Here is a 115236-nt window from a genome sequence, read left to right as displayed (position 1 = left end):
CTAACAAACCACACATCAATGGAAGGCTTTGATATGATGTATAAATCTCTATTTAAAAAAATTGAACCATGTGACTGGTTTTGTGGTCCAGGGTCACATATAATGTTCCAAAGACACTGTCTTCTGGGTAACCGAATGCACTTAATTGTTTACTTCCCATTTTCTCCATTACAGGCAGCTCTGAGACTGCATTTATAATACAGATAATTGACCTTGGGGGATGGGAGTTCTGGTAAATATTTGGCGATTCCTCTTTGTGTCAGGAACAAGGCTGATAATATAGTTATATCAGAGGAAGCTGCTGCTATTAATCATTGTATGGCTTTTTTTTATTGTAATGTGTTCAGATTTGCCACAGTGGGATTTTGTAACGCCACAGGTGAAATGATCCACAGCAAATGGTAGTGACTAGGTGAGGAAATGAGAGGGGTGATTATTGCATCTGGATACTGTCTTTTTTCTTCTTCTTTTCATGACTCTCTTTCTTTTTCCAGTGTTTTTTTTTTTTTTTTTTTACACTTTCCTTATTGAGTCATGAATGTTCCCACGGAAGTGAGGGAATCCCTGTGATCTTGCCCAGGACAGAAAGTGTCTGTCTACAGTGAGATGCCACATATCCTTGCTTTCTTTCCTATGTATGCAGGCATCATTCTTGTTGACTCATCCACCTCCATGCTGCCTTTTCTAGATAAGCAGGTTATTCCATGCTATTCAGCTAAAGACTTACGACCACAATCCTAAACAAACTTTTTACCATGTTGGAAAAAGGTGGGTGAATTCACCATTCGCCATAAACAGTTCATACTGGCCTTTTTTAAATGAAATTCAATAACAAATATTTTAATATGTTGAAATATTATTATCAAATAATATAAAATATTGTATTTGCATATTGTATTTATATTTATTTTTAATTGTATCATTACAAATATTTATGTGGGTTGTTGTTGTTGTTTTGGCTTTAATATTTCTTACAAATAATACAAGTAATTGTGATTCCTACAAAATCATGTAAGTATAAACACAATGCACCTATCACAAAAACACAAAAATAATGTTTTTATTTTAATTTATCTCCTGTTCTTAGAGTAACAATTACATAAGAATAAAATAAATCATATTTTGTTACTTTTGGAGCTTGGAAGGGTTCAGTTTGAGCAGATGTTTTATACCATCATCATCACTGTCCTCATCAGAGCTCAGTATATTCAGCATCTGGCTCATATTCACGACCTCAAACATATTCTCAAAACTATCATTTTCAACATCTTCAAAAGCAATATTTTGATCGCTGACAGCTTCTTCACCAGATCCACCATCAAGTGACAGTGACACTAATATTTGATTGTGTTCAGTACTTTGCAGTAAATCGCTGAGCCATTTCAAGTTTTGCTGATGACACTTCCTATTCTTTTGTTTTCTGCCTGCGGTAACTATGAGTGAAACGTCACTTCATCATTGTGTATCAGGCATTAGCACCTTGGGAAAAAAGGTGAATTCCACTAATTCAGTCATCAAAGATTCAATTATTGTTGTGCAGGAAAAATATGCTTACACTGTTACAGACCTCGGGTCGTTAGCGACCCTATTCATTTTACAAAAAAATTAATGGGAAAGCAGGCATTCATTTATATTTTCTAGTTATATTGTTTATAATTAACTGATAGAGAAATACTAAGAATACTAAGAAGGTTGATGTCTAATTTAAAAAAATATATATATATATATATGGGAAATGATGTAGTGAATGATGTCCCGGTTCACTAAAGATGCGAGGTTTGCGTTTAAGGGTTAATAATGTTAAAATATTTCAATTTAAATATATATATATATATATATTTTTTTTTACTTTTTGTTGATTAAAGAATCCTGAAAAATAAACAAAACAACTTTGGCATTGTAATAATAAGAAATGTTTCTTGTGTATCATAACAGCATATTATAATTATTTCTGAAGGAAGCATTACTGATGGAGTAATGATGCTGAAAATTCAGCTTTGCCATCACAGGAATAAATTGCATTTGAAAATATATTCACATAGAACCACAATATTACTGTATTTATTGATCAAATAAATACTGCCTTGGTGAGCATAAGATACTACTTTCAAAAACATATATTATGTTGCTGAAAAAAGCAAGAAACTTTTTACTTGCATGTTGATTCTGAACCCTGCATATGTTCATCCAGTCAAACCCAAAATACATGCTGAACAACATGTAGCTATCATTTACCATGAGGCATAATGCCCATGCAAGAGGACAGATATGGATTAAGATATGTCAGATATGCCTGTTCAGCTGTGACGGACCATAAGGGCATTCTAGGATGTCTGGGAATCGTGACGTTAAGCCTGATCTGGCCAGTGATCCTGATGGAAGTGATTGAGGAACATCTGCAGTCTTTTTCTGTGGAATGAGCTAAGGAGCTTCATCCCACTCAGGTCAGTAAGTCAGTGGATGTGTGTGTGAGGGTGGGAGGTAAGGGTTCAGGGGTTGGTAGCAGAATTCTGTTTAGTGTTTTTTATGCTATTGTGTTTAATGTCCCTAACGTACCATTAGAAAAGGGAGTTTATAGAGACTGTTTTCCATCAACACTGGATACAATGTGGACAGTGAAAAAGCGACAGCTGTGTGCAAAAGGGAGCGAAAGAGAATTGGAGAAATCTGCAGCCGTCTGATCCATCAAGACAGCAGACTCCGTTTGTGTGATGTTTGTGTGTTGAAGACTTCTCATCCACGTGTGTATCGTGTGTGTGCGTGTGCATTAAAAACGAGAGCTTCCAAGAGCATGGGAAAAACGAGAGCGGTCAGTTCATATTTGGGAGCCCCCAGGAGAAGAGTGAGGGGGAAGAGCAATTCACTCTGAAAGTTTTGAAATGGCTGTCCGCCCGCGCACACAAATTGCCTCGCCACCTTTGAGACATATATGCGTACCATAAACTAACAGAAAAGAAATGTCTTGGGACTTTGAAGGTCAAACAGACCCTTTTTACATCCCTACCACCCACACAAGCCCAGCTTGCTGGAGTTCCGGTTGGATAAAGTGAACATTGGAATATAATTTTATTTTTTAATTTATACACTGTAAAAAAAAAGTTCAAGAAAAGTTGCTGCCTTAAATGTTTAAGTACAATCAACTTGGATGTTTAAGTCTTTCAACTTAAAATACATTAAACTGACTTCAAAAAAAATGGTTGAACCTTGTATAACTTGAATTTTATATATAGAATATATAGAAAAAAGTTATTTGCTTAACTTATTTTGATGATTTAAAGCAGTGTAAAAACAAATGTTGTCATAACTTATTGATTATATAATTTTTTACAGTTTAAAGATGGGTTTAGGGCTTCAATCACATTGTTTATGCCTCGTCAATCCATCTAAATTTCTTTCACAACTTGATTGGTTTAATGTTATATGGTTAATGTTATATATTTTATATTCAACCTCCTTATAGTACACATCAGAAATCAGGTCTTTGAGCAAAAATTATATAAAAAGTAAATTATTTTTGTGTGAGTTTTGTCTTATTATTTACTGCTACTTTTGTATTTCATGTTAATTAACGGTAGCATCGATAATTGTTTGAAAATGTATTTAATGTATTTAAAATGTTAAAATAATTAATATCTAATATTATTTTACATTATTATTTTATTATTTTAGCCTCTAAGTGCCATCTGAAATTTTCTTCTAGAATGGCATTCTTATCAAGCTCGTATATTTAAGTTCAGTAATTTCACTTAAATGACAATGAAAATTACCTGTAAATAGACGAGATTAATAAAAATGATCATTCTAGAAGAAAATTTCAGATGGCACTTAGAGGCTTTTGCATCTGAACTCTTCATATATATATATATATATATATATATATATATATATATATATATATATATATATATATATACAGAAGAAGAAAAAAATCCAGATTCTTATAAATAGCTACACCCAGGTCTGTTTCTTTTCAGGTTGAGTAAATACAGGGAAGAATCTGAAGAAGGAGCTTCTCTGCTGCCCTCAGGGTCACTGACATTCAGTAGCGTCCATTTCACTCTGCATATACAGTATCTATTAACAAGACACATCTAACCTATTTCTTGGCAGAGACACCTGGAGCATCTGTTTTATATAAACATAAACTGTTCTAAGCAGAGAACTTGTTTGTGGCATTACACAAATGTTTAAACCTTTAATAGGAATCAACACTTTTCACCTTTGCTGTGTGTGCTTGTGTGTGTGTGTGTGTGTGTGTGTGTGTGTGTGTGTGTGTGTGTGTGTGTGTGTGTGTGTGTGTGTGTGTGTGTGTGTGTGTGTGTGTGTGTGTGTGTGTGTGTGTGTGTGTGTGTGTGTGTGTGTGTGTGTGTGTGTGTGTGTGTGTGTGTGTGTGTGTGTGTGTGAGAGCTGGGCTGCTGCCAATAAGGAAGACCCATTAATAGAATTCAGCTATTCAAGATTATACATTTTTTGTTTTGTTTTGTTTTTTTACGCAAGAAGGATGGACTGGTTGAACTAATGCGTCAAGTGTTGACACATCATGTGAAGTTTCCTCATATTTACGTGACATTTGCTTGCCATTTGCTTGTCTATTGTGCATGATTGTGCATTTTAAACGGTCTTTCCTTGCTGTTCTTTTGTTTTTTTTTGTTTTTTTTTAACTCATTACTTAATACCCACACTGTACAACATATATTGTTGGTTTAACTTAAAAGAGTAAGTTACCTTTTAAGTTAATTTAAAAATGTAAGTTCATTGAAATTAAAAAAGGAGATTTGTTTAATCAACATAAACTCAAAATGTTATGTCATCTGAACCACACAAATGATCTAAGTTGATTTGGACAAAAGAAAAAATGTTGTGATAAAAAATCATGAAAATATATATATTTTTTTTACAGTGCAGAGAATGTGTGCTTATAATACTGTAACCCCTTGTAATTGTATGCTTTAATTATAACAAATGAAATCTGCAAAACATTTAGACATACTGAAGAATGAATGTACCGCCATCTGTAAACCGTAAAATGTGTGGGTTGCATTCAGGCCTGTTCATCATATAGGAGATGCAGGCGGTTACATGGGAACCAGAAAGTTTCTTTTTGACATATGAAGCCTTAAGAAAGGGGAGTGCTTTATCCAACAAAGAGCTATTGAAAGCCCTCAGTTATGAAATGGCATAAACTACCCTTTTACCTCAAACTAATCTAATATCTGAATCACAATCATTAATCATTTATGTATGCTGCAGGTAGTGAGTGTGCTGTTTACAGAAGGAGGAGGTCTCCTGTTCTCTGTGACTCCCTGTTCTACATTTGATAAGTGCTCATTGAGAAAATCCGTCAGGTTTATGGCATATGTGTGGCTATGTGTGTGAGACAGTGGATAGTAAATCAATAAATGCTCTTATTCATGTCTTGATCTTCTGTGTGCAGAGTGTTTGCAGCCAATGTTTTTTTGTTTTTTTCTTAAGAACACTCAAGAGGGTCTTCACCTAATTTTATATTTACATAAACATTAACAGTTAAATGGTGACTTATTGGAGTGTACTTTGAGCAAAAACCAATAGAAATCAATGTAGAATGATGGTTGAATAATTATTAATGGAGTTTTGGGTGAAAAATGATGCCACCCACTATAACCTCAACAAACTGCACAACATATGGGTGCTGACATGTAATAACTTTCGGTGAGCAATAACGATAGGAGGTAAGTTGTCATAATGGGAACCTGCTAAAACAACATCTTATACAGTAGGCTTTCATTTACTTTTATGTACAGCGAAACAGCCAAAACACAAAAAGGAATACAGAGAAATATCAAACCAGTTTCGGCTTTTACAGACAGGACTGTAACCATTCAGATTTTTTTTTTTTTTTTTGCTAAACCAGTCTGTGCAATTTGTTTTGTAGAACACACAAAATGTAATTACTCTCCTGCACCAAACATGACTATATACTGCATTCGTATATTATTTGTTTGTTTGTTTGTTTGTTTGTTTCAATCTTCATTTACTACAGCAGGGATAGTATAGTGAACTAAAAAAAAACAAAAAAAAAATAAAACCATAAATTGAAATAAACAAATAAACGTATAAAATATTATATTATAATTATATATAATAGGTATTATTATAACATATACAGGTTTATATGTAACATATTACGCAACATATTATTTCAGCAAGTTGCCAAGGAAATATTTCTCATTTTCAAAATAATATTCACTTTTTTTAAATAATAATAATACAAATAAAAAGCATTCAAACTAAAAATTCTAACTATTAATAAAAACTATACTATTGTGTCAATGACACTAAACTCTGCACTAGTTATTATATGGCTTAAGAATAATAAACGTTTATGGTTTTGTTGTTTTGATTTTGAACTGAATTATCTTGACTATGTTTATCTGTCTATTTTTGTCTAATAAAAAATGATAATAAATGATATGTGGGGTTATATATAATGCTAATTGACATTTTAGGGGTGCTCAATAAAAGCAGATAACATACCTCTCTTATAAGCCTCCAAACCCAGTTGAAATATAACCCTTGTGAGGTTTTCTCATAGCCGTTGTTGCTTTATGGATGCATTACATTGAATGTGAATGATTCCCTATCGTTAGTGGTTCTGAATGTTAATTTTGAGTCTCATTTCATTATTTCTCTTTATGCTGAATCAGCCTCAAACAAAGCACTTCATTTGTCAATCAAACCATCTATAAATAATCTGTTTTGGACCGTCTCTGTATGACGTTGATGGCTCTTGAATAAGATCCTGCTCATTCCTACACAGACGACTAATTTAAGTGTAGGCTACTTAATAAACAAAGGGTCAGAACTGAAAAAGCGGTCACCACATGAGAACGTGTTTCCGCCATGACACAATCAAACAACTGACGCTCTGAAGCGTTCCCATGCCGCAGCTGTTTTAGTACATCAGCTCATGAGATTGCCTCTCAAACTCGCAGTGTTTCATGGTTCGCCGTCTGCCATTTTGTTTTCCTCACGCTGAGGTGTGAGAGTACCGAGAGACTGAATCACGGAAACGGACCCTGCAGGCCACTGAATCACCCTCTGTTTAACACATAGATGCGTACCGGCGTCCAAGCTGTCTTCTGGAAGCTTAAGTTTGTCTTCAGCTATGGCAAACAAATGTCAAGATTAGCCATGAGCAGCCCACAGCCCCTAAACCCCCTTCAGGAGCAGCACTGTTGATGTTTAAGAGGGGAAAGTACCCATTTGAAACCACTGTCCATTAAGGTATTAAGAACATGATTAGAACCATAAGCTCATGCTCCCATGTGTTCATTCAATGCTTATTATGTTTCCACAGTGTGTTGGGAACAGGTCCTCCTTTCTGTGTGGGTGGTCTGTAAAGCTACACTGGAAAAATTGCACCAAAAGCAGCATGTTGTACCGGCCTGCGGCCAGAAGCCCAGATGTGACATTAATTGTTTTTAATCTGCTCAATGAGCCAGTAGTCCTTAAGTTATCACACTCAGTAAATATAAGGTGCACTTGTCAGTTAAACAATATAACTTCATATTTAAGTTCCATAAAGATCAACAGGAAATGCACAATTTTTCGAAGTAATTCAACCAGATGGTTACATGACTTTCTGCTTTCAAGTAAAGACTGCTGAGGCAGCTGTGCTCAAGGTCCAAATTGACATGCTATTATTTAACTTTAGAAGATTAGGGCCTGGTTTCACAGACAGGGTTTAGATTAAGCCAGGATTAAGCCTTAGTTTAGGACATCTAAGAAGCTTTTATAAATGTGCCTTGAAAAAAAAAAAAAACATTATTGGCGTGCATCTTCAGACCAAACAATGACACTGACATATTTTAAGATATGCCAGTGCAAGTTGATTTCAGTTAAAACAGCTCATACATGCATTTTAGTCTGGGACAAGCTTAAACCTTGTCTGAGAAACCAGGGGTAGAAGTTTAGTTTGGTTTTTGGATTAAATTATTGTGACTGTGTTAATCTTCCTGTTTGAATGTTATAATATAAGGTATCTATAATGTTGTATGAGTACTTCAACAATTCATTTTAACCAGACACATGAATTGCTGCTTGCAAGAAAAAACAAAACAAAAACTGTGAGCTGTATCAGGTCCAAATTTGACTTTTTTACACAACTATAGCAAGTAAATTGAGAAAATTAATTGAGCTCTAGAGAAGACAACTTTAGGCAGCCTAGACAAACACTTGAGGATAAACCTTCTACTAAGGTACCAGTTTGAGTTGTTTTAGATGTTTTCTTAGGTAGACAGTTTGCATGTGTTTGATTTGAATGTGTTATGTGTCTATGCGTAATAAAGTTATCGGCCAACTGGTTTGGTTACTCGCCAAAGCAGTGTTAACTTTGAACCCTGACTGTCGTTCTCTCATTATTCATGTGACCAAAAAGAAGAATTCTGTAATTTAGGATTTTCATGCAATTGCAGATGTATTTAAAGAAGAATCATCTTTCGTTTAGGGGCCATTTGCATGACACCATTTTCAACTAACAACAGGAAACTTCTTATGCGTTTTGGCCGTTCATTTACACAACAATGCCGTTTTGGCTGCCTGAAACCACAAGCTTATGAAAACAGGAATCAAAGTGCAAGTTTTTGAAAACGATACTTTATCTCTGTGTAAACTACAAAAATGCGAATTTGTGAAACCGTGACATCATGCGCATGCGTATAATATTACATGCTCAGTCTATAGACCTTATGTGGCCCCACCCCTTTTCAGGGCTGCACTTGTTGTCTTCTGTCTTACGGTTTGTATTTTCACAGCATGAAGGTATGTCTTATACATGAATGAACCGCTCGTTTTAAAATCTTCCCGGTCTACTGACATTTGTTATGACATCCGCTTCAAACATTACAAGTCTCATGATAACTTTCGTTAACTCTACAATAAGTAAATCTACTTCACCAGCTAATTACTCTTCCACAGCAATGCCATAGAAATATACGAATATTACGAGGTGGCTAATTCGTATGAACTCATACGACCTCACTCGTACGAATTTGTACGATTTTTGCTAAATCGTACATATTTTACGAGTTGCCCAATTCGTATGAATTCGTACGAATGACCTACCCCTGACCCCGCCACTAAACCAACCCATCACATGGGTTTAGACAAATTAGAGTGAGGTTGTACGAATTAGCCACCTTTTACTCACTCGTATGAATTGGTTGTGAGATAGCGTTGAGTATACAGAGCCGCAAAAACGGAAGTTCAAAGACAAAATACTAAAGATGGCTGTGCGTTTGTTTCTCTGGTGCATAAGGTCTATAGGCCTGTAGTTTTTCTTTACAAAGTGACATCGCCAACTACTGGCCTGGCATGCATAATACACTTTAGCAGATCCTTGTGAACGGGATCATTCTGACAACATTGTCGTCTGTAAGCGTAAAAAGCGAAGAAAAACTTTTCAGTGTTTAGTACATCGTTGTCGTGTAAACATACCTTTAGTAATTTATCCAAAGACTGTGTGTCCAGGAAACTCCCTCTGAACATTCAGTGTAGTTTGGCTTGCTGAACATTTATCCTGACCATCCAGCTGCATGACTAGTGCTTGAGGGAAGATAAAAGTCGGCTGATATGTGGAGTGCCATAAATCAGACTGGCATTTCTGCCCAAAAACTGACACCTTGACTGCTTGAACTTTACTGGCTTACATAAAAGTCTCATATAATCATCACTTTTGCTTGATTGGTCTAAAGTTAAGCTGAATGTCTTTAACATGCCTTTGACCTTTCCCAATCCGAATAACTACAAACCTATCAAGGCTTAGTGTTGGGATATATTATGCTAACTTGATTATACACTCTCAAAAATAAAAGCTCCAAAAGGGGGTTCGTAGTTAAGGAAGAACCATTGGTCACATTTTAGATTATAGTCAAATTATCACTATTAACTATGACTTTTGCCTCAATAAACTCCTAATTACTGCTTATTAATAGTTTGTAAGGTAGTTGTTAAGTTTAGGTATTGGGTAGGATCATGGTATGTAGAATATTGTAGCATAGAATAAGGCATTAATATGTGCTTTATAAGAATGAATAAACAGCCAAAATCCTAGTAATATGTATGCTAATAAGCAACTAGTTAATTGTGAGAATTGGACCCTAAACTAAAGTGTTACTGAACTATTTTTGGTTCCCCAAAGAACATTCCAGTGAACAGTTTTCCTTAGTTTAAATAACATTTTAATAATCTGAAGAACCTTTTCCCTCTATAAACAACCTTTTGTGCAATGGAAAGGCTCAATGGATGTTAAAAGTTATTCACGGAACCATCAATTCCAACAAAGAACCTTTATTTTTAAGGTCGATGCCAGTCCATGTTATCCCCGTCTGGCACTATCCATATCATAATGTACAAATCTGTGAGAAATAAAGCTGTTTCCTTTGTCTTTGGCACTTTTGTTTGTTTACAGCAAAGGGAGACTCATTTGTATTGATCTGGACCGGACAGGTTATGAGAAAGTGCAGCTTATGATGTTTTGAGGGCTGAAAGTGAAGAAAAAACTAGGGGCCCTATGCATTAGAGAAATAATGTTCACCCTGGGGGTTTAAAACCTCCATGTAGGCTACGGAAAGGGGGAGGCAGGAGAGGAAGAAAGAGTGGAGGAGAGAAGAGGACTTGTAGGAGTAACAATTCTCAGGAGGAACCCTGAAGAACCTCCTGATTGGGTCCAGTGGAGCTTCCATTGTTTGCCTGTCTTTGACATCTGAAGTTCATTATGTCCAGGGCCTGAGGTTTGTCCGAGGAATCAAACTAAGAACATATGTAGAAGAGAGGGAGAAAATCCCCTTCTCTTTAAAAGCAATGAAAGCATTTATTTTCCTTAGTGGTGTTTCCTGATCTCATATCAAAAGCTGTATTGTTTCTTTGCTCACAGGGGTCCCCAACGTTTTGGCAGCTTGTAATTCGGTTGCACCCCAAGAAACTGCCGATGCCTCTTAGAGTAAACAGTGCGTTCAACAAATGTCCATCCACACTGATAGTTTCAGGGCCTGAGATTCTGAACATTACAGATCTTTTTTTTTTATACCAAATACCAGTTGAGAATCAGATTAAAATGATCATTCTAGGAATCGCACTAATTCCAGAATTATTGTGAAGAGGTTCGATTTGAGTGATATAGGACGTTTTCAGTAGTCACAGTGGACTCTGCATGGGATCTATGAGCCTGCGAGCAAAGCAATCATCTGTTCCGGCAGCGACACCATTAAGATTCCAGTGATAAGATTGATTTTGAAAGGCTGTAATGTGGAGTTTGTGATGTTTGCGGGATCTGTCCTGAACATGAGCTGCACGTCAGCTATTAAGTAACAGTCTTGCCCATCTTAAGAAATCTTGAATTACAACCAAATTCTACTATCAAATGACTGTTAAGGTCACTAATGTCATCTGTAATCTCTGAATAACATTAAAATATCAATTAATATATAGTGTGTTCACCCAAAAAATTCTGTCATCATTTATTCACACTCGTGTTAGTCCAAACCAGTTTCTTTCTTCTGTGGAACACAAAAGAAAGATGTCAAATTCTAAATGTGTTGCACTGGACAATATAAAAATAACACGCTGTCAACATCACTCTCATTTTTGACATTTGTTGACATGAAAAGGAATTCCCATTAATTTTCTTTTTCAGAGCTTGAAGGTTTGTTTGATTTGTGAAAATTGTTCCTTTACGATGTCAACTATCAGATAAGAGCACATTCAAAGTGTTTGGCATGGGTCCAAGTGATCTTTGAAACGTAAATTTCTGCTTTGATGATAGTTTTATCTTTACTTCTTTGTAGTAATTTTTTTTCTTGAACCTTAGAAACATCAACAAATAGAAATTGGTCAACTAGTTTATGGTGACTCTAAAGGGAGTGAACAGGAAACCCTAGGCATACACCAGTGTAAACTATAGAAATGCAGTTTATCTGCTTTAAGGGAGGATGATTAATGACTTTTTATTCCACCAGTGTAGTAATGGTGACTGCAAACATAAAAAAATGTAAAACTTTTTGCATGCTAACGAGAAAGCACTGCTTAAAGTCGAACACATCTTAAATCTGCAGTGGTCAGGTGGTACAAGTCGTAGTTCTCAAGAAAATTACCAGTTTACACGTTGTAATTACAAGTTCTACAAGTACGTGAAGGCGTTTTACAGTTCAAAGTTATTACGGTAATTATGAGATGAACGCAAAAGTTTCTTGTGCGCACACAAAAGTCTGTGTATAATTGTTTTTTTGCCAAGGTCCCTTTAGGGGCTCTATAAAATAATAACTCACCTGGACACACATTATTATAGTTTTGTAGAAATTTAACACAGAAAAAAAAAAATGTGTAAGAGAAGTTCAGTTTGTAAAAACCATTAAAAACTATGAAGTTGATTTTATTAGAATTCATTTCAATCAGTAGACATAAAATGTTTGTCATGAGGACAACCAATTTAGAAATATAATCTACAAAATAAGTTTAAGTGAAATATAAAAAATTCAAAGAAACAAAAATAGTCACACAGCCAAAATCCAGAGCAATATGATGCCCTACTTTTTCAACAACAAAAAAAGAAAATAAATCAAAATAATATTTACAATAAAATGTCATAGTATTTACATTAAGGCATTTCAATTACACAAAACTTGTCAAATTCCACTTCACAAAGCCAATGCAATAAATACATTGATTTTACAAGTATGAACCAGATGATACTTTAACCCTGTCTTTAAATTATGAAAGGCAGCCGAATTGTGGTAATAGTGAAATAATGGTAACCTGCTTTTTACTGACTGTTTTTTTTTTTTTTATGATCAAGAAGTCGTAGCATGTGCTGCTGATAAAAAACAAACATGAAAAGGCACTTTAAGATGAAATGTGATCCAAAGGCATTATTTCAAAAGAACAGTCACTGTGGTCTCGTACATTCATATGAGCTTATGCATCAATGACAGTGGGAAAACAAACGGTCGGCATGCTCCTGTGTGTATAAAGGGGACTGTACAAATCACACAGCTGTCTAAAGCCCTTTTCCACTTCTCATTGCTTTTCTATACCATTGTTTAATAATTCATGAAATAATTGCTGTTCAGTAGCAGCACATTATCATCCAAAGCTATAAATACTTCAGCAACTAAAAAGAGGGAATCGCAGTATAGGCTGTGTACTTGAAACCCCAGTATGAGCAGTAACTATTCCAGTGATATATATATATATATTAAAAGTATTTATCATACATAGATATTCATATTTCCAGTCTAATTCAAGTGCAAAGTAAAATGGGAGTTGTGTCTTAGTGCTTTGCAGATGTACAAGAACGAATCCTGTATATTTTACAGTTCCATGTCATTGCGTTTAAAAACGTTTCATCTTCCAATTAGAGGATCTCGTGTATAAGAATGGAAATTTGATCTATACATCCGAAAGAGAGATGAAAAAGGAACGGGGCATTATATCTGAAGGTACCACAAGAAATTGGCTTTCATGGCAATATCAAAAGTTGTTTTTTTTCAGTTTACAGTCGACAGCTCAACACTCTCGACAGGTCAGAGAGAGAAGATTACCCTAAACATTATAAGGTTCGTCGCGGCGTAGAGAAAGAAATAAGTTGTTCTGTTATCACTTCATGTGCATAATAATAAGCATATGTGTCTGTTTCAGTGAGTGTGTGTTTGTGTCTAATTCTGGTGCCTCTTCATATGCAGGGCGAGATGATCGGAGCGAGAGAAGCTGCGGCTGCACACGGCGCACTGGAAGGGTTTGGCTCCGGTGTGCTTCCTGAAGTGACGCGTCAGCTCATCGGAACGTGCGAACCGCCAGTCGCAGCCTTCCCACGTGCACCTGTACGGCTTCTCACCTGAACACAATGGACATCAAGTTAAGTTAACGTTAAGCACATGGAGTCATCACTAGAACACGGAAGAAACTCATTCACAGTAAAAAAACTGGTTTCTTTTCACGAATACATTAGTAATACTAAATGAGTAATCTGTGTGGGTAGCGTTTCTCTGTCTGTCATTGCTAGTAACCATAACAAACATATACTGAGAGGTGTGGAGCTACCTAATAAACTTCACTTAACTCGATCTCTAAGATTAAAGTATTTCAGAATTTTGGTATGTTCGTGGAGGCTGACAAGACTAAACTCATAGTCGGCCATAAATAGCAGCGCAATGTTTGCCTTTCTAGAACTCGGGTTTAGAAGTTTTAAAGTGTGTTTTTCAAAAGACGACAAGGTCATTTCTTCCTCCTGAAATCAAGTCGGTTTGTTAATCCCTTCGGAAAATCCTGCCAGCTCAACACATGCATTGCAACCCTTTCAAAGCTTGAAATTCGGATAGTCGATGACAGATGGTAAAAAAGAAATGCGAATCTTATATTTAAACGACTTAAAGAATGACGTGAGGTTTAACATTTTAACACATAACATTTTGTGATCAATTACTCATCCTCATGTTGTTCTAAACCTCGACTTACTTTATTCTACGGAACACAAAAGAAAATATTTTGAAGAATGTTTTTTTTTGTCCATACAATGAAAGTCAATGGGGTCCAAAACAACATTGGACCACATTGACTGACAAAAAATAAACAAAACTTCTTTGTGTTACACAAAAAAAAACTGCATACTGGTTTGGAAAGTCGTGACGCTGTTCTGAGATTTAGTTTTTGAGTTGTGCATTGTAAATATTAAGTGCTTTAAGTAATTAAATGATTGTTAGATTATTTGAAATATCAGTGCAAATGATAATAGCAAATGGGCTATAGGCTTTTAAGTAATAGAAAATGGGAGCCGAAGAACTATAAAGAGTGATACTGCGAGTTCAGCTGTTTCAAACTCATTCAGTAGGTGTGGCGCTCAAAAACAATTAACTAGCAAAACGTCAGGACATGTGCCTGTCTTGAGCTTTAACGTTTGTGAGGAGAGCCCTGAACAGGGATCCTGTAATGACATGTTTGGATGGGGCATCTCATGCGTTGTCTGCCTGAGGCCCATCTCTTCTCTCCAGGGACTGGTTGGATTGGGTTTTATCTTGAGTTGTTATCTGTACATGGAGTTTTGTTTTGTTTTTGTAACAAATGAATACTTTTATTCAACAAGGATGCATTCAATTGAACAAAAGTGACAGTAAAGACATTTATATTGATACAAACGTTTTCGGTAACACTTTACAATAAGGTTCCATTTGTAGTTACTTTAGTTAACATGATCTAACAATGAAAAATACTCCTAAAGCATTTATTAATCATAGTTCCACATTTACTAATACATTACATTACTGTTTTTACTGTATTTTTAAACATATAAATGCAGCTTTGTGAGTATAAGACTTATTTTTTTTTAAATCTTATAGACTGCAAACTTTAAAACAGTATTGTATGAGTGAAAAATTTCCATTGAATTTGGTAAACTTCTATTTTATTTAATAAACGTTGTATTTTCTTTTTATTGTGTGTGTGTGTATTTGTTTTAAGCAATATTGCGTATATTGTGTACAGAAAATGTAGGCATTATTAAACTGACCCGCCTATTATCTATAAAAATATCATTATGAATTTGAAAGTAGCACCTGCACTGTAATTGTAAATCTCATTTTGACATGTTGTTTATTCGAATACAGCAACACTGTCAAAAGACTAAATCATGCCATGTCAAGACTTATAGAAAAGAGTGGGTGTTGTTATCTTATCGTAATAGTGCTTTACAGGCAGTAAGAGCAAGTAATTAAGCTCAGGACTTGGTGACATAAAAAATAAATCTAGAGCTGGAAAAATCTACAAACTTTTGATGGCCTGATAAGTATACTTTATCAGTTTATTAAGTTCACATGCCAAAGGCCACGTTCTGGAATGCATGAATATTCAGATTCACTCCTCTGGGTCAAATGAGGTCTGCTCTTCTGTTTACTTGTGTATCTCCAAATATATTTTTATAGAGAGAGAGAGAGCAATGCTGAACAATGATATTTTTAAATGTACTACTGATATATTCAAATGTTGCCAGGAGGTCATTCAAATATTGGACGTTAAAATTAAATATGGAAAAGGAAGTAGAAAAGGCTGTTCCTGCTGATGTATTTGGGCATGGTTTTGGTGCAATCTCATATTAGGAAGCGGCGCAGGATAGCTTTCAGGCATCGTGCAAGAATGAACGCATGTGCATGCCAGCAACACACTTCTGCCCAGCAACATGACAGTAAAGTGCCAAAATAGGAGGGCAGCTTTATCGAGCATAAATAAAACCATTTTTAATTGGAGAACTCTTACCAGTGTGTGTCCTCAAGTGAGCTTTCAGGTGGGACGACTTGGTGTAAACTTTCTTACAACCTAAAAACATATAACAGCTTTTGTTACTCACAACAGTATAAAGCATTTGTGTGTTGAGTTTTTGTAAAATAATTATAAATGATTCAATATTTAAATAACTTATAATGCAATTATTATATCTGATGCATATACAGTATGACATGAGTATTTTAATCATTTTAAAGACTGTAAAAAATGGTTGTGAGGCTATTAATAAAAATATTATTCATTATGAAAATAATCATACATTAAATATTTAAACGATAATTTTTAAGTATTAAAAAGCAATGAAGTGATTTTCATTGCATTGATCTTTTGAGTGATAAAAAATCTTGGGAGGCTATTGATTTAAAAATTATAAATTGTTAAATATTTAAATTATAAGTATTAAAACAAAACGATGCAACTGTTATGCTTGAAGCATAAACGGTACGAAAAGAGTGCTTTTATTTTCTTGAAAAAAAAAAGTTGGGAGGCTATTTATGATGAAAAAAATTAAATGTTATTAAAACAATTAAAATGATCAAGGCCTGGTTTCACAGACAGGGTTTAAATTAAGCCAGGATTATGCCTTAGTTTAATTATGGCATTTAAGTAGCTTTTATAAATGTGCCTTAGAAAAAAAAAAACATTACTGGTGTGCATATTGAGACTTTAAAATCAAAGATTTTAATATCTTATAATAAGTTGCTTTCAGTTAAAACAGCTCAAACATGCATTTTAAACTGAGACTATAAGCTTAAACCTTGTCTGTAAAAACGGGGCAAATATAATAAAAAATGCAGTTATTATGCTTGATGCATAAACAGTGTGACAAGATTGTTTTTATGTTTTGAGATATAAAAATGCTGGGAGGCTATTGATAAAAAAAAAAAATAAAAAAAACATTAAAACAATATTAAAATGATTAAATATTTCAGTTATACATTATAAACCAAACAATGGCATTTTAATGTTTGAAGTACGACATGAGAGCAATTTCATATTTTAAGTCACCAACACAAAATCAGTTGGTTCACTCATCACCACAGTCACAAACAAGAGCATCCTGTTCTTTGGTTTCAGTATGCTTTCTTTTCCAATTAGGAATCCAAAGCCCATCTCATGTCGTTAGCAGTAAAACCCCACTCAGTGAAGAAAAGCAGTGATGGGTTCTTAATTGCGAAGCACGTCATATCAGACATGCAGCTTCTTAGTGTAAATGCACTATTAATGGCACTGTGAGGCTTGTCTGTTTTACAATTTGCCCAGTCAATTTGATGCAACAGGATTCAATAACAATTAGCCTGACGTCAACTCTTTGGCATTCATTTTGAGCACTGGTTAAAAGGCTTTGCCCGTCTCTGAATTATTTAACAGTGGATTCAAGCGTGAGTAAGAAAGCACAGTAGAAAGCAGCGTTGTGCTCCGGAAAACGCAAGGACATCTTGTGAATTTGGCTATTATGCTTTTTTAGCTCAACATGATTGATTTAAGTTCAATTGAAACAATTTGTTTATTCTCCGTACCTGGAAAATCACAGTGGTGTATCCGTCTTTTCTCGAGGTCTGGGTTTGTCCTTCGGTTGTAACGGACAGGCATGGACCCGTTGGTCGCGGAAGGTCGTGCGGGGGTGGGGGTTGGGTGACTGGGCGCATGGACAGCCATTTTGGAGGCGATAGTGGCGGCGTAAGATGGTGGTGGTGTCAGATTGTGAAGCAGTTCCTTCTGTCTGTCAGGACTGCCAGGTTCTGAAGTGGGAGGCGTAGGGGGAAGATAGGGCATTTTGAGCTGCGAGTGAGCCTGACCCTGAGGATGGACGAAGTGACCTGGGCCGAGATGGTACCCGGCAGAGGACATGCCACAGTATGGTTTGGAAGCAGTCTGTTGGGTCGCTAAGTGCAGGTCGTGGAAAGTAGGCATCTGTGAGGGCACAGAGTGAGCGTGAGAATCGGCTTGATGGGGGACGTCCAGCTCTGAGTTGAGGAGCTGGAAGAGCGGCCCATCCTGAGGGATGTCAAAGCCTTGCATCTCCTGCTTGACAAAGACCCCGGTGTTATCGTCCATGGTGTCCATTCCAGAGCCTGAAGTGGAATTTGCGTTAAAGATGCTGGTGAAATCTGGTAACGTGGATGGAGGGCCGGTCGCGCTCACTGGACACTCTGGATGAGAGAAACGTGCCGCTACAGGTTCAGTTTTGACCTGGCTGGGGACCGAAGGCCGTGCCGGCCGGCACAAGCCCGTTCTTAGATACGCAATGTCGGGCAGGAAGACATTCATGTTGATGCTGTAGGGGGAACAGTGGTCGTCTCCGAAAAACTGGTCCATTACAGAGATACTCTCTCGTCTTGACTTCTTTAAGTCGGGGAGAGCCATAGGTTGTGGAGACAGGTATTTATCCATCTCTAATTTAGCCTAGAGAGCAAAAGAGAGAAGCATGCAGTTGTAAGGGCCATTAAACGCAAACAAGGTAAACAGATTTCCGAATAATAACCACTGGAATATTGCATACGCTGCTTCTGTCAGCAAAGCTGGCAGCATCTCCTGGGACTGCTCGTGTTGGCGGAGCACAAGCACAGACAGTATACATAACATTTTAGAAAAGCTTGCAAGAATGCAAATATTCACTTACTCTTATAACAATGGCCAACCTGCCTGCTTACTCAGCTAAGACAAATTGGCTTGGAGCAAAAATATATGGAGTACTCAATATTTACTTATTAAGCAAAATAATAGAAAACACATTTTAGCATTTATTCTCCAGTACGCATGTGATTATGTGCTAATCGGTGTTATGAAATATATAATTGTCCCTCATATGAATAGAAAAGCATGTTGGAACAAGTAAAAATAAACCGACACACCAATTTATCGGCCAGGCGTAGTTTTTGACGGTTATTTATTTTCTTCCTCTTCAATTGAGGACAGTTTGACTACTTGAAATCTTGAACAATGATGATTCTTCAATATGTCATGTGCGACAGTAATGGAAAAAAAATTTAATTGGGAGAAAACGGGATAAGCATTAGACTTGCTAACACAACAAGTTGGCTAACAGTCAATTAATCTACAATGTATAATAATAAAAAGATCTAAAATTATTTAGGAATATGAATATGTTATGTGAACAGGCAAGCATGTTGGATCAGGTAAAGCGAAATACATCATGCACATCAAGTGATGAACCAATTTATTGGCCAGGCTGAGTAATTGATATTTTGAGGTAACCGATAACCATGTCTGCTAGCCGATTAACAGGTCACTTTTCCCAGTCTTTAAATCTTATCAATTAATAATAAATAATTTACATTTACATTTTTCTGTGTGTGCAAATTTTAAGTAAATTTGGTGTAAAACCTCAATTCATCCATTGTATTATGTTTATAGTAGGCTATAACAGCATTACCTACATCATGAGATAGGCCTACCACTAATTTTAGAAATTTTGCAGGTATAGTAGATATACTTTACCTGCAAAATCTTTGTGTGAAGATGTGAAACCTAAAAATCAGGACTTGATGTTTTAACACCTGATCTTTGATCAAGTATATATTGAGAGCACGAAGCGATTGTGTTGCTGTATGGAGCAGTCAGAGGTAAAGCATTTATCAAGTCTTCTTCGATATGTCTCTGCTACATTCCACCTAAGACTGTAAAACAGCGCTCATACCACAAGCTCAAAACAGACTTTGCTGACAGGTGGAAAGCATGCTGGAGAGATTGCTCAGCCTTTCCAAATAAATGCCAACCAATTATCATAAAACCGTAATCAGCACAAATTAATCAATTAAGACTCATTCATTACTCCCTCCTGAATGTAACATCTATAGAGTCACTAGAGGAATAAACACGAGGAAAAAAAACTAAACACTCACACACACACATACATACATATACTCGGAATGCCAGAGCTCTTTAAGTGCTCTTTACGCGGCTGCTACGCATAGCTATTTCTGGATTTAGATCTTCCAGCTGTTCGCCGGACATGTATCTCTTTCACAAGTTTTCAGATTGAGGCTCGGCGTTGCTGGGAAGTTTGAGTTCGGAGCGCGAGAGCAGCGCGCGTGGGTGAGGAAGGAGGGAGGGGAGTCAGTTGTTGACGGTTCGGTAGCCAAGAAACCAACTGCAAGCAACTGACATGAGCCTGTGCGCTATCCGACCCAGCCCAGACTCTCCCCTGCATTACAGACACGGGGAAACCCCCCCAAAAACACCACCAAATCCTTTTGAAGTGCATAATGACAGCTTATACAATTGAGGACGCTTTGGATTTGAAATCTAAAACAACGACGATTCTTCAAACTAGGCTTATGCTATGTGTGACAGTAATGACGGCTATGGTAGGCTAATGTTTTTAATTTGTTTGTTTTTTAGGCTACTGTTTGGAGAACACGGGATAAGCACTGAACTCGCGAAGTTATAGAAGTCAACCAACTTTCAAATAACAACATAGCCTACTTGAAATGACAAAGCTCAACGCAGAACATGTTTAAAAAAATCTTAAAATCAATTTCTGATCTTGAAATTGTAACATTGTGCCTGATATGGTGTAAATGATAAAGCATTTAGGAGAGAAAAAAACAACAACATTCTATTACACTGAAAAATTATATGATCAATAAGTTATGACGTTTTTTTGTTTTTTTTTTTACATTGCTTTAACTCATCAAAATAAGTTGAGCAATTTTCAACTTTTTTATGTTTTTTAAACAGTTTAATGTAATTTAAGTTAACATAATGTAGTGTAAATGACTTAAACATCCAAGTTGATTGTACTTACAAATTTAAAGCAACTTTTTTTTGCAGTGTAGATTAAATGAGACTTGGTAATGATAGGTTGTTATAAAAAAAATGAAATTGCACACACAATTGACTAATACATTGAAATATGTTTAAGTTATCATGGTAAAGTGCAACGTAAAATTGTCCTGCGTGTATTGAAGGATGTGTTGTTTAAAAAATCTAGATGAGGGACAAAATTAAAATGATTAATTTCCAAGCATCTGAAAATCCAACATTTCAGCTATCGTTAAAACGAGCTTTACGTCTATTTTAACCTAATTATTTATAAAAAAAAAATAAAAAAAAAACATTTTGTTTTTTAAAAAATGTAGCCTACCTGGAACAGAAAAGTTCCTTTAAATGAAAGGATCGCACATCGCTGAACGCATTTAATGGGGCATGATGCTGATGGGACTGCAGGCGTGCAGCATGCCGCATCATCTACAATGGCCCACCTTTCACACAACTGAGGCATATGATCTTTAATTTATTGAATCATACAGTCTTCGAGAGCACCATTCCGAGAACTGATAGAAACAATTTACCTGACAATAGTCGTTTGATAAGCCCCTTTCCGTATCGGGATTCTTGGCTTCAAAGGAAAACAGAGAGGAGTCCTCCTGAAAGCCGTCGGATAGTGAGGGTTTGAGAAGCGAGAGAAAGTCATCTTGTCCCGGTGCGAGCGCAGCGCTCATCGTTAGAAGCGTAGCGGCAATAAACCCGTGGATGTGACGGAGAGAACGTCCGCAAAATGTGTTTTGATAGACGTCGAGGAAGGGGAAGTGAGTGTATGGTGCATGGAATGACACCCGTGCGTGTATGTGTGCGCGCTTTCGGTAGTAATATCCCGTTTTGCTTCGCTCCGTTCCTGGAGCTCCGGGATATATGTAGCCTATAATCGCTGAAAGGGCGGGGCCGGACTCTGTCAGGGACTGAGAAAGTGAGACGGCTACACCTTTACTACTGCTGATACTGTGACAGCGGAACAAGCCCGTCAAAACAGCCGGAGTTAAATATGTCCAGCCCTACGTATTGCCCCTTAGCATTTAAATAATGACAGTAGTGCAGAATATAAGGCTAATGTAAAACTCACTAGTAGACTAACAGCGATAATGTGTTCGAATTGTCGGCTAGCCTATTTATTATTTTTACAAGTTGATTCAAACTTAATTTTGTGATTAAAAAATGTTTTCACTTAGTTCTGTTAAAAACTATAACAGAGAAGCCAGTGAAGAGTTTATAGCAAGTAAAACGCTTCGTATTCAGTCAATTCACGAACGAATGACTCTTGTGAACCGGTTCTTTTAAGTGATTCAACAACATACATCGTGGTCAGTGTAGTCTGATTCCCGAATCTTATGAGCCGGTTCTTTTAGTGAATCAAAACACTTCCGAATATCTTACTGGATTTGTGAATCAGTTACTCGCGTAAAGAACACAAATATCATTATGTTGTAGTTAGATGACGTCTATTTAAAGATAGGCCACTTTTATAACATTTGCTATAATAAGAGCTATTCAACGAAAATGAATGAATTAATGTTTTAACACTTTGACTTGTTTTGTATTTTTATTAATGCATCCAGGTCCACATAAGTTTCTCTATTTTGTGGAGGAACTGTTACATTTATTTCTGATTTAATAAGCCAATATCTGGCTTGTAAATCTGAAAAGATCTCATTATTTAGCAAGCGACTGTTAAGGTATATGCAATAAGATTTTTTTCTTTTCTTCAAATACTAAAGCACTAAAATAATCGTTAATGGAACTGGAATCCTGAACGAGGTACAAATGCTACCAAGATGTGTCTGCCAGCGCTTCCCGTTTATAAAGCTGGGAAACAAGGCTTATTTACAAACAGTATATGATCCCTAAGTACATACATGTTTACCATAATTTCAAATTTAAAAGTAACAACACGGCAAATAAAAATACCCATCTCAAGCAGACTGAATCAATGAAATGCATCAATAACATGCAGCTCACTGCTACTGCTGTTCTTGTTGGACATTCGAGCCTGTGGTGCGTAACATTAAGATGACACAAATAAGTGTGCAATGCTGCTGCGATTAAGGTATGCACGCGCTCCTCTATTTTTATCAACAGTGTCTCGCGTTTTACGAATCAAAACAGAAGGATACAGATTTATTACCATCAACTAATACATTCTACTGAGCGATTTTACAGGGTATATAGAGAATAAAAATGCTTATATGCAGATACTGTTGTTTAAACAACCTGATATACTTTTTAAAATTCAAATAAAATTCAATAAATTCAATAAAAACATTCACACACCTATTGGACAACATCAAATGATTTATTACCATTAAAAAAATCATAGTTTTAGGTTCACAATGACTACACAACAAACCTGTGTAACTAGTTCTGTAATAGGTCTTAAACTTTAACAGACTTTTATCAGTGATTGCATGACATGGAGCATCCTTAAACTCTTAAACGAGTTGAACAAGTCCCTACTTGGTTTTCCGTTTGGGTTTTCTATACCATTCTGGGACTTCTTTGTTGGTCTGTTAAAAGAAAAGAAAAAAAAAAACACCAGTGTTAAATATCATTGACCATTTCTTTGGACTTTGCTTTGAGTAAAACATTTTTATTAAACTTGTAAAAGTCAATGTGAAAGTAGATATCAGCCCACATAGCAGGCTCAATAAAACAAAAGGTATCGGCTGTTCAAAATAACTTTAAAATGTGTCCAGAGAAGATACTATTTGTCCTAAAATGCTGTTTGAAAGGCTCTCTTCGTGGATAGACAAGTAAAACTTACAAACACTGTGGGTTTGGGCCCATAGTTGTATTGCTCCTCATCTGTGCTTTTTAAAGGTTTGGGTCTGTGAACTGCGGTCCCCGTACCATCGGTCTCGAGAGGCAGATGTCCACCGTGCTGCTGTGAGCGCATGCTAATAAGGACTTGCTTCATGACGGAAAGTTCCTGCAACAGGATAAGAACAAATCAGTGGAAGCCTGAAGGTTAAAGAGCTCCTTCCCAGAATATTGCTAGTTTGCTTCCCCTTCACAATAGGCAAGAAAGAACCAGCAGCTTTTGACAGGAGTCTTGTTGTGCCAGCAGTGCTACTGCCCTTATGTAAGGGCAATTAAAACTAAAACCGCTAACACAAACATCCAACGTGTCCTGATGCTGGATGTCAACATTCCATAACATCCACATCCTCATGTCATTCAAAACACTGTTTTTCACTCAGATGTTTGTTTTCACAAAAGGAAAAATTTGAATCTCTACTTACCTTTCCCCCCCATACAACAGTTTATAGTAATAATAATATCAGTAAAACTCCAAACAAGGACAAACAAAATAAAAGTAGCCCAAGCAACCTGTGCACAAGTCTTCTGATCATAAATAGAAATTTAAGTCACCATTGACTAAAATCTTCCCCTCTGCCGAAGTCCTGAAATTCTACTACCCCTTACAAGTGTAAATATATATATATAATATATAAACTTAAATATAGTGCAGAAAAACAGACTTTTAATATAGTGCAGAAATTGCTTGGGGTACATTTAGGGTACTTTTATAGATTATTTGTTATTTAATTTTATTTCTTCTTTTTTGGAGATTGACAGATATTAGGAGTAAAGGCCCATTCACACAAAGAACAATAACTATAAAGATAACAATAATGATAACTATATTAGCGGATGATATTGTTCTGTACTATAAGCTCGCGCTGCAGTTTCGTCGTATGCCGCTTTAAATGCATGAGCTCTTTCAGTGTTAATGTTTTTATCGTTCATCTGCTGGAAAAATTGTTCTGAAAGTGATTCCGACATATTGTTTCACTGTGCCGTCATCGTTATAGTTGTGGTGTGGATTGCTGCTTTTATATTTAAAACGATTTTTAGAACTATATCTTTATCGTTATCGCTCTTAGTGTGAACCGGCCTCAGTACAGACTACTAACAGTGTATAGTCGTCTTTCTCCTTACTGGAGCATGACAGACATGGTCAGTGTCATTGTATGGAAAGGAGCTCCCTCTTTGGAATGACATGAGCGAGAATAATAAATAACTTTTATTTATAAAATAATAAATAATACAATTATTTTATATAAATAAAATAATATACCTTTAACTATCCACCTTATTTTTCAACGCGGAAGTAAGCTATTTTGTGCGGAGATTTCCGATTCATTTGCTGCTATAGAGTAAATAACTTGAGGAATAACAAAAATAACAAGCAGCATAACGGACAGTTTTTGTATAGCTAAAAATAACTGGAAGCCTCAACACATTCAAGTTACAATGGCCGCACCCGCTCTTATGTTATAGAATAAGGTGGATTGCTTTATGCATAATTAGTTATTTGCAGACACTTTTTTTCTTTCTCCTCTTTTAACCGAAAGTGGCTCACGATACACCACATAAACATGGCTGGAGCAGCCTGGGGGTTCATGTAAACATTCAAAGGTGCATTGGTAATTGGAGGCGCATCTTCATCAAGGGGTGCCCTGAGAGCACATCTACAAAGCACAGGAGAAGTCCTGCTTTAGAGTAAATAGTTCTGAATCAACTGAAGGAAACGCCCTCAAACAACACAGCGCTCTTTCATTACTCTGAAGTCCTCAGCGTAATACAGTTCTGAGAACGGATACAGGTCTGCTGAAAAACGTTTCTGCATACATGTCATTAAAAGAGAGAGTAAAGAAAATAATTACCCAATATCTCATATTTTGAAAGTGAAAGATGATTAAATGCTGCAATTCCACTTTCTCACCATATTTTCTCTATTTTTATTTATTTATTTTTTACATAAAATCATATAAAATGATAAAACAACAGGAGCAACAACAAAAAGACGCTAACACTTTACAATAAGGTTCCATTTGTTAGCATTAGTTAACACAAATTAACAATGAAATTGTTAATGAAACAATGAAAAATACTTCTAATGCGTATATTAACCTTATATTAATTTCAGCATTTACTAACACGTTATACAAATCAAAAGTTGTATCAGTTAATGTTATTTAATGGACCTGAACTGACATGAACTAACAAATGAACAGTTGCACTTTTATTAACAAATGCAAATAAAGAATAATAAATATTTAAACAAAAGTATCGCTTATTGTTAGTTAAATGTTAGTTAATGCATTAACTAATGGGGCCTTATTGTAAAAGGTTATGAAAAAAAAAAAAAAAAAAAAAAATTTTTTTTGAACAATGTGAATCAGTTGAACAATTTTCAGTAGAACAATGAACAATTTTCTTCATATGTATTAAAAGATAAAAAATAAAACGAGAGAAAAAACCCCACAATAAAATAAATATTACGCAGATCTGACTATTTGGTTTTGTACTAAAGGGTTATAACAAAAACAAATACTTGCTGACAACTGTATTAATGAGCGAGTTAATATATGTTTATGATTCTTGCGTTCAACCACAGTCTTGTCTCAGCTACAACTTATCAGCAATTTGTGGCTGCATTGACATAAAAATCTTCATGTTTTTACTTGACTTGTGTGAATAAATTAAAATGTTTAAAGAAAACGACTCTCTGATGATAGATCACGTTGTGAGTTGCTGTGCACGCTCGTGTTCCAACACGCCGATACCAATCACAGATGCCAAAAAGCTTTTCATACAGAAAAGCACTGGTGACAGATATAGAATAGTCTGTTAAAGGTACAGTATTCTGCAAAAAAAAAAAAAAAAAAAATCTGTGCATGCTTGACCTAAGAGCACAATGCTTTGTCTTAAAATAAAACGAGACAGACATTCCATATTACGCAACAGGAATGTTTTACAAAAATGTACAGAAAAGAGTGCTGAAAGAAATGTAATAAATGTAACTTAACTTAAATGTAACTGAAAAAAAAAAAAAAAAAAAAAAAAATCAACTGGTATTATTCGTGAACGGTTACTATTCTAGCGTACGACGGCAATGTAAAACATCCCCTGCTAGCACATGACCACCCGCTTCAGCGGCGATGCGCAAGAGTCATTCAATATTTCTATTTATCACTGCACGACCATATGCGCTGGCATGCCAAAAAGCACCAGTGAGGAGCAGCTGTCTGTGAGGATTGCATGCTTTCTGCCAACATGCCACTGGAAGTTGTGAAGTCGGCACAGTGTGTGCCAGCAGTATTTGGTTGAAAATAGCTCCATATTGCACTGGTGCTTAATCAGTTACACCCTGCCCTTAATATTCAGAGAGTTCAGAATGTCAGAAGAGGTGTAGTGTACCTTCATGCGCCTTTCAATAGAGCAGATTCAAGATCACTCCATTCATTTAATATAAATGCTATTGGAAATTAGTAAACCAAACCAAAGGACATTTTTCACAAAAAATACCATGCACCGACTTCTCGTTCTTCGTTTCCTAACTAAAAACTAAATTCAGAACCCATAGGTCAAGTAGATTATGGCATTACACATCAGTTTCCATCAATGAGACAATCTATTAGCAGTCTGTCATCAAAAACAACAAGAAGTTGCAAGGTTATTACTAGTCTAATGACTTGAGCATGGGAAACAGTTGACCCGAGAGACTGGATTTTCTAGTTACTGAGTGCATCTCAGAAACCTCTTGGAAAGTTGTTGTCACAACTGAACTGAGCTGTACTGAAGGCATCAAACACATACAAAACTCAGGCATCCGTCGATCAATTACTGGACCTGAAGCTTCCTAATTTGCATAAGAGGCTTTCAGATGAAGGTATGAGAGAATAAGAGATCTTAAGAGAGTAAATGTTAGGTACGCAGTGTAACCACTATTTGGAATGGCAGGCTGGATGACAATTGAAGAGGACACACCTAGACTAGACTGTGTGCTAGCTAGTGTATGTGGGAACTACTCTCTTACATTGTCATGTGTGGACACTTTTAATGGATAATTAAAAGCAGTTTTTAATTAAGTACCTTGGAGTAGTATTATTTTATTAATACTTATTGACTACTTCTCTACTGATCTCTCTAAAAGCATCCAAATATGCATGAAACTGCTTTAAAATGGACCACTTTCCATTTTAAAAAGATATAAAGCAAGCAAAAAAGATTTGTGTAAAATACAGTATTTGACAGACTAAAACTATTAAAATGTAGAATGAATTCGAATAGATTTTTTTTCAATATCAGTCACACTACCACATTAAAAAAACCCTGCAATTACTCATGGAAAACAGAAAAAAAAGGTAATGTGGGAGATTCTGACTGAACAATCAGTAATGTTATTCTGTATTTAGGGTTTTTGAATGGTCATTTTGAACTGTCAGTAGTGTCACCCCATGATGCCGGTTATAATAGGTTCTTCATCAAACCACTTCTGTATTTTGTATATAATACTATAATAATTGCCTTCATCATGAAATGTAACTTTCTCATGAAGTTAGTCAGTGGTTAGTGGCTACTAAGATCTGTTTACTGTAATAAAATGTAACGCCACGGACACAAAAGCCAGTCAGTCAAATAAAATGTATCTTTTTAAGGTCCTCCTTTGATTTAGACCTTGTGTGAAATGATAAACGAAATAAATCAATAAATCAAGACAGGCCTTAACATTGATGAATTCCATTTTGGATGGAAATGCCACTGCGATTGTAAAATTATAGATTCATATACTGTCATTAAAGCACACAAAAAACATAATTAAATACAGCACACAGCACAGTACTTCATGTATGACTCACAATGTTGCAACTTAATCGTGTAAAACTCTGTCCACCCAAGACAAAATGTCACTTATTTATTTATTTGTATTGTGGAATACACTGATCTGGCCAAACTAACACACCCAAATCTAAATGTTGGGTTTGGTATAATTTACAACAATAAGCAAGGAAATAGTAAAATAAACGAAAAGAAAGGAATAATACTTAATAAAAAATAAAAAAACTACCTGATTTAAATTCTGTTCTTTCTAATTTAAATTGTATTTCTTCTTGAAAAAACTTAAAACTCTTAATTCTTTTTAATCTGCAGACACAGAAATTACCTCTCTGTGGTTCAGGAGTCTCTCCAAATCAGCAGCCATGTTGTTTTTCACCTGCAGTAGTGCATTCTTCTCTTTCCGCAGCGCACTGTGAAAAATCAAAACGACTGTAAGAGAAATGGTCTTGAACGCTGACAAGTCTGGTTAGTAATATATGTGTGTGTTAAAAACAATGTCATACATGTAGACAACTTCGGGATAATGTGTCCTATCCATATACAGAAATATGTGCAGTAACAAATATTAAATCATATTTATGTGAAAAAAATGGCAAAAGAATTGAACAATATGAAATGAAGAAGTTACAGCAGATAAGTGAAATGTAAATAACTGCAAACAATTCAATACAAACACATGAGACATGTTTCCATCTATTTGTATGCAGATTTTGGGATATTGCATTAAAAAAAATTATGAATGGGAATGGCGTGCATAAATTCTAAAAATGTGTAATATAAAACACATCTGCGCTCAATTAAAGGAGAACTCCGGTCAATTTTAACATTGAGCTCATTTTTTTGTACATTTGGAGTGCTGTCAATACAGAGAACAACGACAAAAATCGGTGTTGCCTACACCGAGTTATTCTATTTTTAAAATTTGCACCCTGTTGACTTCAATGGGGCAAGTACTAAACCTGCTTTTAGCCTCTTAACATCCTTGATGTGTCATTACAAGTGCACAGAAAATGTGAGTGATTCCTTCTGAGTGAACACGAGTGAGTCTGACTGCAGTAGATGTGAAAGAAATGTATAAAAATGATGTTATTTAAGCCAGCGCAAATACCTTTGTTTACATCCTGTTTTTCGGTTGAAGTCCAAAGTAGTCGATTGCCGAGTTCACGCGCGTGATCATAGGTATTAAACCTATGCGTGTGAACTCGGCAATCGACTACTTTGGACTTCAACCGAAAAACAGGATGTAAACAAAGGTATTTGCGCTGGCTTAAATAACATCATTTTTATACATTTCTTTCACATCTACTGCAGTCAGACTCACTCGTGTTCACTCAGAAGGAATCACTCACATTTTCTGTGCACTTGTAATGACACATCAAGGATGTTAAGAGGCTAAAAGCAGGTTTAGTACTTGCCCCATTGAAGTCAACAGGGTGCAAATTTTAAAAATAGAATAACTCGGTGTAGGCAACACCGATTTTTGTCGTTGTTCTCTGTATTGACAGCACTCCAAATGTACAAAAAAATGAGCTCAATGTTAAAATTGACCGGAGTTCTCCTTTAAGGAGGATACTTATTTATCTGATAAGAAATCATGCACATAAACTACTATGGAAACACAGTTACTTAATAAATTCCTTGATGCGCATTAAAAAAAGTCATGTGACTTTCATCAAAATGGTTCGGTATAAATTACCTCACAAAACTGTCTTACATGACTGTTCCCAAACCTCCGAAAGCAAGATAACATTACCGCGTTTATTGTGTTTCATCTGAGCGCTTTGAGGCGCAAGTAATTTATTATTATATACGAAAAAAGACCCACAGTAGCTTCTCCTACTGCTGCAACATTTCATTTTCAAAAACATTTTTCATGGTGATATTTGGCACCAGTTTATCAGAAAGTGACAATTTTGTTCTCTTTGTCTCGCTGGATTGAAACAGTGCTTTATTCCATTGATTTATGCGATATTTCAATTTTGCACAAGTCAAATTCACAACTTTGGATGAAATGCAGCACTGAAGGTCCTACATAACAAGAACTGTATTTCAACAGAAATACCTCTTTGTCATACATATCGCATGAGTAATGAGTGGTGACAAACACAGTGAGTTGAAGGTATTTATCTCTTAGTGTACTATCTGAGAGTCCATTTGTACAGAATTAACCACTGAGCTGTAAACAAACACAACCTGTAGGGCTTGACAGAAGCAGTTAAGAAAAAACCTCTTCAAATAAAAGTAATGTGAAATCAAACTGGCAATAAATGAATTTCATACACCTCACTGACTGCACAGCACCTGTTTCCACAGGACAGGCAACATTCACCAAAGACTAATCTCGCCATCAGTTCAGTAGAGAGGTAAAGTTCGGAAATTTTCCTTAGCAACAATAGACGTGCCGATATACAGTAACACGACATATTGCGATAATGAACATGCACAATATTGTTATCGTACGGACTTCAAAATACCATTAATAATTACTTAATATGAGATATTTCGATTTTTAGAATGCCTTTTAAAAATACTTTACTTAAAAAATTGACTGTTTTTTCGAACACTATGCATTCGGGCATACTACTGTTTTGGGGTACTGTTTTTTCGCATACTATATAATAGGGAAGTATTGGATTTCAGATGCAGCATAGATGGCGCTGATGGAACCGCAGAAATGCAGCCATAATTCAATACCATGACAATACAATGCGCTGTGATAAAAGCTTCAGCAATTATCGTTATATGAAAATTTGATGCCGTCATGTGCCTCTGAAAGAACAGTCCCCCTGGCCACAAGTAGCCTTCTAATAAAAGCTGATAGATGCTGAAATTTTGATGAGCAATTTGCATATTTTTCACATTAACCCCATGAGTACATCAAAAACCTGCTTTGCATATCGAGGTAAGTCATTATATCTGTCATAGATATGTGACACAGCCAAGAAAAAGTTGAATGCACGCACGTATACTCCTACTAAGAAGATGTCAGGTGTGCATGGCTTCTGACCTTTATTGGCATGTGCATTACCTTTGCTCCTCAATGAAGTGGAATGTATTTAGATCGCCTACTATCTTTCCTCAGTCAATACAACTGCATACTTTGGAACAAATTAGCAATCAAAAACCGTTGCGACCATTGTTACAAAACAAAGGCAATGGTTCTATAAAGACTCCACCTATATCCTTTCAAAATAAAAGCTTTAAAGATTTCATATTGTGCTGTTATATAAAAAAAGGATGTATCTGTAAATCTGTGGTGCTTATTTACTTCCCCTTTACCTCACTTCCTCTTCTAACCGCGTGAGACGGTCTTTCAGCGAGTGGATCTGGGTGTCTCTCTGTCGTACGGTCTCAATCAGATAGCTGTGTGGCTGCTGGGCCTGCTGAAGAAGCTGGTTGGCTGCCTCCAACTGAAAGAAAGTAAAAATAAATAAATAAATAATAATTAAAAAAATAGTATAAAATAAAATCTTTATATATATAATATTTCACATAATGTATGATAGTAGGTTACTGGTTATCAGCTGCTATTCCATATATACTGTAGGCCAATACTAGACTAGATTTAATTTAATGGTATATATTTTAATAATACTTTTTAACATATTTTTTTCAAACGTTTATATGTTTTTAACGGAATCTTTTGCAAATCTCAACATGAATATCCATATTTAATGCCTGAATTTACATTTAGCATTTTTACTTTTAATATATAAAATATGTACACACGCATACATAACATTTAATAGTCAGTATAATTAAAAAAAAAAAAAAATGTAAACAATTTAACACATATTCAGCAAGGATGCATTAAATTGACTGAATGTGACAGTAAAGACTTCAAATAAATGCTGTTCTTAATCAAGGAATCCTGAAAAAATGCATCATGATTTTCCACAAAAAAATATTAAGTGTCACAACCCTTTTTAAAAGGTTATAATGATAATAAATGTTTCTTGGGCACCAAATCAGCATATAGAATGATTTCTGAAGGATCATGTGACACTGAAGACTATGGCTACCGAAAAGTCAGTTTTTCCATCAGAGAAATAAATAAAATTTTAAATGTATTAATGTAGAAAACAGTTGTTTTAAATTAAAATAATATTTCACAATGATACTGGTTATATTATATCACTGTATGTTTGATCAAAAAATTTGGCATTGGTGAGCATAAGAGCCTTCTTCCAAAACATTGAAAAATATTACCAAACCCAAACTTTTGAATGGAAGTGTATTAAACAGACTGCCTAGGGGATTTATTACTTTGTAGTAAATACTTTTGCTAATAGGATATAGCAAAACACCTTTTTTTAGGAATACATGAGCTGGTTATACTTATCAAAAGGACATACAGTATCTAAACAAGTGCAGTCATTTAACTGATCAGTTATAAAACTGTCTGCCATTACATTGTCAGTCAGTGACTGTGAAGCATGATAAGATAGAGAGCGTGAACAGAAGATGGCTTGTAGACCAGTTCACAGGTAAGAACTCTGCTATCTCTGGGCTTTTGTGGCAGGGTGGGGTTCGTAAAAGTCTGCATGCAATGTGAGGCTGCTGCTGTGTGGGTGGCTAAGTGAGCAATCTAAAGGAATTTTGTAAAGAAAACTTGGTTTTCTTCCTCAGTGAATTACAAAGACATTCAAGTGCCAATCAGTCATGTCTGACATATAAAGGTCTGTTTGCTAAAAGCGGAGGCCAGGTTCACGGCAAACTCATTAACAATGCTCAACGGCTCTTCCAATTGGCTGAGGATAAGCCGGAGTGTGTCTCATAGGGCAAAGGAAAAGGGCGATCACTTTATTCCTGCAAGGGATGAAACACGTGACTAAGAAACGTGATGAATGTAAACACGGCATACGCGTACGGGCCAAATACAGTACATCAACACATTGATGTTTCAGGTGCTTTGTGAGAACACCAAGCATGACAGTTACGGTCTGCTATGATCTTGTTATGACAGCTGTAAACGTCAATGAAAGGAAAAGCTCAGATGTTATGTCTGAGGAACAAGTCATTTATATAAAGTGATTTTTTTTCTTGGGTAGTTTTGAAAGATGCAATTAAGCTTTCTTCCCTCTGGCCATTCCTAGTTAGCCTGGTGTGCCAGACCAACTGATAACGTAACAACACTGTTCCGTACTTTTTATCTCAACACCCTCCCAATAAGACAATGATAATTACTTTGGTGACAAATTTTATTACCCCTTTTTAAAAGAGTAGATCTATTCATTAATTCATGAATCTTTTTACTTTGGGCCAAGAACAGCATGTACCAGGGTTAAAATGTGCTGTAAAAGGGCAGAAAGGAACAAGTATAGACTTGTGATGCCTCTTTATTAAAAGCTGATCCAAACTAATCTGGACGACTATGTCTCTCATTTACAGGATTTACTGTATATATAATATTTTATATGTATTTATATATCTCTGGATCCAGTACAACTGAATGTAATCAAAATAAATATCCTATATGCGTTCAGTTTCTACCAAAAGTACCAGTAGCTATGTTTCCATCACCCAATTTTTAAGCACATTTTGAAGTATCGCATCAATAATAACGCAAAATTTAAAAAAAATAAAATAAAAAAAAAAGAGAAAAATCAAATCAAATCAAAAAGTTTTTAATTATGCTCGCTTGACGTGGTTTTTTGACTTGTGCGATAAAGAGATAATGCGAATAGTGGGAGATGGAAACGCAATTGCCGAATAAATGCTGACGTAGCGAACATGTTTCCACTGATAGTGTTTTTATTTACTGTCGATTACCAATACCACTGTCATCCGCTCTAACAACTTGATGGAAGTGCACCTAATTCAATTTTTTTAATTTTTTTTTTGTGAACTTTGAAAAGATTTGCTTCACGTTTGGATGGAAACCCAGTTTCTAATTCTTTGTTTTTCGGGGCACTGATGTGCCGATATATGACATTATTCCCTTTCACACATTCAGTCTTTACTGGTAAATTACCAATAAGAGATCATGTGTGAACAGGACCTTTTCAAAATTACCGGTAAATTGGTTCCGGCAATTTACCAGTTAGGTAAATTACCGGTAAAGTGCTGTATGTGAACGCGGAATGAAGATTACCGGTACGATCACATCCGAGTTAAGAAAAAAGTCTGCTTTGGGCCAATCATAAAGTTCTTATGGAGATGATGTGATTACTCAGCGCTGTTTACAGTAATCGTTTTATTAGTTTTTCTATTTAAATATAGAAACCCAGCCTTCGTTTCCATTCATCAGCGCTGCGGCTCTGCAGTTGGATACTTTTATGCACGTCTCGTGTTTTTAAGAACAAAAGCGCATTCTGTTTGATCATCCCCTTATGCCTTTCACTCAGATGTCAATTTTTTTTTGTTAAATTGAACAGATAGTGAAACTAAAGCGCTTCTTCTCATGCGGGCGGATGAAGACAACGGCACGGCGTTTAAAGATCACTTCCGATGACTGACATCACAGAATTTACCTGTATTTTGGAGCTGATGTGAGAATGGTCTCTTACCGGTAAAAAGTGGGAATGCCATTGCTTGTGTGAACAGCATATTTGTGTATTTACCAGTAAAGTCATTCTCACCAATTTACTGGAAATACTGTGTGAAAGGGGCTATTGTAAAATCCTTTCGAAATTTGTCTATGACTTCCCAATTTAAATGAGCAGAATTAGGCAGCCCAAACTAGATACTGTATATGGTGCAGATGTACACCACATTTAACTTTTTTAATTTTCTTATGCTCACAAAGGCTGCATGAAAAACACTACTATTGTGAAATATTATTACAATTTAAATAGTTTAATACATTGTATTCCTCTGATGTCAAAGATGAATTTTCAGCATCATTACTCCAGTCGTCAGTGTCACATGATCTTTCAGTAATCATTTGAATATGCCGATTTGCTGCTAAAGAAACATTTCTTACTATTATCAGTGTTAAGAACAGTTGTAATGCATACTATTTTTGTGGAAACCGTGATGCATGTTTTCAGAATTTTTTTGATGAATAGAAAGTTCAAAAGAAATCTTTTGTAAAATTATCTTTTGTAAAATACTTTTGATCAATTTTATGTATCCTTGCTGAATAAAATCAAAACAACAACAACAACAAGAACAACAAAAAGACACAAACCTTTGAATCAAGGTATTTAAAAGTGACACTCTATTATCATGGCAAAATATTGAAAACCTAGAGAAAATTATTTTTGCATTTTCTTGATTATTAATATGTGGAGCAGACTTCAGCTGATGTACATAACACCGTTATGGGAAAACAGATTGGCCATGCTTTTTTTTTACATAATAGAAATGTCAAAATCAGATCAAATAATTGTTTTGAACACTGCAATAAGGATGGGGGTTCACTATTTGAGCAGCATAAACCAAATTATAATGAATGTAATGAGGTTTTTTAATGCCATTGTACAACGAACAAGACCTTTTGAAGGTTAACCCAAAACCCAGTGGAGATGAAATGCCGGTTAAGTAATGATACTTATTTAATTTTCACAAACATGAAGTACATTCATTCAAGTAATGAGTCACAGTTCAGTAAGAGAGTCAGATATGGATTCAGTAACTGATTCAAGTCTTTTGGAATGAGTCACTGAAAGAGTCATATGCACAGGTCCAAGAACCAGAGACCTGTCTTCTGGGTAACGTCACTAACCCCACCGCAGAGTTACACAATACAATTTACAGTAATTTAACTACTAATTGCCAAAAAAAGTATAGCATTACTGGAAATGAACCATGTCATTCTAATTGGAATGTGGATTTCATAAATTAATAGCAATAAATAGTGTTTCCCATACATTGATTTATTTGTGGCGGCGCTCCACAATATTAACATTGACAGCCACAAATAGATTTCAGTGCTTCCCATTCATCAACTAGACTGTGGCGGCCGGAAAATATATTTAAACTTCTCATAATAACATAAAAGGTCTGTAATGTCACGTTTACGCCATTGCTGTCAAACAAACTAAAATAGTTTTCATAATCAAAAAAGACTGTCTGACTGCGCTGCGCAGAGAGAGAAGTGCGCACTTCACTCACGCGATGTAACATAGTTACGCATTATTTCCATATTTGCATAGTTGACGATTACAGCATTTCACTAGATTTGTAATGAGACGCGTTTGTAAACTTGTTTTCCACCAAAATAAAAGTCTATCTCTTGCATGTATAGAAATTAGGACAAAACTAATTATGAAAGTTTTATTTATTTGTCAGTGCATTTGTTTTACAATATATGGCTATTACTGTCATAGTAATAAGATTATAACATTATTATTGCTTTTATTATTATTATTATTAGTAGTAGTAGTAGTAGTAGTAGTAGAAGTATTATGCAGTGCAATGTAGACTGAGACACTATATTACAACTAAAAGCGGTTTGAGTCTCCTTTAAGGTTCAGGCAGAAGTCAATGCACTGACTATTTCTTTGTTCAATTTGCACACTGAATATGGGTTGGAGCTCTTAATTTTGAACTCTTAAAGTGCACCAGAGAACATCAAGAACATCAGGACCAGATTTTCCTTCTAAATACCATATTTACTTTACAGTATATTACAATGCAGTAGCTATTCTAAACTTTGGTGTATATTTGTAAGTTCTTGTGATTTGATTTTTTTTATGCTGTAGTTGTATAAACGTAAACAGGTTAAAGTGTTAAATGTTTGTGTAATAAATAAGATCTTTCTAGCATTTTCCATTGTAAACAGTGTAATTCAGTGCAAGTACATAGGGTCATCTTGATTGCATTTTTTTTTATTGCAACCTAGGACTGAACAACAATTAGGAAAGAGATTCCTTGTTGACAATACAATCTAATATGTGGGTTTGGATTAGCCTAAAAAAAAGAAAAGATTCTGCTATCACAGTAAGTCTGTTGTTAACTTATGTTCTAGTGAATACTGTGCATATTATCACATGTAATATACATTGATAACTGTTCACGAAGCACTATCATTTGCTATGTATTCTATCTAAGTTATTAGCAGCTGATATGCTTTAAATCACCTAGTGAAACCAATTACGTGCTGACTAATTGATGACTAACAGCTCAAAAGTGCAAGGGTTGGACTTTTTAGCAGCTTCTGTACATTTTAAAGAGACATTCACAGAGTTTTATTTAATTAACAGTAACTACTAAAAAAATTATACTTTCTCCCCTTTGTTTATTGTTTTACAATATACTGTAAACCGTTGAGGATTTAATTTGGCAATTTTGATCAGAAAAATATAATTTCATATTAAAGTGAAAATAAATAGCTACAAATCAGCCAGTTTCATTTTTGCACAGTTATTAAAGACAAAGTAATAGTTTGCACAATCATTGAAGTCGGTATTTAGCAGATGCACCTGCTTCTGCTGTAATTGTGCATTAATTTGGTCTCTATAGTGGACCTGATTTTTCTGTATCTTCAAACTCAGGCTAGTTGCAAGGAAACACGTAGCTAGTGGACAGTCCTTTCAAAGTCCACCCATTAATCGAGATCTGCTATAGACACTTATAAGCCCTTCCAGTTCAATAATGGCCAAAAAGCTCACTTCTGGTCTCATCAGGCTATAGAATCTGTCACATGCCAACTGAAGCAGAGATGCCAAATGGCAATGTTTTTCAATGTGCAAGTTAACACAATACTGTTTTACAAATTGGGCCTTCCAAATCATTTTAAGGGAGATGAATCTTTTTATATTATACTTTATATTCATAATCAATTTATATAATTGTATAGAGATCTTATTGCACTTTGATTTTAAGGCATATTCAGGAGGCCAAAAAAATATGTGATAACATCTAAAATGTATTTTTTTTTTCAAACTGGCAACAACTCTTATCTTAACATCAGCAGAGTCTGTGCATCTATGCATGTAAAGCATGAAGTTGGGCTTTCCAAAGCACTATTTTAGATGAAAGCTGATCCTTGAATGTTTCTGTTACAGTCTGTAGTACTTTCTGCTATTTTTGAAACCACATTACTGACCTCGTGAACTTAGAAAAATGCTGCTGTTACTGAATATCTGTAAAAGCAAACATAATACAATGATGATTTAAAGAGAGAACTTAAAAACAGAAAACAGACATTACGCCAAGTTAAATGTAAATGCTGTTCTCTTTTCTATCTTTTCTAATATTTCAAAATGTTTCTCAAACTATAGGGAGATTTTTCTATCGCCATTTTAAGCAAAGATGGTTGATTGTGGTTTTGTTTGAGCTCTGACCCTGAGCTTACTATAAAGACAAATGCAAATAGAACAGATCTTAAGTGAAACAGAAATCTGAAAGGCAGTTAGGACTAGAACACACTTTCGGTACCACGGTTTGGAGTTATTACTATAGATTCTGAATTTCACCCAAAACTAAATTCTGTTATCATTAAATTCTCATGTTTTTTCCAAATGCATTCCTCCATGGAACAAAAGGAAACACAAAAATAACTTTGAAGAATTCTACAAATATTTTTTTTTGCAATGCAATTACACTGAATGGGGACAGAGGCTTTAAAGCTTAAAAAAATGCAAAAAGACTTATATAAAAAATATTTTATAATATTTTTATGTGAGAAATTTAAAGGAGAACTCCAGTCAATTTTAACATTGAGCTCATTTTTTTGTAAATTTGGAGTGCTGATCCAAGTCCAAAGTAGTCGATTGTCGAGTTCACGCGCATAGGTTTAGTTACCTATGATCATGCGCGTGAACTCGACAATCGACTACTTTGGACTTCAACCGAAAACAGGATGTAAATACAGGTATTTGAGCTGGCTTAAATAACATCATTTTTATCCATTTCTTTCACATCTACTGTAGTCAGATTCACTCGTGTTCACTCTGAAGGAATCACTCACATGACCTGTGCACTTGTAATGACACATCAAGGATGTTAAGAGGCTAAAAGCAGGTTTAAATATTGCCCCATTGAAGTCAACAGGGTGCAAATTTTAAAAAGAGGATAACACGGTGTAGGCAACACCGATTTTTGTCGTTGTTCTCTGTATTGACAGCACTCCAAATTTACAAAAAAATGAGCTCAATGTTAAAATTGACCAGAGTTCTCCTTTAAGATCATGTCATCGATAATCTTCCCCTCCAGTGAGCGGTTAATCACTACGAATGGATCACTGAGTAAACAGATTAGTCATAATTATTCATAAACAAATAATATCAATGAACAAGTCATACCCATGAACTAAATGAACAATGACTGCAAAGATCCAACCCAAAATAAACAAGCTCTTCACAAAACAGACTTCTCTCATGAACACGTCAAAGAAAACTAGGTGAATGTACAACATTTCCTGATACTTTTATGGTGCTTTTGCATCATTCAAGTATTCCTGTACTGATGCAACATTTTTAAGATTTCTCTTTTTGTGCTATATGGGTTTTTGAACAACATGAGCTAGGTGTATGCACATATGGATGGATGAAATCCAAAGCCATGGTTATTTTGTGCACATTCTCCTTTACTTGGTATTTCATTGGGATGGACTGGCAGACTGACTTTAGAAAATTCAGAGAAAATCCAAAATATTTCCAAATAGCAGCTTTTAAATTTCACTTTGAAACAAAATCTTCCGCCATCGGCTTGTAAGTCAGCAAGTGACTCTTGTCACGTCTTAACCCTAAAACAGGCAACGTGACTCACAAGACACATAGTTTTTATTGTCTTTTTTGGGGCCTAAGAACGATTTTTTCATCAAATCCTTTTATCATTTATCACAGCCTGGTCTGTCTTGAGTATGCTGGTCACATGATTTGCTTCAAGTTTTTTGTGATAAATTAGTCAGCCTGACCTAAATCCAACATGGCTACCGGTGGTGCAGGACATTCAGATTTTGAGGAAAGTAAATATATATTAAACTTACTTATCTTCTGGAAAAATAATAATAATACTGCTAACATTAATTGTGAACATTGTCTTAAGGTGCTGAAGAAGAAAATTAATTAATATGTTGTTCATGTTGTTATTTAGCACGTTTTGAAATATATGTGACTCCTGAGTCACGTTGCCTGTTTAGGGTATAAAAAAGGGATTAACTATAATTTTGACTATCTGTGTATTTTGAGTTTTTAATTCACTATATTACAATTAAATCCTAATCTAATCATGACAAACTATATATTGTTGGAAAGGTCTAAGACTCCTAAATAGATATTCTAGCTCTGTTTTTTGTTACGAATTATGTAGGAACAGTAATAGATGGATTTATGACAAGAGTGCACCTCAAAAAATCTACATCGTAACAGGAGTTCTGGCGTTTGTCGCAAAAAGTCGACGCACACACTTTTAATAATTGAAACTTTGGTTTTCATGCTAAAAGTTCATAATAAAACATTTAATCTAGTATTTGTCAATAAAAAAATTATAAAATAATATTATCCTCTAAAAAGCATAACATATATATATATATTATCCTCTAAAATATAATATCTTTTTATCACCTTTTTTATTACATCACATATTTTAGTAGTTATCATAAATTAGGTATCATTTGAAAGCTTACAAACTCAGAATTCATCCTGTGAAAACCGCTTTGAAATTGGAGGTTGCTTTATCATAGAAACGGTAGTCTAAATTATTTTCTCTGGCTCCACCCCTTTTGGGCGTAATCATGTTTCATAATTTATGATCAAAACCTTTTCTAATCTTGACAAAATATTGTCAGAAAGGTCTGCGTCTCAAGGTTTGATATTTTGTGACAGAAGTGATATTTGGACAGAAATGTATTCATTTGTTACAGCAGAATGCATACAGTTAAATTCAATGGAATGTATGTCACCCGGTGGCTATTTCTGGTATTACGCCTAAACAAAATCTCATGGGAACTTCAAGTTTTGTGATATCAACTTCAAATTTGGAACAAAACATGGTTAGATATATGGCTTTGATTTTATATTAATTTTAGAGTAAAAATATTTTGTAAAATAGATATTTTATATAAAAGAATATTAAGTACAGTATATTTGATTTACTGTAAATTTAAACTTCCATAACTTTTTCATACTTTCATTTTTTTAAGTGCTTTCACTTGAGCAATAATCTGCAGAGTGTTTTCTTTAAAACAAGACCAAACTTAGGTCTATACCCAAAAGCATTCTTGAATTACAACCATTTAAGTTTGAATAGTGCATTTTAATGTCCATTCTCAAAAAGGGGGTGACAGTTAAGGGGTTAAAGTACCATTTTTATGGTAACGCGCTGTCCGATTTCAAAACAGTTTTCACAGGCTGGATCTTGAGTTCGTAAGCTTTCGAATGATATATAATTTGTCAACATTATATCAGGAGAAGTATAGGATATAATTGTTTTAAACATGCAATGGCAGTTACAGTTATAGATTTGGTCCTTTTTTTATACCTTTAACAGGCAACGTGACCTGGGAGTCACAACTCATAAAATCCAAAATATATCAAATATTTCAAAAATTCTTTTGGATATGTTTTACTTAAGTCCAGATGATATAAAAAATTACATGAAATTATTTTTTGCTTATCATTTTCTACTCTTGCCTGTTTAAGGGTTAAATTAAATCTGTCTCCTGCTGCTGATATTTGCTGTGACTCTTGTTCGCCCCACGTTGCATTGAGCAAACATTTTAACTCTAGTGTCTGTTCTCTAACTGAACTACATGATTTTTATTACTATAAAAAAGTCTAAATAACGGTGGGGGTAAAACACTTTGTAGCACCAGTAACACTGACTTTCGCAGCAAGCCTAGCATGAAGTCCATTTTATAGAGACTGTGTCTGTTCCCCGAATAATGAGGTAAAATAATACATTTACTACTACAGGATCTAAAAAAAAAAAAAAAAAAAATCTAATCATGATTAAACCAGAAAAACACAAAATGAGTGAATAAAACCAATTTATAAAGCTTGGGCTCCCAAACATTAGATCGCTCACGCCTAAGGCGTTTATTGTAAATTAAATGATCACAGATAATAGTTTTGATGTACTCTCTCTGACTGAAACCTGGCTTAAACCAAATGACTATATCAGTCTTAATGATTCTACTCCACCAGGCTGTTATAATCCCCATCTGACTGGTCGTGGTGGTGATGTTGCAACAATCTATAAAGATATTCTTAATGTTCCTCAGAAAACAGGACACAGGTTTAATTTATTTGAAGTGCTTGTGCTCAATGTTACATTTTTAGATATCAGAAAAAAATTCTGTGTATAGATCTCCAGTGCCCTATGTTTCTCTCAGACTTATTGGTCAAGGTCAATAAAGCGCTGATTGTCAGCTGAACATTCACGTTAGGAATTGCTTTAGGGTCAAGAAAAACATCACCATACTCACTCATCATTTAATCATACACTAGATTTATTTACCGATCTTACTGATATAAATATTCTACAGCAAAGAGATGATGTCACTGATCACTGCCTTGTAACGTGCATACTGCGTACTGCTAATATTTGTCATATCACTCTGCGTTATAGACCAGGTAGAACAATTATACCAACCACAAAAGACAGATTCACAAATAACCTCCCTGATCTGTCTCAGCTGCTCAGTGTACCCATTAACACAAATGAACCTGATAAAATGACTAGTAGTATGGGCTCTATCTTCTCTAGTACATTAGAAACTGTTGCATCCCTCAGATTAAAAAAGATTAGAGAGAAAAGTACTGCACCATGGTACAGCAGTATTACTCACGCTATCAAGGAGAAACTCGCAATCTAGCGCAAATGGAAACAAACTTATCTACAGGTCTTTAGAATCGCATGGAAAGACAGTATATCCTGCTATAAAAAAGCTCCAGGCCAGGGCCGAGCATCTCCGCAAACTCATAACCAAAACAATCCAAAGTTTTTATTTAGTACAGTGGCTAAATTAACAAATAAACAGACGTCACCTGAAATGAATATTCCATCACAGTAGTAATGACTTTGTGAATTTCTTCCCTGAGAAAATTGAAAGCATCAGAAATACAATTGTAAATGTACAACCTTTAACAGTGTTTTATGATTCAGCCTCAATTATCACTCCTCAAGAACAATTGCAATGCTTAACAACTATAGGACAGGAAGAGTAAACTTATCATTGCATCTGAACCAACAACATGTATCCAATACCCACAAAAAAACTGAAAAGAGTCGTTATCTACCAATCTTCTCAATATTATTAACTTATTATTATTGACTCATTAAGAAACCACAACTAAATCCAAATAAATTGGCAAATTACAGACTCATTTCAAATCTTCCATTTATGTATAAAATACTAGAAAAAGTTGTGTCCATTCAATTGTGCTCATTCTTGCAAAAAAATGGATAACACTTTATTTTAAGGTGACATAGCTACACGTTACTACATGTACTTACTATAGTAATAACAGTAAATTATGCATAATTACAACTAACCCTAAAACCAAACCCTAACCATATAACTCTATAGTAAGTACACACACTGTATCAACTTGGATAATTTTGAGATTTTATCCTGTCGTGATAAAATGTATAACTGAGTATCATTAGTTTAACAGTGGAAACTAATTCCATGTTGTTTTAATAATATTACCAAGGGCACGTACATTGAAAATAGTAGAGGACCTAAAACAGACCCATGCGGCACTCCATAATTTACTGACGTTAGTTTTAATAATTGCCTGTTTATATAAACAAAATTGTAATGGTCAGATAGGTGCGATCTAAAACACCTTAATGCCTGTCACTGAATACCTATGAATATCTATGAGTATGTCATGATCAATAGTGTTGAACACAGCACTAAGATCAAGTAGAACTAGTGTTGAAATCAAGCCTTTGTCAGAAGCAAGTTATTTGTAATTTTAAAAAGCGCAGTTTCTGTGGTATTGACGTAGTTACATTGTACTAACTCAAATAATTACTGAGTACTATTAATTAACTACATGTACTATAAAGTTACGGTTAGGGTTTGGTTAAGGGTTAGTTACTTGTAATTATGCATAATTTACTGTTATTACTACAGTAAGTACATGTAGTTAATTAATAGTACTCGGTTATTATTTGAGTAAGTACAATGTAACTACGTCGCAATAAAATAAAGCGTAACCAAAGCATTACATTTATGAAAAATGTCAGTAAGGTCCCATCATACCACAGACACTGCGCTTGTTAAAATTACAAATGACTTACTTCTTGCTTCTGACCAAGGCTTGATTTCAACACTAGTTTTACTTGATCTTAGTGCTGTGTTCAACACTATTGATCAGGACATACTCATAGATCAATTACAAAATTATACTGGTATTCAGTGACAGGCATTAAGGTGTTTTAGATCGCACCTATCTGACTATTGCGATTTAGTTTATTTAAACAGGGAATTATTAAAACTAACGTCAGTAAATTATGGAGTGCCGCATGGGTCTGTTTTAGGCTCTCTGCTATTTTCAATGTACATGCCCTTGGTAATATTATTAAAAAACATGGAATTAGTTTCCACTGTTATGCTGATGTTACCTCAGTTATTAATTTTATCACGACCAGATAAAATCTCAAAATTCTCCAAGTTGACAGTGTGTGTTAAAGATATGAAATATTGGATGATCAGTCATTTTCTTCTATTAAATTCGGATAAGACTGAGGTATTACTTATTGGACCAAAAACGACAGTGGTTTAGCTCCTGTGTATTCAACTAATCTTCTTTCGCCCTAGAATCCATCATGCTCTTTAAAGGGATAGTTCACCCAAAAATGAACATTTTGTCATCATGTACTCACCCTCATGTTGTTCCAAACAATGTGTTTCTTTCTTCTGTTTAACACAAAAGAAGATGTAAAAAAAATAAATAAAAAAAAGGTAACCAGACAGTTGACAGTAGCCATTGACTTCCATAGTATTTTTAACGGATATCGTCAACTGTTAGATTACCAACATTCTTTAAAATATCTTCTTTTGTGAAACTCATACAGGTTTGGAACAACTTGAGGGTGAGTAAGTGATGACAAAATTTGACTTTGCCTATATCTTTAAGGTCACAAAACTCAGGACTTTTGGTAGTACTTAGGATATTTAAGTCCAGTGAGTCAGACTTGTGACCCGAAGGTCACTGGTTCGAGTCTCAGTACCGTCAGGAAATGTAGGTAGCGCTCTCTTCCACTCTCATTACTGAGGCGCCCTTGAGAGAGGTACCAGCAAAAAAAAAGAAAAAAGGCTGCCCATTGCTCCAAGTGCATTTTTGTGGGTGTTCAATACTCACTGCTGTGTGTGTGCACTTGGATGGGTGAAGTGAAGAGCACAAATTTAGAGTATGGGACACCATAATTGACTACATGTCACTAAAGCTAAAGGTTGCCTTTCTGATAATGATTGGTATCTGATAATGATCGGTATCTGATAATGATCAAAGTGGGCAGAATGCTAGATCTAACGAGCTGTAACTGACAAAAATAACTAATTTTTACCCTTGCGGTCAAATATTGCACTGCAAACATCAGTAACCACTTTCTAATGGCAAATGACCATGGTATAAGCTAGGGATGTTAACCGATGACCGTTTGACCGATGGTTGACCGTATCAACGTTGACCGGTCAAAGTTGTCGGTAGTCGGTTAAAAAAAAAAAAAAAAGTTATCTCTAAATTAGGCTATTATAGACAGTGGACTTTACTCTACTACAGTTAGCCATCTCATTCCAAGATGTTTTTGTGTGAAGTGAACAAATCCCTCACACTCAATTTTTCATAACTCACCTGTTTGTATTTAATAAACCAATAAAAACATTTGGCGCGAGGTCACAGCGTTTGGGTTCGCGCGCTCACAGGGTTTGCGAAAAGTAAAGGCTACAGGCTAAAACACTCGAGGTTAGAGCCAGGGCAGACGACAGGATGAAGCGTGTAAAGAAGTGTGTGGGACCATTTCACCAAAAAGAATGACACAGATGTAAGTTGCAACTTGTGTGATACAGTGCTTAAATACAGTAGTAACACATCAACTATGATCACCTTAAAACGCGACACCCGCAAGCCTCTTCGGGTGAGAAAGGTAGCCAAAGCGGGAGGCAGAGCGGCAGAGAGATGCGACAGAGTTGCGAAATTGCAGGCACGATATTGTACAATATTGGGAAAATATTAGATATTGGGAAAAAATTAGCCTACATTTCGATAGTTTTTTCCCAACGATATATATTGCGAGTCATGATCAATCCAGGCTAAAGTCAATAATTACCATTCCATGATATTAATAATTTCACTAATAAGCAAGCTTCATTACAAGTGACAAAAAGGTCACTTAATATTTTATTCCAAAATTAGAACATATTTCTGTCAGAATTCGGTGAACGTTCTACGCAGTCCAACGTGGCGGCGCTCTTAACAGATGCTTGTTTGTTCATTCCTCAAAATAAGTACAAAAAAATCTTATTCTCTCTCTCTCTCTCTCTCTCTCTCTCTCTCTCTCTCTCTCTCTGTTTTCGGTGCTGGTGCAGTGACGCGTTCATGTAAACGGCACCTAAAAGCTGTCACAAAGAACCAGCAAAAGTAATGATTATGAATATGTAAAATATTGCGATGAGACATTTTAATTATCTATTAATAAACAAGTGTTTTCTGTGTCGGCTGCAAAGATGAAATCTGACTCGCGATCTTCGCAGTAGTGAACGCGCCGGAGAGAAATACACATTTCACGGATTAAATCGTTTTATTTTGTTTTGAATGGTTCTGTTTAAAAGTAGAGATTTCTGTAGATAATAGATATATTTCTATTTTTTTTAGGTGTGTGAGACGAGTAAGCTACCTTATACGTTGAGTTTCGGTTTATGGATGATAGCTTAATGTTAGCTCCAGTTCAGGCGCTGGCGCCTCCGTGTCGTGATATCTATCTGCTATATTTACTTTTTTTTATTAAATCGAGAAAATTGGATAATGAAACGCTGATTAAAATTAAGATACAATTAATACAAAACGAAATTCGTTTTAAAGAAAGGCTTTGTGCTTTCTGTTTGAGGTCTCTGTGAAAGTTTTAAAGCAGTCTTTTAGTGCCGCTTTGAGCGGTCGCGTCCATAATGGAGAACTGTCACGTAAAATTGTTTTTTCCTCATAAATGCGAACACGAAAAATAAAAGACAAAAGACTTTTTAAAAAAGACAACCATCCACAACTTTATAACACTCCAGTCAACATCCTCCTTTTTGTAGACGAAATAGTCCCAAATAGCTGATTTTGACTTTCTTTTTAGTACGAAATATCATTCTCTTAATACACCATGGGTGCTACTACTACCCTTCACATCGCATGTTCCGGCGATGTGACTATTGCTCATGCGCACAGCCCTATATTTTAAACTAATCGGTTAACCGGTTTCAACCGGCTAATGAGGCTCGGTGGTCGGTCAAGAAAATTTTTAGTTTTCGCCATCCCTAGTATAAGCAGGATAATCCATGGCTAGTTGTGCATTAAAATATGAATGAATGCACTCAGTTTCACGACAGGTGGTTCTTTGCCTCTACGCTGTACATTAAATAAATATATATATATATATATATATATATATATATATATATATATATATATATATATACACACACAAAAATGCTTTTTACTGCCAATTTTTTTACTCCCGTGGTACTGTATGTGTACATGTGTCTATGCATTCTTGTCAAAAGAGTGAAATGTAGCACCTCTTCAGAGATCTGGCTGCTGTGCGCCGTATGTCTTTCCAGGTCTCTCCTAAGCAGCGTATTCTGTTTCTCCAGCTGCAGAACCCTACGTGCCAAGTGAACACTGCACACACACATTCAGAAACCTATGATTAGGGTCACGCAGACATAAAAACAGTCAGTAAACACAAAGATGAGCTTCTGGTTTTCAAAGACGAGTGACCTCCTCAGACTTCACCTTTGCTTCAGTCTTCTCTTAGCAGTTGTTGGAATGTTTGCACCATAACCATAGGAAAACAGCACCCTCTCTGCCTCGTCTTCATTTTCAACTACAAAAAAGGAGGAAAAAAGTATGTTTAAGAGCAAGTATGTCTAGACCACCCAACTAGCATCACTGCCAGAAAGGAGAGCACTAATAGGACTATAAACAGTTTTCTATCTTTTCTTACAATGCATACTGTGTTGGAAAGTTTATGTAGACATGAAAAATGGTGAAGTAGTGCTTAAAGAGATAAAGATGAGAATGATGTATAGAGACTCAAGAGCAAGTTTATATTACCAATTGAACAAGAACATAAAGGTCAATAACAAACAAGAATATCCAAAAATCTTGTACCAAGGTCCTATAAATGTACTCTCTGTAATCAATATTGGTTTCTTTTGATTTTGAAAAACTTTTACACCACTTTAAATTTATTTTATAATTTTTCAGGGTAAAAAGTTGTTTGTATTTATACATAAAAAAGCTAAAATTATATTATATTTTAATAGACTTATTGACCTTAAGAATAACCATCAGAAAAGGTTCTGTCTATATCGTTTCTTGCTTTTTCTGCATGTTGGTTGAACCACAAGTAAAAAATGTTTTATAATTTTAACAAAATTGCTTCACTACATTTAAAACAAAATATATAATAATCAGTGATTCAGAAGTTAAGGTGAAAATGAACACAGAATGAACATTTCTAATCCAAGAGGAAGAAATATTAGTACAATGCTTTCCCAGACAATAAGGGAATCGCAGTGACACAACAGTACACACTCTTATAATGTTGTACCATGCAGGAATCAACCCCACAATCTTTAGATCACATGATTGTTGCTTATTGCAGTGCACCATATGGAAGACAAGCTTCAGTAGTTCAGTTGACAATTAACTCAAAATGAAGATTTTCTATATAAATGCATCACATGTTAGATTTATTATAAGTTCAGATTAGATCATTCTCAGAAAGACACAATGTCTTGAAGAGAATCAACTTTTGCACCACTTCAGGCCTCTGGACTCAGGACTCTTGCGGTCTGAGCATGTTCCACACAGGATTTGAACCCACAACCTGAAAGGTTCGGTGCTTGTTGCTTATATAGGTGCGCCACTGGCTGCTGAAGAGAGTTTCCAAGGCAAGAATGAGTTCACAGAAGCGTTACTTAGCATTTTAAACGATTAGCATACTAAGCTAACTGAACTGCTAATGTAGCTTACGGTTAACCTGATAGCTGAAGAGCCACATTAGAAAGTATAGTAACTGGTTAGCATGTTAACCAATTAGCATGCTAAGCTAAGTAAAATAAGACAACAAATACAGACATGTCAAATTATGAGAGGTATTTCTCAGGAACGGTAGAGAATATCAAAAATTCGTAAAAAAGCGAATATCAAAAGTTCGTTAAAATCAAAAATTGCTTCAAAAAGGCGGAGAGATAAGTTTAACTTGACAACAACATCACAGTGATAAGTAACTGCATCAACTTGTGGTATCATCTGGCATTCCTTGCACTAGGCATTCTTTTTTAAGTTTGATCTATGCAGACTTAATGTTAAAAACCTGTTTTTAACCTGGAGTTAAAAACCTGGCTAGGCCAGCCTTTCACATCACCTCAGCTCAGTGTCAGCATATTCACTGACGTTTAGAAGAGGGTTGATTAAGGACAAGGCCCTAAGGCCATTTTTTCAAACCATCATCAGGTGTGATGTAGTATGGCATGTTGAACATGCAAAACCAATGGAAAAAAAACATGCAGCGTGTTTTAATTTTTTTTTTAAAAACTATTACCGCATTGTTTACTTGTGTTTTTTGCAGCAGAACTGTTTCACGAGTAGTTGTAAAACAGAATCTTGCCAGCACTAATTTAACCACAGCTTTGATTTCTTTAAATCAACATGACCATATATGCAGAAATAAGAACCTCATGTCAGAATTTAAAGGCCCCTTGAAATTAAATTGTACGTTTTTTTTATCTTTTAGTATGAATATATTAGCCTTAAGGTTATGGATAAGCTGGTGTGTTCCAAAACAATGACAAAATTCACATTTAGGTGATATAAGCATTTAAAACTTACACTCTCACACTTCTGCTAAAACGGATCACAGATTTTTATGACATCACCTGGGACTTCAGCTTCTCATCACATCTTCTGTCCAATCAAATGCTTTCTAGAATCTAAAGCGTCCCGCCCCCATGCTATAAATACCACCTGGCCAAAGCGATCGTTGACACGTCACAGAGCAATATGGGATGGAGATGTGTGTTCGGTTGCTCAAACGCTCGAGTTTTATTCCATTTTCCAACTGTACGTTGGTTAAGAATGAAATGGCTAGAATTTATTCACACCTCTACTATTGAATCCAACATATCATCAGTGCTCGGATTCACTTCCATGGTGCTGTCAAGTACGACGTGCAGTCTGTGAGGTAAACTAAACGCTATTGGCTATTTGAAAAGGGGGAGGAGTCATTCAATATGTCCCGCCTTAGCTTCCTGTTTCAGTGGAAATTACATCAACGCAACATACAAAGCTGCACGTTCCAAGGCACTTTTAGGGGGCCTTTAAGAACAATTTGGCCTCAAAGATCATTTAATTTCAATGTGCAACCTTGCTGATGTTCTGGTCTTATCTTATCTTTGAACTTCAATATCAATGACTGAATCAGTCTCCTTTCTTACTCTCTGCCGCCTGCATGGTAACATCGTCCAACTCTTTTTCCAATCGCTCGTATGTCTCCAGTCGTGCTTGCCTTTCAGAATTCTGGGCTTGCAGTTCTGTGATGCGTTTGTCTGATGATGTCTGAAGCCCGTAAAACTCTTTTGTTAGAACCTGCATAAACAGATCAAGAGAAGGACAAAGATATAGCGACAGAACTTGAGTAACAAGGGTGGTGTCATATCATGTTCAAATAGGCTTTATGATGCTGACAAATATGTGCAATCCTTATTTTATGAGGCTGGTATGGGGTTCAACCCTTGTCTGGTCTCCGAATGAGTTGAGAGTCAGTGTGGAGCTCATTACAAGAATTATATATTCCATATATGACATTGGAACAATCAAATCATAGGTAATAATTAAAGAATACTGTAATATTTATGAAGTGATCACCCAAAAAATAAAATTCTATTATCATTTACCCTCATGTCATTCTAAATACTTTCTTCTCTCCATAGAACACAGAGGGAGAATTCTTGAAGAACGGACTGGCCTTTGAATTGGGATCCACGACGCTGAGCATCAAAATGCAGCATTAAAAAGAAGTCCATATGACTTGTTAATGGCTTAATGCAAATGCCATTCATAGATTTCACAATATTCAAATTTTATACTATTTTATATAAAATTAAAAATAAATCAGAAGATCGGGATCAGAGAAATAAAACACTAAAAAGCACAAATAAAAGAGGAAAAAAAACAATTGTTTTCAATGTTACAAGTTAACTCAGGCATTTTAAAATGTATATAGCTCTCTAGTCAGAGCCAATGGCCTCGTAGGCCTCCCTTCGACATGTATGGTTGCGTTTCGGGCGACCCGAGTTCAAGTCCCGACTCCTTTCCCGATCCCACCCCCCTCTCTCTCTCCCACATCACTTCCTGTCCTCTCTCTGTAAGATCCGCATTATCAGAAATAAATCTCAAAAAATACAAAGGAATATCTCTTTCATTTTCGTTTTAAATGCACAGTATAAAATATGGATATTCATGTTGAGATTTAATTACCAAAGATTATTTTTAAAGAATTGTTTTTTAAAGAATAACTATGAATAATCTTATTCATAGTTATTCTTTAAAAAACAATTCTTTAAAAATAATCTTTGGTACAACAAAGGTAATCTTTATGTGGAAAAAAATTGCAAAATATTAACATTTAAACCAAATTTTTTATGTTAAAAAATATTTAGACAATTAAATGTCTAATATTGACTGAAGCTGATTAATAGATGTATAGCGTAAGAAGAGTTGGGAAAATTTGACATCAGTCATATGGACCTCTTTTATGGTACATTTATGATTCTTTCATGCAGCTTTTCATTCATCATTTTGGAGCTTGACAGCCCAGATCCCATTTACTTCACTATATAGTAAAGTGTGGTCAATAAATTCTCGTTTTGTGTTCCTTGGAAAAATGAAAGTCATGCAGGTTAGAAATGATGACGGTGTTGTAGAAGATGACAGAAGTGTCAAAATATTCCTTTAAGGAATTACCAGCTTGAACTACTAAGCAATTGACAGGTTTTAACTTGCAGTAATGCTAAAAGAAATCACTTTGTTGAGGTTTCATGAGCATGGCATCTTTGCCATACAGATTTAACACAAATGAAACATTTATTTATTTTATAGAGCCTTGCCTCCAGTTTTTTCTGGTGTTTCTCACACTCAATTTGACAAAGGCTGAGGTTCCTGGCGGTCTCCTCCTGGACCATCTGGGAACGCTCCAACTCAAACTTTTTCAGCTTCACCTGGTTAAGCAGTTCTGCCACCCTGCTGTCTGAACCCAGCTGCAGCTGCCTGAACCTGGACACAGGCACAGACAGAGGACATAAGTGACCATAAGTGACCGCTGACCATCAGTGAAAACAGAAGAAAGAAATGATTCTGCACAATTATCCCATGCAAATTTATTTTGAAAACAATATGACACATATAATTAAAAAAAATGTTCAGTAAGATTTTAGAATGAAGTCTCTTATGCTCACCAGTGCAGCATTCATTTGATAAAAAAAAAAAACTAAAAACAGTAATGTTGTGAAATTTTATTGCAATTTATAAGGACTACTCTCTATTTTAATGTGTTTTAAAATTGAATTTATTCCTGTGATGGTAAAGCTGAATTTTCAGCATTACTCCAGTCTTCAGTGTCACATGATCCTTCAGAAATCATTCTAGTATGCTGATTTGCTGCTCAAAAAAAAACATTTCTTATTATTATCAGTGTTAAAAGCAGTAGTGCTCCATATTTATGTGGAAACACAATGCATTTTCTTCAGGATTCTTTGATTAATAGAAATGAATTAATTAAAAAAAATATTAAAATTAAAATGAATTAAAGTATTTAATTCAAATGGTCTTTACTGTCGCTCAAATTGTGATTTAAACACAATGGGAGGAAAAAAACGTGATGGTTATAATGTCTGCTGTAGCTCACCTTAGGCTAAGCTAAGCGATTGCTAAATTAAAGGTGATGCAAAGCGTAGATGCGATAGCCTCTGACATGCTAAGTGTATTTCCTAGGGCAAAAAGTTACTGAAATTCAAAAGAAACACCAAATCTCAACATGCCCAAACAGATTAAGTATCTGTTTGCATCCTTCAACATTAACAGCCAGGTCTTTGAGTGATTAAACCATTTTTATTGAATGTCACAGAGCTCCAGGGGGTTTTGGTTGAAACCATAACCACACCTATGAAGGGGCAAAACTGGCAGGTCAAGATTTTTCTTTTGTTTGTGCGTTGCCACTAACATTCAGACAAATGCAGGCAGTTTGGTAAAGAACACAAAGGAAATAATATCATCATGATGACCAACACCTATAGAAATAATTGTGCGTAATTGGACCACTCCTTTCATACATTAGGGAGTAAGGCTGGATATTGTTAAGCTATTTATTGGCTTAAAGTACATTAGAGTTGTTTATTTACGTAAATTCAGGGGGGAAAAAAGGAAGGGTGAGGAGGCTGTCGTAACACTATGTTGTAAGGAGTGGTTGTCTTATTCAAATATTTTATGATTAATTTATGTGCAAATGCATTCGACACAACTGAAAAAAAAATGAATTATTTTTCTCAGCATGACACAATGCAATGCAACACTCATTTCTATTCTCCCTCCCCCACCTTAAAATTGTCAGCCCAAAATAGAGTCACTGGACAACATGTTCACGGACCGTAGACTTGACCTCTCAAGAGCAGGGTAAAGGAGCATGTGTCGTTTTTGCCCTCAATCGAGCTTCTCTGTGAATGCGAGCAATCCGTTCCCCGGGGCTGAAAAACGTGGGGTATGCCCAACAACTGTGTGCAGAGTATCTGCTGGTATGCAAGGCATGTGCCTGGAGCTCAGTGACACCGTAAGCTTCTCACATGGGCAAATAAGGGCTGACCACTCAGGAGAAAGGGGAGGGGCAACAACCTGCACTTCTAGACACCCTTATCAACCACCTCATTTAAAGTCGTCATGAAAACAAAATTGACCCTATTTACTTCGTTAGAGCACATTACTAGTCTTGCGGTGAACAATTAATCCGTGCAAGTTAATACACAGAAAAAAAATTAGTTTGTCGTGGTAATCTATAATCAGAATTTGAAAATTTGCTCTAGAATGGCGTTCCTTCTCTGATGACGTCAGTTTGGCGGCTTGAGTAGAATATCCATAACCACTCCCCTCTAACCGTCAGTCTGCTATGAGTGAGGGATGGAGAGGAGGTGTGCTAAAATAAAACCTTGCCCTCTATTCTAGGGCTGCATGATCAATCACAATTAACATGAAAACCACGCTTAACTGATTTGTATTATTGCGATTATGAAATCGCAAAGGCTGCGATTATTTTTAAAGCATTGCTTGTCAGTGACGTACGGCTCTGTGATCCGTAGTAAACGCTGCTCCATCTGAAAGCACTGCGAGTTTGAGTCGCTTATAACGTGCATTCGAAAAAGCAACAAGCGTCAAACATCTTTCCAAACATGAGAAGCATTTATGAAACTCTTGTCCAACAAAATACAACATTTAATAAATCAATCAAAGCATTTTAATATTCTGTTTATTCAGCTGTTTATTTTGTTTATTTGGCGTGTCTGCGTGAGAGCGCCCTCTGGCTTTCAGATGGAGCAGCATTTACTACCGATCAGCTGCGCTGCACTGACAAGCTGCGCATAAAATAATCGCAGCCTTTGCCAGATCGCGTGTGGTTTCATTCCGATTAATCGTGCAGCGCTACTCTATTCAATATTCCATTTCACTTGGAAATACGTCACGACACTGAAATAACGTCGGTTGCAACTTCCGGTTCACAGGGACTTTAAAAGAAAAGAAAAAAGGATGCACACTAAAATGTAGAGATAACATAATAATAAAAAAAATACAGATAACAGCGAAAGAGGGGAAAAAATAGTTAGTGGCAAAAAACAAAGAGATTGATTTTGAAAGAAATGATTGCATTTATATAGAAATTTATCAATAGCGATTTATTTACATGAAAAAGACATTTACATTGTTACAAAAAACATTTTTTTTTGTCTGTTTCCAAAAAAATATTAAGCAGCACAACAATTTTCAACTAGCCTGGTAATACCAGACTCTGCTACTTCACTTTGTTTCGTAGACAGAGTCTGGAATGGCATAATAGAGAAGTGTTTTCTCTCTCGCGGGGGGGGGGGGGGGGGGGGGCGCTTGTCTGAAGTTTAAAATCATTGGTTACCCGTAAGCCAATCACATAACGTTTGGTTATGGCGTGTGTTATGCTCATGCTCAGCCGCAACTAACTTCCACTGTAAACACATGTATGATGCAAAAACTAAACCATCGAGCGAAATACCGGAGTGAACATGGCTGTGCGCGACTTTTGCAGATTATGTGAAGTAAATCTACGCATCCACGGTACAATCAGCGTCTACGTCACGGCTCTCAGCCCGCCCTCTGTTCGTTGATTGGCCCGGCTGTTTTCAGGCCGGTGGAAAACTGAAAAATACGCTGCTATCTCAGACTGACTACAGGAGCGAAATGAAATTAGCGGAAGTAGGAAGTCTGACGTAGTCAGGTTAATTTTCAACAGCAATAACACTAACAACTGTTTCTCGAGCACCAAATCATCACATTAGAATGATTTCTGAAGGATCATGTGACCCTGAAGACTGGAGTAATGATGTTGAAAATTCAGCTTTGACATCACAGGAATAAATTACATTTTAAAATATATTAAAATAGAAAGTAGTCTTTTTAAATTGTAATAATATTATTTCACAATATCACTATATTCTGATCAAATAAATGGAGCTGTGGAGAGCATAAAACACTTCTTTCAAAAACCTTAAAAGAATCTTACTGACCCCAAACTTTTTCCATTAGTGTATGCCTACACTAGCTCTACATTTCAAGTCATTTTTCAACCCTTTCTATGTTTGGGCTGCAGACATGCACCAGCAGAGTGTACCAAAATGGAAATACCCATCTTTTCTAGCCAGTTTAGCATGTTTTCTCACTCATGACATTTACCAATGCTGTTAAAACCAAAGCTCACATGTTAAATTAGCCTGTCAGAGAGGTTTCACTGAGCTGTGGCGACACGCTGCTTATTTTCTTCTACTTGTCTAACTATAATTCTAGTCTTGTCTTAACTAGCCACATGTTCTTGTTTTAGATCATCTATTTTCACAGTCATCTACCACAGCCCAGTGTCCAGAATCTGATACTGCTTTCCTTCAAGTGCAGGCCCTGATCACCACAGTGTAGAAACACGGATTCAACTGCGTTTCATCACAATGGAAAGCTTAACAAAGGCATGTTCAGCAACTCTGTCACACTGGCTCTACAACCGTGGGAACATGACTGTACAAGAAATTCCTCCTCAAGAACACAGGCTCCAAAAATAATTACATCTATCATAACCAGGAGCAAAACAATCCGCATATTTTAAAATCTTGGCTTCGATTGTTTACTTGTCATCAGACAGGCAGTGAAGAACACTTTTATTTTTTATGGAGGCAGTAACAGAGGTTAAATATGTCTCCCTGCAACTTTAGAAGTCTTACACAGTACTTATTACTTATTAGTATATGATCCTCACACACACTAACAGACAAACATGACTACACCCACTTTTACTTACAGTGACAAAAAATGGCCATGTCTTTCATCAGTTTGAGATTACTTGATTTGGCCTTGGAGGAATCCAGTCAAGCTTGAAATGTTTGACACCAAGAAAAAACAAATAACATAAAAAAAAGTCCTAAAGAAATGTCCTTTTCACAGATTTACAAAGTGCATGCAAAGGCTAGAACAGTGTTAAAGCCACCACCAATCACTGTTGTGTGCTTATTAATGTAAAGTTAAGTTAGTAATTTAGTCATTTTAAAGTGACCCTGTAATATTATTTAAGTATTTTTGGGGATTTACAATGCAGTTCAAAGGTTTGGGTTCGGGAAGATTTTTGAAAGAAATCTCACCAAGGCTGCATTTATTTAATCAAAACATACAGTAAAAACAGAAATTTTAGTTTTCAGTTATAGTTAACAATTAACATGTTATAATGTATTTTAAAATGTTCCTGTGATGCAAAGCTGAATTTTCAGCATCATTACGCCAGTCTTCAGGGTCACATGATCATTCAGAAATCATTCTAATATGCTGATATGAAGCTCAAGAAACATTTCTTATTATTATCAACGTTGAAAATGGTTTTGCTGCTTAATATTTTTGTGGAAACATTTTTTAATTAATAGAAAGTTCAAAAGAACAGCATTTGTTAGGTATAGAAATGTTTGTAACATCAGAAATGTCTTTTCAGTCATGTTTTATCAATTTAATACAATTTCTTAAAAAAAAAAAATCTTACTGACCCTAAACTTTTGCACGGTAGTTTACTTTGACATCATATTGGGACATATCAAGTATTAATATAGCGGAAATGGTTGTCAATGCCTAGGCCTAATTTTAAATAACGTCTGAAATCCTGATTTCAAAATGCCCAGAAGGTAGGGGTGTAACGATTCGTTTTAACAACGATTCGATTCGTATCGCGATTCGTGGTTGTCGATACGATTCAAGGATGATATTGGTTCATTTAGAACGATACGATCCGAAACGATTCAGTGACTTGAAATCGATTCAGTGACTTTTTAGCCAAAAATTCTTGTAAGGGAATCAGGTATCAATTAATTATGGATATAAACAAACAAGTAAACAACAATTAATGTCACATGCATTCACATTTTATTTGAATAAAGTAGGACTGCACGATTATGACAAAAATTATAACTGTCGATTATTCCATTGAATTTGTGATTATTAATTACGATTATCACAACATTGAATTATGTTTTGAATAGTTTGGCCATGGGACCCACATTTCCCCATGGTCATCAAGCCACGACCCACCTTTTTAGGAATTATAGACACACAAGTTCTGTCCCCCTTTACTTAACATACAAAAAATTGTAAGAATATGTCAAATACTGATAAACAGTAGGCACTGCGAGGTTAAGCTATTAAATAGCAGTCCCAAACTATTAGTAACTAACTAGTCCCAAAACTTTTTGTTAATACAATCTTGGTCTGAGCCATCACAGTCATATAAAAATATACAAAATAACAAGTAAGTGGCATTTTGTTATGGAAACAAACAACAATTAGGCTACCATGGTGATACACAATACTTAGAAGAACTGGTAAAGAAACATGGAAACTGCTCCTGATAAATAGCAACACACATGACGTACCAATAACGTAATTTATTGGCATTTTACTTTTATTTCTTAACTTACTAATTTACGACGTTGCATTCTCGTATTTCTTTTGCGCTTTAGTGAAGTGATACAGTACAGCGCGCGCCGGCGCATTTGCGCGTGCAATTGAAGAGTGCGCGCTACTGCAGTGTAGCGGCTGAGAGGACAGGAAAGGAGAGGACAGTCTGTTTTTCTGAGGTGAGAGACTTTGCGCTGCTTGTTGTCTTTGCGCTGCTGCTGGCGCTTCACGCATGGCGACGACGTCACAGATAGGCAGACTGAATCGAGTAGGCCTAACGTTTAACGCCTTTATCATTAAAAGTGCTAAGAAAAAACATCCATATAAAGTCTGACGTGCTTAAATCCAATGCGTTATTTCCTAGTATCGATACAATCAATTCATTACCTTTAAAACGATGTTAGATCGATATATGTCGTCCGGAAGGCCAACTTGCCGAGCACAGATCGATATAGTTGGATCGTATGAATATAAATCGATACATCGATCTAGTTGATGAATCGTTACACCCCTACCAGAAGGCTACCGCATCATTGCATCTGGTGTCACTAATTTACGGAAACTCATTCACTCATTCATCGATTCACACCCATTCGGCCATCATGCTTCTTTCCACTGAATTATGAGTTGGCAAGAATTTCTGTACATGCATTTGCTCAATAGTTTTTCAAACGCTCAATAAGTGTCAGAAAGAAAATTATGACAGCTACAGACTGTCACGCATATGTGAGAGGTTTGTAAGAACTTACTGGTCTAAAAGTTGATCATATTTGGCTTGAGAATCTCTTTCTGCATTCAATGCTCTGTCTTTCTCAATGACAGCATTATCTCGGGTTTCACGAAGGTTTCTGAAAGATGAACAAACACATTTCCTGAAACAATACTGTACATTATGCAGCACAGGATTAAGTTAAGTGTGCTTTACAGCCTTGCCATTTGAAACAATATAAATCATGAACTTTCATTACCTGCATTATTACATATAACACAATACAGTTTTTCCACTCCCACTTTTTTCTGTATAATTTACAGAATTTGAATTTCATTTTTGTGCTTTGGAAAGGTCAGATTGCAGTGATACATCACAGATAAATCTGACTACACCAACATTTTGATGCTGAGAAGTAGCATAAAGCAGAAATTATAGTCCCACAATAGTGGGAAAACAATAGCTACGTTTACAAGGACCTCTTTTATTTTAATCGGAATGAATTCATTCCATACTAACATTCTCCTAAATTCCTTCTTTTCTTTGTTTAGAAGAGCAGACTTAATATGTATCTGTAAACTGGAGAAACTGGAAGAACTGGTGGAGGAACGACCACTCCTCCAAGGAAGACAAAGGACCTTTCTGGAAATTAACTTTCTCTAGTGAAACTAGCACCTCTCGCCTAAGCAATCCTAATCTACATTTCTTCCCCTCTTCCCACATCCCTCCTCCCTCATGCTGAGATCACCAAAATTCACCCAATAATCTATATGGTTTAATGTGAATATTTATCATCATGTTTGGTATCACTTGAAATGTCTCAGTGCGACTGGTACAATCCCATTCCCAAAGAAATAAAACAAAAGGTAATAAGGTCTTTAAGAGTTTAGAGATAACTGGCACACAAAGGAGGGTGTGTCTCTAGACAAATGGTCTCCTACTCCCAAAAGGTGTTAACTCTGAATGTAAATTCCCATTGTTAGCAGAAGTTTCCATGTGAAAGAAGTTTCTGTCTATATAATGAAATGCAACGAGAGGATAAGCGCAATTCTGTACCTCAGATCAGCCCGTGAATGCTGAGAGTTGCCAGGACTCTCAGCATCATGTATTTCCTAATGTCGGGTTTGCATCTCTTCTCTTTATTCCAGAGCATTTGATGTTTTGTCTTGATTATCTTTGAACTGATTATGAAATTGGCATGATATATTTACCTGACATAATAAATTGTAACTATTGATTTTATTCTAACGGACTCTGGCATTATTTTCAGTAAAGAGTAAAAAGAATAGTCAAACATTCGCTCACATTTAATGATGCACAGATATCATTAAAATCTTTTCATTAATGGGGTCAGATGAAATAACGAGAAAATACATATGAGAAAATGTATTTCATTTAATCAAAAATACTTCGCCACGAGAAAAGACAGTAACACGCAGAGACCTTCCCCGCTGACCAGATGCCTCCATTGGGCCGATTGAGCGCGGGCTTACAGTTATTTTGGATTCTGATTAGGAGACGACGAGCATATGAACTGTTGTGCTGTGCTGCGCTGCTTATATTTATCAAGCAGCAAAAACGGCCCTTCCCGTGCCCAAAACAAGGCTTCTGTTTCAACAACAACAAAAAGCTTGTTTCAGGCATCATACGTCATTATGCCATTTCTACAACATTGCACATGCGCAGTGTTTTCCAGTTCGATTAGTGTTTACATGTCTTCTCGATCGGATTAGAAAAGGAATAAACCTCCCCTTACAATCCGAATTAAATTTGAATCAGGTTAGGCTAATTAATTCCGATCGACATGGTTACATGTAACTTTTATTCACGACTGTGCTACTAGTCCGATTACAATCGGATAATTAGGTTCCATGTAAACGAAGCTAATGTGTCACACACTCAAATGTTGAGGGTCAGTCTTTGCACAGATGAATTGACACAAAACAAGAAACGCCAATTAATAGCAACAGAAAAGTATAATGTTGCTCTGTGTGAACAGACAGTGATAGTGCAGCAGTGGAAGACTTTAGAGCAAAAGCAATAATTTAATGCAAGCATGCCGTTTTTTTAGACTGTATCAGATATTGTTTAGTCATAACTACTATTCTTGCATTAATAAAAAAAAATATATATATATATTTATTCATGTTTTCAATGATAAAACTATTTAGGCTATGGCCACTTGGATAGCAGTGTCTGTCCTAGGACCCCTCTTACTTCACCTATGCTTAGTTGATTAGAAAGTAAGCCTGTGTGATTAATCGTAATTGATTTCAATTTTGGCTTCCAAAGATTATGAAAACAAGACAATCGAGGTAAAACTATTATTGTACCGCTGCCACATTCAGCGGTGTGCTTTCGTTCCTCCCTAAGCCAAACTTAACATCCAAATAAGCCGAATAAGTTAGGGCTGTAAAATGTAGTCTACTGTTGCTGAACTGCGAGACGTGTTTGATATTAAAACAGTGTAATTAAAAGTACATTAAGCCGCGAAAGAGACACCGTTCCCCAGGCGGCTTTCTGTGCGTGCGCTCCGAGATGGAGCGGAATGTGCATAAGTTATTTTACATTTGATTACTTTCTGCTGTAGTAGGCTACTGCTGTAGCCCTGTTTATTTAATTTGTATTTTTGTTCTGTTGTATTTATTTGTCCATTTTTGTTTGTAATTAGTTTATTGCAATAATCGAGCAGCCCTATTAGAAAATATGATTCAGCACTGTAAAAGCCCACTAAATCCATATAGGATCCAGCATCTAGTTGCATTTTAAGGACACTGAGCTTTACATGTGAGTCGTAGCTGTGAGAAGACCAAATGTTCACTATAGGCAGCAGTTTCAAAGATTGCATCCCATCCTAAGTAATAGATTTTCTTCATTTCTTTAACTGGATGCAGTTAAAGAAATTAATTTTAAAAAAATTATAGAGATTTAAGGTTTTAAAATTCCCTCACATTTCCAGATATTCCATGGTAAACAAGGATAGAAAGAATAGGATTTGTCCAATCTGAGACATGAAGGCTTGCTCTCACCTGTTCTCTCTCTCATACATCTCTTTAGATGCCCTCTGCAGGATCTCGATCTCATGACTGGTCTTCATTCGAATGCGCTCCAGTTCATCACGCAGTTTGTTTTCATACTCTGTCTTATAGTGATCTCTGGTGGAGGGATGCAAACAGTACAACTGTTACATTATAATGGCATAATGACAATACATTATAAAGAAATGAGAAGAATGGATCTTGGATTTCTGCTGTAAATCCAAGTATATTAAGATTCTCGAAAGGTAACGTAATACCTGATACCAGATCGGACCTGGCCCATTTCTTCATATTACGCAACCATCTTACTACAGACCAATTATATTGTTCATAAAACTTAACCTAATAAACTGAAAAAAATTTGTTAGGAGCGGGAAAAAAGTAAGTAGGAAGCACCATCTGTTGTACATTATTTATCACACATACCTAGAAGCAACATATTTTTCATAGGCATCTTCCCTGGCCTTCTTTGTGTCCTCAAGCTGGGCCTGCAGTCTGTCCAGACGGTCTTCTTGATGAGCACAGCGCACATTAAGCTCCATGTTCTGCTTATTTAGATATTCCTTGTCCTTCTGCATCAATGTTACAGACTGCTGCAGAGTGGCTACCTGCAGATGAAAAAAAAGGTGGCGAGAAAGAGGAAACGTAAGCAACAGAAGAAGAACCTTTATGATAAACAGATTTATAGGTTGAGATTATGCCCGCTTTGCTACTTTTGCAGAAGTGTGCTGGTTACAAAATGTGTAAACTTGTTAATGGATAACGCACATTTGTGGTTTTAAAATACTTTGTATTCAATACCATATATATATATATATATATATATATATATATATATATATATATATATATATAGGTATTGTACCTTGCTCTTTATATATAATTTACCCAAAAAGAAGAAAAACTGAAAACAAACTGAAAATTGTTTATTATCCATTAACAAGACTGTCAGTGTCAGATGTCTATCATTTAACAATCAGCTAATTAATTAATTGACCTAACTGACATGCCGATCTGTTAGTAATCGTATGTGTGTGTTCATCCCACATTACCTCTTTATGTAGCTCATTCCTCTCTTTTGTCATGGCAGTGTGTGTGAGGTCCAGAATTTCTAACTTCTTCCTCAACTCTCTCACCTCAGTTTCATTCCCATCTCTCTCTCTGTGGACCAAAATACGCAGACACAACCACCATATTTAAAGGACTGAATTTTAACAATTCATACATAAAGAAACTTTTATACTAGTCAGTCGACTATAATGTTGCCCATAATGCTGACTCCCAAAGAAAAACATTTTCAACTAAAATCTCTTTGTTTTTTGCTTTTTGTAAAAAAAAAAAAAAAAGCAAAGATTGCAGCTAAGGCTGGACATTTAAAGGAAGTAAACTACCATTTGAGATCAGTACGATTTTTTTTTTTATGTTTTTGAAAGAAGTCTCTTATGCTCATCATGGCTTCATTTTTTTTTTTAATCGAAAATACAGTAAAAACAAGAATATTGTGAAATATTATTACAATTTAAAAGAACCGTTTTCTATTTTAATTTATTTTAAAATGTAATTTTTTCCTGTGATGTCAAAGCTGAATTTTCAGCATCATTACTCCAGTCTTCAGTGTCACATGATCCTTCAGTAATCATTTTAATGTGCTGATTTGTTGCTCAAGAAACATTTCTTGCTGAGCTGAATGTGGACTTCAAAAGACAATGCAGGACATTCCACTCACCGTTTGATTTTGTCATAGTTCTCTCGTTTGTAGTCTCCTTCCTGAATAAGCTGCTTGCTGTCAGCAAGTTCTAGCGTGAGTCTCTGACAGCGGATCTCCAGCTCGGAGCGCGCTCTCCTCTCTTCCTCATAACTCTGGTTGGGATATGAGAAAAAGAAGTGATGAATGTCAATAAGAAATAAAAGTAATGCCAATAATTACAATTATTTCACAGCTCTCTGGAATTGGGGTCATGGGGTCTGGAGGTAGAAGTTGCACAGACTAGTCGACTACAATGCTCTGCCAAGATAGCCTAGAAATCTAGACGCACCCTAGCGGCAGCAAAATGTATTTTGCAGCCAGGGTAGTCTAGCAACTCTCCGTTGACTTTCGGAGCTGTAAAAACCTAAATTGGGTCAGGCCAATCACATCGTGTATAGAGTAGGCGGGGCGGGCTTAACATAATGACGACAGATTTGCGACGGTTACCTGCGACTTGAAAACAAAGAAGAGTTGCTGCTTCTGGCGAACAGTCTGTCAAATCGGCTTTGGCCGTGACTGGAGGACTTGGAGTTAAGTTTTTCTTTGAGAAAAGAGCAAAGAACGGCACTTAAGTCATTCTTAAAAAAGGAAGATGTGTTTTGCCGGCCAGATTCAAAAGTTGAATCTACCAACTAACGTAAGCTCCGTTGTTTGGAAAACGCTCTGGTTGGTTGAAGCGCTCCTATTGCGTGCAGAGGGAATTTGAAAGACAGCCGTTAATCCCGCCCTTGGATTGAGCCGTGTCTATGGTGAGTTGCCAGACCTAACATCTTGATGTAGGTCTGGCTTGCCAGGCTACTGCCAAGACGCTTTGAGATTGAATTTGACGTCGAGTAGTCGCTGATCATGGCCTACAGAGGATGCAACAGGATAAGAATGTCCACTTTTACAATCCGTTTCCAACATTTAAAATGACAAATAAATGCATATTCCGAGAGCACTTCACAAGATATGTTTGAATATACCATCTGGATGTTCAAATTGATAGAGTAAATGCACGTTTTAAACAGCTTAATGTCAACTTAAAAAATCTGAAGTGAAACAGATTATCGAAAAAGAAAAAACGTAGGGCAGGCAGAGACTCGGTTCTATTCATCAGTTCTTGATTGGATGTTGAGATGGGTGTTGCGCTCAAAAGTGGAGGCAGATGAACGCAAGCTTTTAAGCGGACTAAACGATTGAAGAAGTCCTGAATATATCACCAGAAAGAAGTCTGCCCTTTTCATCGAATGAAACAAATGCATAGATGAATCGCTCACAATAAGATCTATATGCATTTAGAAAATAGATCGATTTAACTTTGACTTTGAAGCCCGTAGTAAAAATGGTACCCAAAAAGGGAAAAAAATATTTTCCACACCTCCATTAGTGATCTAACTTGGTTGCGGTGACTGTCCAGGTCCTCGCTCAGGTTAGCCTTTTTCACCTGCAGCTCAGTCGCAAGAGTCCTCAGAGGGTTCACGACCTCATAGAACCGAATCTATATGAAGAAACACACACACGCACTTACAGTATAGCTTTTAAATCTCCTCGCTCCACAAGTTTGTTAGTGGGAGGAACCAACAGCACCAATAAATATATCTGAAAATCTTCATTTCCAACTCCAGTTTATAACTCACCGCCACATATTCAGGGATAGTGAGTTTGTCCTCGGGCAGTTCCTTCAGCTCAATGTACTTCTCCTCTGACAGCTCCAGGTCCCTCAGGCTCCTGCGGAGATCGCCGGCTCGATCACACAGCTGATGGTTCGTCTCTTCCAGCTGCTTCTGTCTGAGCATGATGGTGTCCATCTCCTGCTTCCTCAGGGCTTGCTGCTTCCTGCATAAGCAGAAGCCATACAGGCTTTAAGCTGAACCAACCTCACATGAACAAAGAGGAAAACAGGTCTCATTGCATCTGCTTGTCGGAGAAAGTGTTAACGGCAACTGATGGCAAAGAGATAATCAGCTAATCTAGCTAGTTCTTTTATTGTTGCCATTTTATTTGATTTTAATATCTAAATGTTAGTGAGAAGAAGACGACTTTCTTTTTTTATACAAATCTGCATATGGACATCGGTTATGCGCATCTTTTCTTGCTTCTTTGAACGTTTCTTGTGTAAGACTGCTCTATATTTAAGGAAGCACTTACAAAAGACCTGAACCGGAAGCGATGCGACCTGTTTTACAGAATGTGGAAGTTTGTAGCGCATAACCCTCATTCGACCCTATAAAGCCAACTGTATCATATTTGATACATTTCTAAGGCCTCTAAATGACTAACCTGATCAAAACTTTGCTGAAAAACCTGCCCTCTGATTGAGAGCTCATTCTTTTTAAGCAAGTAAAAAGGCCTTTTAGTATAATTCTAAAAAAGCCCACCTTAAGGTTGTGGCACACATGTTTTTTTGTCTTTAATGATTTTTAAAAAGAAAACTAAAGAAATGTTTTTATATTGTTATTAATATTTCAAGATGTACATTTACTTGACTGTAGCAACTTAGATTTATGTAATTATACATACATCATTTTTTTTTTATTGTGTTAAAATATTGACGATGTGTGATACAACAGGCTTTTGAGGAATGTTTATTTGTACAAAACTCTTCATTTATGTTTTGTTTCCAATTAACGGCTGAATTTTACTTTAAACAAAATTCATAGTGGAATATATATAAACATTTCATTTAGTGTGTGCTTAACAATAAATAGCCCAACTAGACATGACTAGAAGAAGAGGCTATAATTTATAAGCTAATGAATGAATGAATGAATGAGGCATTTATCAAGCGCTTTACAATCATATCAGGGGATCTCTCCTCAACCACCACCAGTGTTCAGCATCCACTTGGATGATGCGACGGCAGCCACAGAACAACGGCGCCAGTGCGCTCACCACACACCAGCTATAGGTGGAGAGGAGAGAGAGTGATAGAGCCAATTCAATGGAAGGGGATTATTAGGAGGCCATGATTGGCAAGGGCCAGTGGATGGAATTTGGCCAGGACACTGGGTGTAACCCCGGTGTCTACTCTTTACGAGAAGTGCCATGGGATTTGTAATGACCACAGAGAGTCAGGACCTCGGTTTAATGTCTCATCCGAAGGACGGTGCTTGTTACAGTATAGTGTGTCCCCGTCACTCTACTGGGGCGTTAGGACCCACACAGACCACAGGGTGAGCGCCCCCTACTGGCTTCACTAACACCTCTTCCAGCAGCAACCTGGTTTTATCAGGAGGTCTCCCATTCACGTACTAACCAGGCTCAGCCCAGCTTAGCTTCAGTGGGCAACCGGTCTTGGGCTACAGGGTGATATGGATGCGGGCTTAAATATTTCAGCCTTATCAAAAGGCACATTTATCGGCCAATACCAATACGACGACTGATATATTGATATTTTTCTTAACAGTATGTAAATGCACCTGTTTTCATCCTGCTGGAGTTTGAGCTGGCTGTCCAGACGCAGGGCGAGCACCTGTTTTTGATGGAGAGCATCGTTCAGCCTTTCCTCCAGCTCTTCTATCTAAAATGAATGTGAAAATAATCATTTTAACACTCACAGGCAAACAAACAAGCGTTAAATATTCTTCAAACTGCTTCTCAATTTGACAGCAGTTTTCTATTAATCAACCATTACCTTGGTAAGGTGGTCCACTTTAAGATTGTCTATAAGCAGATTTTTCTGTGACAGATCTATCTTTAGTTTTTGGAGGTTATGAAGCAGCTCTTTTCTTTCTAGAAGCTGTTTTGTGACCTTCCCTGCGCCATCTTTCTCATCCGAAGACGATATGTCCTCTGTGGGGACTGTTGTCTCCAGACTGATGTCCTCAGACTCGATGGAGCTGGAGATGTTTGCCGTTGCGCCCTTTGGCCTCTTGGGAGGCATATCGACAAAGATCCAGTCAACGCGTCCTTACCGATTGGTCGTGTCAGAAAAGAAGAATGTTCCTCAAAGCTGGTTTTAAAACTGGGAAATGTGGATTATTAGTAGTCAAGCGCCAGGACAGGGGCTCAGAAGCTCAAGGAAAGAATTAACAGATAAGAGGCTATTCACTAAGCGATGACAGTTCGGTTATTTTTAGGTTAACTAACGTTACCTGACTTTCGTAGCCTCATGACAAGAAAAACACGACAACGTAAAAATGTATGTGGAAGTTGGGAAAAGTGTTTTATGATTATTTATCATACCGACTGTTTAAGCGTCCCGCCGCCCATAGAAACAACAACGGCTGACAACAGAGAAGAGAAGTGAAGATTGTGTTAAAGAGCGTCTTTTTAGAAAACGCTTGTGTTACAAAATAACGCGCCACCTATAGGATTCCGCCTGAACAGAACTCTTATTTTGAAATTCACACCGAATTCAAAACCGGAAATAAGGGAATGTGTTTACTCTGTCGTAGCACATTTCTGGGTTTGTGAACAAATAAATGTCTGTTTTTATTATTTTCCTAGCACGATAATTTTGCTATGTCTAATCAAAACATAACTGGACCAGCTTTGCCACCGTCGATGGGAAAAAGCAAAAATGATGATTCAGATGAAGAAGACGCAAGTATGTTTACACATGCACGTTGGTTGTAGTAGCTGCTTTGTGGACTACAATTTTTTTTTTTTAATTTTGCAAATGCATAACAAGGCTGGCAGCCTTTAGATGTTTTTTTTTTTTTTTTTGTCAATTTTCTTTTGAAAAAACGGTTAGGTCATTTAGATTCTTTAGATTAGATCTAAGTGCAAAATAATTACACAATAAATAATAAATATTGTCTCCAGTCATAGGTCCAGCCTTGCCTCCACTGTATAAAGCTTCAGAGTCCTCAAGTTCATGTGAGGACAGCGATCAAGAGGAGGTCGTGTTCAAGAGAGCCAAATACTCATCATCTGGGAACCGGCCTTCTTTAAAGTATGATACTTGTTTTGTACTTGTCAAGTATGATACAGAAATGTTCTATATGAAGTGTGGATATTATATGGGCCTTAACCTGATGTATCAAACATGATACAAAACATAAAATAAAATACATTTTTGTCTAAAGTTTCAATAAACTGTTTCGAAAAATCTGACTATTAGATAATTGTTCAGGCTTTACAGGGTCATCATTGTCTTTCAGGAAGAAATAATTTGCTCTCACTTTTTCATGTGATTCTTTAACAGCAACAGAGGCATCATGAAAGCTGAGATGGATATAAAGCAAACTGATAAGCATGATGAGGAGGAGGAGGAGGAGGAGGAGGAGGAGGATGATGGTTTCTTTGGTCCAGCACTTCCCCCAGGATATCAAAAGCGAGACAAGTCACCAGAAGAGTAATAAACATAAAATAATACTTGATAGTGCCACACATGGCAATTTACATAGCAATTTCAGCATCTCAATCTAAGTCTTGGATGAACTACATTTTGCATCCCCAGACCACCTTTACTAGGACCTGCACTCCCTCCAGGATTCAAAAGACAAGATGAAGATGAAAAGGGGGGAAATGAAGATGCCAGAGGATATTTAGGACCAGCTCTACCACCAGGTTTTACTCCAGAATTGTCAAGCAGTGAAGAAGAAGAAGAAGAAAAAGAAGAAGATTATGTCATTGGACCCATGCCATCAAAAGGACCGTCCCAGGACTCTGTGGCATTGGACTTTGAAAGAAGAGCTAAAAAAATGAAAGACAAACTTACAGGAGTGGATGTAAGTGCATTTTATGTAGTTTTTTCCCCATTAATTCAGCTACTGTAGTACAGCTGAATATATGTATAATAATAATAATAATCATAATATTTATTAGTAATAGTAGTCAGTGTTATTTATATACTATTTTAGTCATATTTTTTTATATTATACTAATAGGCTATTAGTTTTATACTTTCAGTTTTCTTTTAAATTTCTTTCAAATTTTTTTGTTACATGATTTTGTTTTTATTTTATTTTATTTTTAATATTACTATTTGGGTTTAATTTGATGTTTATTTTAGTTTTAGTTTTTATTTTGTATATACCCTCTATTTAAAGGTATAGTGGAGGGTCTTTCCGAATTTTAGATAAGAACCGCCCTCTCCACTTTCTGAATAAGTTTGATTGATTCACCAGAATGATTGACAATTAGGAGGACCAATAGTATTGGTGATCCACCCGGAAGTAAAAAATCCTCCATTTTACCTTTAAATATGATTGAACAACAGTGAAAGACAGAAATAATTATGCTATTCTTCATACAACATCAATACAATCTGTGACTCTTCTGTTGTTAGACTGGCCCAGAGGTGGTTTCCAGAGAAAGCTGGATGACAGAGTTGCCTCCTGAGTTGCAGCATGTGGGCTTGGAAGCACGGACCTTTAAGAAAAGATCAGGCCCTGAAAACAAAGACCGCTCAATCTGGACTGACACTCCCGCTGAACGTGAGCGAAAAGCTAGGGTGAGTTAGAGATTGAGTTCAGATACGAAATGTGGAGATTGTTATGGAGACTCACTGTGGATTTACCAATGATATCACTTGTGATTTAAATTTTAGAGATGAAACAAGCTTTTTTACATTGGGTTTTGGAAAAGAGGGATTGTTTGAAAATTCCCTTCTTGTTTGTCTGTCTTAGGAGCGACAAGAGGCTAAGGAAAAAGGTGAATCTGCCAAGGATGATGGACCACGTCTGCCTCAGAAAGAGCTTGAGATGGCTGAAAAAGTTTCAAAATATAATGTACGTTATTCTTTTAGTTAAATACAGCTGTAAAGTGTATTACAAATTGTACATGTGTGCGTGTGCGCGTGTGTGTGTGTGTGTGTGTGTGTGTGTGTGTGTGTGTGTGTGTGTGTGTGTGTGTGTGTGTGTGTGCGTGCGTGCGTGCGTGTGCGTGTGCGTGTGCGCGTGCGCGTGCGCGTGCGTGTGTGCGTGTGCGTGTGTGTGTGTGTGTGTGTGTGTTCGTTCAGGTATACCCTCCTACGTTATGTGGAAAAACCACAAAGATGGCAATATCTGAAATCCTTGTCCTTGTGGGGATATTTTTTGGTTCCCATGTGGAAAACAGCTTATAAATCATTTTAGATGATGGTGTTTGAAAACGCTAAAAGTTTTCTGTGACGGGTAGGTTTAGGGAATTGAATATACTTTTTGCACAGTATAAAAATCATTATGTGTGTATTTATTTATTTATTATAAATAGTATATTAATAACAGATAGGTAAATTAACCACTGTCCATTTTGGGATTCCAAAACTTCAATAAAAACACTAGTTATTAAGGGGAAAAATGAATCTTGATCATTTTTTATTTTTTAAAAATGGCTAAATATTTTAAAAATAATAAAAGTATTATTAATTAATTAATTGTGTGTGTATATGCATATGTATGTATGCATGTATACACTAAAACTAAAATAAAAATGAATTAAAAAACTATAACAAAATTACTAAATCTTTAACCAAAATAAAACAAGAAAAGTAACACTTGTTTGAGAACCAGGGATGTTGGGGAAATTTAGCTGCTCACTCTAATGGGCCTTTTGAATGGACTACACCTTTAGTTTGCCAGATGCAATTGTTACTGCTTGAATGTAAAAAAATTGTTTCAATTGCCCATCTCTTTTTAGGAGTCCAAGCGTGGTGAATCTCTCATCAGTCTGCACACTAAGAAGATGAAGAAAAAAGCTAAGGAGGATGCTAACAAGCCTGTGGAGAGAAAACCCTTCGACAGAGACATGGACCTCCAAGTCAATCGCTTTGATGAGGCTCAGAAAAAAGCTTTGCTCAAGAAGTCACAAGAGCTCAACACCCGCTTTTCACACAGCAAAGACCGCATGTTCCTATGAGGGACATCAAACGCGTTTATCTGATGTTGTCAAGGACGTTGTACTGATTTGGAATCCTCAAAACATCCTCATCAAAACATTATGATCCATGCTGATAATTATATGTAAAAATTTGGAGGACTGACTGTTACTCCTCAATTTTCCTTTTTTACACCAATGTTTAAATGTAAGAGATAATGCATTAAAAAGAATCTTTGATTTGTGGCTTATAAATGTTTTTAGGCCACTTTTTTTTATTAAAAACGTAATGAGTACTTTAGTATTGGTGTTCATATTCAGGTAACCCTATCATTTTTCTGAATAATGGTAATAGTAAGTATTGTTCACCAGCGTGTATTTTCATAAATGTTTAGAATATGTTGAGTTCAGGTCATATTTCACCCCAAAATTAAAAAGAAAGAAAGATTTTATATATTGCTTAAAGGAAATAATGACTACCATAGATCATTAAAACTTTTTGTATTGTCATTATTTTTGTCTCATTATTTCATAGTCTCATTATACAGTTTTCACCCCAAACTATCGTGACCTTAATGCAAAAAAATTCTCATTACTGAATGCAAAAATATAATTGTAAAAATTTGTCACTGTAGTTTTTGTTGTATGCGTATAATTTATTCAGATTTAAATCCATTTACCATTTAAAACCATTGCATTTTTACATATTACAGTAATGACAATCACCATTCATATATAGTTGTTGCGATGCAAACAATCATAAAGATCCTAAAAAATATGTTTTCTTTTTTGTTTTGTTTTTGATGAACCATGTAATATTTTACTCTCTCTTTTTTTGGTAACACTTTTTACAGTGTCCTTGTTACATATGTTACATTTACTTACCATAGTAATAACAAAAAATGATGCATAATTACCTGCAACTAACCCTCAACCAATTCCTAATCCTTTCCTATCCCTATAGTAAGTACATGTTGTTAATTAATATTACTCAGTACTTAAATGTATAATTACACTGTAACAATGACACCTTAAAATAAAGTGTAACCCTTTTTTTATGCTTTCCTAAAATGTTCCCTATGAAGACAAAGGATATAAGTCATTTATAAGTAGGCCTATACAGGCTTATCTGAAATGTTTGTTGTCTGTTATCATGATATTGTAAAGGTAAGGTGTGAAATTTACACTTTGTTTAAAACAAAAACATGTTCACTAAATATATGTCAGTTACATTTACTGCATTTGACTAAATAAAATGACAAAGCGATGTCGAAAATCTCCTTTAAATCTATAACTGGTTGATCTAACAAATAGAAAATGCAACTAGGTGGCAGCCTAACTAACTGTGATCTGTGTAGCGCTTCCGTTTTTTGTCCTATCTGGCCACCGTACAACCGAATCTTGTTGGTGATGTACTAGCAAAAGTGCGTATAGCGTGGAAGAGGTGTATTAAATCCACATGAAATAATTAGAATATACAGTTTTAAACTATTAACAATCATGTCAGACAAAGGAGAGGTGGATCTGACCGGGGCAAAACAAAACACTGGTGTATGGCTGGTCAAAGTAAGTGTTTTGACGATGATGAACTGCTACAGCTAATGTTTCAGGTTTTACTAACATGGTTTTAGCATCTAACTTACTTACAGATACCACGATTGCAATGTGATGTATGCGTTGCAGTGCGATGATTACATTGTTTTAACGCCATTGTTGGTGTTTAAACTTTTTAAAGGTCCCAAAGTATTTGTCACATCAATGGGCCAAAGCAACAGGGAGAGGTGAAGTTGGAAAGCTCCGAATTTCCAAGTATGTAACAAAACTTTAATGTTATTGAGTACTACAAACACAACGTTTATATTAAACATTTAACATTTGTATTCACATAATTGTTCTTGTTCGTACAGGAATCAAGGCAAAGCGGAGGTAACTAGCATGTCTTTAAACATTAACCCCCGGTTTCACAGACAAGGATTAAGCCTATGGCTATACTCTCAGAGTAAAATGCATGTTTGAGCTGTTTTTACTGAAGGCAACTTGCACTGGTATATCTTAAAATATGTCAGTGCCATTGTTTTGTTTCAAGAACCGAAATGTTCATAAAGTTTATAAAAGCTATTTAAATGCCCTCATTGAAATAAGGCCTAATCCTGGTTTAGCCTGGTCTGTGAAACCAGGCCTGATTCTTTTATATTTGGGATTGTGTGTTTGGGTGGAATCAGTGTTTTTCTGATTGATTGACAGGTGTCATTCACACTCAATGAGGAGCTGACCACCATAGACACCATTGGGGAGAAGCCTTCTATGGTACGAGCCCCTAGAGAGCATCCGTTCACTCTGCAGACCGTCGGTGGACAGACTCTGGCTGTTTTTACTGAAAACTCTTCAGGTGAGACCCAGGATCTTACAGTGCTGTGAATTACTGTGCTGAATCTCAAATTAAAAAAATTCTTACCCCTGGTTTCACAGACAAGGTTTAAGATTAGTCTCAGACTAAAATGCATGTTTGAGCTGGTTTAACTGAACACAACTTTCACTGATAATCTTAAAATATGTCAGTGCCATTGTTTCGTGTCAAGATGCACACCAGTGGGGTTTTTTTTTCTTTTTCTTTTTTTCTAAGGGACGTTTGTAAAAGCCCCTTCAAACCCTGCTTCCATTGAAATGGACATCACTTGTTTGTTTTTTTGTGTGTTAACCAATAAAAGTGTATAATATGAGTAATACCCTGATCAACTAATCATCATGAAGATGTGACCCATAACTTGGGTCAGGCATGGCTAACCGGTTAGAGCCCACTTTTTACCTAAATTATGCAAATATATATTCAATTTGCACCTTATATAATCAGGTCTGAAGGGGCTAAAGCCTAATCCAGGTTTAGTCTAAGCCCTGTCTGTGAAATCAGAAAAACTGAAACAAATGCATTTAAAACGATGTGCAGTTAAAGTACACCACAAAAGCCTCTTTAATTGATGATAATGCTCATGTATTACATTAGTGTTATATTGTAAAAAAATAAAAAATAATAATAATAATAAATATTTAAGCACAAAAAAATATAAATCTAAAGTAAAATGGCTAAATCAGATTATCATTTTCAGTAATACATAGTGATCATAACTTTCATTATTAAGTCATCAATAAAAAATAATGACTAATTTTTAATGACATTAATTTTTTTATGACTAGTTTTTTTTACTTTGGGGCACAATTTTATGTCCAATGTAAAATCAGAACTATTGCACCTAAAAAGTTCTATGATACTTTAAATAATATAGTTGCATGTATTGATACATTTTTAATATTTGTGTACATGTTAAGAATTATGTAATAGTTGTTAATTGCTTATTAATGAAAGTATTATAGTATCACTGTTTTTTGTTAACCAAACTTTTGCTTTCAAACAGTTTATTTGGTAAGTCATGTTGTGCGATCTCTGGGATTTCCTGTACATACTTCAGCTGCCTCATACTCTCTCTTCCTCCAGTTCTTTTCAATTACTTTCTCTACTCTGTCTATTCTGTGAGATGAATCAGAAATTAGGTTGTAATAGCTTTCATCTGGTCTCTTAAGCTTTTGCAGTTGCTGACCTTTGCCTCTCAATCATGTGTGTGTGTGTGTTTTGATGGTAGAAGATGTTAGAATGGGCCTTCAAATATCGCTGGTTTTGGAAGCCAAATCTACTCATTGCCTTTATTCTTTGATTAATGTTGATTTGTTTTGTGTATAGCTTGGGTGTTGTGTGTGCATGAGTGACTAGTTGCCATCCTAATTCACTTCTTTTTTTTTCTAGATTGCAAGTGTTGAATCGGATGATTTATTTAGTTGTTATAATGTGCTTGAGAGCCAAATTGCCTGGTCACTTCACTTCTCTACCTGGGATTATTTCTTAAAAAATTAGTTTTTCAGGGAATGAGATCAGTTTTTTTTTTAATTGCTAGCTCTGTGAATGTACTGGGGGTGTGACGAGAAACGAGATCTCGTACCACGATATTAAAACGTGCCGATATATTTCTTGTCGAGGTGAAAAGCTGTCTCGCGATATCAGCATGATGGGGTTTGAGTTTGTGGCAAAACCTTTTACAGTGCTTACATTATATTGTTCTGTCTTTTACTGCATATGACAATTAAATAAATAAATGCGCTGCGGGTTTCTGAGTGAAGCGCAGCGCTTTAATATTTACATATGTGTTTTAGAACGGCTCCATTCACAGTAAATGCTGCTCCACTCGAACTCAGTCTCTGCATGTGCTGTTTGTTTGGGTTAATGACGTGCATTTGGGAATGCATAAAGTCTGGTGCACTTTGTGTTTCATGCAAAGTGTTTCACTGTTATTATTGTTCATCTGGGAATGCAGTGTGCACCATTTCACCAGATTTGCATCGTAAATCATTCTTAAACCTACGCCAACACAGGAGAATACATCAGTATGTTTCTAAATATATGAAATGATTGATTTTTCAAAATACAAGTTTAAACCCTTGCTCAGAGTTTACATGTTTTGATGTCAACATGTTTTTGCTCAAGAAATTACCGCATTTCTATGGTAAATACTTGCTTTTGATTATTGCCTCATTGTTATTATATATGTATTTAAGTCATTTCAAAGACTATTGTTCACTTAGGTCTATTTATATTATCACCAAGAAAAAATCCAAGTAATCGCCAAATTACTTGATCGATTACTCGATTGCCAAAATAATCATTAGTGACAGCCCTAGATTAGTTAAAACATTTCAAAATGCTCTTATGACTTTCAGTCGAATAAAAAACTATTTTTCCAGTTATATAATGTATCACTGAAGATTTCTTAAAAATAATGTTAAAATGTCATCTCATTCTAGTGAACCCAATTAACGTCTATCGTCACACCCCTAAAATGTACTGTTTAGGACTATACTAATATCGTCATAGATATAAATCTATGATATAAATCTACACAGCCCTGAAGACAGGGTAGGGACCTGTGGTGTGTGATTTTTGGATTAATTTGGATCAATTTCCTCATTGGTTTCTGATTGATCAGAGGTTCTGTGTGGCTTGTTGGTTTGTGTCTATTTGTGCGTTTGCTTTCGCTGACTGCTGTGTAAGAAGCTGGCGTGAGGCTTGGCCTGCCGTGATTACTTTGGCATGTACCCCCCCCTCGTTCTCATGTTGCCATCCCTCTTGTAGGGCAGTCAGATGCCGAGGCCAGCGGCTCAGGTACAGGTACAGGCCCAGGTGAGTGCTCACCGTCGCCCCCTGCTTGAGTGGAGGTCCAAGAAGGACCTAGTCAGGCCTTGTTCTGTTTATAATGGTCTGATGGCCTTTGACTTGACAATCATCCAACAAAACAGCAATTATAAATATTTCTTTGTATGGCCTAATTTAAAGTATTGAAATTTTCACTGCCTGGATGAGAGACTGTACAGAACGTACTGTTGCGTCTCTCTGCTGATGTAATGACTGAGCAGTAATATGCTGTGTGTTGCAGCAGAGATTGCTTCGATACAACTGTCACTGAGTGTTAATGTCTCTTCTTTCACAAAGATAAAATTGCACTGGAAGGATTGGTGGTGCAGAGAGCTGAATGCAGACCGGCCGTCAGTGAAAACTACATGAGGCTGAAGAAGTATGTTCATATATACACACTGTTACAAAACCTGTTGAGCTGCTGTTGAGGCCAGTTCACTCCAAGAATGATAACTATAACCGAAACAAATGCACAATAACATATTGTTTATTAAAGCATGTGCTGTAGTTATGTTGTCCACCGCTTTAAATGTTTAAACACGGTCAATGCTTTTATTGTTACTTTAACAATTAATTCAGATTCCAACGATATCGTTCCTCTGTGTCATTATAGTTGCTGTGTGGACTTCTCTATTCTTATGGGATTAAAAAACTTTTATTATTAAAACTTCATAGTTTATAGTAAATTATAATCATCATAGAAACTCATTAGTATGAGCCAAAAGCTCTTTATGGCAGATGTTCTGCATACCACTCTAATAGCCTCAACTTGCAATTGATTTCAATGAATGGATTTTAAAGAATTGAGTCAATCCCGACCAATATTTGGTGTACTGTGTGTGTACACCAACAATCTGCATGCAACATTTATTTTAAACACAAAATCGTTATTTTACATAAATGTTAGGTTACACTTTATTTTAAGGTGTCCTTGTTGCAGTGTAATTATACATTTAAAGGGATAGTTCACCCAAAAATTTAAATTGTCATCATTTACTCACCCTCAAGTTGTTCCAAACATGTATGAATTTATTCCTTCTGCTAAACATAAAAAATTATATTTTAAAGAATATGGGTAACCAAACAGTTTACCCATATTCTTCAAAATATATTCATTTGTGTTCAGCAGAAGAAAGAAATTCATACAGGTTTGGAACAACTTGAAGGTGTGTGACTGAATTTTAATTTTTTGGGTAAACTTTCCCTTTAAGTAATGTGTAATAGTAATTAACATAATACTTAATACTTAATAATACTTTATACTTTATTGTCAGACAAGTCTGTCTATGTTTACAACAACCAACATATATTAAACATCGACATACACTTAAACCTCCCACATTATACATTCAATACTACACTTATACAACTACAACACCTTCACAATACTCTTGATTTCTGATTAAGTGTTTTGTTCAACGCTAAGATAGCCTGATGCACAAAAGAGTGTTTCAGCCTCGCTTTGTTGAATCTTGGAACTCTGTACCTCCGCTTTGATGGTGGTAATTCGAACTCATAATGCAGGATATGAATAGGGTTAGAAACCATATTATTAGCCAGCCTTAGCTAACTGTTATAATAAGCTGAATCATAAAGCTTCTCAAGAGGCTGACCTACAATCTTTGAAAAGATTTTTAATTGTTTAAACAACTTTGTTTTTAGCATAACAGACAAGGGTTTGGTTTAGGGTTAGTTGCGTGTAGTTATGCATAATTCACAGTAAGTACATGTGTAACAAGGACACTGTAAAAGAAATGTTTCCAAATGTTGTAATAAAACCTATTAGAATAAATAATTAATGAATTGCCCAACACAGGCTATTTGCTATGTAAACTGTCAATGCATAAAATATATTTAATTTTTTTGTCAGCAAGCATGTTGCTAAGCTAACAACAGGACTCTGTAATAAGCATTCGAATAACAACATGCTCACAAATATTGTGTAAATTCAATTTATATCACTGACTGTTTTAGCTGTCCTTTTTTGTAGAATTTTGAAAAATAAATATGCAGCGTAAACATTTATTTCACATTTTCTGGCATTTTTTTTTTCACCAAATGTTTTGCAATGTATTCTGGGATTATCTTTTCCATGAAGGATACATGAGGTGAATTTGGCCAAATTGTGGTAAAATAAGGTGATGCCTTAAAATGCTGCCTCCACAGGCAGCTCACTAGCAAGTGAGCACTAACTCTAAGCAAACCTCAATTCTAAACCTTAAAGTCAATGAAACAGAAGTAGCAACAGATATTTTTCATCCATATTGACGTACATCTGAGTGTAATGGATTATCGAAAGAAAAAAATAATTTGTTATATTACATAAATGTAGGTTTGATTAAACATCACAATGTATTTTTTTTTTTTAAATGACACATTTACAGTAAGTTGTTCAGAAAAAAACACTACTACATGCATTTAGAAAATAGATAGCATGACTTTTCATGATAGCATGAAAAAAAAAATGATTAGGTCTATACAGATCCACACACAATCTTTATTGTGTGCTGTTTGATACTTACTTAAACTTAAATATTTTCATAGCTAGATCTCATAAAGGATGTTGCGTTTTGTTGCAGAATGCAGATGGAGGAGTTATCTAAACCGCTCAGGTTCTCTCAACAGCTCGACAAACCCGTCACCACCAACTACAAACCTGTGGCTAATCACGCCTATAATGTAGGTCAAGCTTTTGTGTCCTCAAACAGATGTAAGTATTATACAATTGATTGTTTATGCACTCTCTCTGTTCCTGTTTTTCTCAGCTGAATTATGAAAAGAGGAAGAAAGAAGAAGGGAAGAGGGCACGTGCAGATAAACATCAGGTGCTGGACATGCTGTTCTCCGCCTTTGAAAAGCATCAGTATTATAACATTAAGGATCTGGTGGACATCACAAAACAGCCTGTGGTGAGTTACACTATATATACACGAATGTTTAACACCAGTTTAAAGCATCCTTGCTGATTAAAAGTAGTAATTTCTCTCAAAACATTACTTTGCTCTACTTTATTCTTACTGACCCCAAGCTTTTGAATGGTAGGGTATGCTACAAGGCTACCTATAAAAACTCCCTTTTTTCATTCTCTACAGACTTACTTGAAGGAGATTCTTCGGGACATTGGCATATACAATGTCAAAGGCACCCACAAGAACACCTGGGAGCTCAAACCGGAGTACAGACACTACCAGAGCGAAGAGAAGAGCGACTGACCATTTTCACCATTGGACTCTTTGTGGTTATGAAAAACAAACGTCCCCAAAAAGTTCAAAATGTTATTTCTGGATATTTTTTTTAAGAATAATTTGTTCTTTTTAAAGGTGTATCAGAAACCTGTGGCATTTTACAATGCTTAGCTGTTTTATTATGCTTGTTATATTGAGAATTCCCTTGAGAAACTAAAGATAGAATCATTCAGTTCAGATCTTCAGTCGTCAGACTGAGATGAAAAGAACTTCCAATCCTCATCACTTGTTGTGTATAAAAAATAGATGTTGACATTTTTTATGAAAATGTATTGATAGTTTAATTGTAAACAGTTGTTTTATTCAGATTTAGTTTTCTGATTTAAACACTTATTTTATATAGTATTTCACTTTCATTTCTTGAAATAAAGGTTTTTGTACAAAAATCGTTTTTTCTATGTTGTATCTCTGCACACATTGTGAGACACTTTTTATGATTCACACAGCAGGACTGGGATAAATGTTCAAATAATCCAAGTTAATAATTTCTATTTAATTGTGATTATTTCATAATACAACATATGGTCAAAATCTGTGGTCATGAAAGTTCTTCATTAGAACACTCAAAAATAAACATTTGGTCGAACTTGATGAAATTATGAAAGAAACATAATACTATTGCACAGTAGAATGTACTTTAAGTAATAGGGAATATCACACAAGTTTTCATGTTTTAATTTAAACCGTAAACTTGCTGGGAAAAAAGGAATTATTAAAATGTCATTTGATTACATTTTAAAGGATTAATTAACAAAATTAAGTTTTAAAAAACATTGATTTGATTACCACCATTTTTTAAATTAAATTTGTATTTGAGAAAATTTGAGGTGGAGAAAAATCAGTTTTATATTCTATGTTCTCCTAACAGTAAAATAAGCCACAATAAATTATATAAAGGTCCAGTCATGAAAAGAAAAAATATATAGTGATAATGTCCTTTATCCTCAAGAAATCACAGTGCAAATGAACCATGAGGTTTCTACATGATCCCTACCATGTATACACAGGATAATTTCTGTCATGGGAATTAGAAATATATTTAATTCAAAGTGTGAGCATTTTGAAAGCAAAAATTATGTCACTGTGGTCATGAAAGGGGTGATAAGGCATCAAGAAACATAAAGCAGCTTATTACCAAAAACAAGGTCATTATTTGGGCTTTCTTAGCAGCCACAAGACCCAAGGATCTTAAAGTGAATTCATTAATGAACTCCATTTTATACCATTACACTAGACGCAAATATCAGGCTTGGACAATGATATTGAGCACACTAGCTAATCTACTTTTACACACAAAAATGTTCCTAGGTAAGGTTACAGGTGGGCTCATGACACAAAATCTAGGGTAACACTACTCCGATGTTCCACTTTAAACATTCATAATTTTGCAACTACATGTCAACTAACTCAGAGTATTAGTAGACTGTCTGCTTAATATCTGCTAACTTCCTTTCCGTGGTCCCCGACAGACATTCTACCAAGTAACTTTGCAACTACATGTCAACTTATTCTACTAACCCTAAAGTATACAATCCTAATGCGAGTTAGCTCACATATAGTTGCTAAGTTTATAGTTAGTAGAATGTCTAAAGTTAAAGATCAGCCGATTTCTGGGCGGAGAGGGGGTGAAGAATTACAGCATTGTTTAGCATTCTCTATACTGATGCTAAAGACTCTTTCATATGCTTATCAAGGGCTTTAAGGACAATTCATCTCATTGCTTTCTCATGTAAAACACACCCCTCTTCCAAAAAAAGCAAGCATTTGTGTTTCCAATACGCATCTGTGAAAGCCATTTACTGACAAATTCACTTTTATCACTACCTGTAATTTAGCATAACCTCGTTTTAATTTGTAATTGTGGCATGTTTAACTTTATTTTGGAGGTTGAGCAGAAATGTAAGAATAGTAATATCCAAGCATTATAAAGAATAATTTAAATACTAAAACATAAATGCTTCTTTCCCATCAGATAAACTACAGGATATGTCAGGAATTGTCTGTTGTGGAGTTATCACTGCTTTGCTTTTATTTAATAGCACAGAGATCAACAGTCCACATATTTACAGCACATTTTTCACTGTTCTGATGGATTATTTCACCTTTGAAAAAGTGTCAAAGACCTTTTCTTGTATTTTGTTGAGGCTTGAGATTTGATCCTCACTAAATCCTGTACAACTATGAACTATACTATATATTTCCCCTTCACACATTAAGGTCTCTAGGGTGAATTCAGGTAAACTGGGACACTTTTTGCCATTGAGATGACTGGGGAAATGTACCATTTATCCTGAATTGAGTCTACAACTTCTGCATAATATACACAGTATCAAGACATGCTCCAGTTGTTTTTTGTTCTGATTGCTGGTTCAAAAATTAGATGCAGCTGTTCATTGTATAGGGAACAAGTGCCCAAAACATGCCATTTAAATAATCTTTTTTCCCAATATACCATTGTTCAATTTTTTTTTTAAATTGCATTGAAACATCTCTTCATTTGTAATCAATCATGGTATAACACTTGTTTTGAAGTTAATTTGATATAAAATAATCTTATACACAGATATTAGATTTTATATATTCATATATAATATATATTCATTTAGCCCAATGCCCTCAAGTTTTATTCTTGGTGCTTCAAATAGTAATTTTTTTTGCACCTCCGTAGAGCTTCCAACTTATCTTTAAAGGAGGTTCATCTCCTTTACCCTTGAATTTTATTTTTTAGCAATGGCAGTTGAGCAAAAGCTAACTGGATTAAAAACAACAGGTTGTGATTCAACTAGCAAGACAAGTTAAGCAGAATTAACAAGAAAAAAAAAAAAAAACTTTAATTAGCCAGCAGCTTGATTTTATTCAATAACGGTGCCAAGAAATCCTATACAATCCTGTGAATCAATGGGGAACAGGGGGGAAAATTACAACTGTACATCTGCTGAAACTAGAAGCTGACATGCACAGCAAATGAGAAGCCAGCAAGTCAACTTCACCTCCATGATAAAGAAATAAAAGAGAACCCCCAAATTACTCAGTTTCTTTACCACAATCTTTTCACATTGCAGTTTGGCTTGCTAAAAGTCCTGTTTTTAATTTCCTTTGAATGGATAGTTCGTAGACGTAAGCCAATCAAGAAACGAAAACGGCGGCCTCGTAATGTTAAAAGAGCCTCTGGTCCTGGTGGAAAGAATGAGGGGGAATGACTGGTTTAATCCATGGGTCAAATCCACCAGCAGAGGCCAGAGTTGGAGGGGTAACTTGAAGACATTTGGGAAGTTTACTATGGTGAGAAAGAGAAACACAAAAAGATCAATTTTGTTTCAAGTTAATACCATCAAGACCCAAACACTTCAAGCACTAGGAAAAAAACAAAAAAAGCAAACCATAATCATGCAACAAGTTTTGTTTTTTCTTCATATCTTGCTAATGCAATTATCCTATCCTCCTCCATTTAATCCTTTCCAGCCAACATTCAGATGACCAGACATCATGAGGAAATTACTATTGCATCCTTGTGCAAGCCCAGAAGCCACTGATTATGGCAAAAGGCCTATCAGTGGATGCTACGCAATAATTCGAGAACTTGAGAAATTCATATAAATCTCTACAGAAACAAAACACTTAATGTAAAAAAAGACATCAAAACGACTTCATAAACTTACGCATTTCTCAATCTCCAGACCATCCTTGAAAAAGAGCATGAATGGTGTGACTCCATCCTCACGGAAGTCAAGGAGACCAATTATACCGTCCGGGTTCATGGATTCGCCAGTGAAAAACTGTAAGATTGAGAAAGTCAGTTAGCAGATCACAAAGGCGTTTCGTAACCCAAGACAAAAGTACTGGGATCCCCACTGACGCACGTGTAAAGAGCATACATGTGATTATTTTGTGCTACGCTGTTTTTAATTTCGCAAAACATTAGTAAGGCATAGATCACATCTTTATTTAGAGCAGGTGGTCTTAAGTCCAAACACAACAATGCGTAGATCACGGAGTGACATGCAGCTTGGCTAAAGCTATAGGACATCCAGGATCCGATCGCGTCGCAACCATGCCCATTTTCCAACGTAATTTGAAAGCTCAACCACTGGAAACAGGATCTTGTGTGTGGTGGTTGGGTATAGTGGGTAAGATCGCTTGGATTGGTCGTTCAGATTGATAGGTCTTGGATTTTGCACATGAGCCTCACACCAAGCGCTCTAATGATTACCTTGCTAAATCGACCATCGATTAGTCTTATCGATTAAATTATCGACAGGTTAATCGTTAGCATCCCTACTGCACGCAACTTCAGTTTCAATACAACCAAGGCAGAACATAATACACAACAGTTAAAAAAAAAAAAAGTGGGGTCAGCAAGACTTTTCAAAAAGAAACGAATACTTTAATTCAGAAAACGCATTAAAGGCTGTTCTTTTGGACTTTCTATTCTTCAAATGATCCTTAAAAAAAAAAAACATCAGTTTCAATAAAAATATTTAGCAGCAAAACAGTTTTCAAAATTGAGAAACGTTTCTCAAACACCAAATCAGCATATTAATGATTTCTGAAGGATCATGTGACACTGAAGACTGAGTAATGATGCTGAATTCAGCTTTGCCAGCATAGGAATAATCACTTTAAAACACATTAAAATAGAAAAGCCATTTATAAAATTATAATGTCAACATTTCTGATTTTGATTAAATATTTTTCAAAAACACAAAGAATCTCACCAACCCCAAACTTTTGAACAGTAGTTTATACAAATTCAGCAAAACGACAAAATCAGCAGTTACTGCAGCCTACCTGATAGTTTTTGATGTTGCCTAGAATTTTCTTGACCTCAGCCGGTGCGTTAGCCATGAAGGGGTCTACCCTGTCAGGTGAAAGTTCCTGTAGCTTGGCTTTCACTCTGTCACAATGGGGGGAAAAGGCAAATATTACCAAAACATTCAAGTTTTATTTAGCCTCACAAACTGCCAAGCACAGTGGTTTAAAATCAAAATTCTGTAGTCCCCAATTCAATCTTACATGCCACTCACTAGGCAGGCAGAAAGCGCAGGGACCTTTAATTTTGCATCTCAATATTTTAAAAACCCAGGTGGCCACAATGCAAGACTCTGAGCTGTCAATGATGCAAAAAATAATACCACAGGAAAATAATGTGAACCATGATATTTACAGTACAGCGAGCCTGTTGCAAGGTAAAACATGCCTCATAATGTTAAACTTACGCCTTCATGTAGTCCTTGATGTGAGCTGTGTAAGACTTCTTGTCAAAGGAGGTCTCCTGAAGCTTGTGGTTCAGAACAATATCCACACCGCTGACAGTGGCAGTCTCACAGCCCTCATCCTGAACTTCTGCTGACGCATTGCCACCAATCAGTGCGTCATCTATGTCTCCCTCTGCCCTGCTGATCATCTGCAAAAACATGAGTCAATGACTGTAGCTGATATCACATCACAAACATATTGATCAGGAATAGTACAACCAATGCTTACATCTGCAGAACTGATAAGAAAAAGTGGTAACTGACTCAAATTCGGGACGCACAATTATTTTTATTTCGCTATAGCCCATCAGAGATCGTACTCAGAATATGGTGGTTTCATAGGTCATAACCTTCAAAGGTGTCCTAAGTTGTCGTCATTGTACGTCCATGGGAGGGCTGCCACACAATTTTAAAAAGCAGTTTGTTTAAAATGAACCTGCATACCTTTCCCTCCACTTCAATCATCATTCCATTCTCAGACTCTTTGATTTTGTAGATGTCAGAGAACATCTCGTCCCCTGTGAAAGAAAACGAAGAAAAGTTAGATTCTCAGTCCAATGTGTTTAGTTACTTCGGATTATTTTATTTCTCTTTTCCACGGTCACTAAGTGGAAGACAACAGACAGCTTATTGCACTCTTGTGGTCCGATTTAATTAACTCCCATGAATATTCACTGGAACGCACTAAGAATCTCTCACTTTCTGCCTGGTTTTTCACACTAATGTTCTAACCCTCTGCTGCGGTTCTGTCAATTTTGACAAATCTATTTATTTATTTTTTAGAATTTACTTAATCGGAATGGTATGAAACTTAAAGATTTTGGCACTTGCTATGTGAACACACAAAAAAACAAGGTTTCGAAAAGGTTAAACAGTCATAGTCACAGACATTATTGCATTGAAGATGAATGGGAGGCAAATTTCATCTATTGGAAACATTTTGTACTGCGGCCAAAAAAAGCGCTACTGAAAGCTTAAACCTCAAATCTATGGCTTTGATTTTCAGTTTTAGAGTAAAACGGGTTTTGGAAAATATACATTACATAATTTAATGTGCATTTTTCATTATAGAAAGTGTACAGCTTTTTTTCCAAGCTCACCTCTTTAAACTTTCATCTCTTTTTGCACTTCAGCAATAATGTGCCATGTCATCTTTAAAAACAGACCAAACAGGCTGTGCTCCAAAGCCCATTCAAAATGTATGACATTTCAGTTGGAAACATCATTTTCAGGTTAATGGTCAAAAAGTGAATAAATTGATTTTAACTACTGCATAAATATAATTTAGTACCAAATAATAAAAGTTACAAAATATTAAAAACATCTAACTAAAATATAGTACAATTATTTCTTTGAAAAATAATCGTCATTTTCAAAGCGTAGTTCTGTACCCATTTCCACATCTAATCTCAATCAGTTTGTTTACTGGAAAGTTTCCAAAGCAGAGATGTAGCATATTTGTTTTCGGTCAAGATGACGTAAGCAACTTTTATCGTCACCGTTCCAGGTGACGGGACACTTTCCTTGACGCAACATGTACGTTATATTACAAGACTTAACATCACTACAGACATATTTAACACGCCCGCAATGTTGCTGCGGAAAGACTGGTTTGAACTTTTGGGGCAATTCATAATCTTCTGAAAGTAATTTATGTAAATCTCCTTATGGTGTTCGACGGATGAGGGGGGGAAAGAATGTCGCCTTATTGTATCCAGCTTTGGCAATCGCTTATTACACCCATGCATCGACCCTCTAAACAGGTTTATTGTCAGTATCTGTTTGGAGTTCAGCGGATGTTACTCACCCATAATTGCGCAAACCGTCACGGGGCGTAAGAAAAGGTCGATAATTCTCAAATATGAAAGAACTTTCCCTTTAAAGGCTCTCAGAAGTGAGCGAGGAGTAACGTTAAAGTGAACTGGCCTGGACTAGTAACACGCCCTGTTTAGCGCTCATTTCATCATCTCATAATTGGCTGTGAAAACGAAAAAAAAAAAAAAAAATAGCAACTTGGATTTTCAAAATGAGCCGTTTCCGTCGTCAAATTCACTAGAGATATTATTTTTCAAAACAGACAGTGATTAAGAGGAGCATGAGCATTAAAACCACTAACGTTAACATCACAACTTCTACCCAGCACCAAACCGGCCGACCGGCGTTTTAACTCAGCTGCTAACACTCCCATTTATCGACAAACTTTGTTTAAATATAACCAAACACGTTTATAACCTGAAATAGTTCGAGTAAAATTGATTCGCAATGGTAAGGTAAACAAAAGAGTAACATTTAAAACCGCAGCAATGAAGCGAACGTCTTTATAGTTCACAGCTTGGTTAGCCACTATGCTAACTGCATTCAACAAAGTTAGGCCGCGATGAGCCGGGAAAGACCGGCCCTTTAAAACACTTCAACAACATTTGACGCCAAAAATATAGGTAAAATCGTAACATTTCGGTATGCAACGTTGTGTTAGACGCTATTCTTACCGGTGATGATGTCCTTGTAGATGATCATTTTGTCGGATTGTGTTTGAGGGTGTCAGGAGGCGAACAGCGCTGGCTGTGACCTGATCGCGGACTCAGCTGAAAAGGCCGGCGCGTGCATTGAGCGTCTTATATATGCGCTGAGAAACACGGGCGCCCTCTAACGGGTTAACATGAAATCACTCCACAGGTATTGCGAGATTCCCAAACTCTTCTCTAAATTGGTTCCCACTGAACGGGATAACTATTTTAGATTACAATTCCAGGGAAATATACAAATTGTTATAGTGTTAAAACAGCAAGACATATGTGACATATAAGCATCTGGATCATTCATGTTCTGCAGTAGGTTACTTTTCCATCATCATACTTCCCTGGTCATGTCCCCCTGCCTTTTATGTCTCAGTAGTATTATATAAAATATGACATGTCTGATGTAAAGATTATATTATATTATATTATATTATATTATATTATATTATATTATATTATATTATATTATATTATTATTATTTTATCACAGTTATGAATCTTCATTATCGTGATCTTCATATCATTTCACTAGGTTAGTGTAACTTTTTGATTCAGAATTTTTGGACATTTTTGTTGTGGAGGCTATATGCACTAAATTCTAACATGACTGGCAGTTTATTAAAGCTATACTGTGTAATTTTTTAAGTTGATTCTTAGCAAAAAACACTTTGTTCTTTCAAAATGATATGTGCTCATTAATGTGTAATTAAAGGGATTCTTAAGGATTTAGCATTAAGCTTTGTATTAGTAGAAAACCTGTAGTATTTTCGAATTACCGAGCTTTCGACCTTCATATCCCCCTGAGACGAGATATTTATGTATTTTTTGTCTGAAAAAAATCCTCCGATGATGCAAAAATCGTCATTTTGCTTCATCTGAGGATTTTTTGGCCAGAGGCTAAAGACTACAGCCAGTAGTAGGAGCTGTCCCGCATGTTTTCAACCCGCCCATAGGGGGATCTCACTCACAGAATGTACATAGTTTCAGCCGTCTTTCTTTGGAAGCTAAGCTAGCAGGCTCTTGTTCTCTGGAGAAAGCTGAGTAGTAGGAGAAAGCTGCATGGGTTACCATCCTCTTTTTCCCGGACATGTCCGGCCGTCGAGATCGTCCAAAATGTCCAGGATTCAGCTTTTGCTTTCTGCGGTCGCCATTCATTGTTTACATGCACACCTTTTGTTTCAATCTAACTGAATTCATTCCGATTGGTGAATCTGAATGTAGTGTTTACATGAACGCTAAACAAGTGATCGGTTGATGTGCGTTTTAACATTGCTAAGAAAATTCCTGCTCCTCCGTGAGAGATACGAGACCGGCGCGTCTCAGTAATGACGCCACCGGCCTCGCGCCGTTCTCCCGCGGCCCTCAGCCTCGTCCTGCTCGCCACAGTAAACATGATGAATGGCGACTGTGAGCGCAAAAGCCGAATCCCGGACATTTTGGGCGATCTCGAAATCTTGGGCAAACTCGTCACGGAGTCTCAATAGTAGCCTAGCCTTGTTGTTTTCAACTGCGCTCTCTTACCGGTAGGCGTGGCTTGGGAGTGGCCTCCTAGGGCAGCGAAGCAAGTGAATTCTGGGAGTTGTTGTCTTTCATCCACATAAGCCAAAAATACATTTTCTGGATTTTCTCAGTCTAGAAAGCTCCAAATTCAAAAATAATTTCACATTTCTTCTACATAAATGACCTATTTTAAATACACATTCATCTTTCCAGAGGTGAAGTATCCCTTTAACTAATCAAGTATTCTCATAAGCGTAGAATCTGCCATTTAGAATACATACGAGCGAGTCGCTCGAATGGCGGCAGCCATGTTGCGCCTCCATCTTGAAAATATATTAGCCAAAGAGGGACATACCTGGAAATTCAAGCTTCGCCTTTCGCGTTTTTACACTCAGTGGCACCGTGACGAATGCGAGGGGGAGATTACTCGCGACTGCCGGCAGATTTGAAATAATACGGCCACCGTAGGAGTTAAAACGCCCTCGGAATGGGAGGGGCTAGAAAGTAATATTCAGTTGGTAGTCATAAACAATTTCACCGCTAGATGGGAGAAAATCCTACACAGTGTAGCTTTAAGAAATATACCAGGCATTTCTTTTATATTTTTCTTTCTCTATAAAAAATATATGACGAAAGTATAAAGAAATTATTTTCAATGTTTTCACTGTAGATTGAAGTTAGTACTGAAGTGTATGGGTCCATGATGAAATCTACTCCTAGGTGTGACCAGGGTCGTCGAGGTATGGGAAGTGGATGCAATAAGCCTTTATCGCAACACAATAGAACGCCGGAAGTAGCCGCGAAGCAGTGTACAGCGTCTTCCGGTTATTGCATTCACCATGGCTGCATGCTAATTATCACTGGACTACTTCGCTCTCGTGTCTCCCAAAAGTTAAATTTTTTTTAGTTTTCTTGATTCCATTTGAATGGTTTAATTAAATTGTTATAACCAATTGTTTAAAATGTAATGATTTAAGCTAAACTTTCTTCAAAGGTTAAACCAAACTTTTATTTTGACGGGTTGCCGTGTAGACCTTTGAGTCTCTCTGTGTTTTATGATATGATGATAGTTTTTCTCAAATGAAGCCAAAATGCTGCTGAAGTGACTCTCAGAGTGGCTGTGTTGATGAAGTACATTAATGTTAATACGTTAGGCTGAAAACATCGCGAGCGTCATGCGTGCCTAAGTGTGTGTGTGGTAAATGAAACAGTCTGTGCCATTAATTCACAGAGACACACAGAACATGCACGATTCCTATTTAAATGGTCTTTATGCGGTTTAATATTGACAGACACTGGTCTATATCGCGATTGTATGAAAGGTGTAACTAAGTAACCACCGGAAGTGCGAGTACACTGCTTGGCGATTTCGAACGTTCCGAAACCAGGAAATGAGATAAAGGCCTATTTACCTTCGGGTAAGTGATGAGGAGATTTGGAGACGGCACAGGTGGGGCATCTTTGCACATAGCGCTGAACTTCCTGGGTCAAATGGGACGAGTACTGGTTGCAGAGGAGTGAGAGGGTTTGCTGACTGCCTGGGTGTCCTGAGCCTAAGGATGAATGTACAGCGTCTATGAGAGGAAGGCGTAGGGCTGATGGAACATAAACTGTACCCTCAGGACCTCCCGGTGGAGCAGGCTCAGAGTGAGTGGCCTCGGTGATCGGGGGTTAAGGCGTTGGGCTTCCCGAAGGTATTCTAGGTTGTGGTGGTCCGTGATGACCGGCTCAAAGGGATGTTTTGGCTCCCTCCAACCAATGTCGCCACTCCTTAAGCTCCAGTTTGATGGCTAGCAACTCTGTTGCCGATGTCATTCTGCTCCACCGGGGATAAATTCCTTGAAAAGAAGGCACATGGATGAAGCTTTAGTGGATTCCCCAGCGACTGAGACAACACCGCCCTCACACCAGATGTGGAGGCAGGGCTCGCAAAATTTCAAAATCGCTGGTAGCCCTTCGGGCAGGCACTCTTCAGATTTTGGTAGCCCGAAATGAATTTTACTAGCCCATATAAAAAGACTACAATTTTTAATGTAGAATATTTATGAGTCAAAACAATGAATCAAAAACTTTTTCAAAACACAAATATCAACAAATATGCATCTGGTAATAACTGAACTGAAATTTGTGTGACCAGTATGGAACATGAATCAGTCTGTGTCTGTGGCTCAGCCCCCAATGAGGGTATGATAAAATAAAAGTAACTCTTTAGTTTAGGGTCTAATACTCACTATTAACTAGTTTCATTAACATGGAGATGGCAGGGCTTTTTCATCACTGAGGTCCTGAATGTGAGATATGCTAGTTAGGGGGGTTCGGGGGAATTTTGATTCCTCTGATCTACATATGTGCATTTTAAGATGTTTTGAAGGGCAAAAAAAATTGGATAACAATAGCTTTAAAACCATGTAAGTGGGCAGCTGATTATTTTTCTCTCCTTATTTTTCGCATCACACTCCTATTCTCTTTGTTTTTCTCTTGCTCTGTCTCTTCCCCTCCTAAAGCTGAGCTTTGACTGATAGGCTTTTCATTTTTGTCTGTCAGTGAAGAAAGTTAACAAAGGGTCAACTGACAGGTTGATTTATGAATCATTTTCTCAGACACGTTAATTTACTGAAAGCTACTAGGAAAGCTAGGTAGCCTAACTAAGTTTATTAAATTCATTCACAATATGTACACATTCATTATTGATCTTATTCTTAATACAGGGCCGTAGACAGGGCTTTATAATCAAAGAGGTCCTACATTTAAAGTTATTAGGGGGTTCAAATTTTTTATTTCTCTGATATGTCCATTTCAAGATGTTTGAAGGCCCAAAAAGGATAAGAAATAGCTTTAAAACCATGTCAGCGGGCAGTAGATGATACCTGCTCTCACTTCTTATCCATCACTCTTTCTTTTTCTCTCAGTCTCCTCATCTTGCCCTGGTTCTTCCCCACCTAAAGCTGAACTTTTTTAATTTACTGAAGGCTACAAATTGTATATTAATTCTCAACATGTACACATTCATTATTATTCTTGTGCCTATGATGAAAATGGCTTTGTTAATGCTAATGTCCCCTCACAATGACAGTAAACTAATTATTAGTCACATTACAGGCCTATTTTCAGTTCAAAATGGCGAAATTAGACAAAAGTATATTCATTTGCCTGATTATTTTTGTCATTTGTTTCACATTTATGACCTAAAAAAGCTGTTAAATATGAAATGTTTAGTTTAGCTACTTACATCTTATCTCGCACTTGACCGTAAACTGAAGCGAGTCGCTCTGCTCAAATTCGCGCTCAGCAGCTTCTTGTGAACATAAAGCCCGCCTACTTTGATTTGATTGGTCATCTCAAATATTCTGACATTGACGAGCACCACCGACCAATGAGTGACAGACCAATGAGACTCAGATGAACACACGCACACCCTGTTCTCTCTCTTTCTGACGTGCGCGCCGCTGCGGATTGAAGATAAATAACGCGCTGAATCTGATTATAACAAGACTGAAGCGAACACTATTTCAGATAGCCCGTCGGGCAGGCCGGTTATGCATTTTGGTAGCCCGACTGGAAAACACAACGCCCCGGGACGTCGGGCAGGCGATTTTGCGAGCGCTGTGGAGGCGTCAACCTCAAGCGCAAGCTTCCTTGAGTTGATGGAATGCAGATGTAGCAGCGGGTGTCCAGGACAGAGACTTGGGCTTATTGACTTGGGCGAAGCATGGTGGTGAGGAGATCTTGCTGAAAACTGCAATGAATCAGCTGTTAAAGTTTGCGAATCCCAAGAATCTCTGCAGATTTTCACAGAAGATGGAAGTGGCCAATTCTGGACTGCTTTTACCTTCCCCTGGTCCATCTTGACTCCAGACGCATCAATGATGTAGCCCAAAAACTGGATAGATGATTGATGAATCTCACACTTATGTAGTTTTAAATTGAGGTGGTTCTCTCTCAGCCTTTGGAGGATCTGCGCAATGCAGAGACAGTGGTCGGCCTCATTCTGGGAATAGATCAGATTAGATAATAGATGTCATGTAGATGATCACAAAGTGGTGAAATTTCTGGAATACGAGTGAGAGGAGCTGAGGAGTCTAGACTAGCGCTGAGGGATTGGATGGATTTGTGACAGTATGTTTTAATCTAACCTTCAGAATAATTTATGCAATTTTTATTTATTTGAAATAATTAAAAGAGAAGTTTCATGTATATACTTGTATTGTTCAACTGGTCGAGGTTGATATGGGATGAAGTATAGGGCAATGCATTACTTTTCAGAGAGAGTAATTAGTACAGTAATCTAATTACAGTGTTGAAGATGCAATTAGCTGCTAGAAATTAATTACATTTTTAGAGTAACTCAACACTGATTGTAATTGAAACTGGCAATCAATTTTATTTTATTTTTTTTTGTGTAGGTTTTTTGTGGCATAGTGGAGAGAAAACAACAGCATAAAGCAGAAACTCATGTGACGCTTTTGAGTTGTTTATATGATGATCATATGTATGGTGGCCGAGATAGCTCAACACGCTGCAACTGAAGAAAACACATGCAAATAGAAAAAAACACCAGCAAATTAGGAAAACATCTTCATCAGTTTTACAACACGTGTGCTCCAAATACTCACAACACAACCAAATAAAGAAATGTGCTGGAAAAGTTCACAACACAACCAAATACAGAAATGCACTGCAGACCACAAAGGAAATGTTTTCAGGAGACCCCAATAAGTGATGAACTCGGCTGGGACACGCTTATAGCTCAGTCTACTTTTTGTTTTATTTTATTTTTTTAACTTTTTTTTAAAAACGCGTTTCTGTATTTGGTTGTGCTGTGAACTTTTGCAGCGTTTTTCTGTATTTGGTTGTGTTGTGAGTATTTGGAGCACACATGTGTTGTAAAACTGATGAAGATATTTTCTTAATTTGCAGGTGTTTTTCTATTTGCATGTGTTTTCTTCAGTTGCAGCGCGTTGAGCTCTCTCGGCCACCGTATACTATATGGTTTTATTTTATTTATTTATTTTGATTTTTTGTCACGGTTTAGGCCCATGCAGGACACTTTGATGAGGAGTGACATCTGGTTGTTCTCTTGCTGTTCCTCTGTCTCATCTCATTCCCCATCCCGTTAGACGCAACATGAGTGGCTCTCCTCAGCCTGTGTATCCTTTGTTGGCTGTACGGGCAGCTCTGGATTCCCCACACTCTTTGTTATGTGTTCACATGTGTCACTTCACTTTGGAGGTTGTATTGCCCAAAGTGTGCAAATAAACTCTGTTCTCACTACTCTCTGCTTTTGAGTCCTCTGTTCACCGCATATTTGGATAGAATCTCGCCGTATCCTCTCTGAAACATCTCTCTAGCTAAACCTGCTCAGGAACGGCTTGAGCAGTTGCAGACCAACCCTCCTGTGGCTCCTATTGTTCCTCCTCCTCCCGACCCCGATGTGGCCATTCCGCATCGTGCCGAACCTCACCTGAATTCACCTGCTCCGTACTCCGGTGAGCCTAATTCATGTCGGTCCTTTTTGTCACAATGCTCTCTGACTTTTTCACTCCAGCCCTCCTGTTTTCCCACGGAGCAATCTAAAGTGGCCTTCGCCATCATGCTTCTGGTCGGCCAAGCGAGAGAATGGGGAACGGCCATGTGGGACAATGGACATGTACCTCATTCAATGATTTTTCTGAGGAATTTGGCAAGGTTTTCGTCCGATCCACTCTGGGAACCGATGCAGCGCGGGCATTGTCACTACTGCAAAAGGGAGGTCAGTCTGTTTCAGATTACTCTATTGAATTCCGCACGCTTGCCGCGTCTTGTGAATGGAATGCCAAGGCCCAATGGGATAATTTCCTTCACAGACTGGCCGAGTACATCAAGGATGAGATTTGTTCACTGAAGTTGCTCCCAGTCTTGACGGATTAATCAATCTCACTACTGGCGAATGTACTGGAGGCTTACCATGATTTAAGAGAGTTTTTCAGTAAGTTCATCTCTTCCTCCGACCGCACCGCCCATACGACTGTGCGATAGATCTGTTGTCTGGCACTTCTCCTCCTAGGGTGTGTCTTTACTCTCATTCCAGGCCTGAGAGGGAGGCCATGGAGAAGTATATTCATGATTCTCAGGTAGCTGGCATTATTTGAACCTATTCCTCTCCGGCTGGGGCAGGGTTCTTCATGGAGAGGAAATCTGGATCGCTGCACCCATGTATAGATTATTGGGGGTTGAATGACATCTTGGTGAAGAATTGCAATTCTTTGCCGTTGATGTCATCGCCCTTCGAACTCTTGCAGCGGGAGACCATTTTTGCCAAGTTGGACCCCAGCAATTCTTATCACCTAGTTCGGGGACGAATGTAAGACTGCCTTTAACACCCCCACAGGGTACCTTGAATATTTGGTCATGCATTTTGGGCTTTCAAACTTCCCGGCGGTCTTCCAGGCACTCATCAATGACGTGCTCAGAGACATGGTCAACCACTTTGTATTTGTTTACCTCGACGACATCATGATCGTCTGGCAGAACGAGCGCGACCATGTCCTGCACGTCAGGCGATGTCTGTGCTCCAGCGGCTACTTGCGAATCACTTATTCGCCAAGGTGGAGAAGTGCGACTTTCATGCACGGTCGGTTCCGTTCCTGGGATTCATTCTTTCACCAGAGAGTATCTGAATGGATCTCGCTAAGGTAAAAACAGTTGCTGATTGGCCCACCCCAGATAGTCGTAGAGCGGCCCAGCGATTTCTGGGGTTCGCCAATTTTTTACAGGGTGTTTATTGGGAATTCTAGCCAGGTAGCCCTTCCTCTGACTGATCTCTCCTCCACTCGAAAACATTTCTGTGGGTCGCTGCAGGCTCAGACCCATACGGACATCATCACAAGTGGTTATAAGAATTACACAAATTAACACAATATAACATTTTGTCATCATGAAAAATTAAAGGTTACTTACAACAGACTCAAGGATAATATGTTTTCAAAGTGTGTTCAAAGGTTTTGACATTTTCTTAAAGGAAGTAAAAAGGGATTTTATATTAGAGGATAACATTCTAAAATTGGGATAACAGTGAATGTTTCTGGCTTTGTGAACATGAAATTTACCCAGAAGACAAAGTAATAATACAGTATAATAATCGGAGCAATTCCAAGAGGGTCCTCACACCATCGTTGCTCGGGCCCTAATTATCAAGATTAACATCCTTAGAATGAAAATCGGACCAAAAAAAAGAGATTGATTAGGTAATCTGTGTCTATAGGCATGAGCGTTCAGCTTGTACAGTGCAGTGTAGTAAAATAATGCGTATGTACACAGGCGCATAGTCTTTCTTTACAAAGTGTCATCGCCAACTACTTGTCTGGCATGAATAATAGCATTTTTAGATTTACAGTCAAATACCCAGAACCAGAAATAACAAGAGTCAGAATGATAATAAATTAAAGAAAAGTTTTACTGAAGATAGTTTGCAGTTTCATCAGCAGAAGTCAGCTTCAAGACTCCCAAGGAGTTTGTGGGCTGCCCCACTTACAGTTACAAAGATCACAGCAATTATATGTCAGAATGAGAGTAGTTTATTGTGACAGACAGGACAGCGAAAAAATAATCAGAACAGCACATACTATGCATGACACCAAGCATATCTCACTTCAGCTAGATATAGGCAGCTGACTAGCTGCAGCTGAATGACTGATTGAGTGATCAGCTAGTTACTAGGCAACAAACAAGCCACCACACATACACAGACCCAACACCTACAGACACACCAGACACATACGCAAAATGAACACACGGATCCATGAACCGTGACAGTACCCCCTCCCCTAAGAGCACCTCCTGGTGCTCCCAGGGGAACCTACCTGGCGATTGTAATCATCGATAAGGGAGTGATCCAGTATGTCCCTAGCAGGAACCCAACTTTTCTTCTCTGGACCGTAACCTTCCCAGTCCACCAGGTACTGAAATCCGCGTCCCCTCCTTCTCAAGTCCAGAATGCGATTGACCGAATAAGTGGGCTCCCCATCTACGAGTCGCGGCGGCTAATTTAGAGACATGAAAAAAGGGGATGAATTCTCCTGTACGCCAGAGGGAGTTTGAGGCGGACTGCCACCGGACTAAGAATCTTGGTGGCAGTAAATGGGCCGATGAATTTGGGAGCTAACTTGTTACATACGGAGCGGAGAGGAATGTTCTTGGAGGAAAGCCACATTTTTTGGCCCACGACGTAGACGGGAGGCTTCGACCGGTGGCGATCAGCCTGAGCCTTCGTGCGCGCTCCCACTTGGGGAGAGTCTCGCAGGCTCTACTCCAAGTGTGGTGGCACCTCTGGATGAGCGCGTGAGCGGAGGGGACCGCGACTTTGGATTCCAGACTGGGAAAAATAGGTGGTTGGTACCAGTGATGCGCGGGTCAATGTATAAACAACCCGCACCCGACCGACGTTTTCAACTAACCCGCCCGCAACTCGGACCGCAAAAAAAAAAAGTAGAAAATATTGTACCCGACCCGCTTCCTGACCCGGACGGAGTGTTAAAAGGACGGAGCGTCGCCCTATTTCCCGCTCCAATTTCGCTCCGCGCACACCACGATTCTGAAGCATGCTCAGTCAAGCCTGACTCAGTCTACTGTTGATGACTGCAAGATGGATTCTATTTTCAGTCAAAACTCGGCTCAATAATGGAGTTCAAAATGTAGGCTACTTCAAAAAGGAAAATAAGAAGTCACAGGTGTAGGCTATAATGTGGTAGAAGAAAACGAATGTGGAGACATCATTCCAGTCAGTAAAGATTCATTTTGGAATCTAAAAAGACACATCTCTCGTAAACATGCAGTGTGATGTGAACACGCTGGGAAGAAAGCAAAAGGTTAGCAAATTGAATACGGTAACCTGTAACAAAGTGTAAATTAAATATAGCGTAATATTCAAACAATTGATACAAGCCCATTTAAATTTTAATCCTGCGCGCTGCGCAAAAGTTCAGTTATAAGAATGTTGGCCTAATAGTTAGGCTAATTTAGCCTACTTTTAAAACGTTTATGTATATTTTTTTTTATATTTTTCTTTATATAAATTTTATTTATTTATTTTACAGCAGTTTGTGTGTACAATGGATATACGCCCATTTAAATTGTAATCGTGCGCGTTGCGCAAAAGTTCACTTATCAAAATTCTGGCCTAATAAATTTACTTTTAAAATTTTTATGTAGGCTATATTTTTGTTTATATAATTGTTATTTATATTATTAGGCCCATTTATTCGTTTAATTTTAAAGGACTTTGTGTACGTAGGCTATATTCCTTCTTACATAGGTCTAATTTGTAATTTGAAATAAAACATTTCTATTTGAAAAATGTTGTTGTTGCTCATTAATTCTTTAGGAGGTAAGGCTGTGGTCTAAGCTAAAAGTGATATACATGTAGATTTTTTTTTTTCCTTTTTTGGAGCGAGAGGGGGGCGATTTGAGTGGAGCGCGGAGCAAACTGCGTTGAGCGCTGAGCGATGATGAGCGGAGCGGCCTGATGTAGCTTTGAGCGGGGGAGCGAACATTTCCATGAGCGATGATGAGCAGAGATTCTTCCCGCTCCACTCCGCTCATATGCTCTCTAGTACTATATAAATTACAAAGGTTTAATTGGCATCTTTATTTCAAAGGACCCGACCGACCGCGACCCAAATATCATTAAAAATATTTTTGGATGACTCATAACCGCGGGTAACCGCGGGTGACCGCAGGCACCCGCTCATTTCGGATCAACCCGCGCATCACTGGTTGGTACCCTACGCTACACTCAAATGGAGATAGGCCTGTGGATGACACTGGTAAGGAGTTATGTGCGTACTCAACCCATGAGAGTTTCTGGCTCCAGGAGGAAGGATTCTGAGAAACCAAACATCGCAACACTCTCTCTAAGTCTTGGTTGGCACGCTCGGTCTGGCCGTTGCTCTGAGGATGAAAACCAGAAGAAAGACTGACACTCGCCCCAAATAACCGACAAAACTCTCTCCAAAATTTGGAAATAAATTGGGGACCCCTGTCAGAGACCACGTCCATCGGCAGGCCATGTAAACGAAAGACGTGATCTACGACAGCAACCGCTGTCTCCTTGGCAGACGGTAATTTGGGCAAGGGGATGAAATGAGCCGCCTTTGAGAACCGGTCCACTACGGTCAAAACGACCGTATTGCCCTGGGAGGACGGGAGGGCAGTGACAAAATCTAGCGTGATGTGGGACCAGGGTCTCGAAGGGACAGACAGCGGTTGGAGTAACCCATCCGGTGGGCGATTGGAAGTCTTACCACGAGCACAGACCGAACATGCCAAAACAAAACTTCGAATGTCGCAAGCCATGGAAGGCCACCAGAATCGTTGCTTGACCAAAAAACTGGTGCGATTGACTCTTGGATGGCATGCTACATTGGAACAATGACCCCACTGAATAACGTCGGACCGTAACCCCTCCGGCACGAATAAACGACTCGGTGGACACTCGGGCGGAGGCGTTACCTCTTCAAAGGCTGAACGGACCTTCGACTCGATCTCCCATATGAGTGTGGAGACAATGAGTCTCTCAGGAAAAATGCACTCGGGAGTGGACAGGTGAACGGAACAGTCAAAAATGCGAGATAAAGCATCTTAGAATTGATGTTCTTAGAACCCGGACGATACTATAGTGAAAACTCAAAGCGACTGAAAAAAAGTGCCCACCGAGCCTGCCTGGAGTTGAGTCGTTTAGCAGATCTGATATATTCGAGGTTCTTATGATCGGTCCAGACTAGGGCTGGGTATTGACACAAATTTCACAATTCGATTCAATTTCGATTCACAAGCTTGCAATTCGATTCGATTCGATTCAATATCGATTATTTTGGATATCAGGTACAATACATTGCACATTTTCTCAAGGAAAACAAATCTCTTGAACTATTATTGTAAACTATGGGAGTCAGTTGTAGCCTATAGGCTTCATTAGCCTACTATAATATTGAAGGTAAAAATTAACTGATTTGCATACAAACACTTAAAATACACTTTTATTTATTTTTATAATAATAAAGTTACATGAAATTGTATACAAATTTAATTGGTGGCTGTCATAAAAAAACTTTCCAGATTTACAGGTGCTGGTCATAAAATTAGAATATCATCAAAAAGTTGATTTATTTCAGTAATTCCGAATTCAAAATTTTGACAATTTTGGCCATGTCAAAAGTGAAACTTGTATATTATATAGACTCATTACATGCAAAGTGAGATATCTCAAGACTTTATTTGTTATAATTTTGCTGATTATGGCTTACAGCTTATGAAAACCACAAAATCAAAATCTCAGAAAATTAGAATATTACATGAAATCACACAGTAATTACACAGTAATCCCATGGTCATTGAACCAGGTTTTGGTTCTTTTTGGTTCTTTTGGCAGTGTGGGCCGGTGCAAATCCTGCTGGAAAATGAAGGAAGCATGAAGTGCTCTGAAAATGTCCTGGTAGACGGCTGCGTTGACTGGATTTAATAAAGCACAGTGGACCAAAGTCCTCTTTTCTGATGAGAGCAAATTTTGGCCATGTCATCGGCTGGTGTTGGTCCTGGAGATTTTGATTTTGTGGTTTTCATAAGCTGTAAGCTATAATCATCAAAATTATAACAAATAAAGGCTTGAGATATCTCATGAATTCAACTTAACAGGTGAAACTAATATATTATATAGACTCATTACATGCAAAGTGAGATATTTCAAGCCTTTATTTGTTATAATTTTGATGATTATGGCTTACAGCTTGTGAAAACCACAAAATCAAAATCCCAGAAAATTAGAATATTACATGAAATCACACAGTAATTACACAGTGATACCATGGTCACTGAACCAGGTTTTGGTTATTTTGGCAGTGTGGGCAGGTGCAAATCCTGCTGGAAAATGAAGTCAGCATCTCCATAAAGCTTGTCTGCTGAAGGAAGCATGAAGTGCTCTGGACATGTCCTGGTAGACGGCTGCGTTGAGTGGACAGCACAGTGGACCAACACCAGCCGATGACATGGCTCCCCAAACCAACACAGACTGTGGAAACTTCACACTGGACTTCAAGCATCTTGGATTGTGTGCCTCTCCATTCTTCCTCCAGACTCTGGGACCTTGGTTTCCAAATGAGATGCAAAATTTGCTCTCATCAGAAAAGAGGACTTTGGTCCACTGTGCTTTATTAAATCCAGAGTCAACGCAGCCGTCTACCAGGACATTTTCAGAGCACTTCATGCTGACTTCATTTTCCAGCAGGATTTGCACCTGCCCACACTGCCAAAATAACCAAAACCTGGTTCAATGACCATGGTATCACTGTGTAATTACTGTGTGATTTCATGTAATATTCTAATTTTCTGAGATTTTGATTTTGTGGTTTTCATAAGCTGTAAGCCATTACAATCAAAATTATAACAAATAAAGGCTTGAGATATCTCACTTTGCATGTAATGAGTCTATATAATATACAAGTTTCACTTTTTTAAGCTGTAACCCATAATCATCAAAATTATAACAAATAAAGGCTTGAGATATTTCACTTTGCAATATCTCGTCCAGGTAGACATATATGAACTGATCTACCATATCTCTCAGCACGTCATTCACGAGTGCCTGGAAAACCGCAGGGGAGTTAGACAGGCCGAAAGGCATGACCAAATATTCAAAGTGCCCCCTGGGGGTGTTAAAAGCATTTTTCCATTCATCCCCCTTCCTTATGCGAACCAAATGATATGCATTACGCAAGTCCAACTCTGTGAAGATAGATGCTCCCTGCAACCGCTCGAAAGCTGAAGACATCAATGGCAAAGGATAAGTATTCTTTACCGTGATGTTGTTCAACCCTGCCCCCGCTGGAGAAGAGGAAGGGCGAATGAACCCGGGTGTCAGAGAATCAGAAATGTATTTCTCCATGGCCTCCCTTTCTGGAGCAGAAAGTGAGTATATCTTGCCCTTAGGCGGAGACATACCTGGCAGTAAATCTATAGCACAGTCATAGGGACGATGCGGAGGGAGAGAAGCAGCCCGGGACTTACTGAACACTTCCTTCAGGTCAAGATACTCACGTGGCACGTTAGATAAATCCGTGTGTTCATCCTGAAGCACAGAACAAGACACAGAAGAACACGCAGACATTAAACAAGAAGCATGACAAGATTCACTCTAGGAGAAAACAGAATTCCTGCACCAGTTAATATGCGGGTTATGGAGTACCAGCCAGGGATGACCAAGCACCACAGGAGCAGAAGGAGTGTCAATCAATAGAAAGTCAGTGTTCCCTGAATGATTACCAGAAGTGACCAGTCTTAAGGTGACAGTAGAGTGTGTGACGGAGGGTAAAAGTTGACCATTAAGTGCAACCACAGAAATGGGCTGGGAGAGCGCCACCACTGGTATCTGGAGTCTGTGTACCAGATCAATATCCAAAAAATTACCCTCGGCTTCTGAGTCTACTAGAGCCTCACAGTCGAAATTCTGAGTCTGTAGTCTTAAACTCACTGGAAGATGAGTGACAGAAAAAGAGGATTCAGTCCGTGCAATCCCACCCATCAGTAACCTCTTACCTACTAACGGGTGCCGGCTTTTACTGGACACTGCAGCGCAATGTGACCGGCGTTTCCACAATATAAACATAATCCCTACTCTCTCCTCCTCTGTTTCTCCCGTGATGATAAACGAGACCTGCCCAGTTGCATGGGCTCAGGATCAGGAAGAAATGCTGTAGTTTCGTCAGGAGAATTAAAAGTAGGATTAGGTGCATAAGTAGCTCAGCCTCGCGGTGACCGACGACCTCGTCGACGTAATCTGGTATCCACTTGAATCGCCAGATCAATCAGTTTATCCAGCCCGGCGGGTAATTCCAACGCGTACATCTCGTCCTTTATGTACTCAGAAAGTCTGTATAAAAACATGTCCCATTGTGCTTCGGCATTCCAGCCACACTCTGCAGCCAACGTACGAAATTCAATTGAATAATCTGTTACCATTCGTTCCCCCTGTCGCAGTTCTGCAAGAAGATGCGCCGCGTCTCTCAAAAACCTTTCTGAGCTCATTAGAGAAAGCTTGAAAGGACGCACAACACGGAAGTCTCTGCTCCCAAACAGTCGTTCCCCAGCTGCCCGCTCTTCCCGCTCTTCCCGCGAGTAAAGTGACGACAAAGGCCACCTTGGATTCCTCCGTGGGAAACGTGGAAGGTTGAAGCGAGATGTATAATGAGCATTTGGCCAAAAAAGGACGACACAACTGGGACTCACCGGAGTAGAACGTGGGAGGCGGAAGGCTAGGTTCAGTGGAACGGATGGGCTTGATCACCGGAGCCGGTGGATTAGCCGCGGCCTGTTGTTGAGAAGCAGCAGCCTCCATTCTTAATTGCTGTACCTGTTTCGTCAGTTCAGAGACTTGGGTGACTAGCGCCTGAACAGCATGACCCGTGGCCATAGTCTATTCCTCCTGTTGCTGGAGATGAACATCGCTCCTGGCCAGTACACCCTGCAATTCCGCCGTGCTTGCTGGATCCATCTATGGTCGGTTCGTTCTGTCAGAATGAGAGTCGTAGATCCAATTGTGAGTGAGCAGTTTATTGTGACAGACAGGACAGCGGAAAAATACTCAGAACAGCACAGACTATGGCTGGCAAACACTCAATGCACAATCCAAGGGAAGAGAGATGAAGAGACAGGAAACTCAGTCTGGGTGGCTGGTTGAAGAAAAACTCTCTCTCCGAGCTGCTAGGAAGCACTGACGAGATGGAGGAAACTCCTCTGGGAACTCAGATACCGACACTGGGTAAGAGAACAAAACAAGAGTGACGAACCGACACCAAGCATATCTCACTTCAGCTAGATATAGGCAGCTGACTAGCTGCAGCTGAATGACTGATTGAGTGATCAGCTGGTTACTAGGCAACAAACAAGCCACCACACATACACAGACCCAACAGACACACCAGACACATACGCAAAATGAACACACGGATCCATGAACCATGACATTATACCCTTCACCAAGGTCTAAGCTACGTCATTACTTCAGGTTGAATGATTCTCATTGGCTAAGAAATTGACTAGACTGAATTATTGGCTAACTAGACTGAAGCATATCTCCATCGATTATGCAGCTGATACTTGGACCCTGAAGTTAGGCATGTCGTGACCTTCCAGGTCACAGATTTGGGTTGCTGGGCACCAGCATGTCCAGAACAACAACTCAGTCAATCTCCAATAATGTCAGTTGTTCCTTAACTTGCAACCATGAAGACTAACACACACACCGACACACAGCTTCTTCAAGGTTGGATTTGGCCAGGCTCTAACTAGTCGTCTCAAAACATCAAGATAATGCGTTCTTTCTCTCAAGGAGAGGACACTTTAAAGGTGCCGTAGAATGGATTATTTTATTATTTTATAATGTTTCCTGGGGTGCCCTTATAATGTTAGTATGTTTTTTAGATGAAAATTTGTTATAATTTAGAAATAAAAGGCATATTTCCTAGCCTGATTTCATTCCCTGGATTGAACACTCTGTTTGAAGGGGCGTGTCTGCTGTGAGACTTCAGTGTAAACGCCCTCTGCTGTGATTGGCTGACATGCTTGCATATGAAATATCTGGCATTACATGTAGAGCTATCTGGAAAACTTTTACTATTACAGCTTTTATACGTTTTTACTATTACAGCTATCGGGATTAACGAATCATGAGAAGTTTTTTAAGTATTTAGATCTATTCCAGCATTGAGCAGATGACAGCCTGTTGATCGCGTGAATGAAGATCTTATCACTGCAACGCGATCTACTGATGCATAAACAGTGTTGAACGACTTTGAGAGAAAGATTATCTGTCTGAACTTGAACAATTACACATCAGAAATTCACATAACCCACTGGTTCTCCAGAGGCTCGGATGAAGGAACTAAAAAAATACTTTTGTGTTCATTTGTACATCCAAACACTGAGCAACTGCCATGCTTCGTTCGCTCGTTTGCAAGCCACGATGTCTCTCGAGGAAAAAACAATATCGCGCTGGATCTAGATAACACAGTGTAAATTATTGTTAATAAAATCACTACTTACCGCTTGCGGGAATATAACGTTAGTTGAAATTGCCCCCTTCGTCCGTTTGAGACGCCAAGAGAAGCCTGGCTGCTTGATATATGTTCCAGGTTAGAGAAACAGTCCGTGGTGAAACGGGCAGAGCAACTAACAACTTCGAATTAAACTGTAGCGGTATCAGATTATAGATAGATCTGCCATTTTCCCTATGATCCTCCTCCTGCTTGTTTCTTCACCTGCAGAACTTCTGATGATTCGGCTGCGCAGTTCCGCCTGGCACTGAGCATGGGCTGGCATATGCAAATTTTTAGAGGCGTACATATTAATGATCCCAACTGTTGAGATTCGCCTGTTTTTCAGGGGTGTTTTTCAAAAACGAGATTTAAATAAGAAAGGGAAAACTATGGTGTTTGAGACTCACTGTATGTCATGTCCATGTACTGAACTCTTGTTATTTAACTATGCCAAGATAAATTCAATTTCACATTCTAGGGCACCTTTAATATAACTGGAAAGTAAGGCTTTAACTGAGAAATGGTCCCTTAAACTTTAGACTTCAATGACCATAGTTGTCAGGGTACCCTAGAAAAGCAGATAAATGTATTGACATGTTAAAGAAATACATAATTCATTTCTGGAAGCCGGGCTAAATAAGCAAGTGCTGTTACTGCATTCAGATATTAAATACAGACATTAGAGAATACATGAAAAGAACATTTCAGTAATCACACTGGTAACTTCTATAACAAAGTAAAATCTCATAAGCCTAGAGAAGTCATTCAACTCATGTGATACTTAGAAGGAAAAATATTGATTAATACCTTGATTATAATCACTCATTAGATATATATTGAAGCAGCAATGGATTCCAAAATCCATCCCCTTCAGTACCCTAAGAATACATCCACACCGTTAAATGGCTAATTTCACGGCAGGGTCGCTGAGGCTAGACCCACCCTCCCTGTGACCATTCTGCCTCCCGATCAGGTGTTAGCGGTGGTCATCTTGGGGGTGGAGTCCAGAGTCCTCACTGCTCTGCGCAACATCACGGTTCCCGCAGAGTGCCCCTGAGAGCCTGTTGTTTGTGCCTGAATCGGTCCGAACTAGCATCCTACAGTGGGGCCATTCATCCGAACTAGCTTGCCACCCCGAAGCGACTCGTACTTGCAGTTTAATCAAGTAGCGGTTTTGGTGGCTGTCCATGTGCAAGACACTCTTCAGTTGGTGTTGGTCTGTCCGGTTTCTGCTGCTGCAGGCTCCAATCGACTCCAGCAGGGCTACTCCAGCCGATGCCTGTCCCTTCGAGGCCCTAGTCACACATAGCTGTGGACTTCTTCAGGACAGGTGGACAGGTTCTCAAAGGCGGCTCATTTTATTCCCTTCCCCAAATTGCCTTCAGCGAGGGAGACAGCAACTGTTGTTTAAGATCATGTTTTCCGCATTCATGAATGTGGTCTCTGACAGGGGTCCCCAATTTGTGTCTAAGTTTTGGACAGAGTTCTGTCGACAGCTTGTCTATCCTCTGGGTATCACCCTCAGACGGTCAGGCCGAACATGCTAACCAAGATCTTGAGAGGGTCTTGCACTGTGTGGCATCTGCGGAACCGTCATCTTTTTAGTTCCAAATTAACCAGGTTCGAGTACGCGCATAACTCCCTCCTGGTCTCGTCTATGGGTTTGTCTCCCTTCCAGTGCTGTTTAGTCTACCAGTCAACGTTATTCCTCTCCCAAGAATCTGACGTTGTTGTTCCATTCGCGCATGCATTTATTTATGCATTTATTATGTATGTGGAGGATCGCCAGAGAAGTCCTCACTTGGACTGGCGACAGGAACAAGGCGTCAGCAGACCGTCACCATACTAAGCCCCCACTTTACGTGTGTTGTCAGAAGGTCTGGTTATCTCCCAGGACATCCCTCTCAAACTTCCCTCATGTAAACGTTGTTCTCGCTCTCTCACTGTTCCTCTGTCTCATCTCAGTCTCCTCAGCCAGTGTGTCTGTTGTGGCTGTATGGTAAGCTCTGGAGTTCCCACACTCTTCGTTATGTGTTCATGTGTGTCACTACACGAGGTTGTTATGCCCGAAGTGTGCAAATAAACTCTGTTCTCACTAACTTTCTGCTTTTGAGTCCTCTGATCACTCCATTTTTCGGTAACACTTTAAAGGGGGGGTGAAATGCTCATTTTCACTCAATCTCCTGTTAATCTTGAGTACCTATAGAGTAGTATTGCATCCTTCATATCTCCAAAACGTCTTTAGTTTTATTATATTTATAAGTTAAAGATTGGCTGTACCGAGTCTTTCCGGAAAAAACCGAGCGGCTGGGGGCGGGCCGTGTGGGCGGTGTGCTATAGCTGTGCTAACTGATCTAACAACAACAAAGAGAGACATTTGAAGTAGTTTACTCACCGTGACTGCTCGATCCTTAAGCATTAGACGATCTGCAAATAAGTCGATCTGGGCTTTGTTTATAAAACAATCATTGTCGAAATGCAGGGAACAAAGAGTCGTGCACAACCTCCGTTGATGCTTCGAAAAAACAAACTCCATCCACTATTCCCTTAACGCTGGGTTCTTTGGGAATCTGTGCAGGGTTGTCTTGCCCTGCCAACCAAAAACCCACTTCTTTGGTGACATTGACTTCCCTAAAAGCCGAGCATAGCGCTTTGAGGTAACGTACTGCTTTCGCTCTCTTCTCTCTCTGGTCTGCGAGTGCGCGCGCGGCCGCGGAGAAGTGCCCTTAGGACCCATATAAGGAAATTCCGCTCTATCTTACGTAAGACAGAGCCATACTTGAAAAAAACTTTCCGAAACTTGTGACAAACCGGAAGGAGTATTTTTGGAACAAAAATACTCCTTCAAACGTACAACTTAACTTTTGAAACTTTGTCCATGTTTAGCATGGGAATCCAACTCTTTAACAGTGTAAAAAACTCAGTATGCATGAAACAGCAATTCACCCCCCCTTTAATAATAAGGCCCATTAGTTAACATTGGCTAATGCATTAACCAACATCAACAATGATACATGTTGCAATATTTATTAATCTTTGTAAGTTCATGTCTGCTCAGGTCCATTACATAATATTAACAGATACAACTTTTGATTTTAATAATGTATTAGTAATTTTTCCCTATTTGTTGTATATTTTTCAGTAAAGTGTTACTGTATTTTGATATGTAAGTGATTATTGTCATGTTTATTGAAAATAATTATAATACATTTTTTTTAAAAAAAATCAGAAACTCGATTTGGCATTAGTTGGCTTTTCCAAATTTAAACATGATATTAATTTTGTAAAAAGATGTACTAACTAACTAGATCTCAGTCCTTCCTTTAAGCATGGCAAACTTTATTTTTAACGTCCTTTTGAGTGCCTAAACTTGACAAATGTATATTGGCATTTTGCCAAAACTGAGATGTTTTTGTACAGATGGCTCACACCACTAGATGTCGCTGTTAACTCGGTAATTAGTAATTGCATGCTTTCTTCCACTGAATGTCACTGGGCCTTTCTAAACACTGATTGCTATGCTTCCCACGATTGGATGGCCAAACTTCCTCACTTCCACTTCCATTCGTATCCCGAATCACACACATGCCAGAATAACTCCGAGGCAAGGGATTTACCAACACGAAAGAACGCGGCCATGCTTTGCAAGGTGAGTCGCATATTTTAAACATTGTACTGTATTAAAAATAGATTTATATAGTTTATTAGTTTTAGTTAATACAACTTTTTGCAATCATTTAATTTTCTTTTTAAGTTACAGGAATAATAATCAAAATGTGACTAGCCTACTTGTAGACCCATGCATAAATTCTAGGTTGTTTCAGGTCTACTTGTGCAGTCTGCTCGTTCTTCCTCTAAATTACTCTAGTTAAGGAACTTTTAATGATATTTTCTATTATAGTGAAAGAGCCAGAAAGCATTATAGTCTTGAGTAATATTTTGTATATCACAGACTTTCATTCAAATCATTATGCCTGATATAAACTATAGATCGATCCAACTACAGATCTATTTAATTTATCTATATAATGTTTGTTAAAAGATGGTTAATGGATGGTATTATAAAATGTTATATATAATTTATCAGTTGTAAAACAAACAGTGTCAGTTGTTTACAATTTAAAGCAAAAATAAAATAAAGCTAAGCTAGTTCCTTTTTTTCAAATGGTTTTCTAACAAAAAAAAAAAAGACATCAATATACATATACAGTATATATATATATATAAAAAAAATGGCTCAACCGATCTTTCATTTGAGGTCAGCAGGGGCGTGTGGCTGCCTGGAAGTATTTGCCTGTGGCCCAGAAATCATCTGCCAGCACCACTCTTTATGTCTGTTTACTGGCAGCGTTTAGCCACAAGTGATTTTAATCATATAGTTTGTGTAAAAAGCAAGAGACGCTATTTCCTCAAGTTAATGTTAGTCTAGACAACAAAGTGTGAGTTTGTTACCCAAACTGTTGTTAAAGCGCCAGAAAGGTAATACATCTTGACAGGATGCAGATGGTTAGAGATTTTCCTTTTCATGCCATAAATAAACCTGGCAAACATTAATCAAATTTCAAAATAATCCAAAAATGCTGAATTGCACTGCGGCCCCTGAGAGTGCCATAAATAGTGCACTGAATCCTCAAATTCCAAAACAGACCAGACTTCTAGGACAAATATTTTCCTTAAAGTCCGATTTAAACTTGAGCTATATGCTAGATGACTTCCCTTACCAAATAGAAATATATCTGTTCACCAGAACCAGAACTTCTTATTTGTTTGACATCAGAAGTTATCTTTTTTTGTTTTTCATCTTTAATTTCTCTATAAAGCAGTGGCTGTTGAGGAGCTGAACTGCTGATGTGTGGATTGTCTGCTCTTTACAACCCTGTGGCTGTAAGTATGCCATTTATTTTTTTAGATTTGCTAAGACATTTTTCAGAATGTAGCAATACTCATTAAGGCGGTACTGGCTTGATTATTTGTTGTAATTAACTATGCCGTTGTGAAATTTGTTTATGTAGAGTCTGCTTTAATGCACATGGCTAATACAGACAGTATTCTGGAAATCTATTAAACACTCTTTGTCTTACTTAAATATATTTGTTTGGCCCATTACTTCATTGACCACAGTTAAAATGATCTTCCTGCAGGTCAAGATGAGTGGATCTATGTCTGCAATATCCCTGCAAGTCTGGGTGACACTGATGTTGCTCTCTCGGCTACAAGGTGCCTGTCCAGTCTCCTTTCTGAGCATTTGAATATATGAGCTCTGTCCATGATAAAGAACAGGACAATCTTTTAACATCTACAGCAGGCAACATTTGAAGTGGATCAAAAAAGTTCATCAAAGTTGTCCTAAAACAAGAACGGGTATTGTTCAAAATTCATGTATAACTTTGATGAAAGGTTTTGATCCACTTCAAATGTTGCCTGCTGTAGTGGGTTCTTAGAAATGCTGGTTTTATATGGGTTAGATAAAATTGTATGCCATTTTTAAAGAAAAAAATCAATTTAGTGACTTTATATCATGTTGTGTAAACATTAAATAAAAAGTAATAACATGTTTACCTTACGCCTTCTTTACATGTGAGTGTACACATCCTAAGCATTATTTTTACAATTTTGGAGAGTTTCGCCACTTGACATTTTACAACCTTGACACAAAGTCATGAGGGTCTGCAGGTGTCCTTCATGACATAAATGTACTTTTTAATGTTTTTATTTTATTTTATTTTTTCTGCATGTTTCTGCATGTTGATTGCACCACTTGGCAGACAATTAATATATATATATATATATATATATATATATATATATATATTTTTTTTTTTTTTTTTTTTTTTTCTAATGTAATTCTTTTAATAGGTCTTTTTCTTCATTGTGATATTAGGACAGTTATATCACCCTGACTTTTATACATTACACCCCCTTTAAAATAAGAAAATAAAGTTGAATTCAAAATGTTAAAAATTGCTCATTAAAGAAGAGGTAGATGCATTTATTAGATAGCTTATTATTACTTAATTATTTAAACATCTTAAATGATATCAGTTTTGTCGATATGTCCTAGGTAAGGTGCTTGCACCATCTCATCTGCAGGCGATGACTGGACTTCCCTTCATGCTGACCTGCAATATTACAATGGAGGCAGGGGAGGCTTTAAAACAAGTACTGTGGTTGGATGCGACAAATAAAACTATACTTTACTACGACCCTGATAAGTATGACCACACCACCAAAGATGGAGTCAAGCTTTCACAGCATACAGCAGGTCAACAAGCTCACGCCAGTGCCATCACCATTGGAAGAGCCGAGCCAGCCAGCGAGGGCTGCTACCAGTGTCTTTTTGATGTGTACCCAACTGGGCAGCAGAGAGGAAGGACATGTCTTTCACTTATGGGTGAGGTTTGGTAATCTCTTTCAAACTTTTTTTTAAAAAATATCAACAACATATATTATATACAGTATACAACTTAAAAATATGAATTTAAAAGGAAATATCACTCATCAAAGTGTCATCAAAGAGAGGAAATGCTATTTTCTAGACCTGCACTAAGATGGTTTCATAATGAATAACTGTTATTGGTTTTTATCACATTGCGCTCGCCAGACATTGAAGAATTGTTATATATAATGCCCAAGCAGGAAGTGGTTAGAACCACTTTTCTGCCTGGCCTTCTTTACTGACAAAAAACTATCATGAAAACCACAAGAGTCTTGATCAGATAAAAGCTGCCATAGGGTTAGAAATTTGTTACATTTTATCAGCCTGAGTGTGGTTTAAAATGAAAGCAATGAGTGTATGCTAACTGTCACACATGGCTGTAGTAAAATAGCACATTAAGACGAGTAGCTCAAAAGGAAACAGTCTTTTAATATAATCCACAGATGAACACAGGAGAAGCTGAGGGGAAAACACAACCACATTACATAGACACCACGGAACACATCACTGAGAAAACTGAGGGGTTACATACTCACAGAGATCTTTAACGTAACACGCAAGACCTGAGAAACTCAGTTAATGACTATAGAAACATACAAGGCAAGGAGAAACAGAAAACAATGAGGACTGAACCAAAACTCATAAGTTAACTAGACAGGTGCATAATCCTGACACTAATGTCATGCATAGTACAATACAGTATTCACTGCAACATGGTCTTATAGAAATAGTTAACCCAAAAATGAAACTTTTTTTTTATTCCTTCCAGCAACGGTGGAACTGATGGACAATAAAACAGTTGTGAGTGGAAAGCCGGTTTCCCTTTTGTGCAAGTACATTCTCAGTAAGCGAGTCCAGCAGGTTTTATGGAAAAAAACAGCTGAGCAAGGGGACACCGCCACTGTTGCTTCTTACGTCAAGAATGACAGACCCATCGTTGAGACCCCTTTCAAGGGTCGGGTAACTCTAAATCCCTCACTTGGGCAATCTAAGCTCTCCATACACCAGGCTCAGACAGAGGATGAGGGCTGTTACACCTGCGAGTTCCACACGTATCCAGATGGCATCAAGAGTGCAACAGCTTGCTTGTCTGTTTATGGTAAGTGCAAATGGCAGTAATAACATAGCTTATAGACACATTTATTTGGGCACCACATTATGCTAAGTGTCTTTAACTACTGTGTACCAACATTTAAATTAATAATTTCATAAAATGCACTCATTGTGTACATACATGTTTTTACATTGTACTTATATTTAACAAATATCTTCATATAATTACATCTGTAATTATTTTCTGAAATTGCATCTATAATTAGACTGTTGACCCTTCCCTTACACCTTAACTCACCCATACCACAAAACCTGTCCCACCTCAATATCAGCAAAAGTGTTTTGCAAAACAACATGGACACAATCAAATAAATAAATACAAAACTTCTTTTTTTTTTATGTAAACACATACTAGTTAAAGACACCCAATATAATGTGTGACCTTTATTTGCTTTAAAATAAAGGAAATGTATTTGGGTATTCTCTAAAATGTTTGGAATAAATCAGGAATGCTCAAACACACCTGTCCGGAATTTCTAATTAATCCAAATCCTTGATTATAAGGTTCAGGTGTGATTTATTAGGGCTGAATGCAGTTAGATGTCCAGGAACCGGATTGAGCACCCCTGAAACAAATTCATGTATTTCTGTGTAAGGGTCAATGCCATTTTTTGTCATAATCTATTAATTAGTTAAAATAAAAAGCACACTAAAAATGCAATTCATAAAATAGATTGAATATACCTCTTGTATGATAAATGTTTTAAAATTCTGAATCAGTATAAATTGATATGTTATCCACAAGGATGTTTCTAAATAACAGTGCCACAGAATTAAGCCGTTACAGCTATTAAAGGCACATACATTTCACATTTGTGACCCTGGACCACAAAAAAAATGATATTTATACATCATCTGAAAGCTGAATACATAATCTTTCCATTTATGTATGGTTTGTTAGGATAGGACAATATTTGGCCGAGATACGACTATTTGAAAATCTAGAATCTGTGGGTACAGAAAAATCAAAATATTGAGAAAATCACCTTTAAAGTTGTCCATTTCTATTGGCGATAGTGCTGCATCCATTCACAAAAATAAATGTTTTATATATTTAAGGTGGGAAATTTACAAAATATCTTCATGAAACATGATCTTTACTTAATATCTTCATGATTTTTGCCATAAAAGAAAAATCTATAATTTTGACTCATACAATGTTTTGTTGGCTATTGCCTCAAATATACCCGTGCAACATAAGACTGGTTTTGTGATCCAGGGTCACATTTCACTAAATCACACGTGTGGGTTTGGAACATTTTCACACGTATGCACAATATGTGAACACGTGTGCAAATGGAAAATCAATGTGCTTTTTCCGTAAGGGTTGTTTGGGTATTTCACAGCCCCTTTTGTCTGTCTTCCGGGTCATACAAAGGTTTTTAAGTGTATGTCTGAGTGGGTGTATGTGTAAGAAGTGGAGAGACAAAGTGCAAGTGAGGAAGGAAGATAATGTGTTTGTGTGCGTGTCGTTCACATTTTGCCTAAATTGTTGTGACCAAATGCTCCAACAAAGGCAAAACCTGAAATCAACTAATAAAGAAACAAACTAAATATAAAAGACAAATTAAAAACGAACAATAGAAGTCAGTGACAAG

The 115236-nt window shown here is 37.0% G+C and overlaps 6 protein-coding genes across 8 annotated transcripts in view; 3 read left to right on the top strand and 3 right to left on the bottom strand.

The window, feature by feature from the left end:
* Window positions 1-12883: 12883 nt before the first annotated feature.
* klf5a (Kruppel like factor 5a) lies at window positions 12884-21981 on the bottom strand. The gene is made up of 4 exons (XM_079864239.1): window positions 21624-21981; window positions 17826-18711; window positions 16279-16338; window positions 12884-13867 (listed from the first exon to the last, which is right to left on the bottom strand). The coding sequence occupies exons 1-4, from the start codon at window positions 21771-21773 to the stop codon at window positions 13689-13691; spliced, it is 1275 nt and encodes a 424-aa protein (XP_079720365.1). The 5' UTR covers window positions 21774-21981; the 3' UTR covers window positions 12884-13688.
* An 830-nt stretch (window positions 21982-22811) lies between these two features.
* Window positions 22812-68413, bottom strand: pibf1 (progesterone immunomodulatory binding factor 1; the record flags this gene model as incomplete). Its single annotated transcript, XM_079897063.1, has 17 exons — window positions 22812-23609; window positions 23867-24031; window positions 29057-29141; window positions 32011-32141; window positions 48356-48458; window positions 48573-48663; window positions 51281-51431; window positions 52952-53117; window positions 59804-59902; window positions 62793-62918; window positions 63228-63409; window positions 63854-63962; window positions 64528-64661; window positions 65909-66028; window positions 66168-66366; window positions 67950-68050; window positions 68165-68413. The coding sequence occupies 17 exons, from the start codon at window positions 68411-68413 to the stop codon at window positions 23556-23558; spliced, it is 2265 nt and encodes a 754-aa protein (XP_079753189.1). The 3' UTR covers window positions 22812-23555.
* A 391-nt stretch (window positions 68414-68804) lies between these two features.
* Window positions 68805-73545, top strand: gpalpp1 (GPALPP motifs containing 1). Its single transcript, XM_079897064.1, has 7 exons — window positions 68805-69079; window positions 69298-69427; window positions 69680-69829; window positions 69935-70205; window positions 70766-70930; window positions 71106-71207; window positions 72097-73545. Exons 1-7 carry the CDS (start codon window positions 68995-68997, stop codon window positions 72313-72315), a joined length of 1122 nt encoding a protein of 373 aa, XP_079753190.1. The 5' UTR covers window positions 68805-68994; the 3' UTR covers window positions 72316-73545.
* Window positions 73546-73627: 82 nt separating this feature from the next.
* Window positions 73628-81136, top strand: gtf2f2a (general transcription factor IIF, polypeptide 2a). Of its 2 annotated transcripts, XM_079897077.1 has the most exons (9): window positions 73630-73839; window positions 74009-74082; window positions 74181-74199; window positions 74518-74662; window positions 77450-77497; window positions 77807-77888; window positions 80089-80188; window positions 80275-80418; window positions 80602-81136. In XM_079897077.1, the coding sequence occupies exons 1-9, from the start codon at window positions 73774-73776 to the stop codon at window positions 80719-80721; spliced, it is 798 nt and encodes a 265-aa protein (XP_079753203.1). In that variant the 5' UTR covers window positions 73630-73773; the 3' UTR covers window positions 80722-81136. The 2 variants fall into 2 exon arrangements, with proteins under 2 accessions (XP_079753204.1, XP_079753203.1); XM_079897078.1 differs by lacking the exon at window positions 77450-77497 and having other exon boundaries at window positions 73628-73839.
* A 2650-nt stretch (window positions 81137-83786) lies between these two features.
* tpt1 (tumor protein, translationally-controlled 1) lies at window positions 83787-88632 on the bottom strand. The gene is made up of 6 exons (XM_079897099.1): window positions 88499-88632; window positions 86454-86527; window positions 85971-86158; window positions 85543-85648; window positions 84414-84530; window positions 83787-84031 (listed from the first exon to the last, which is right to left on the bottom strand). The coding sequence occupies exons 1-6, from the start codon at window positions 88524-88526 to the stop codon at window positions 84029-84031; spliced, it is 516 nt and encodes a 171-aa protein (XP_079753225.1). The 5' UTR covers window positions 88527-88632; the 3' UTR covers window positions 83787-84028.
* A 21005-nt stretch (window positions 88633-109637) lies between these two features.
* The window catches only part of LOC307147546 (nectin-3), a 16154-nt gene continuing 10555 nt past the window's right edge, over window positions 109638-115236 (top strand). The window contains exons 1-5 of one of the 2 annotated variants that reach the window (XR_013819322.1): window positions 109638-109738; window positions 110910-110973; window positions 111231-111306; window positions 112151-112480; window positions 113295-113624. Coding sequence is in view for 1 of the 2 variants with exons in the window: in XM_079852353.1 (XP_079708479.1) it covers window positions 110938-110973; window positions 111231-111306; window positions 112151-112480; window positions 113295-113624 (772 nt within the window). In the remaining variant the exon portion in view is untranslated. The remainder of the gene's footprint in view (window positions 109739-110909; window positions 110974-111230; window positions 111307-112150; window positions 112481-113294; window positions 113625-115236) is intronic. The other variant, XM_079852353.1, reaches the window with a different exon arrangement.

This window comes from Squalius cephalus, assembly GCF_949319135.1.
Source record: "Squalius cephalus genome assembly, chromosome: 2".
NCBI classification, from domain to species: Eukaryota; Metazoa; Chordata; class Actinopteri; order Cypriniformes; family Leuciscidae; genus Squalius; species Squalius cephalus.
The sequence above is the reverse complement of the archived record's forward strand: the minus strand, read 5'-3'. Positions and strand labels throughout refer to the sequence as shown.

Bases quoted from the DNA above. Each gene is read 5' to 3' on its own strand.
- klf5a (XM_079864239.1), bottom strand. From the start codon at position 21,773: ATGAGCGCTGCGCTCGCACCGGGACAAGATGACTTTCTCTCGCTTCTC. The intron at 18,712-21,623 runs GTAAATTGTTTC...TTTGCTCTCTAG, and splicing joins TATCAAACGACTATTGTCAG to GCTAAATTAGAGATGGATAA. The intron at 13,868-16,278 runs GTAAGAGTTCTC...CATTGTGTTCAG, and splicing joins TCACTTGAGGACACACACTG to GTGAGAAGCCGTACAGGTGC.
- gpalpp1 (XM_079897064.1), top strand. From the start codon at position 68,995: ATGTCTAATCAAAACATAACTGGACCAGCTTTGCCACCGTCGATGGGA. The intron at 69,428-69,679 runs GTATGATACTTG...ATTCTTTAACAG, and splicing joins GGGAACCGGCCTTCTTTAAA to CAACAGAGGCATCATGAAAG. The intron at 69,830-69,934 runs GTAATAAACATA...TTGCATCCCCAG, and splicing joins CGAGACAAGTCACCAGAAGA to ACCACCTTTACTAGGACCTG.
- gtf2f2a (XM_079897077.1), top strand. From the start codon at position 73,774: ATGTCAGACAAAGGAGAGGTGGATCTGACCGGGGCAAAACAAAACACT. The intron at 74,663-77,449 runs GTGAGACCCAGG...TCCCTCTTGTAG, and splicing joins TTTTACTGAAAACTCTTCAG to GGCAGTCAGATGCCGAGGCC. The intron at 77,498-77,806 runs GTGAGTGCTCAC...TCTTTCACAAAG, and splicing joins AGGTACAGGTACAGGCCCAG to ATAAAATTGCACTGGAAGGA.
- tpt1 (XM_079897099.1), bottom strand. From the start codon at position 88,526: ATGATCATCTACAAGGACATCATCACCG. The intron at 86,528-88,498 runs GTAAGAATAGCG...TTTCTTTCACAG, and splicing joins CTACAAGGACATCATCACCG to GGGACGAGATGTTCTCTGAC. The intron at 86,159-86,453 runs GTATGCAGGTTC...ATGTTTTTGCAG, and splicing joins TGATTGAAGTGGAGGGAAAG to ATGATCAGCAGGGCAGAGGG.